This window comes from Tamandua tetradactyla, chromosome 4, assembly GCF_023851605.1.
Source record: "Tamandua tetradactyla isolate mTamTet1 chromosome 4, mTamTet1.pri, whole genome shotgun sequence".
NCBI lineage: Eukaryota > Metazoa > Chordata > Mammalia > Pilosa > Myrmecophagidae > Tamandua > Tamandua tetradactyla.
Window position 1 is genome coordinate 72139387 of NC_135330.1, and position 144179 is coordinate 72283565.

General features: G+C 38.6%; 2 protein-coding genes and 1 long non-coding RNA gene across 4 annotated transcripts; 2 read left to right on the top strand and 1 right to left on the bottom strand.

The window, feature by feature from the left end:
* Nucleotides 1–8730: 8730 nt before the first annotated feature.
* On the bottom strand, nucleotides 8731–35416 carry SPATA45 (spermatogenesis associated 45). Its single transcript, XM_077157782.1, has 4 exons — nucleotides 35004–35416; nucleotides 22522–22655; nucleotides 15843–16162; nucleotides 8731–8801 (listed from the first exon to the last, which is right to left on the bottom strand). The coding sequence occupies exons 3-4, from the start codon at nucleotides 16117–16119 to the stop codon at nucleotides 8782–8784; spliced, it is 297 nt and encodes a 98-aa protein (XP_077013897.1). The 5' UTR covers nucleotides 16120–16162; nucleotides 22522–22655; nucleotides 35004–35416; the 3' UTR covers nucleotides 8731–8781.
* A 34684-nt stretch (nucleotides 35417–70100) lies between these two features.
* FLVCR1 (FLVCR choline and heme transporter 1) lies at nucleotides 70101–120792 on the top strand. Its single transcript, XM_077157783.1, has 11 exons — nucleotides 70101–71457; nucleotides 74826–74970; nucleotides 81507–81647; nucleotides 84615–84682; nucleotides 85377–85480; nucleotides 107876–107986; nucleotides 108416–108521; nucleotides 108749–108860; nucleotides 117576–117643; nucleotides 117784–117856; nucleotides 118403–120792. Exons 1-10 carry the CDS (start codon nucleotides 70720–70722, stop codon nucleotides 117853–117855), a joined length of 1665 nt encoding a protein of 554 aa, XP_077013898.1. The 5' UTR covers nucleotides 70101–70719; the 3' UTR covers nucleotide 117856; nucleotides 118403–120792.
* A 15763-nt stretch (nucleotides 120793–136555) lies between these two features.
* Nucleotides 136556–142014, top strand: LOC143679064 (uncharacterized). Of its 2 annotated transcripts, XR_013173537.1 has the most exons (4): nucleotides 136556–136775; nucleotides 137442–137561; nucleotides 138772–139019; nucleotides 141368–142014. It is a non-coding gene; the product is annotated as an uncharacterized LOC143679064 (long non-coding RNA). The 2 variants fall into 2 exon arrangements; XR_013173536.1 differs by lacking the exon at nucleotides 141368–142014 and having other exon boundaries at nucleotides 138772–139371.
* Nucleotides 142015–144179: the final 2165 nt, after the last annotated feature.

Consider the following 144179-nt stretch of genomic DNA (forward strand, 5'->3'; position numbering starts at 1 on the left):
AGGACTGGGAGCTGGAATTCCATGCCCCGAGCCCCATCTCTGAGGCAGAGAGAGCTCTGGCCCAGGCCTGTCCCAGAGACCATCCATCTGCTGTCCAGGACAAGGGTCTCCTTGCAGGCCTCTGTCCAGGTTATCACATGTGATCATTTCCTGGAGAATAATTTAATATCACCTTATGTTGGTCATCTTTTATGCTCTGTTTCACAGCTTCTCAGCCCAGAATGCAGTAGACTGTCTCTGTGCCTGATGGAGCTTTCTGCCCTGGGGCTTTTCTGCCAAGTGTATCTGCTCACTAGGCATCTCAGGGTCCAGAAAACCTGCAAATGCAAGGTGTTATCACCCCTGGACAACTCTTGATCAGTAAGGCCCAGAGCAAGTGCACAGATCTTCCTCATGGCCTACGGAAGGCCCATTCCTCAGAGGGTCACCTGTGGTTCTGAGCCTCTGCTGCCCACAGCAGTTGCCAGCTCAGTAATGCACCCTCGGGTTGCCCGAGCCTCCTTCCAGTTTCATTTTCCCTACTCCTGATCCCAGGGCTCATGCCCCAGGTGTGCCGGCCAGCACATAAGCCCCTACTGCAGCCTGGTTTTGGTGGAGAACCTGGGCTAAGACAGAAGTTTACCAGGTTTCCTCAGCTACGAGTACAGTCCCCTTATGCCAAACTCAAGTTTACTAACAATATCTTATATTTGTATGGCACTTTATGGTTTATAGTTTGCAGGCTCTTGTTCCAGTTACCAAGGCTATGTAATAAATAACCCCCAGAATGTAGTGGTGTGAAACAGAGAGCCTGTATGTCAATAGATCTGGGGGACCATGCTGGGAACTGCTTATCTGTTAGATGTAGGAACTCAGCTGGAATACTTGAAGGTTGGGAGCTGGAATTGTGCTCCCCCAAATTTCCTGGAAGCCATTGTAAATGTCAGTGGAGTGTCAACAGGGAGCCTGCATTCTTCTCCAGTTGTTCTTTCTCCCAGTGCAGTGGTTCAGAGAAGTGAGCAGAAGCTGTAGCTCTTTTTACAACCCCACGTCTGAAATAGGCAGCACCCCTTCTTCTTGTCCAGCAGTCACAAAGTCCTGCCCAGGTTCAAGGAGCATGTGGGCCTGGAATGTCACCATGGCCATTTTCGGAAAACAATTTGCCATGGGTTCCTCCCACATTATCTCATTCAATCATCACAAAAGAGACTGCTTTTTCCCCCCTGATTTTTAAATATAATATAACATATATACAAAGAAAACATATACACATATAACATATATACAAAGAAAAGAAAGAAAAAAGCAATAATTTTCAAAGCACTCTTCAACAAGTAGTTACAGGACATGTCCCAGAGTTTGTCATGGGCTACCATACCTTCATCTCAGATTTTTCCTTATAGCTGCTCCAGAACACTGGAGGCTAGAGGGAATAAATATTTTTTTTATCATCACCATAGATTTGTTTTTCTTTTTTGTGAAAAATAACATGTGTACAAAAAAGCAATAAATTTCAAAGCACATTGCCACATAAGTTGTAGAACAGATTTCAGAGTTTGGTATGGGTTACAATTCCACAATTTTAGGTTTTTACTTCTAGCTGCTCTATGGTAGTGGAGAATAAAATAAATAACAAAAGTGATTCAGAATGATATCATACTCGTTAATTAAACACTTCCTTCTCTGTATAACTCCACCATCACCTTTGATCTTTCTATTGCTCTCTTTAGGAGTGTTTGGGCTATGCCAAACATTTTGAAAATGGCTATTCCATTTTCATTTCTTCATGTTGGGAGGGGCTGTCTATACTATAGGGTAGGGAGTTGGGTCTAGCTGCTGTTCTGGAGAGACTGACCCTGTAGGAGCCAAAGGGTTAAAAGAAGACCTGCAGAATTTGTTGGGAGCAGCTGGTGTCCCTGGGTGGGCAAGAACCTGAGGAGATAGTTACTTGCTTTGTTTGGAACAGTCTGGGAGGAACAGAATGTTCCTTTACCCCCAAATGGTTACATTAAGTATGAAGAAAGTTAAGTACTTTGTTTCCTCAGGAAATGCAGGCATGCCTTTTGTTACCCTGCAGTCTATAAGCAGGAGCTGGTTCAGAGTAAAGGTGTCTTTTGTTTGTTAAAAAAAAAATCTGGTCATTTACACTCTGCTTTCATTTTTGCTACTTGTCACTTTAGGGATTCTAAATTATATGTTACAAAACTTGTTTGATATTTTACAAGGAGATTCTGATTTATTAAGCAAAAGGCAGTTAAGAGCTGCAGATAGCTGAATAAGAGTTACAGTTAATTGAAGAACACATCTAGAAAGGACAGCTTGTTCAAATAGATCTAGAAAAGCCTGTTGATTTTATTATTTCCTTCACCTTGCAATCTCCCACAGGCCTATTTTGACAAGATGGTGTTTTAGAATGGATTTTTTTACCAAACAATAGACAAAAATGCTTAAATACATATCTGCAAAAAATCATTTCTTTAATAGCCAAAGGTCGCCAAAGATATTATCAAGTAAGAGGTCATGTTCCTAATCACATAGTGTGTGATCTCACAAAGGAAGAGGTTCAAAGTCTATATATTTTCAATACCTCTTGGCAAATAGCATTAAGTGACTTTAAAGGACAAATTGATAATCATTTGCCTATGTCAAAACTTTTACAATTTCTAAAAAAGAACACAATGGATTTTGCTTAAATAGTTCAGGCTTCCCCACTAGAGGGAGCCATTACCATCTTTACTGATGGTAGTAGTAATGGACAGGCTGCATATGTCACCACAGAGGAAAACAAAAGTTGGAAAACACCTTATACCTCAGCCCAGCAAACTGAATTAGCAGCTGTAATTTAAGTATTGCAAAATTTTCCACAATCTCTTAATATTGTTTCTGATTCTGAATGTTTGCCAGTTACTCACATTGAGACAACTTCTTTGTTTGAAAGAGATGAATTGTCCCAAATGTTTTTACATTTACAAACATTAGTCAGAAGTCAGATTAATCCTCTTTTTATCATGCATATAAGAGCTCATACTAATCTTCCAGGTCCTTTGTCATTACAAAATCAGCAGGCAGATACTCTTGTGGGGGTAATTCAGGATCCCACAGCATTTCACAAATTGACTCATATCAATAGCAAAGGGCTGCAAAAGAAATTTCCATCTTTATCTAAACAGTAAGCTCAGGACATTGTTAGGACTTGTCCAACCTGTGGACCTTTAAATGCACTCCCATTTGCATCAGGGGTTAATCCTCGAGGTCAAAAAGCAAATGAATCATGGCAAATGGATATTACTCATATTTCACATTTTGGTAAAATGCAGTATGTACATGTTATTATAGACACTTGTTCTGATTTCATCTGGGCTGCTGCACAATCTGGAGAATGTTTCTGCCATGTTCGATCACATTTACTTAATGCTTTTGCTGTTATGGGGTGCCCTCAATCTATTAAAATGGACAATGGTCCTGCTTATACAGGAAAGCAATTTCAAAAATTCTGTACTACTTTTCATATTACTCATATCACAGGAATACCACATAATCCCTCTGGGCAAGAAATTATTGAACAAGCAAACTGGACACTAAAGTCTATGCTAATAAAACAAAAAGGGAGAGATGATCAGGAGGATGATGTTGTGAAAATAAGTACACCTAAAGATCAATTAGCAATAACACTGTTTAAATTTTTTAAACATTTATGATAATTCAACATAGACTCCTGCAGAACAACATTTTGGTAATTTGGAAAAGAAAAATGATACAACCCAAACAGAACTGCAGCTGCAGCTGATCTATTGGAAAGATGTTAAAGATGAGTTGTGGAAACCAGGAATGGTAAAGGTGTGAGGTAGGGAATTTGCTCTTCTCATCGCAGATGACAGAACCTCGGTTTGCATTCCCTCAAAGAGAATAAAACTCAGACATGTCAACCCGGATGAAAATAACTAAATGGGTAATGTGTATTATAGGACATATAACTTTAATTGCTGAAGGACAGGGACACAATTATACTTATTGGGCTTGTATTTCTAACCCACTTTTGCTGCAGGCCCTAACATGGGCAGATCCAACTTTACCAAAATATCTGAATACAAGTGTAGGATTCCCAGGTCCAGTAGATTCAAGACTTCCAAAACTACTTAAAGAAGAAGAAAAATGGTATCAAATTTAACTCTTCCATTTTTGGAAAGACCCATATGCATAACTGTATGGAATCAAACGATACTTGCCTATTAGATGGAAAGGAAAGTTGGAATAGATGACAATTGTGTCATATGAACTGAGCAGTTATCATAATTAATGATTCCTATGGAATTGTAAGAGATGCGGCCCCTGTGGGGTCTCCCATCTCTAACTTGAAGATAACAGATTATATGGACAGGCAAGCTAAATCAAAGTTTATTACATAGAGGATGATTTGTGCCAAATTTTTGGGATGATAAATACATTATTCAGAGAAATTTATGGAAAATTTTCCTAGGACTGGGACCAATTTATATAGCAAATTCTAGTAACTATAACTTCCCTTTACATAGCAACCATAAACACTATATGCATATAAGAAATCAATCTTTTAAATTATGAGAATTATTTTCTATTTACTTGTCTCCAAGCATTTATGTTGCAGGAAAATGAGATGATTATAGCAGCAAGAAAAAGAAGAGGTATTTGGCTGCCAGTGCAGATATCAAAATCCTAACAATCCTCTCCAGAAACACAAGTCCTGTCCATTTGGCAAAAGAATATCTGAAAAGGACTAAGAGACTAATTGGACTCATTATTACAGCTATCATTCGAATCATTGGAATTATCACAGTGGCTGTGGTTGCTGGAACTGCATTGTTAAGTTTGGGGCTGTTTATACTTTTTCTCCTCCTCCTCTGCTGTGTTGAACAGCAAATATCAAAGTCAGAGAGCTTGACTGGTAGCCAAGGATGGGTAAGCCCCTTCCTTCAGAGCTTAAGGGCAACCTAAGACAGGCACAGTCACCTTGGCTAATAAAACGAAAAGGGGAAATGTAGGAGCCAAAGGGTTAAAACAAGACCTGCAGAATTTGTTGGGAGAAGTGGCATCCCTGGGTGGGCAAGAAACTGAGGAAATAATTACTTGCTTTGTTTGGAACAGTCTGGGAGGAACAGAACGTTTGTTTACCCCCAAATGGTTACATTAAGTATGAAGAAAGTTAAGTACTTTGTTTCCTCAGGAAATGCAGGCATGCCTTTTGTTACCCTGCAGTCTATAAGCAGGATCTGGTTCAGAATAAAGTTGTCTGTTGTTTGCTAAAGTTAAGCTTCAGACCCCCTGATCCGGTCTATCTGTCTCTTTCTTTCTTTCAGTCTCTCTCTCTCTCTTTCTCATCATTCCTTAATATCCTTCAAGCTCCATTTCATAGGAAGCAACACTAGATTATACCATCTCAGTCTTACCATCTATCTTTCCTTCTGATTTCATTTGTGCCCCCATGCCTCAGGAGGTAGCGTCTTAAACTTTATACTTAAAGCACAAGCAGCTAAAAAAAAAAAATAGATAAATGGAAACTCCTTAAGACCAAGAGCTTCTTATCCTTGCCTCAAAGGACTTTGTCAAAGAAGTGAAGAAGCAGCCAATTCAGTGGTAGAAAATATTTGGAAACCACGTATTGGATAAAGGCTTGATGTTCTATGTACCTAAACAAACTGTACAGCTCAACATCTAAAGGCCAAACAACCAATTATAAAATGGGCAGAGGATATGAATAGACAGTTTTTCTGTAGAGCAAAAACAGATGGCCAAAAAAAGTGCATAAAGAGATGCTCATTTTCATTGGCTGTAAGGAAATGCAAATCAAGACAACAATGAGTTATCTCACACCTAAGATAATGGCTGCTATTAAACAAACAGAAAATACGAATGTTGGAGAAGATGTAAAGAAATTGGAACACATACTGTTGGTGGGGATGTGTAATGGTGCAGCTGCTGTGGAAAACAGTTTGCCAATTCCTCAGAAAATAAAGTATTGAGTTGCCCTATGACCCAGCAATACCAATACTCAGTATATACCCAGAAGAGCCAAAAGCAGTAACATGAATAGACAATTGAACAACAATGTTTATAGTGGCACTATTCACAACTGCCAAAAGATGGAAACAGTCCAAGTGCCCATCAATAGACACTTAATGTGGTATATATATATACAATGGAATATTATGCAACAGTAAGATGAAATGAGCTCCTGAAGAATAGGATAACATGGATGAAACTTGAAGACATAATGCTGAGTAAAATAAGTCAGAAACAAAAGGACAGATATATGATTTCACTATTATGACTTTGGTAAACATAATCTCAGAGGTTACACTGTAGAAAATAGCAGACCTAGAGGGACACAGAAGTTAGAGACAGGGGAAAAGCTACCCAACGAGGTTAAACCTAAATACAAGGGAATAGATAAAATTAATTAGTAGGGTTATATGTTACATTGCCATACAGAAGGTGAATTTGATTGAAAGGGAGTAGGTATATAGTGCCATGTATCCCACTGATTAAATCTACAATTGTACATGAATTCTTGCATGAACTCTTTTAAAGGTTTGATATTGGACACAGAGTCAACAGTAGAGAGGTATAAGGATGTTCTAGTTTGCAAACTGCTGGAATGCAATGTACCTGAAATATAACAGCTTTTTTTTTTGTATGCTGTATGTCAGAGTCACGTTTCATTATTTTTCCATGTGTGTATCCTGTTATTGCAGCAGTATTTGTTGAATTTTTGTCTGTTTATTTGTTCTGCTTGTTTTTTTTGTTTTGGAAGAAGTGCATAGACTGGGAATTGAACCCAGGTCTCTCACATGGCAGGCTAGAATTCTACCACTGGAACTGAGACCTAGGACTGGAACTGAGACCTTAAAAAAAGTTTCATGCACTAAGTTTACTTTCCTGGAACTATAATTCCCAGAGGGTTCCTAAGTCAGATAAATCCTGAAACCCAAAGAGACCACTCTCTCCAAGATTATCAATTAATTACATCCCCATATCCTTTAGGGTCAACATTCCTTCTGAACATGAAAAGGTCAGAACAGACATTGTCTAAAGAGCCCTATGGATTGGAAGAAGGATAAGGTATAATGGAGAAAATAGGATTCAGCAAATGAGTATGAGTGTTGAATCACACTATCACATAATTTTGTAGCCTCCAGTGTTTTGGAGCAGCTAGAAGGAAAAATCAAAGATGGTGGAATGACAAACTCTGGGATGTGTTCTGTTGCTCCATGGTGAAGAGTGCCTTGATTTTTCCTTTTCCTTTTTTTGCTTTGCATATATGCTATATTTTACAATAAAAAACATTTTAAAAAAGGAACATAAACTTTGTAAAAAAAAAAAACAAACCTGCTATCCAAGAAGCAATGAGACAGAAGTGATAGTAGCCAAATAGAGTTTGGCTAGAGGTGATTCTAGCAATGCTTATTTTGGAGATGGGCAATGAACTATAACAAACATCTCTATCTTGGGTGGTATGACAGTGGCTCAGTGGCAGTATACTCACCTGCTGTGCTGGTTTGAAAGGATGTATGTCCTCTAGAAAAGCCATGTTTTAATCAAAATCCCATTTCATAAAGGTAGAATAATCCCTATTCAATACTGTATGTTTGAAACTGTAGTCAGATCATCTCCCTGGATGATATGATTTAGTCAAGAGTGGTTGTTAAACTGGATTAGGTGACCACATGTCTCCATTTGGATGGGTCTTGATTGGTTTACTGGAGTCCAATAAAAGAGGAAACATTTTGGAGAATGGGAGATTCAGAGAGAGCAGAGAATGCTGCAGCACCACAAAGCAGAGAGTTTACAGCCAGCAATCTTTGGAGATGAAGAAGGAAAATGCCTCCTGGGGAGCTTCATGAAACTGGAAGCCAGGAAAGAAAGCTAACAGATGGCGCCATGTTTGCCATGTGCCCTTCCAGCTGAGAGAGAAGCCCTAACTGTGTTTGCCATGTGCCTTCCCACTGGAGAGAGAAACCCTGAACTTCATCGGCCTTCTTGAACCAAGGTATCTTGCCCTAGATGGATGCCTTAGATTGGACATTTCTATAGACTTGTTTTAATTGGGACATTTTCTCAGCCTTAGAACTGTAAGCTAGCAACTCATTAAATTCCCCCTTTTAAAAACAATTGTGGGGTGGGCCACAGTGGTTCAGCAGGCAGAATTCTCACCTGCCATGCCAGAGACCTGGGTTCGATTCCCAGTGCCTGTCCATGCAAAAAAAAAAAGCCATTCTGTTTCTGATATATTGCATTCCAGCAGTTAGCAAGCTAGAATACTTGCCATGCCAGAGACCTATGTTCGATTCCCAGTGCCTGTCCATGCAAAAAACAAAAAAAAAACTCTATAAACAACTTATATTAACACACTTTCAATTATGTATTTATTTAAATTATCAGTATCACAAATATCACTGAGTAAGGTAAAGTAACTAAGTATTTGGAAGCAAGTGTTAACTTTGAGCAACTTTAGCCTCCATCCTTATCACTGGTGTTGGTCAGCATTCCAGCATTTCACTGGTTTAAATATTTTAGATTGTTTACAGTGAACTTTAGGTCATTCATTTTTGCAAATATCTTTAAAATTCAAATCTTCTGTCCATAACAACTAAATCTAGATGATGGAATGGAATGAATGAAGAGGATGTATGTTTTATGTGACAATGCTTTTCAGTGATTTAGTGAATAATTTTGTTAGTGTCTATGAAAATGTTTTGTAAATAACTTACACAGACATTGAAAAAGGATCAAAGAAGATGTATTTCTCTGTATCTTTGGAGATGCACTTTATCCAAATATGGCATGATCTGAAAAATAAAAAAAAGCTATTTAGCTTACAGTACATTTCATAGTTCTCAAAATAACTCTGTGGGACAGAAAGGATGAGTAATGTTTCACAGATAAAGAAACTAGTGTTTAGAAATACTAAATGACTAAAAGTGTGGTCAATGGCAAAAGCAAAACTTGGACACAAGTCTTCTGTTTTTAAGGTTAATGGGCTTAAATAAGACTATCCCTCTTTTGGTCACCACATCTCCCAAGTGAGAAGATGAAGGTGAGAACTTGGAGCTTCTGGAATAAGAAAATGCCTTCCCTGATCTTCACATCACTATTGGCAGGAACAAAGAGTTGCCCCAAGGTCTCCAACCTCCCTTCCCACCAACACACATGGTCTCACCAACACATGTGACCATCTGGATTAATCTCATTCTGACCCCTATTCTTGTTTACACTGGCTACCTCCAGAAGCCCAGGAGTCTCTCACCTCTCACTAGTCCCCACATGGCTGTATGAGCAGCAATGAACCCCATCCAACACTTCCTATCCCCTCACCCTGCTTTGTTTCCCAGTAGCACTGATCACCAACTGACATACATTTATATTCACTTTTAATTTTTTATCTGCCTCTACCAACTAAAATTTAAGCTATAAAGCAGGAGCAAGGATTTTTGTCTGTTTTATTCACTACTATATTGCCAGCACATAGAACAGTGCCTAACATAGAGTAGACATTAGATAAATATTTGATGAATGAATGGACAAATTAATTAAATGAATAAATGTGTTTCTTCCCCTCACACAGGTATGGTCAACGGAAAACAGTAGAGTGCCTTCTAATTTTTACTGTGTCTGTCCTGCAAAAGCTACTTTATCATTACTCTTTTCCATTTCTAAAGATTATTCTATAGCAATGAACAAAGGTGCCATGGGTAATTCTAGATTTGTGAGCCATTGTCCAAGGCCTTGGCTACTTGTCCCATGAGAAAGGAAGTGAGATACAACACTGTTTCTGGAGAAATATATTCCAGGTCCTAATATTTATTCAGTCAGTCAACAAATATTTCCTGAGTACCTAGTTTGTGCCACGGAGTATTAGGGAGTAATAATACTTGGAAAAAATAAAACCAGATAAGTGATCGTAGTGTGTAGGGAAGTGCTATTTGAGGTAGGGTGGTTTTTGATTAAATAACTTAAACAAAGACCTGAATAAAGAGAGAGAATGTGTACCATAAAGAGAGAGAATGTGTACCAGGCAGAGGGAACAGCGTATGCCAACCCCTGAGGTGGGAACTAGTCTGGTGTGTCCTAAAAAGAAGAAGAAAGCCATTATGGCTAAGGTGAATGAGGGTAGGGAGAGTGGAGGAAAAGAGACTGGAAAGATAAGCAAGAATGTGTTCATGGAGGGCAAATAAGTACTGGGTAAAATCCACAGTGTGGTGTGAAACCACAGGAAAGTTTGAGCATTAAGTGACATATCTAATTCATGTTTTTAAAAGGTCACCCAGGGGTGGTGAGATGGTAGCTCAGTGGCAGAATTCTCGCCTACCATGCTCGATTCCCAGTGCCTGCCCATGCAAAAAAAAACAAAAGAAGAAGAAAAGAAAGATCACCCAGGCTATATGTGAAGAAGTAAATATGGGGGCAGCAAGAGTGGAAGCTGAGGGACCCTTGGGAGACCCCTGTTGTACTTTGGAGAGAGAGGATCACATATTGGATCAAGGTGGTAGCTGTGTTCTGATTCAGGATTGATTTTTTTAAACTTTTTTACTGTATAAAATAACATATATACAAAGCAAAGAAAGAAAAAGCAGTAATTTTCAAAGTAGTTACAGGACAGATCCCAGAGTTTGTCATGGGCTACCATACCATCATCTCAGATTTTCCCTTCCAGTTGTTCCAGAATATAGGAGGTTAGAAGGAATAAATATTTTATCATCACAATTGATTTTTTTTCTTTTTTGTGAAAAATAACATATATGAAAAAAAGCAATAAATTTCAAAGCACAGCACAACACTTAGTTGGAGAACAGATTTCAGAATCTGATATGGGTTATGATTCCACAATTTTAGGTTTTTACTTCTAGCTGCTCTAAGATACTGGAGACTAAAAGAAATATCAATTTAATGATTCAGTAATCATGTTCATTTGTTAAACCCTACCTTCTCTGTATAACTCCACCATCACCTTTGATTTTTCTGTCTCACTGTTTAGAGGAATTTGGGCTATGGCAATTCTAACTTTTTCATGTTGAAAGGGGCTGAGGGTAATATGGGGGAGGGAGATGGAACTAGCTGATGTTCTAGAGAGGCTGGGCCCTCCTAGGTTTCAGGACTTAACTGATCCAGGGACCCATCTGGAAGTTGTAGGTTTCTTGAAAGCTACTCTAGTGCATGGAACCTTTGTAGAATCGTATATATTGTGCTAGATGTTCTTTAGGATTGGCTGGAATGGTTGTGGTTGTGGTTTGGCAAGTTATGATCAGTAGCAATGTCTAAATGAAGCTTATGAAAGAGTGACCTCCAGAGTAACCACTCGACTCTATTTGAACTCTCTCAGCCACTGATACTTTATAAATTGCACATCTTTCCCCCATTTTGGTCAGGATGGAATTGTTGATCCCATGGTGCCAGGGCCAGGCTCATCCCTGGGGATGATCTTCCATGCCACCAGGAAGACTTTCATCCGTGGATGTCAGTCTGACGTAGCAGGAAGGGCAAAGATTTCACTTGCAGAGTTGGGCTTAGAGAGATTGAGGCCACATCTGAACAAAAGAAGAGGTCCTCTGGAACTAGTTCTTAGACATGCCTATAGGTAGGCTAAGCTTCTCCACTGCCTACATAAACTTCACAAGAGCAAGCCTCAAGACCAAGGGTTTGGCCTATTGATTTGGGTGTTCCTAATGTTTGATGCAGTATCAGGGAATTCCCTGATGGTAAAGTTAATAGTTCCATATTTTTTCTCTGATTCCTCAAGGGACTTTGTCAATACTTTTTGATTATCTGCTTAATATATTCTAGGATGTATCCAGGCATTACAATAATCTATACAGGATTAAAGGACCTCTTTCTTATTCTGGGCTCCCTGTGTTTCAGTTGTTCAATTGAGCTGTGCAGACAGTTTGAGTCAGATTATGTGCTACAGAAAATTTAGGTTCTGAACAAAGTAAACCTTTCTTCCCTTGGTCTCAAAGAGTAGGCATGGTTCTAAAATATAGACAATGTCTGCTTTACCCTGTCTTCTTAAATACCTTAATCTCAACCAGATTGGCCTCATTCTTCAGATTCAGGATTTATTTTTGAAAAAGGAGTTGGCAGGACTTGCTGACAGATTGAATGTGGGATGCCAGGAAAGAAAGTTGTAGAGGACTCCTAGACCTTTGGCCACTGAAACCACTGAGTGGTAGGGCCATTTTCTGAGATGAGGAAGACTGGGGGAGGTGAGTGTACTTATATGGGGATGGAAAAAAGGCTTTCTGCTTGGGTTGTGGTCAACTTGCAATAACATGAGGTAAAAGTGTCAAGGATGCAGTCAGATAAACATGTCTGGAACGCTGGTCAAGGCCTGTAAGGGAAAGATAAATTTGTAGAGTGTGTTCTGTTCAACTGATGTTGCCATTGTGTGACCTTGGTAAGAAACAGTTGAAATGTGCACTCTCGCTAGGAGGACTGGCTATTCTCCTGGAAGGAGATGTACTTTGATAAAGATATCTAGGTCCCAGGAAGCTCCTCTCAGCCCCCAACCAGTTCCTAGAGGACCCAATTGGGCCCAGTCACATAAGCTAATTGGAATTTGGCCACTTTTGTGTGAAAATGTTATAAAAACTGCATGCAAGCAATTAGAAGAAGAGAGGAGAAACTTATGAAGAAGAAGGAGAGAGGAGACTCTGTGCTGTCCATGAATCCAAAACTATAAATTAAGTGGCCACAAATATCACACTGCCTTTTGTGCTACAAGGCCAGAGAAAGTCATCAGACTAGAGATGCTATTTTAAGTCCTGCAACTAATTGAGATCACCCAGAGAGACATTATAGATGATAAGAAATGGCCAAGTATTGAGCTTTGGTGTTCTTCAACATTCACATGGCAGAATGTTGTAAACAACAAGGGTGCTAAAGTTAATGATATTTATCATTTGATTCATTACACATTTATTGAGGGCCTACTAATGTGTTCATCAAATTTTAGAGGTAATACTCATCTCTTCAGTTCCCAAATAAGGATTCTGTCTTTGCATCTGAGAACCCACCTTGGAGAAACTCATCTTTCTCAGTTTAAAATTTTGGTTTGGGATGGGGTAAGTTCTCTTCAGGGGTGGGTTGCCATTGGCTTTTAAGGCAATTCCTCCAGGGTAGATTTGTTTTCCAATAATGAAGCTAAGGTTTTCACCTCCATCTATCTCTTAGCTGATCTAAACGCAGATTAGAAACAGAAGGGTATCTTTTTTTTTTTTTTACCTTTTCAAACCTTAACAGTATTCAGAAAAAAGTAAGCACTTAAAAAGTCAGTGCCACAACAAGCAAACTCACCACCCTCCCCCTGTCTACATGGAACATAACTCCTGGGGTTGTGGACCTTCCTGGCAATGTGGGACAGAAATCCTGGAATGAGCTGAGACTCAACATCATGGGATTGAGAAAACCTTCTTGACCAAAATGGGGAAGAGTGAAATGAGACAAAATAAAGTGTCAATGGCTGAGAGATTCCAAACAGAGTTGAGAGGTTATCCTGGAGGTTATTCTTATGCATTAAATAGATATCACCTTGTTAGTCAAGATGTAATGCAGAGGCTGGAGGGAACTGCCTGAAAATGTAGAGCTGTGCTCCAGTAGCCATGTTTCTTGAAGATGATTGTATAATGATACAGCTTTCACAATGTGACTGCATGATTGTGAAAACTTTGTGTCTGATGCTCCTTTTATCTACCTTATCAACAGATGAGTAAAACATATGGAATAAAGATGAATAACAGGGGGAACAAATGTTAAAATAAATTTAGAGTGAAATGCTGGTGATTGGTGAGGGGGAGGGTTGGGGGTATGGTATGTATGAATTTTTTTGTTTTCTTTTTATTTCTTTTTCTGAATAGATGCAAATGTTCCAAGAAATGAACATGATGATGAATATGTAACTATGTGATGATATTGTGAATTACTGATTATATATGTAGAACAGAATAATCAAAAGTTACGAATGTTTGCATTTGTTTGGTGTTTTTTGGTATTTAAAAAAAATAAAACAATTAATAAAAAAAAAGTCAGTGCCATTCTCTAAACCTAGGTGCTTTCTATTTGTAAAAATAGAAAGAAAATAAGCACCAAATATATTTTTTCAGCCTTAATTAGAATTAAAGTTGAAACTCAAGACTGTAAGTTTAAAGTAGAAATTAATGAGAAAATTGTGGGAAAATTTTTAAGAAACTTTTGAGAATACACAGCACTAGATTAACAATTATTTACCATTCATTTAGACCAGTGGTTCGTCAACCATTTTGGTCTCAGGACCCATTATACTCTTAAAATGTGTTGAGGACGCTAATGAGCTTTTATTCATGTGTATTATATCTCTCAATATTTACCATATTAGACATCAAAACAAGACAAGTTTGCAACTCAAGAATATAAGCCCAGATGCCATTAAAAGGCAGAACAGTCATATCATCACACATCATATAGCCTTTGGAAAAACTCCATTGTACTCTCACAACAATTTGAGAACAACAAAGGCAGATTAAGTCTCAGTATCATTATGAAAATGGTTTTGACCTCATGAACCTCCTGAAAAGGACTTGAATACCCTCAGGGATCCTCAAACATGCTTTGAGAACCATGAGTTTTGACTAGTTAGCAAAGGGAATTATTTACATCCAATTGCCATAACATTTAAATTAGGTCTATAGCATTCTTTATATTGTCATTATAAAATTGAGTTTCTGTTTAAGTCTGATTACTTAAAAGAAGCATAGAGCTCTGTTCTTCAATATTGAATGATTCTAACACTCCAAGACTATGGGGTAGTAACCTTGAGACCATGAATGTTGATTATGGAAATAACATTTCCAGACTCTTTATTGTAGAAAACTGCATGTTCATGTAAAGTTGTAAATTGTGTTCATCATAAAAGGTAGATTTTGCCCTTCCCCCAGCAGACTTGTAAGAATTAACTTACTGTGACTTTAATCACTTAGTTTTCAGTAATTTAATCAGAATAATATGCAGAATTTCTGAGAACTAGGAACACAACTAAAGGCATTTCTCCTTATAAAAGATTTATTTTTTTCAAATATTAAATATAAGACAACTAAAGATATGACTGGTAAAGATTAACTTTAAAACACAATGGAGAATCTCAGTTTTCCATGCCCATGGGCACTGGGCAAATGTAAAATCACAACTCCTTCATCAAAGAAGTTACATCTCCAATATGGCATTTCTTTTGACATAAATTAATAATTTGTTGGTTGGAGATAATAAAATTCCTCATGCCATTTTTTCTCAAGCAAAAGAAGTACCATCAGTTGCTTGCCTTGACTCAGCAACAAGTATTCACACATTTACCATTTCCTCTTTCTCCTCTAGCAGAAGAATACTCTCCCTCTCCCCCTCCCCCATTTTATTATTGTTTCTCAGGGCTTTTTGTTTTGATGCTTCCCATCAAAATCATGTCCATTGTACCTCAATTTTGCATGTGAAACAATTGCAGGCGCAACATAAATTAGTGGGAAAGGAGGTCTCTGGTATATTGTAATTATCTATAAAAATTTTTTTCAGACCATCTTCGTTGGATTCACAGGAGCCTATTTAGAATGCAGATTCTACAGCCCAAACGAGTGTCTCCTGAGTGAGTGTGCATGGAGGTGAGAACTAGGATTCTCTATGCACAAGAAAATGAGAATCTCTGGTCTACAGTAAATCTTGTATCAACTAACCTAATTCGTTGACACTTATAACTTCAGAGAGATTACCTTTATCCCAGGTCAATAATTTTCAACCCCCAAAATTCTTCCTATATTTACTTATATATCCCTGCTATCTATCAGTTGTGTGGGAAACCTACTATAGTACCTTACTTTTGGGTGGAAAGTGCTTTTTCTCTGTGTGAACAAGAAGACTCAGTTTGACCCAGGAGCTCCTTTCACTGTCAGGAACTGGTTCATTGATTTTGGTATGACCAAGAGATTCATAAGTGCCATTGAAATGCCTCTTTTGAACTCTCAGTGTGCTAACTTGATTGCTTCTTTCCACAAAGCAGTTCGATTCACGCTTTTCATTTATCTCCTCCAAGAGACGTTGTTTGTTTACTTTAAGTTTTTTCATTATTTCACTGGTTCTGCTTATAGATGCCATTATGCTTTAAAAATAGGTCAGTCAGCAAGTGATTCTTGCTGTCCTGCAAATAAATGAAAAAGTACAATGAATTAACTACTTGATTTAGAAATGAGTATTCAGTCACAAGTATTTACCAGTTCTTCTTTCTCTTCTTGCAAAACAGAAGCATTGTCTCAACCCCCACTGCCCCTGCACCTCCCTCCACTTTTTATCATTGTTGTTTCCTAAGGTGCTTTTGTTTTGTTTTTCTTTAGGAAAAAAAGAACACCCCCCCCCCCAAAATAACCTAAAAAGAGAGAGAATATAGTAAGATAATACACTTTTTATTTTTTAAAATAATACTATGCATTGGTTTTTCCTTTTCTTTCTTTTTTCTAATTGTAAAATTAATACATATTCATTGTAGGAAATTAAGAAAATACAGAAAAGCACAGAGTAGAAAAGTTAGAATCACCCTTAATCCAGAGACAAGGAACCTTAATATCTTGGGTGTTACTTTCCCAATAAGAGATATCCAAAAAGATTTAATGATTAAAAATTACAGAAAAAGACATTTAATTGGCTCTGGTAGAACATGAAAAGAATGCAGACTTCAGTTAGGCAGAGAAGATTCACTGCATCTAACATACACTGGATAGTTGTGAGTGGTGTGTGGGAAGAGAAAGAAGTTTTGCATAATCTCATCTATACAAATCAGATGTTTAATATTGGTTGTGAGATAGGTGCTTGGAATTCCCTGTAGTCAAAACAGCTATAAATAATGGTTCAGCATCTCCATCTTTGGATTAGTTAGAGTCATGTTGGAAAAATATAGCCTAAGAAATGATGATCATACATCCATGCTATGATATTAAGAATTACTGATTGCATATGTAGAATGGAATGATTTCTAAATGTTGTGTTAGTTAATTTTTTTTTAATTAATAAAAAAAAGACTATAGATCTTGAAACATCACTTTGTCTAAAACTGTAAATCTGCTTTCATTGTTTGGGTAAGTGACTTTGCAACTCCAGGAAGATAAAATATAAGTATAGAAACAATGAAATAAATCAAGCCCATAATATCAACATGTTTTGTGTTAAATTCAGAATAATTTGTGCTTCTTTTTTTTTGTATGCTGTATGGTGGGGTCATATTTCATCATTTTTCCATGTGAATATCCTGTTATTGCAGCACCATTTGCTGAATTTTTGTTTGTTTTCTTTTGTTTGTTTTGTTTATATGTTTGTTTTGGGGGAAGTGCATGGACCCGGAACCGAACTCGTGTCTCCTGCATGACAGGTGAGAATTCTGTCAATGAACTACCCTTATGTGTGTGCTTATATTTAAATGCTGGTATGTTTAAAAATATTTATTATTGTCAGTTTCATGATTTTAAGTAGAAAGTTGTAAGATAATTAATTTATAAACATTCTTGGACTATTTAAGTGATGCAGCACATTTATAATTGCAATATTACAATGTAGAAGTGTTCCTAAACACTTGGGAAGATTTTGCTTGTTAGGGCTGTGAATTCATCCTTTCAGGTATTTAAAGTACTTAAATATCAGAGATGTTAAATTAAAAAGGAAGTTTAAAATATTTAAAAGGCTTGTATTAGCTAACTTTGTACATGGAAAGATTTTTTTAAGGGTGTTTTAACCTTTTTTAACTTGAGTTTATTGAATACTAAGTACAGAAAAAATAAGGGTGATTTGTCTTATTTTATACAAAAATAACTCAATTTGCAATTATATGATAAGAATATATTAGTAGAATATATCAGTACAAGAGGATAACAATATTTACAAGTTGAAATCAAAGGTTGGCAGAAAGGATTTAATTTTTTTAGTTTTGGAAAATCAACTTTAATTTGAAATCTAAGTAACTTCAAATAGTTCTTTCTTTATGCACAAAAGGCTACCCTTATGCATTAAAAATCAATGTCACATTACCATTTTAAATAGATAAACAGAACTTCTATTTAAGAGACTCTGTTGTACTATATTATTCAGACAAAACTTCCAGTGAAAACTACTAAAAATGCTGAGCGGAAAAAAACTATATATATTTTAAAATATGTCAGTGATGAATTAACAGGAGGAAATACCAAGCCCAAAGCTAACAGAGGGAGCAAAAACCAAAAAAAATATGGAAAAAATGCCAGTCTTCCCCTGAGGATATTTCTGGTCCTAGAGACTTAGAAAAGTAGTTTTTTCAGGCTTGTCGGACAAGGGACACAAAATCCAAACCCAAGACCTTTGCACAGTGGGGAGTCTAAAGGCCTTCTTCACATTAGTTTGGGACCCAAAGGGTTACCCCTCAGACTGAGAGTGAACCAGAAATGAACTCACACAACATCCTGTTTTTCAGAGAGATATTGCCTTAGCACTAAGCACAGCTCTGGGGAAAGAAATCCCTCCAGCTGACCCTTGCATGGATATTCCAGCCAAATTCACAACCAGGGTGGTACAAGAAACTTCTAGCTACAAACAGAAGCAAACTCAAATCTTCATTGAAAGAACTTCATCCTAGGCCTCTAGAAATCCCCAACAGTATGTTTTCAAGGATAACAAATAGGATTTAGCCAAGGATAACCAGACAAGTAAATAAGGCATCTTGAAATGAGAACAGCAGAAACAGACCCACAAAATCGATATACATTAGAAGTATCAGACAGATAGTAGAACAATCATGCTTATTCTATTTAAGAAAAAAAGTTTGCAACTACCTTTAGTAAACAAGAAACCAAAAGAATTTCTAGAGATGAAAAAATGTAGTTAAATGAATTTAAAATTCAGTGTACAGATTTAGCAGGAGGGAATTAGAGTACTGGGACAGAGAGCAGAAGTAATTATCCTGAACACAGCAAAGAAGGATAAAAGGATGGAAAAGTTAAAATATTTGGAGGATACTCTGAGGTCAGACCTACATGGAATGGGAAGTTCAGAAGGCAAGAATGAGACAGAAGCAAGATTTAGAATGATGGCTGAGAAATAACCAGAATTGATTAAATGATACCAATCCACAGACTCAAGAAGTTCAAAGAACACTAGTCAGAATTTTTAAAAACTCCATACATAGGCTTCAGTGGAATTTGAAATGAAAGAAAATCTTGAAAGCAATCAGAGAATAAAAAGAGGGTGCATTGAACTAACAGCTGACTCCTCAACAAGCAATAACAGAAGCCAGAAATATATTTTCAATGGGCTACAGTTATACAGATAGTAAATCAAAGTATAAAAAGATGCTCAGCATTATTAATCACTAAGGAAATGTAAATCAATGATAAAGGATGCCACTACCTACCATTGGAACAGTTAAAATTAAAAAGGTTGAACATACCAAGCATTGGTGAGGATGTGGAGGAACTGGAACTCCCAATAACAGCTGGTGGGAATGTCAAGTGGTACGACCACTTTGGAAAATAGTTTGACAGTTTCTAAAAATGCTAAACATATACCTACCATGTGATCCACTTATAGGTATTTTCCCCAAAGAAGTGAAATTCTCCATGCAAGTGTATGGAGAAATGTATTCGTACATGCAAAGACTTGTAAATGAATGTTCATTGCAGCTTTATTTTTATGAGCCCCAAACTTCTGACAATCCAAACGTTCATCAACAGCAAATGGACAAATTGTGGTATGCCCCACACGGTGGATACTTCTTAGTAATAAAAAAGGAATGAACTATTGATACTCACAACATGGATGAATCTCACAATAATAAAGGTGAGTGAAAAAATGAAAAAAGAATATAAACTGTATGATTCCACTCATATAAACTTCTAGGAAATGCAAACTATTCTACAGTGACAGAAAGCAGATCAGAGGTTGTCTAAGAATGGAGTTTAGTTGAGGGCAAGAACAGGAGGTGGGAAATCCAAAGGGACCCAAAACTTTTGAGGGTGATGGATTTGTTTGTTATCTTGATTGTGGTGATGGTTTCATGGGTATATGCATTCATCAAAATGTATCCAATTGTACACTTTAAACATGCAGTTTATTATATCTCAATAAAACCGTTAAAAAATAAAACTGGAATCAGCATCTAGCACATTGCCTAATACATATCAGGTGGTTAATAAATACTTGCTAAATGAATAAAGTGTCATTTTATTCATTTACTCATATTTACCTATGTGTCTTGATTTTTCTCACATTGTAAGAGTTTCCTGTTAATGTTACTAAATATGTCATTAGCAATAAAAATTTATATTTGATGATAATGTAGAAGTCTATCATATGGATTTATAATAATTTATTTAATTATTCCCCTTAATGTTGGACTTTTTGGCTGTTTCCACTTTTTGGTTTTAAAAATGATGCTTTGAAATACATTGAGGTGACAAAAATCACACAATATACATCATCTTAAGAAAGCCACTAGAGTCATCAGTTTTTCATTCCTAAATGCACGAAAGGAGAAGAGGCAAAATTTCAAAGCTTTTTGATTAAAAAGAAATCTTCCTAGTATTTTTATTCCCAGAAAACAGTTGTACTTTAACAGAAAGAAATGCTTTAGGGTAGAATAGAATTCTGGATGTTTTCCCCTCTCCTTTCCAGAGTCACATAGAATACTAGGATTTTCTGAAAGATGTTAAAAATGGTTTCAGTCAGCTATTCCATGTTAATTGTGCAAAACTCAATGGCGCACATGCTGAGCATTTATTCTCAGATTGTTGTGGATTGCCCTCTAGGTTCAGCTCACCTGGGAGCTCTGCTTTCTGCAGAGGGTCTTGCTTGGCCTGGCTCCTGGCTTAGGGCTGACTTTAGGTCTGCTCCCCCAATTTTAGTGCTAAGAGAAACAGAAAAGTCTATTTTCCTCTAATCCAGTGTCTCAGGCAAGCCCTAACACCCCTATACTCATTCTGTTTCATGGGATTTTAATAGAGTAAGAGGAAAAGCATGAAGGTAAAATATATAAGAAAACAAACTATTTCTTTTTATGGAATTGCAGTTTAATTTTACTTTCTCTGGCATGGGCAGTTTTCCCATTTTACATTTCTGTTTCCTGTCTCCCTTGCAATTTTACTCAGTGAGATTTTGTACTCAGTGAGATTGATATAGGAGCCCACAAGAAGCAGGTGACAAACTGACCTTCTAAAGGTATAAACCCAGTAGATGTTTGCTCACAAATATAAAATATAACACACATGTTTATATAAAAACCCACTCTGAAATTTATCCCTTGGTAGTCAAGTGATTTAAATATATAGTTCCTTAAGCAAGATGTCAACTGCAGAAAGAAAAGGGAAAATGCCTTTCCAACATTGCATCTAGCAAGTTTGGGTTCAAAGATGAAATATTTTACACACTCAATTAACATTAAAGAGTGAGATAGGCCTCAATACAGCTAAAGTCTATTCCAATTACCAATTAGCTATCTAGTGCAATAGAAATCAAGAATAATATGAATTAGATGAATCTATAAATAATTCAAATATCTCATTTTGGCAATGATTTCAGCTTCCTTTTAATAGAAATATTCATTCATCAGAAATTAAGCTTTTGAAATTCCATCTCCTTTAATACTGTCACCAATTCTCTTCTCTAGGGGATATACAAATGAAAAACAAATGGGGATGTGAGTAAAGGAGAGGAACAAGAAACAATGTTCTTTTGAGTTAATTTACATTTTTAAAAGGCCCATTATTTAGGTTTACTGCAAATGAAATTTAGATGTCAGTTAGAAGTTCACTTAGAAGATCACAAAATTCAAACTCTTCCTAAAGATCACCTGAGAACTGGAGCCAAGTAGTTAGTCACAGCAAGAGTCTAGTGGTAAGAACATGGATTTTGGATCTAAAAAGATTTGTTCATCTCCTAGCTATGCGACCTACTAGCTGAATAACCTTAGCTAAGTTATTTACCTTCTCTGGGCCTCAGTTTCCTTTTATGTCAAATACCCAACTCATGGTGACATAAGGATTTAATAAGCAAGTACATAGCAAGACCTTAAGATGCCCAACCCCCAATAAACAGTTGTGTTAATAGATTAATTAAGCACTTAAAATAATTTGTTGAATTTTATAAGTAAGTAGAATTTTTTGGCCCTCTATTTCTCAATCTGTCTATTTTCTGTGACCAAGACTAGCTACATAATTTGTGGGACCCAACGTGAAATGAAAATGCAGGGCCTCCTGTTAAAATAATTTCAAGAGGGTGACAGCAGAGCATTAGGTCAAGAGCAAGACCCTACTGAGTGTGGGACTCTGTGTTATTGCACAGGTTGCACACTTATGGAGTAGACCTTCTGTGTAACACAGGAACAGGTTAAAATCCATGGCTAATTCATCCAATTTTATAATCTCTTGTGGAGACAATATGCATATCTTTAATTTTAAAGGGCTTTGGAAATATTAAGAATGTTCATGTATAGATAGATTCGATAGATAGATAGAAATAGTAATAGTATAGAAATAGTATTATAACTACCTTTAACAGACAGCAACCCAAAGCCTGCTTGAAGTACACTGGTATGGGTCAGCCCACTTATGATGTTACCCTGGTGATGGAATGTCCTCATCCGAGCCATTCCAGCCTTGCTCCATTCACACAGGAGGAGAATTCTGGAATAAAAGAGACCATTTACTCACCAGCCATGTATCCTTGGATAAATTGCTCAACCTCTCTTAATAAAAGTTTCTTCCTTTGTAAAATAGGAATAAAGATCTCTTTTTCCCTAAATTTGTGTGTGTATGGGTGGGGGTTAGGGTGGTAGTGGTTGGGAGGGACTTGGACATACACATGTAAAGCTCCTTGCATTGTGCCTGGCATTAGTTTAGAAAATGTACAGGTATTTCCTGAGCACCTACTCCATGCCTGGAGCTGTTTTGGGTGCTGGGGACAAATGGGTTTCTGCCTCCTTGGAGTTTATAATCTAAGCATTCACTGAGGTAAATCGTAACTATTGTTGTTAAAACTTTGTGTTTTACATAGGAAATTATTCATATATTTTTTTTCTCAGAAAAGAAGATCTCCAGCTTTGAAAAAAATCTTCAGAAATAGATTTCAGATATATAAAAGACCTAAGTCCTTTATCTCTTTACTGTAGTTAGTGATGTAGGAAAGAAGATTGGTATTGAAGAAAGCAGCTCACAATGCCAGAGAAATTAACTCCCTAAATAACTACTTGAAAGGTCAATAGAAGCAAAAAAACACAAAAAAGCAATTATTGTATTGTCTTCTTTAGAAAATGCTTATTAGAAAACAGGGGCCTAGACTGTAAGCTCTGATAGTACATTCAGTCCAAAGTGGTAACTATTATTTCTGGATTTTGAGAAACTATTTTATATATCTATAACCTGATATTTAGAGATAAGAATGAAACCAATCAGGTCAGGGTTAAAGTAATTCAGAACACAGGGATAAGGAATACATTATCTATATTTTAGAACTGCATCTTCTCTTTGAGACCAAAGGAAGAAAGATTTATTCTGTCTGGAAATTAAATTTTCTGTAGCACATAATCTCACTCAACCTGTCTGTATAGCTCATTTGAACAATTGAAACACAGGGAGCCCAGAATAAGAATGAGGGCCTTTAATCCTATATTGCTTAATATAATCCCTGGATACATCCTAGAGTATATTAAGCAGATAATCAAAAAGTATTGGCAAAGTCCCTTAAGAAACCAGAGAAATAATATGGAACTATTAAACTTTACCATCAGGGAATTCCCTGATACTGTGTCCAACGTTAGGGACACCAAAGTCAATAGGCCAAGCCCTTGATCTTGAGACTTACTCTTGTGAAGCTCATGTAGGTAGTAGAGAAACTTAGCCTACCTGTACATATGCCTAAGAGATACCTCTTTTATTGCTCAGATGTGGCCTCACTCTCTCCAATCCCAACTGTGCAAGTGAAATTATTGCCCTCCCCCACTACATGTTTCATGTAGGGTGAATGTCTACCTGGAAGCATGGGAGATGACTCCCAGGGGTCAAAAATTCCATCCTGACCAAAAGGGGGGGAAGAAGTATAACTAATCAAGTATAACTGGATGAGAGAGTTCAAATAACTTTGAAAGTCTACTCTGCAGGTCACACTTATGCAAGTTTCAGTTAGACATTGCTATCTATCATAACTTGCCAAACCCCCCAACCAAAACCATTCCAGCCAATCACAAAGAACACCTAGGGCAATATATAAGATTCTACAAAGGTTCCATGCACTAGGGTAACTTTCCAGAAGCCTACCACTTCCAAATGGGTTCCCTGGACCAGATAAGTCCTGAAACCTAGAGGGCCCAGTCTGTCCAAAACATCAGCTAGTTCCATCTCCCTACCCCATATTACTGACAGCCCCTTCCAACATGAAAAATTTAGAATGGCCATAACCCAAATACCCTTAAAGAGAAGGATAGAAAAATCAAAGGCAATGGTGGAGTTATACAGAGAAGGTAAGATTTAACAAATAAATATGATTACTGAATCATTAAATTGATATTTCTTTTAGTCTCCACTGTCTTAGATCAGCTAGAAGTAAAAATTGTGGAGTTGTAACCCATACCAAACTCTGAAACCTGTTCTCCAACTAATTGTTGTGCTGTGCTTTGAAATTTATTGCTTTTTTTTTGTATGTATGTCATTTTTTCACACAAGAAAGAAAAAAAAGCAATTGTGATGATAAGAAAATTATTTGTTCCTTCTAGTCTCCTATATTCTGGAGCAGCTAGAAGGAAAAATCTGAGAGGATGGTATAGTGGCCCATGACAAAGTCTGGAATCTGTCCTGTAACTACTTATGAAGGGTGCTTTGAAAACTACTGACTTTCTTTCTTTGCTTTGTATATATGTTACATACAAAAGTAAAATTATTTGTCACATACAAGGTGTTTTAGTTTGCTAAAGCTGCCAGAATGCAACACACCAGAGATGGATCAGGTTTTAATGAGGAGATTTATTTAGCTATGAATTTATAGTTCTTCAGAGAAAAGGCAGCTGGTTTTCTTCTGGCTTTCTCTGTCATGGGAAGGCACACAGTGGATGTCTGCTGGGATTCTGTATTAGTCAGCATTCTTGAGAGAAACGGAATCAACAAGAGATATCTGTAAATATGAAATAAAGAGGTGTCTCATGCAACCATGGGAATACAAGAGTCCAAAATCCATAGGGCAGGCTATGAAGCTGGGAGCAATGAAGAAGGGTCAGATTCCCAGACCATGGGATCCTGGATTCCCAGACCATGCACCCCCTTCAAAAAAAATAAAGGAGAGTTAAAAATATTCACAGATAAATGGAAACTGAAAGAGTTCATCAACAAGCACTCTCTCCTATAAGAAACACTAAAGGGTGCTCTGCTGTATTACATTGATTGATTTTCTTATATTGAACCATCCTTGCATTCTTGCTACAAATACCACTTGGTCATGATATAGAATTCTTTTAATGTGTCTTTGGATTCAATTTGCTAGTATTTTGTTGAAAATTTTTTGCATCTATGTTCATTAAGGAGATTGCTCTGTACCTATCCTTTCTAGTAGCATCTTTACAAAGTTTTGATATTAGAATGAAGTTAGCATCATAAAATGAGATAGTGTTCTTTTTTCCTCAATTTTTTAGAAGAATTTGAGCAAGATTGGTGTTAGTTCTTTGGGGGATGTTTGATGAAATTCCCCCATGAAGCCATTGGTCCTGGGCTTTTTGTGGGAATATTTTGGTGATTGAATCTCTTGTGATTGGTTTGTTGAGATCTTCTATTTCTTCTTGATTCAGTGTAGCTTATTTGTGTGTTTCTAGGAATTTTTCCATTTCATCTAAGTTGTGTTGTTTGTTGGCATATAGTTGTTCATGTTATTTGCTTATGATTTTTAAAAATTTCTTCAAGATCCATGGTAATGGACCCCCCCCCCATCATTTCTCATTTTGTTTATTTGTGTCCTCTCTCTTTTTTTCTTTGCTAATCTAGCTAGGGGTTCATCAATTGTATTGATTTTCTCAAAGAAACAACTTTTGGTTTTGTTGAGTCTTTCTATTGTTTTGTTGTCGTTGTTCTCCAGTTTGTTTATTTCTGCTTTAATTTTTCTGATTTCTGTTCTTTTACTTGCTTTGGGGTTAATTATCTGTTCTTTCTATAATTTCTCAAGTGAACAATTAAGTTCTCAATTTTTGCTAGTTCTTTTTTTTTTTATTTTTGTTTTTGTTTTTTGCAAGGACAGGCACTGGGAATCGAACCTGGGTCTCTGGCATGGCAGGTGAGAACTCTACCTGCTAAGCCACCATGGCCAGCCCTAGTTCTTGGTTTTTAATATCAGCATTTAGGGCTATAAATGTCCCTGTCAGCACTGCCTTTGCCACATTCCATAAATTCCTATATGTTATAGTCTCATTTTAATTCATCTCCAGATATTCACTTATTTTTCTTGTAATTTCTACTTTGACCTGCTGATTACTTAAGAGTGTATAAGATTACTTAATCTCCATATATTTGTGAAAGCTCTGATGCTTTGGTGATTATTGATGATTAATTTCCAGCTTCATTCTGCTGTGGTCAGAGAAATTGCTTTGGATAATCTTAATCTTATTAAATTTGTAGACTCCTTTTGTGTCCCAGGATATGATCTAACCTGGAGAATGTTCCATATGCACTAGAGAATGCATATCCTAGTGTTTTTTGGTGTAATGCTCTATATATGCCTATTAGGTCTGATTTCTTTATCACATTGCTTAGGTTCTCTATTTCCTTTTTTGCTCTTCTCTAGTTATTCTGTTTGTAGTGGAGAGTGGTGTACTGAAATCTCCCACTATTATTGTTGAAATATATATAGCTTACTTCAGTGTTTCCAGTGTTTTCTTCAGGCACTTTGCAGTTTCTTGTTTGGCAGCATAAATATTTATGATTGTTATTTCCTCTTGGTGAATTCTCCAGTTTTATTAAAATGTGGTGTCTTTGTCTCTTATGAAGCCTTTACATTTAAAGTCCATTTTATCTGAGATTAGTATAGATATTCCTTTCTTTTATTTATAGCTTGCATAGAACAACTTTTTCCATCCTTTCACTTTCAATCTATTTGTGTCCTTGTGTTTGTGTCTAATATGCATCTCTTGCAAGCAGCATTGTGCTGGTATGAAGGGATGATGTACCCTAGAAAAACCGTGTTTTAATCCTGATTCAATCTTGTGGGAACAACCTTTCTTTTAATCCCTATTCAGCACTATAGGTCAGAAACATGATTAGATTATCTCCATGGAGATTTGATGTGGACAGTTTGATTACAGGGGATGTTACTCCACCCATTCTAGATGGGTCTTGATTAGTTTACTAGGATCCTTTAAAAGAGGAAGCATTTTGGAAAAAACTTGAAAATGCTGAGATAACCACAAGAATAATGAGAGCCCATGCAGCCCCAGAAGCCTTTGGAGCTTAAAAAAGGGAAATATCCCCAGGGGAGCTTCATGAAATGATAAGCCTGGAGAGAAAGCCAGCACATGTTGCCGTGTTTGCCATGTGCCTTTCCAGTTGAGAAACCCTGAACTCCATCGGCCTTCATTGAGTAAAGGTAACCTCTTGTTGATGTCTTAAAATGGACATTTTTATAGACTTGCTTTAATTGGGACATTTTCTTGGCCTTAGAACTGTAAACTAGCAACATATTAAATCTCCTTTTTAAAAAGGAAGATACCAAAATATATCTTTGGTATATTGCATTCTGGCAGCTAGTAAACTAGAATAAGCATATAGATGGGTTATATTTTTAATCCATTCTCCCAATCTATATCTTTTAATTGTGAGTTTAGTCCATTGAAATTCAAAGGTATTAATGTAAAAGCTGTTCTTGAAGCTACCATCTTGTACTTTAGTTTTTATCTGTCAGCTCTATCTATTCGTTTTCCTCCCTCTCTTTTTATCCTTTAAGTTATGTTTCAATAGAAATGTAAATATATAATATATACAAATAAAAGTAAAAATGAATAGTAACCACATATAAATATATATATAGTTTTAGAAAGACCTAAGCAGATAGGGAGTTTGCTAGACTGCACTTACTGCTTCTTCCGAGCAGATGGTACTCCTGAGACATCTCCTCCCCTCAGACCCACCCCTTCGTGACTTAAGCAGCTGGCTGGGAAGACAGTGTGCGTGGTGGGGGTGCTGCTGCTGGCTGTGGCAGCAGGATGGCTATCCTGGCACTTGGAATGAGAGAGCCAACGGTAGCACTGGGGAAGCAGCTGATTTGCAGTGCCTGGCATCTGGTCAATCCATTGCTCATTGCACCCAATGGGAAAGTTATTTGCAGAGCCCAGCCAGGCACACCTCCCTGTGCCTGGGGTTCAGTTTTTCAGGGTGGATGGCCAGGCACACCTCTGGTCCCCAAGAGGGCTGTTGACTGTGGGGCCAGTCAGGGAGCCTCCCCAGCCAGCAGCTGGGGCAAGACAGAGTGGAGGGATGGTCAGTTCTGTCATATCCACCCTTCCCTACACACCAAAGTCTGTATCCAGTGGGGATTATAGCCTATCAGACCCATCCTGCCCTCCCCATCCTGATTCCCCCCACTTCTCTCCTCCCCAGAAACCCTAGAGACCTTCTTTGATCACTCACTCCCTGGGACCAAAGTCCCAGGCATTCTCTCCCCATTCCCTATCATGTCCCATACAGCAGGGGTGAAATTAGTCTACCACACTCTGCCATCCTCCTGGAAGCCCAGCCATGCTCTTTTGTGTTTGGGTTTTTTAGGGGGGGTTGCATCGTCCAGGAATTGAACGCAGGTCTCCTGCATGGAAGGTGAGTATTCTACCATTGAACCACTGTGCACCTTCCAGCCATGTTCTTCTAATCCAATCTTTTGGATGTAGACTCATTGTAGATGGGACTTTTGATTAAATCATTTTTATAGAGATGTGACCCCATCCATTTAAGATGGGTTTTAATTAGTATACTGGAGTCCTTAAAAGAGCTGCCACAGACAGCAGATGCCAGATAGATGCTTGGAGATGCTGAGAGAGCCATTTGAAACCAGAAACCCAGAGAGAAGGACAGCAGATATTGCCATGTACCCTCCCATTTGACAGAGAAACCTCAGACTCGATTGACCTTTCTTGAGTGAAGGTTTCCTCTTGGTGATGCTTTAATTTGGACATTTTTATGGCCTTAAGGCTGTTAACTTGTAACTTAATAAAACCCTTTTAAAAGCCAATCCATTTCTGGTATATTGCATTATGGCAGTTTCAGCAACTGAAACAGAGGGAACACTACTGAACTCATTCTATCAAACCAACATCATCCTAATACCAAAGCCAGATAAAGATACTACAAGAAAAGAAAATTACAGACCAATCTCTGTTATGAATATAGATGCAGAAATTCTCAGCAAAAGTACTTGAAAATTGAATCCAATGGACATTAAAAGAATTATACACCATGATCAAGAGGGTCTAATCCTAGGTTTGCAAGGATGCTTCAACCCAAGAAAATCAATTCTTGCAATGAACCATATTAACAAAACAAAAGGAGAAAAAAACACATTTATTATGATTGATGTAGAAAAGGCATGCGATGAAATCCAGCAACTTTCTTGAAAAAAACACTTAGAAAAATAGGAATAAAAGGAAACTTCCTCAACATGATAAAGGACATACATGAAAACCCACAGCTAACTTAATACTCAATGGTGAAAGTGTAAGAGCTTTCCTTCCAGAGCAAGATTGTCTACTGTCACCATTTGTTACTCAACATTATGCTAGAAGTTCTAGCCAGAGAAGTTAGGTAGGAAAAAGAAATAAAGGCATCCAAATTGGAAATGAAGAAGTAAAACTTTCACAATCTGCGGATGACATGATCCTATATGTAGAAAGTCCTGAAAAATCTACAACAAAGCTACCAGAGCTAATAAGAGAGTTCAGCAGATTGATGCGATACAAGATCAACATGCAAAAATTCATAATGGTCATACTAGTAGTGAGCAATCTGAGGAGGAAATCAAGAAAAAACCCATTTACACTAGCAACTAAGAATAAAATATCTAGCAATAAATTTAACGAAGAATGTAAAGGACTTGTACACAGAAAACTATAAGATATTGCTAAAAAAAATCAAAGAAGATTAAATAAATGGAAGGGTATTCCAAGTTTATGGATCAGAAGACTAAATATTGTTAAAATGTCAATTATATCAAAACTAAATTACAGATTCAATGCAATCCCAGTCAAAATTCCAAAGTCTACTTTGTAGGAATGTGGCTTCCTATGAAATGGAGCTTGAAGGATATTAAGGAATGATGAGAAAGAGAGAGAGAATGAAAGAAAGAAAGAGACAGACAGATGGGATCAGGGGGTCTGAAGCTTAACTTTAGCAAACAACAGACAACTTTATTCTGAACCAGATTCTGCTTATAGACTGCAGAGTAACAAAAGGCATGCCTGCTTCTCCTGAGGAAACAAAGTACTTAACTTTTCATACTTACATAATCATTTGGGGGTAAACAAACATTCTGTTCCTCCCGGACTGTTCCAAACAAACAAGTAACAATCTCCTCAGTTTCTTGCCCACCCAGGGATGCCACTTCTCCCAACAAATTCTGCAGGTCTTGTTTTAACCCTTTGACTCCTACATTTCCCCATTTTTATTTTATTAGCCAAGGTGGCTGTGCCTATCTTAGGTTGCCCTTAAGCTCAAAAGGAAGGGTCTACCCGTCATTGGCTACCAGTCAAGCTCTCTGACTTTGATTCATGAGGGAGCCAAGAGTTTTTGCAAGAATCACACTGTTAGGGTGGCTTTGCTTCATGACTGTGCCTGTCTTAGGTTGCCCTTAAGCTCTGAAGGAAGGGGCTTACCCATCCTTGGCTACCAGTCAAGCTCTCTGACTTTGATTATTTGTTGTTTAACACAGCTGAGGAGGAAGAGAAAAGTATAAACAGCCCCAAACTTAACAAGCAGTTTCAGCAACCACGGCCACTGTGATAATTCCAATGATTCCAATGACAGTTTTAACAATGAGTCCAATTAGTCTCTTAGTCCTTTTCAGATATTCTTTTGCCAAGTGGATCAGGACTTCTGTTTCTGGAGAGGATTGTTAGGATTTTGATATCTGCACTGGCAGCCAAATACCTCTTCTTTTTCTTGCTGCTATAATCATCTCATTTTCCTGCAACATAAATGCTTGGAGACAAGTGAATAGAAAATAATTCTCACAATTAAAAGTTTTATTTCTTATTGCATATAGTGTTTATGGTTGCTATTTAAAGGGAAGTTATAGTTACTAGAATTTGTTATATAAATTGGTTCCAGCCCTAGGAAAAATTTCCATAAATTTCTCTGAATAATGTATTTATCATCCCAAAAATTTGGCACAAATCATCTTCTATGTAATAAACTTTGATTTAGCTTGCCTGTCCATATAGTCTCAGTTATCTTTGAGTTAGAGATGGGAGACCCTACAAGGGCTGCATCTCTTATAATTCCATAGGTATCATTAATTATGATAACTGCTCAGTTCATATGACATAATTGCCATCCATTCCAACTTTCCTTCCCAGCTAACAGGCAAGTACCATTTGATTCCATAGAGTTATGCATATGGGTCTTTCCAAAAATGGAAGAGTTAAATTTGATACCATTTTTCTTCTTCTTTAAGTAGTTTTGGAAGTCTTGAATCTACTGGACCTGGGAATCCTACACTTGTATTCAGATATTTTGGTAAAGTTGGATCTGCCCATGTTAGGGCCTGCAGCAAAAGTGGGTTAGAAATACAAGCCCAATAAGTATAATTGTGTCCCTGTCCTTCAGCAATTAAAGTTATATGTCCTATAATACACATTACCCATTTAGTTATTTTCATCCGGGTCGACATGTCTGGGTTTTGTTCTCTCTGAGGGAATCCAAACCAAGGTCCTGTCATCTTTGATGAGAAGAGCAAATTCCCTACCCCACACCTTTACCATTCCTGGTTTCCACAACTCATCTTTAACATCTTTCCAATAGATCGGCTGCAGCTGCAGTTCTGTTTGGGTTGTATCATTTTTCTTTTCCAAATTACCAAAATGTTGTTCTGCAGGAGTCTATGACGAATTATCATAAATGTTTAAAAAATTTAAAGTAAACAGTGTTCTTGCTAATTGATCTTTAGGTGTACTTATTTTCACAACATCATCCTCCTGATCATCCCCCCCTTCTTGTTATATTAGCATAGACTTTAGTGTCCAGTTTGCTTGTTCAATAATTCCTTGCCTAGAGGGTTTATGTGGAATTCCTGTGATGTGAGTAATATGAAAAGTAGTACAGAATTTTTGAAATTGTTTTCCTGTATAAGCAGGACCATTGTCCATTTTAATAGATTGAGGGCACCCCATAACAGCAAAAGCACTAAGTAAATGTGATCGAACATGGCAGAAACGTTCTCCAGATTGTGCGGTAGCCCAGATGAAATGAGAACAAATGTCTATAATAACATGTACATACTGCATTTTACCAAAATGTGAAATATGAGTAACATCCATTTGCCATAATTCATTTCCTTTTTGACCTTAAGGATTAACCCCTGATGCAAGTGGGAGTGCATTTAAAGGTCCACAGGTTGGACAAGTCCTAACAATGTCCTGAGCTTACTGTTTAGATAAAGATGGAAATTTCTTTTGCAGCCCTTTGCTATTGATATGAGTCAATTTGTGAAATGCTGTGGGATCCTGAATTACCCCCACAAGAGTATCTGCCTGCTGATTTTGTAATGACAAAGGACCTGGAAGATTAGTATGAGCTCTTATATGCATGATAAAAAGAGGATTAATCCAACTTCTGACTAATATTTGTAAATGTAAAAACATTTAAGACAATTCATCTCTTTCAAACAAAGAAACTGTCTCAGTGTGAGTAACTGTTTGGCAAGCATTCAGAATCAGAAACAATATTAAGAGATTGTGGAAAATTTTGCAATACTTGAATTACAGCTGCTAATTCAGTACACTGGGCTGAGGTATAAGGCATTTTCCAACTTTTGTTTTCCTCTGTGGTGACATATGCAGCCTGTCCATTACTACTACTGTCAGTAAAGATGGTATTGGCTCCCTCTAATGGGGAAGCCTGAACTATTTTAGGCAAAATCCATTGTGTTCTTTTTAGAAATTGTAAAAGTTTTGACATAGGCAAATGATTATCAATTTGTCCTTTAAAGTCACTTAATGCTATTTGCCAAGAGGTATTGAAAATATATAGACTTTGAACCTCTTCCTTTGTGAGATCACACACTATGCGATTAGGATCGTGACCTCTTAATTGATAATACCTTTGGCGACCTTTGGCTATTAAAGAAATGACTTTTTGCAGATATGTATTTAAGCGTTTTTGTCTATTGTTTGGTAAAAAAAAAAAAAAAGTCCATTCTAAAACACCATCTTGTCAAAATAGGCCTGTGGGAGATTGCAAGGTGAAGGAAATAATAAAATCAACAGGCTTTTCTAGATCTATTTGAACAAGCTGTCCTTTCTGGATGCGTTGTTCAATTAATTGTAACTCGTGTTCAGCTGCAGCTGTTAACTGCCTTTTGCTTAAAAAATCAGAATCTCCTTGTAAAATATCAAACAAGTTTTGTAACATATAACTAGGAATCCTTAAAGTGGCAAGTAGCAAAAATGATAGCAGTGTGTCAATAGTGACATGTACCCATAGTAAATGACCAGATTTTTTAAAATGAATTTTTAAAAAATGATTGAAAAGGAATTCAGGAATGTGGATTCTTTATAATTGGCTGTGCATTTTTGGTGATTTTAAATTTATTGCATGCAGTTTTTATGATATTTTCCCACAATAGTGACCAAATTCCAATTTGCTTACATGACCAGGCCCAGTTGGGTCCTCTGGGAACTGGCTGGGGACCAAGAGGAGCTTCCTGGGACCTAGATATCTTTATTAAAGTACACCTCCTTCTGGGAGGATAGCCAGTCCTCCCAGCTAGAGTGCACATTTTAACTGTTTCTTACCAAGGTCGTGCGATAGCAACATTAGTTGCATGTAATGGCAACATCAGGTGAACAAAACAGACTCCACAAGTAGATTTTTTCCTTGCATTCAGCCCTCAAATGTGATCTGCTTCCAACGTAAGTCATGGTTATTCGGGGATAAATTTAGCTTATACATATGTAGTTTATATAAACACTGGACAAAACATTAAGATATTTTGGCATAAAGGAATTTAGGTATTTATATGATTTGAATATTATTTAGCCAATAATAGATTCATTTACAGGAATATTCCTTAGATTAATAGATTAAGCCACGTGGTTTGGGGCAAGAAAAGAAACAGTTTTTTGCCAGTATAATGATACCCAGGAGAAAATAAGTATTTTTTATACAGATAATGACATGATAAAAGTTAACATAAGTTATTTTGATAAAACACAGACTCTTTGCTTTTTACACTGATTGTCTAGAAAAATTTTTTATATCTTTTCATTAAAACAGGCTAAGAGTCCAAGAAAACGTTGTCATTTTAAACTCATTAAATTTTTCTTGATTTTACCATTTGAAGAAGCTTTTCAGGCTCTTTTTCCCAACTAGAGTTACCTTGTCTCTGGCTATATTTCCTGGCTGTGTCATCCTTATGCTATTAACTATTTCCCTTTACTATTTTCTTCCTAACAACAAGAACCTAGTTTCTTTATTTTTTCTAAACTCCCTTCTGTTATTGCACCATGTGGCCTCACTGTATTGTTATGAAAAAATGTTTTCAGCTTAGAACTTTCTTCACTCCTTTCCCTTCAATGTTTCACATCTCACTATGGGGAGTCTGCTTTAGGCTCTTCTCTGTTTCATCCACAAAATCTTTTTCTTTAAAATACAAATAACTCAAACTTTATCAGAACCTTATTTATTTAATGGCACCCTAACAATGTTTTCAACACACAAACATACATACATACATACATACTCCTCCAGCCACTTATTGTGATTACCCATTACCCTAATGTTCCAAGTAAAATGCTTACTTACCAATATGACTCGAGTCCTCTTCTATCAGCTGGACACACATTCCTCTAATGGAGACTTTTCCTTGGTTCCTTAATCTTTTTTGGAGTCTTCTTCTTTGAGCCCCACGTTGGGCACTAGATTTTGCTTCCTATGAAATGGAGCATGAAGGATATTAAGGAATGATGAGAAAGAGAGAGAGAGACTGAAAGAAAGAAAGAAAGGGACAGACAGACAGGATCAGGGGGTCTGAAGCTTAACTTTAGCAAACAACAGACAACTTTATTCTGAACCAGATCCTGCTTATAGACTGCAGAGTAACAAAAGGCATGCCTGCTTCTCCTGAGGAAACAAAGTACTTAACTTTCTTCATACTTAATGTAACCATTTGGGGGTAAAGGAACATTCTGTTCCTCCCAGACTGTTCCAAACAAAGCAAGTAACAATCTATTCAGTTTCTTGCCCACCCAGGGATGCCAGCTGCTCCCAACAAATTCTGCAGGTCTTGTTTTAACCCTTGGGCTCCTACATAGGAATGGAAAAGCCAGTCATCAAATTTACTTAGAATTAGAGGCTCTGAATAGCCATAAACATCTTGAAAAAGGAGAATGAAGTTGGAAAATTCACACATCCTAACTTTAAAGCATATTATAAAGCTACAGTGGGTAAAACAGCATGGTACTGTCATAATGAGAGATATATTGACCAACAGAATGGAATTGAGAGTCAGAAATGGACCCACACCTCTGGTCAATTGATTTTTGACAAGCCTACCAAGTCCACTCAATTGAGAAAGAATAGCCTTTCCAACAAATGGTGCTGGGAGAATTGGATATCCTTATGCAAAAGAATGAAAGAGGACCTCTATCTCATACATACACAAAAATTAATTCAAAACAGATATAAGATATAAATATAAGAATCAAATTTTTAAAACTTCTTGAACAAAATGTAGGGAAAAATCTTCAAGATCTTGCCCTCAGCAATGGTTTCTTAGACTTTACACCCAAAGCAGAAGAAACAAAAGGAAAAAAATGATATATGGGACCTCTTCAAAATGAAAAATATTTGTGCATCAGAGGACTTTATCACAAAAATGAAAAGACAACCTACTTAATGGGAGAAAATATTTGCAAAACACATATCCAATAAGGGTTTAATATCCAGAATATATAAAGAAATCCTAAAACTCAACAATAAAAATACAAAAACAACCCAATTAAAAAATAGGCAAGAGGTGACCGCTTCTCTCTTGAGCAATGTCTAGGCGGTTCTGTTTCTTCCTGAAATAAAACTTTGCCTGAATGTCTTTACCTCGTCTTTGGTGAGTTTGCCTTTCAACTGATGCCAAAGCCCAGGACCCAGAGTGAGGTGACCTCCAGCCCCCAACCTTGCAATGGGCAGTGATAGCTTGTCCTGGGCTTACTCCTAGATCCTAGTCAGAGGGTCTTGGGTGCAGTCCCCCCTCTGGGTCTCTTCCAGCAGTCCCCAAGGCAAGGGACTCCTCAACCCACTTTGCCTTGCATCTGGGGAAGCAATAGGCAGTAGCAGCTCATCTTGGGCTTACTCCCCAATCCTGGTGGTCCAGTCAGGAACAAAGTCCCTAAAAGACTCCCCCAGACTCACCCTGCAAACCCCACCTTGGACAATGGCCATACTGCCTGTAAAGGAACTGGAAACTTCACCCCAGCCCACCGGAACCAAAACCATAAATCCACCCCGCCTATCACTGTTGCCACCTGGTCCCTATCCCACTTGTCGAACTCTTGTCTGTTTTCAAAAACCCACGTCTCACCCCCTGAAGACCTGAAGAGTGCCTTTGGCTAAATTCCTGCTTCATTTCCCAGGCCACCTCAGATATAAGATACAAACTCAAAAAACTTGAAGAGGGTCCCCTCACCCCAATCACCACAGGATTAGGCAGCCACCTGTAAGGTTTTATAAAACAAGGCAGAAATTATAAAGGAAGAGAAAAAACTAACCTTCAAATGATAACTATAGCCCTTTCAGGCCACCAACAAGCAAAAAATGAAGTCAAACAGGTCACCTATCTCCCCCTGGCCCCTGCTTCTGATGCAACTCTACAGGACACTGGGCAAAGCAATGCCAAAATCCCAAGCCACCCACCAGGACTTGCCCTCTATGCAGTGAAGCAGGTCACTGGAAAATGGACTGTCCCTGAACCCTCTAGGTTTGCAGACATCCTCCCTAGCTGCAGCTGCTGCCGACCTTCTGGGCATCCTCAACAAGGACCGATGGGACCCAAGGCCTTCACTGGCCCCCATCACCATCGACAACTAGGAGCCTCGGGTAACTCTTCTCATCAAAGGTAAGCCTATTACCTTCCTTTTGGACATGGGGACCACATATTCAACTCTTTAATACTTATTCTGGCCAAACCAATATATCAGCCACTCAGGTCCTGGAGGTAGAGGGAATCCCCTTCATGCCTAGATACACCCCATTCCTAGCTTGCCAATTTGGAAACCACCTATTCACACTCTCCATAGTCATACCACAATGCCCTGTGCTCTTACTTGGCAGAGATATTCTCACCAACCTTCACACCACCATCAACCTACTCCCACTGCACACTGAGCCACCAGCCTACCTCCTCCTCCTCCTCCTAACTCTCATAGCCCCAGTTTCTCCCCAAACTGCTTATCCTCCCTCCTTTCAGCAGTTAACCCCATAGTATGGGATACTGATGACTCCACTGTCCCCGCCACACCAACCCCCATCCTAATCAAGCTAAGGAAAATTTCCCTTCAAGTCCTCAATATCCCATTTCCCCTACACACTTATGAGGTTTAAAACCAATCATTATCAAGTTCCTCTCAAGAGACCTACTCCATCCAACCCATTCCCCATGCAACACCCCTATCTCCCAGTAAAATATGTGATGGCTCCTACAGGCTAGTCTGAGATCACTGCCCTATCAATAAAGATATAATTCCCTTCCACCCAGTGGCCCCCAAGCACTATACCTTCTTGTCCAAAATCCCAGCTTGCACAGTCTGTTTCTCAGTTTTATGTTTCAGAGACACCTTCTTCACAATTCCCTTACACTCTGAATACCAAAAAGTTTTGTCTTCACCTGAACAGTCCCTGACACTAATCACTCCTCTCAATATACCAGGATAGTCCTCCCCCAAAGATTTCGAGATTCCCCCCATCTCTTTGGACAAGCTCTAGCCCAAGACCTCACATAATTCAAAACTGGTAGCTGTACCATCCTACAATGGGTTGATGACCTCCTAATCTCTAGTCCCTCTAAACTAGAATGCATTAACAACCACACCTCCCTCCTAAACTTTCTAGCACATAGAGGATACCACATTTCCCAGACAAAAGCTCAACTAATTCTCTCACAAGTCACTTACCTAGGCCTGACACTAACCCCCACTACCCATGCAATCACAATGCAGCTCAAAACCCTTATTGCACCATGCCCTGCCCAACCACTAAACAGGAAGTCTTTTCTTTCCTAGGCCTTGCTGGCTTTTCCGATATCTAATCCCCAGCTTTGCACTCCTCGCCCACCCTCTATATCAAGCCACAAAAGGATATCTTGCAGAACCCTCAACCCATCTACCTTTATCCAAAAACACTTCCACACTTAAAAAAAAAAAAAAGGCTCTTATGACAGCCCCTGCTCTCTCTTTCCCAAACTTCAGTCTCCCCTTTGTCCTCTATGCCACAGAGTTCCATAACATAGCCCTAAGGTTACTCATCCAGGCAAATAACACTTTCCTTCAACTTGTAGCATACTTTTCCATGCAACTATCCCCCACTATCAAAGGCTGGTATGCATACCTATGAACCTTATAGCAGCAGCCACCCTCACACAAGAAGCTGGCAAACTCATACTCCAAGCCCCACTCAATATCCATGCCCTGCACAATTTACATGACCTAACCTGTCCTAAAATCTTCAATCTTTTTCCTCTCTCCTGTAATAAGAATACCACCTCACCTTCATCATCTGCCCCAATACTGTTATAGGGAAGCCTACCCCTTTCAGACCCTATCATACATGACTATGCTGAAACAGTTCAGCTTGCCCAACATCCTTTCTTAAATATCTCTCTTTTTGTATCTGACTCTAGTGCTCCCTTTAGTATTTCTTGCAGAGCTGGTCTCTTGGTCACAAATTCTCTCAGTGACTTTTTGTCTGAAAATGTTTTAATTTCTCCCTCATTTTTGAAGGACAATTTTGCTGGATATAGGAGTCTTGGTTGGCAGTTTTTCTCTTTTAGTAAATTAAATATATCATCCCACTGTCTTCTAGCCTCCATGGTTTCTGTTGAGAAATCTACACATAGTCTTATTGGGTTTCCCTTGTATGTGATGGATTGTTTTTCTCTTGCTGCTTTCAAGATCCTCTCTTTCTCTTTGACCTCTGACATTCTAACTAGTAAGTGTCTTGGAGAATGCCTATTTGGGTCTAATCTCTTTGGGGTGCGCTGCACTTCTTGGATCTGTAATTTTAGGTCTTTCATAAGAGTTGGGAAATTTTCAGTGATAATTTCTTCCATTAGTTTTTCTCCTCCTTTTCCCTTCTCTTCTCCTTCTGGGACACCCACAACACGTATATTTGTGCGGTTCATATTGTCCTTGAGTTCCCTGATACCCTGTTCAAATTTTTCCATTCTTTTCCCGATAGTTTCTGTTTCTTTTTGGAATTCAGATGTTCCATCCTCCAAATCACTAATTCTATCTTCTGTCTCTTTAAATCTATAATTGTAGGTATCCATTGTTTTTTCCATCTTTTCTACTTTATCCTTCACTTCCATAAGTTCTGTGATTTGTTTTTTCAGTTTTTCTATTTCTTCTTTATGTTCAGCCCATGTCCTCTTCATGTCCTCCCTCAATTTATCGATTTCATTTTTGAAGAGGTTTTCCATTTCTGTTCGTATATTCAGCATTAGTTGTCTCAGCTCTTGTATCTCATTTGAACTATTGGTTTGTTCCTTTGACTGGGCCATATTCTCAATCTTCTGAGCATGGACAGTTATCTTCTGCTGCTGGCGTCTGGGCATTTAGTCAGATTTCCCTGGGTGCTGGACCCAACAATTTGGAAGATTTTTCTGTGAAATCTCTGGGATCTGTTTTCCTTATCCTACCCAGTAGGTGGTGCTCGTGGCACACGTTTGTCTGCGGGTCCCACCAGTAAAAGGTGCTGTGGGTCCTTAAATATCTCTCTTGAAGCTCTACCCCACCCCACCTAAAACTGGTTTCTTCTCTCCCAAACAAAGCTAACCTTTAACACCTCTTAGCCTCATTATTCTCCTCTATGTGTAAATGTTGTGTATGGCAGCATTCAACTTTTCTACCCACCTGCATATATATTTTATCCCCTCTCACCTTTAACAGCCCTGATGCTCGCAGGTACTGATTTTATTTCCTGTGTGGTAACACTGCATATTTAGTACTTCTTTGGGTGTGGAGAGGAAAGTACATGAAAAGATACTATAGTATCCATCATTCCTAATGCCATCATCTTAAAACCCCAAGAAATGACCTCTTCTGGACAAATACCTATTCTGAGTTTCTTTCTTGAAACCTCACTTCAACCTCAGAAACAAAACAAATGGGAAAAAAGGCATTTCTTGGAAAATTCAGAATTTGAATTTCATGCTCATGACAATCCTACCCTAGAAAAACCTTGCATAGGACACACCATCTTCCGCAGCCTATTTTGGGTTGCAGGAATCCCATTATGGGAAAACCTTGAAATTTTAGAAGAAATTATATAAAAAGCCCAAGATAATTATGTGAGCCAGTCATGGCTATCTTCATTCTTCTCCTACTTCATTTCACTTCTAAAATTGATCCTCCTATCTCTTATAACACCAACACTGGTCCTTGTCTCTTACAGCTCCTGTCCCAGTTCATACACTGAGTCATCTGGTCAACAGCTCAAGAATATGTGAATGATGTTTCCCAATACAAGAAAGAGCAAAAATAACTTTTAATTTTATCCCAAAACCCCTCCAGCCAGCCTCCAACTTCCCCTACTCAAGACAACCGCACCCTGTTTCAGCAGGAAGCAGCTACTGAAAATTGATCATCATCCCTATTCCCTCCTATCACCAAAGAGACCGGAATGTTAGGTCTGGAGAACAGGACCCTTACCCCTATGATGTGACTAACCTCTGGCAAATATTTCAAAAAGCTTCCCCACACCATCCCACACCTTTTTACCCTCCTGCAGCTGCATCCTTGTGATAAACTCCCATTATTCAACCTCCACCCTCTGGCAGCTGCATTCATTCAGTAAACTCCCCTTACTCAATACCCACCCTTCTGGCAGTTACAATCCTGTGTAACTGAGGCAGCATTCAAATTTTAAACTTCACCATTGGAAAGCTGCCAACTCCCAACTTAGCCCCCTGCTTCTAAAAACCCACCAATGAAAATCTGCTTAACCCCTGCCCCCAACTTCCTACCTCCAAGCCATAAAAACCCTATCCCCCACCATTTCACAGCAGTAACTTCTCTCTGGAGCACTGCCTGGGTGGTTCTGTTTCTTCCTGAAATAAAACTTTTTCTGAAAAAAAATGGGCAAAAATGAATAGGCATTTCTCCAATGAGGATATACAAATGGCTAGAAAGCACATGAAAAGATGCTCAACATCACCAACTATTAGGGAAATGCAAGTCAAAACCACAATGAAATATCAGTTCACACCCTCTAGAATGGCTATTACTTAAAAACAATAAAAAATTTAAAGTGTTGAAGAGGACGTATAGAAACAAGAACACTCATTCATTGCTGGTGGGAATGTGGAAGCCCTTGTGGAAGACAGTTTGGCAGTTTCTCAGGAAACTAAATATAGAATTACTATATGATCCAGCAATCCTACTACTAGATATATACTCAGAAAATTTCAGACCAGGATTTGAAAAACTATTTACACCCTGGTTTTCAGTGCAGAATTAATCACAATTGCCAAAAGATGTAAACAACTCAAGTGTCCATGAGTCAATGAATGGATAAACAAAATGTGGTATATAAATACAATGGAATATTATTCACCTTCAAAAAGGAATGAAGTACTGATGCATGTGACAACATTGGTGAAGCTTAAGGGTATTTTGCTGAGTGCAATAAGTCAGACACAAAAGGACAACTACGGCATGCTTTTTTTTAATCAAACTAATTATAATAAATAAAACCATGCAGTTAGAACGTTGAATATAGGTTACTGGAGGTAGATAAGGGGTAGAGAATGGGAAGCTGATACTTAATTTATACAGAATTTCTATTTAGGTTGATTGTAAAGGTTTGGAAATGGATAGTGATGATGGTAGCACATTCTTGTAAGGGTAATTAACAGCGCTGAATTATGTATGTGGATGTGGTTGAAAGGGGAAGTTTGGGGTCATGTATGTTATTAGAGTGACAGAAGATAAAACACGGGGTTGTAAGCACAGTGAACCCTGTTGTGGACTATGGATTAGGGTTAAGTTCCTATTTGGAATGATGGAAATGTTTAGGTAATAGATGGTGATGGTAGTAGCACAACATGTTGAAGACAATTAACAGCTGAAATACATATCTGAATATGATTAAAAGGGGAAATGTTAGGTTGTATATACTGTAACAGAATAAAAACTTTTAAAAATCTATGGAACTATACTATGTAAACAGGGAACCCTAAGTTAAATCATGGACTTTAATTAATAGTACGATTACAAAAAAAGTGCTATCATCAATTGTAATAGATGTTCCACACCAATGCAAGGTGGTGGTGGTGGGGTAATGTATTTTATTTTATACATGATTGTTCTGTAGACCTACAATTTCTTCAATACAAAAAATTAAAAATAAATAAATAAAATACTTCGACCACCCAAAAAAATATATAGAGGGATTTGAAATTTGTGAGGTTTGTAAGTTAATTTCTCTCTTTTCTTTCTTTTTTTTTTTTTTCCATGGGCAGGCACCGGGAATTGAACCTGGGTCTCTGCCATGGCAGGCGAGAACTCTGCCTGCTGAGCCACCATGGCCCACCCTTTTTTTTTGTAAGTTAATTTTATATTATTCAACAAGTAATCAAAGTTATTCAGTCTCTAAATAACAAAATTTGTATATTAAATGTAAGAGCTTCCTAAAATAAAAGATTTGAAATTAACAATGTTAATAATTCAAATAGTGATTTAAACACAAGTACCATTCTTCACCCCCACCCTAGCATAAAACCTCTCTTGACATTAACAAACAAACAAAACAAAGCTGAAGTGACAGTGGTTGGGGGTAAGAGAGCAGGAGAGGTTAGTGTGTGAACTGCAAACTCTGGTTATCTTGCCTCCTCTTCTTTAAATGTGGCATTCTGAATCTTGCCATCTTTAAGGCCAAGATGTCAACTAGCAAATCTGATGAATTAATTTGTCAAAAGGAGTAGGAATAAGTCTTTCAGGAAGATGTCAGAATAGGACAGGGTGAGTTCACCCCTGCTCTGAAGAACAGCTAGAGGAGGGACAGAAGAATACTGGGAGAGTGATTCCAGGGTTAAGTGACCTGGAAGGGCCTTCTACACCATATAGGCTGGCCCTGGTTGAAAAAGAAGAAGAATTGAGATGCAGAGAACCAGAGATTGGCCAGCTAGTACAAACAGTCTAGCATGTCCATTTCCAGACAGAGGGCTGGATCTGTCAGTAGTGCATGGACAAGGAGATAGGCACAGGGAAGTACACATGTAAAGTCCACAAGCTGTGCATATAACCGCAAGGCAGCCCATCACTGCACTGTTGTGGCCCACCCCATGACCAGCACCTTGTTCCACACCCATCCTGCAAATACAAAGCTTTAGACTATTGAAGAAAATCAACATGCAAAGTAACCTTATCAAGATATTTACATGCCATGAAGACAAGAGAAGGTCACTAACCACATGAAGATGCAGAAAGATACAGCCTAGTCTAATGACCAAGTTAAAACATGAGAGGAGACACAGACTTTGGAAGAACTAATCAAAGATATTCACATAACCTTACTAAATAAAGTTAATGGGTGGTTAATGACATAAAAGGAGATTAAGAAGACTCTAGAAGAGCATAAAGAGGAATGTGAAAGAATAAATAGAAAAATAACAGATATCACAGAGATCAAAGATGCTGTAGACCAAATAAAAAATATATGCTGTAGACCAAATAAAAAAATAGAGACACAAAACAGCAGATGTGAAAAGACAGAAGAAAGAATAAGTGAACTAGAGGACAGAACAACTGATTTTCAAACAAACAAGAGAGCAAATGACAAAAACATGGAAAAATTTGAATTGGATTTTAGGGAAATGATGGACAAAATGGGGTACACAAATATAAAGATCATCGGTGTCCCAGAAAGAGAAGAGAAGAGTAAAGTGCTAGGAAGATTAGTGGAGGATATAATGGGGGAAATTTTTCCAACCTTTATAGAAGACATAAATATGCAAATCAAAGAAGTCCAACGAACTCCAGATAGAATAAATCCAATTAGGACTCCCCCAAGACACATACTAATCAGTTTGTCAAATGTTGAAGGAAGCAGAAAATCCCGAGAGCAGCAAGAGAAAAACAATCTACTGTGTACAAGGAAAACCACATAAAACTGAGTTTGGACTGCCCAACAGAATTATGGAGGTGAGAAGGTAGTGGTATGATATATTCAAGTCCTGAAAGAGAAAGACTTCCAGCCAAGAATAATGTTCCCTGCCAAATTGTCCTTCAAAACTGAGGGAGAGATTAACATTTTCACAGACAAACAAAGGCTGAAAGAATATGTCACCAAGAGACTAGCTCTACAAAAAAATACTAAAAGAGAGTTCTGCCAGCTGAAAAAAGAAGACAGGAAAGGGAGATCTGGAGGAGGGCACAGAACTGAAGAGTATCAGTAAGGGTAACTTAAAGGATAAAAAAAGAAAGAAAGAAAAGAGCGTACAGATCTGACAAATAAAATCCAAACGATAAGATTGTGAATTCAAGAAATGCCTTTACAGTAATAACTTTGAATAACTTACCAATAAAAAGATACAGATTAGCAGAATGGATTAAGAAATATAATCCAGTTATATACTGCTTACAAGAGGCTTCTCTTAGACACAAGATACAAATAGATTGAAAGTGAAAGGTTGGAAAAAGATGTTCCATGCAAGCTGTAACCAAAAGAATGGAGGAGTAGTTATACTAATATCAGAAAAAAATAGACTTTAAATGTAGAGACATCATAAGAGACAAAGAAGGACATTATATACTAGTAAAAGGAAAAATTAACCAAGAAGAAATAACAATTATAAAATGTCTATGCTCTCAATCAAGGAGCTGCAAAGTACATGAGAAAGACATTGGCAAAACTGAAGGAAGTGATAATTGTTTCAACAATAATCATAGGAGACTTCAATTCACCTTTCTTCTCTATAGATAGAACAACCAGACAGAATATCAATAAGGAAATAGAGAACATAAACTATTTTGATAAATGAATTAGACCTAACTGACATATATAGGTTGTTACAACCCAAATCACCAGGATATACCTTCTTTTCTAGTGCTCATGGAACACTTTCCAGGATAGATCATATGCTGGGGCACAAAAACTGGTCTTTATAAATTTTAAAACATTGAAATTATTCAAAACACTTTTTCTGATTACAATGGAATGAAGCTGGAAATCAATAACCACCAAAGAACAAAAACTTTCACTAATATTTGGAGATTAAATAAATGCTCCTAAACAATAATTGGGTCAAAAAAGAATTCCTAGAGAAATCAGTAGCTATCTGCAGATGAATGAAAATTAGAACAAAACATATCAGAATTTATGGGATGTGGCAAATGTTGTGCTGAGAGGGAAATTTATTGCCCTAAATGCGCTTATTAAAAAAAAAAAGAAAGAAAGAGCAAAAATTGAGGACTGAACTGCTCACCTGGAGAAACTTGAGAAAGAACAGCAAACTAACCCCAAAGCAAATAGGAGAAGAGAAAGAACAATGACTAAAACAGAGTTAAATGAATTGGAGAACAAAAGAACAATAGAAAGAATCAATAAAACCCAAAGTTGGTTCATTGAGAAAATCAACAAAATTGATGGGCAACTAAAAAGGCTAGTTGAGGATGCAAAGAAACAAAATCAGAAATGAGAGGGGGGACATTAACACAGACCCTGCAGAAATAAAAAATATCATAAGAGGATACTATGAACAACTATACACCAACACACTAGACAACTTAGATGAAACAAATAAATTCCTGGAAACACACGAACAAGCTACACTGACTCAATAAGAAATAGAAAATCTCCACAAATCAATCACAAGTAAAGAGATTCAAACAGTCATCAAAAATCTTCCTACAAAGAAAAGCCCAGGCCAGATGGTTTCACAGGGAATTTTATCAAACATCCCAAAAAAATTAAGGTCAATCCTGATCAAACTTTTCCAAAAAATTGAGGAAAAATGAACACTACCTAACCCATTTTATGGAGCTAATGTCACTTTAATACCAAAAATCAGGTAAAGATGCTGTAAGAAAGGAAAACTACAGGCCAATCTCCATAAAGAATATAGATGCAAAGATTCTCAACAAAATATTAGCAAACAGAATCTACCAACACACTAAAAGAATTATACACCTCGGCCAAGTGAGGTTTATACCGGGAATGCAAGGATGGCTCAACACAAGAAACTCAATTAATGTAATACAACATATTAACAAATTGAAAGGAAAAAAATCACAAGATCATCTCGATTGATGCTGAAAAAGCATTTGACAAAATTCAACATCCTTTTGATAAAAACACTTCAAAAGATAGGAATCGAAGGTAATTACCTCAATATGACAAAGGGTATATATGAAAAGCTGATAACCAGCATCATACTCAATGGAGAGAGACTGAAATCTTTCCCCTAAGATTAGGAATGAGACAAGGATGCCCACTGTCAGCACTATTATTCAACATTGTGCTAGAACTTCTAGTTAGAGCAATCAGGCAGGACAAAGAAATAAAAGGCATCCATTGGAAAGGAAGAAGTAAAACTTTCATTATTTGCAGATGACATGACTACTATACTTGGAAGATCCTGAGAAATCTACAGCTAAGTTACTTGAGCTAATAAACAAATTCAGCAAGGTGGCAGGATATAAAATAAGTGTGCAAAAATCAGTAACATTTCTATACACAAGCAATGACCTAACTGAGGAATCAGTTAAGGAAGAAAATCCATTCAAAATAGCAACTAAAAGAATCAAGTACTTATGAATGAACTTAACTAGGGATGTGAAGGACTTGTACACAGAAAATTACATAACACTGCTAAAAGAAATCAAAGAACATCTAAAGAGGTGGAAGGACATTCCATGCCCATGGATAGGAAGGTTAAATGCAGTTAGGATATCAATTCTATCTAAATTGATCTACAGATTCAACACAGTATAAATTGGAATTCCAACAACCCACCATGAAGACTTGGGAAAGCTAGTTACCAAATTCACCCGGAAGGGAAACAGAACCTGAACAGCTAAAAGCATCTTGAAAAGGAAGAATGAAAGTGGGAGGATTAACATTCCATGATTTTAAATTTATTATAAAGCCACAGTGGTCAAAGCAGCATGGTACTGTCACATAGATAGAAGTATTTACCAATGGAGTTGACTCGAGAGCACAGAAATAGACCTATGGCAAATTGATCTTACACAAGGCCTCAAAATCCACTGACCTGGGACAAAATAGTCTTTTCAATAAATGGGCATGGGAGAACTGGCTATCAATAGCCAGAAGAATGTAATAGGGCCCTTAACTCACACTTTATACACAAATTAATTCAAATTGGATGAAATACCTAAGCGTAAGAGCCTATGCCATAAAGCTCCTAGAAGAAAATGTAAGGGAACTTCTTCAAGACCTATTAATAGGAGGTAGTTTCCTAAACTTTGCACCCAAAGCACAAGCAACAAAAGAAAAAATAGATAAAGGGGAACTCTTCAAAGTCAAATGTTTTTGTGCCTTGAAAGATTTTTTTTGTCAAAAAATATGAAGGGAAAAAAGAGGTGAAGAAACCCCCAACTCAATGGGAGAAAATATTTGGAAATCACACATCAGATAAATGTTTGATATCCTGTATAGAAAAAGAAATCATATAACGCAACAACAAAAGAACAAGCACAAGCAAACCAATTATGAAGTGGGCTAAAGATATGAATAGACAGTTCACTGATGAGCAAACACAGATGGCTAAAAAATACATGAAAAGATGCTCCTTCTCATTAGCTGTAAGGGAAATGCAGATCAAGACTACAATGAGATACCACCTCACACCTGTAAGAATGGCTGCTATTAAACAAAAAGGAAACTTCAAATGTTGGACAGGATGTAGAGAAGTTGGGATACATGCACTGCTGGTGGGAATGTATAATGGTACACCTGCCATGGAAGACAGTCAGGCAGCATCTCAGAAAACTAAATATCAAGTTGCCTTATGATCTGGCAATACCACTACTTGGTATTTACCCAGAAGAACTGAAAGCAATGACACAAACAGGGATTTGCACACCAATGTTTATAGTAGCACCATTCACAATCACCAAAAGATAGAAATATTCCAAGTGCCCATCAATAGATGAGTGGATTGACAAAATGTGGTATATACATATGATGGAATATTATGCAGCAATAAGACTAAATGCATCCTGAACCACATGGCAAAATGGATAACCCTTGAGGACATAATGCTGAGTGAAATAAGCCAGACACAAAAGAATAGATACTGTGTGATTCCACTTTTATGACCATGGTAAAGGTAAAATCAGAGGCTTATAATAAGGAATATTAGGACTTAAAGATACATAGCAGCTAGAGATGGATAAAGGCTTTGCTATTGAGGTTGAACTCCAGGGTAAGGGAATAGATAGAAGTGAAGGCAGTTCTCTAGTGGTTCCATAAGTAATATTACTATATTGAAGGTGAACATGATTGAAAGGGGTTATATAGACCCATGTGTCCCACTAATTAACACTATAAATATAAGTAAGTTCTTGCATGAACTACTGCAAAGGTATGAATCTTGTACAAAGAATGTATAATTTTGAAGTATAGGGGGAAGATGTTATTGCATGCTATGGCCTATGTTTAATAGGAAAACATCAACAGTACTGCAGCAATACCAGGGGTACATAATGGGGGGAGGGACAAGAGTTAGGGGGAGGTTTAGATTTTTAATTTGGTGAGAGTGTGTTTATTGGCTATCTTTCTCTTGGGAACAATGAAATTATCTAAAATTGAGAGTGTTGATGGACTGCTGACTTTGGACATTATACATGAGTCCCAGTAGATGGAGATGGCTGAGATGCACTGACTGAGAAGTAGATGGTGAATGATGGTGTATATATATGGTCAAACACAGTGCTGCTACAAAAAGAATTAAAGTTTTGAGGAATGCAATGATGTGAATGAACCTGTGGGACATTTGGTGAGGCAAAATAAACCAGAAACAAAAGAGCAAATATTGTATGATCTCGTTTAGAAAATACTTATAAGAAATCAAGGACCTAGAATGTAAGCTCCTATAGCAGTCACATTTAGTCCAGAGTGGTAATTGTTATTTCTGGATTTTGAGGGGCTGTTTTATATATGTATAACCTGGTATTAAGAAATAAGAATGAGGCCGATTCGGTTGGGATTAAGGTAATTCAGAATACAGGGGTAAGGAAGACATTGCCCGTATTTTAGAACTTTACCTACTCTTTGAGACCAAAGGAAGAAAGTTTTATTATATCCAGAACCTAAATTTTTTTGTGGCACATAATCTAGCTCAACCCATCTGGATAGATCATATAAACAATCGAAACACAGGGAGCCCAGAATAAGAATGAGAACCTTTAATCCTGTATAGTTTAATGCAATGCCTGGATACATCCCAGAGTGTATTAAGCAGATAATCAAACAGTAATTGTCACAGTCCCTTAAGAGATGGGAGCAAAAACATTCTCCTGGGTAACTATTAAACTTTACCACTAGGGAAACCCCTGATACTGTTTTAAACATTAGGAACACCCATATCAATAGGCCAAGCCTATTGAGACTTGCTCTTGTGAAACTTATGTATGTAGTGGAGAAGCTGAGCCTACCTATAGGTATGCATAAGAGTCACCTCAGGAGGACCTCTTTTATTGCCCAAATGTGGCCTCTCTCTTTCTCAAAGCCCTACTCTGCAGGTGAGACTCGTGCTGCCCCCCACCATGTGGACCATGACATATAGGGATGAAAGCCTCCCTGGTGGCATGGGAGATGACTCCCAGGCATGAGACTAGCACTGGCACCATAGACTCAACGATGCCATCCTGACCAAAAAGAGGAAAAGAGGTGTAACAAATAAGGCATCAGTAGCTGAGAGAGTTCAAATAGAGTTGAGAGGCTACTCTGGAGGTCACTCTTGCACAAGCTTCAGTCAGACATTGCTGCTATGATAACTTGCCAACCCCCAACCAAAACCATTCTTGCCAATCCTAAAGAAAACCTAGGGCATCATGTAAGATTCTACAAAGGTTCCATGCACTAGGACAACTTTCCAAAACCTACAACCTCCAGATGGGTCCTTAAACCAGTTAAGTCCTGAAATGTAGAGGGGCCAGCCTTTCCAGAACATCAACTAGTTCCATCCCCTTATCCCATATTACTGACAGCCCCTTCCAACATGAAAGAAGTAGAATGGGCATAGCTCAAATACCCCTAAAGAGTGGGGAAAAGATCAAAGGTGATGGTGGAGTTATACAGAGAAGGTCGGGTTTAACAAATGAGTAAGTGCTGAATCATATACTGATATTTCTTTTAGTCTCCAGTACCTTCAGCTACAAATAATCACCTAAAGTTGTGGAATTGTAACCCCATATGAAACTCTGAAATCTGTCCTACAACTAATTGTTCCAATGTATTTTGACATTTATTGCTTTTGTGTATATATGTTATTTAAAGAGAAGGAGGAATATAACAGAGAAGATAGGATTTAACAAATAAATAGGACTACTGAATGATTATACTGATATTTCTTTTGGTCTCCAGTGTCTTGGAGCAGCTAGAAGAAAAAATGAAAAGTCATGGAAGTGTAACCCATACAAAACTTTAAAATCTGTTCTATAATTACTTGTTAAAATGTACTTGGAAATTTATGATTTTCACAACAAAAAAAAATGTTAAGAAAGGAGTAGGAACAAGATATTATATGGACAACTTAGTTGTGATTTGACATTGTAATACCTAAATCACTCAGTAGGTTAATCTGAAGCTAGACAAGAAAGGTAGGACCTGCTGTGGCAAATCCTTTGATATGTTTTAGGACAGGAGGCTCTGTCTGCTGCAAAATTAAATCCCTAGCATTTTTATACAAAAATATACACAGGGTAGGATTCTGATTTACAACTTCCTCCAGCCCTCCATTCCAAAGTTAATCATATGAAATTGTATGACAGCATAGCCTCAGCCTCTCAGGTGGACTGAGCATGGTAATGTAGGTATGAAATGAAGGCAAGACTGCTGGAATCGTCCTCTTTTCCCATGAAACATATTGGATTGTACATCAGGTAGCATTGTTCTGTTTCCATCTTACCCTCTGAAGCTTTTAGACTGTGGGTAACCTTTGCTCCGTAGCTGCCACATCACTCCTAACAGCATCTTTGACCTTTGCTTCTGTTGCTGTTCAGCTCTCATATTGCTGAAGTGCTCCATATTCAAATTTCTTCCACACTTGGCATTCTATACCCATAATGTGCCTCATTCTTATCTTGACTCCCAGCCCAGTGATGCTCCCAGTTGTGTCCTCTTTGACAGAGATTAAGGTTCATGTAATGTTATACGTCCATCAAATGTTATAAACTATGACTCATGCCTAAACTGGTTCATAAGTATCTACAACTGAGCCTCATGAGAGAAGGCAAAGCTGAGAGATTAGAATTATACTATAAAGAAATGCTGCTGTGTTTTTCCTTTTTCTACTCCATTCTTTGCTTTGTGGTGCTTTATGGAGCTTTGTTAAAATAGGCATATGGATTTTGTATCATCCTTTCATTGGAAATACCTTATTTACTTATCATTGGAAAGGATCTTAGATCTGGTATAGTTCAATCTTCCATGAAACTCAGGAGTCCTAGCCAGACCATACCTGGTCTGGCACAGAGGGTCATCTGACTGTTGTCTGGATATGTCACACAGTGGTGCATTCAACTGTTGAACACCTCCAATGATAGGAAACCTACCTCTTGTTAGGCCAAGAGTAGTGAGGATATGCTACTCTGTGCTTGCTGCTCTTTAGGAGCACCCTGAGCATGGTCCCAGCTCCAGGTAAGGGTCTACAATCATAAGATCAGTCCAAAAGAGCGCAGAGCAACTCGAGGACAATTCAAGCACACTTAAAATATAAGAGGTGACCAAATCGAAGATAACACAAATAATGGCTTTGAGAATATAAAGAGAGGAGTTGATGATAATGGCTATAGGTAATTATTTACCGAGTATATTACTATAGGTTATTCCCTGTTGAAGTGCTTTATGTTTGTTAACAAGTTATTCCTCACAACAACATCATGAAGAATATTGTCCTCATCTTACAGGTGAGAAACTGAGGCACAGAGTAACTAGTCTAAAGTCATGCAGCTAGTAAGTGTGCTTTCAATTTGCTAAAGCTGATGAAATGCGATATGCCGGAAATGGGTTGGCTTTTACAATGGGGATTCATTAACTCACAGTTTACAATTCTGAGGATGTTAAAATGAGACCGTGAAAATCAAGGCCTCATCAGGATGATAGCTTCTTCTTGAGAAAGGCTGCTGGCAACTGGGACTCCTGTGTCACATGGGAAGGCACAAGATGACATCTGTTGGTTTTTCCTTTCTCTCCAGAGTTTCGTTACTTCAGCTTCTGGCTTTAGCTTCCCCTCTGAACTTCTGCATGCTTCTCTCTGTTACCTTCTGAGTGTCCTTTTCTCTATGCTTCTCTCTTGGGCTTTTTTTCTGTGTCTTCTATCCTCTTAAAAAGGACTCCAGGAAGAGGATTAGATCTACCCTGAATATAGTGGGTCACATCTCAACTTCAGATCCTATTCACCAAACATCCTACTTAGAATGGGTTCACACCCACAGGAATGGATTAGCTTTAAGAACGTAAACTTTTATGGGGTATATACCTTCAAACCATCAAAGAATGAGAGACTAGGATTTGAATCCAGGCCATCTGGGTCCCAGAATCTGAACCCTTAAAACCATTGCATTAGACTACCTTATTAACCATAACTAAGAATGGTGTGGTGCCAGGTGTTTTCACTTATTTAATCATCATTCAACTCCATGAAGCATGTACTTGTCCAAGCTTACACAGCTAGTGAATACTGAAGCTGGCATTCAATCCAGGCAGTCTGACTGTAGAAGCCTTACTGTACACTCCACGTAGATGGTGGTAAATCAGATGCAGAGCTTTGTCATGTGCAGGAAGGCACATCATAAGGTGGGCAAGAGAAAAGCAAGCACCAGTTAAAAATGTTGAGGGAAATTAGAAGCTAATTGTATTTCTAGAAAGTCCAGGAACTCCCACTCAAATCTTGCTAAAAAGATAGGGAAGACAAATTATCTCTAAGCAGAACTAGAGCCTCAATTACCATATTCAGAAAGAATGTGGTCCCCAAAGGAGTAGATTCTCAGGAAGTTGCCATCAGAGAGGAAAGTTATTTTTCAGTTCTGGCAGATTATTAATACTTACTAGATAATGGGGAAGTTAGATCTAATGTTTTTTGACAGTTTCAAGTTTCAGGAAGGAGGTGGAAAGTCTGCAGGTACCTAAATATTTACTGTGAACATCTGAAATGGATCTAGTACCAGTGCAAGCACAGATCAGTCCCTTTAAAAGTCTATTCATTGGATTCCCTCTCTGAACAGCTGTTTGTGTACTATATTGAAGGTTTTATGGTACATGAAGGCATACAAAAATTTCCTCTAGATATTAAATAATAATAAGATGTACTGAATATTAGGCAATGATTAATTTGTTTTTCAGAAATCAATAAAATGAACTTCCTAAAACTGAAGTTGTTTGGTTTCCACATTTAATAATTTATTTGTTCATTTAAAAAACATCTCTCGGTAATCTAAAATAATATTGATTTTCAAATCAATATTAGAAAATCACCACTGTGGGGGAAATTTACAAGATTTTTAAAAATAAGAAAATTCATTTATATAGCAAGTAATTATTTAAAATATTCAGTAGTAATCCAATACTCAGCTTCATTTATTCACTGAATTTTTATTAAACACCTGCCTTGTCTCAGGTACTGTTCCTGGTGCTGTGAATATAGGAGCAGTGAAAAGCAACAAAACTCTCAGCCCTGCCTTCATGGAGCTTACAGTCTAGTGGGGAGGGCGAAAATGACCAGGAAAAAAGAAGAAAAATACACATTTTAGATAGTGATGAGTGCTAAGATGAAAAAGCAGAGAAGGGGGACAGATGGGGGCATGGGTGCATGTGACAATTTATATAGGATGGCCAAGGAAGACATTATTATAATATATTTAATCCTTGAAACTTAGGACCATAGTATTTCACCTGAGAGGTACTGGGTACATTTTGTACATGACCAAAATAATACTACAATAAACAATAAAAGGGGAGGGCTTCTGGGAAGATGGTAGAGTGGGGTGGTTTGAATTTACCCTGCTCTGTGGGAAAAGATAGGGGATGGGGAGAGAATGACTGGGTCTTGAGTGTTTCTTGGGGAGGAGACAGGAAGAAGGATTGGGACAGGAACTGCAGGGTGGGTCTTAATGGCCATGACCACCACCAGGGGCAGACAGTGATGCACAGGGAAGTGTGGATCTGAGAGAGCTGACCTCCCTCTGGCTGGTGAGCCTTCCCGAGCAGCTCCAAAACCAGCAGCACCTGTGGGGAGGCCAGAGGCGTGTCTGACTGTCTACTACAAAGAGCTGTGCCTTCTGGGTACTGGGAGTGGTTACCAACTGGGCAATGCAGATTGCTGTCCTGTCAGGCATCGTGTGTAGCAGATCAGCTAGGCACTGGACACTGCAGATCAGCTACTCCCCTGAACACTGCACTCAGCTCTCCTTACCTTGTGCTAGAACCGATGTCCCACTGCTGTGACACGGGAGCAGGCCCCCACAGTGCATGCCATCTTCCCAGCCAGCTGCTGCAGTCAGTAAGGGGTGGGCCTGAAGGGAGGAGGTGCCTCTGGAGTGCCATCTGCTTGGAAGAAATGGTAAGGGCAGTTTGACAAACTCCCTATTTGCCTAGGATATTTTTTTTAATATATATCTTCTCTATATATTTTTATTAGTATTATTTATTATTTTTAAATTTCTTTTTATTTATTTTTTTAAAAATGTTTCTCTCCTTTCTGTGGGCATCAGTCTGATCATACCCAATAAGTCTTGGGGTATCTCCTTCTGAATTCAGGGCCCACTACTGTTGAGGTGTGTTTCATATTTTTTTATCTGAGTCTTACTATTTTGGGTGGGTGCATGGTACGGGAATCAAGTCCAGATCCCCCACATGATGGGCAGGTGTTCTGATACTGAACTACCTGTGCACCCTTGCCTAGCTTTTAATAGACCCCCAAGTAGAATTATAACCTCTACATGAGAGCCAGGTCTTAGTTTGGAATGGAATGACTGACAAACCAAGTGCAAAACCATTACAAACCAAGTAAATATCAAACTTTAAATGAGTGAAGAAACCCACTTGCAGAATAACCTTATTTTAAAATAATCAATGCCCTGAATACAACAGAAAATCATAAAGCATATAAATATGCAAGCAGAAATGCCCAGCCGATTGACCAAACAAGACACTAGAGGACACAGATCATGGAACAACTGCATAGGGATAGTTGTAAAGAAATAAAGGATATTAGGGAGACACTAGAGGAGCATAAAGAAGAATTCTAAAGATCAAAGAGAAAAATGGCAGATCTCACAGAGATGAAAGATATAGTATACCAAATTAGAAATATAGTAGAGACAACCAATAGCAGATTCAATGAAGAAGAAGGAAGAATAAATGAGCTAGAAGACAGAGCAATTGCCTAGAGGATACAAAAGAACAAATGGCAAGAATGATGGAAAAATGAAACTGGATCTTAGGAAAATGATGGACATTAAGAGGTGCACAAATATAAGAATCAGTGGTGTCACAAAAGAAGAGGAGAAGAGTAAAGGGCTGGAAAGGTTAGCTGAAGATATAATCAAGGAAAACTTCTCAACTCTTATAAAAGACATAAGTAAAAAAGAATGAAATGTGACCCCACCATTCAGCATACAAAATAAATAAATAAATAAATGCATAAATATATAATTAGGCAAAGCAAAGAGGCCCGGTGAACCCCAAACAGAATAAATGCAAATAGGCCTACTCCAAGACACACACTAACCAAACTGTCAAATGTTGACGAGAAGCAGAAAGTCCTGAAAGAAGCATGAGAAAAGCAATCTACTGCATATGAGGAAAAACACATAAGGCTGAGTTTGGTCTACTCTACATGAACCATGGAAGCAAGAAGACAGTGGTATGGTATATTTAAGATACTGAATAAAAAAGACTTTCGGCCAAAAATTCTGTATCCAGCCAAGTTTGTCCTTCAAAATTGAGGGAGAGGGCAGGCCATGGTGGCTCAGCAGGCAGAGTTCTCACCTGCCATGCCAGAGACCTGGGTTCGATTCCCAGTGCCTACTCATGCAAAAAAAAAAAAAAAAAAAAAAAATTCAGGGAGAGATAAAAATCTTCAAAGAGAAACGAAGACGGAGAAAACTAGTAAGAGAGGCATGCCCTACAAGAAATCAAAGAAGAGTCCTATCAGCTGAAGAAAAATAAAAAGACATCTTTGATCAGTTGTTCCAAAGTATGTGTCTCCTCCTGTGTTTTAATTTGGTCATTAGGCTGGGCTCTATCTGGCTGCATCTTCATATGGTTAGTGACCTTTGGTGTCTTCACAGCATGTAAATACCTTGGAAGTCGATTTCCTTCAGTAGCCTAAAGATTTGTATTTGCAGGATGGATGTGGAGTGAGATGCGGGGCGTGGGGAGGGGCACAACAGTGCGGTGATGGGGTGTGGTGCAGGTATGAGCCTGGAGTGCGGGTTGTGGGTTTGTGGAGGTGCCGTGTAGACACCACAGGGGCAAGGCGCAGCTCAATCAGGCCTTGGAACGCATTTCAAAGTGTGGCATGGAGGATACAGATGTAGGACACAATGGGAGGCAAATGAGGGGGTGAGCATATATGCTGGGGCTGGTAAGTGGGCAGGATGTGGGTGGGTGCGTGGGGTGTGTGGGTTGTGGGTGTCAGAGTGTGGGGTACAAGGCACAGAAGTTGGGGCACAGAGAAAGCAGGGTGCGAGGGTGTCCTTGCACAGGGGGAGGGGGTTCGGGATGCAGATGTGCCACAGGGGTGAGGCACAGGTTGCGGAAGTTGTGGGATATGTGTCAGGGGTGGGTGATGCTGGGTGGGCAGGGCCCTGGCACAGGTGTGCAGGTGCAGGGGTTGGGTGGGGTAGGGGTGCACACTTGTACAGGGTAGAGGCTATGTGGCACACATGTTCATGAGAGCACTTGCCCGTTGTGGGAGAAGGGCACTTGTGCTATGGGGTTGGGCAAGGGTGTGCATGTGTACAGGGCAGGGGTGGTGGGGTGCAGGGGTCAAGAGGTCAGTGCATGGATATGTGGTTGCCTGGCAGGGAGGAGGTGGCTATGGCGGTGTGTGGGTTTAGAAGGCAGGGTTCAGGGGCAGCAGGGCAGGATTGTGCCTGCATGGGCTGGGGGAAGGTGTCTGCTCAACATACTCTGGGATATATCTGGGTATTATAACAAGCTACACGGAATTGCAAGCCCTCATTCCCATTCTGGGCTCCATGTGTTTGGGTTGTTTAAATGAGCTATTCAGACAAGCTGAGTTAGATGTTGTGCTAGGTTTCAGAATAAATAAAGCTCTCTTCTTTTGATCTCATTGGGTAGGTGAAATTCTAAAATGCAGGCAATGTTATCCTATTCCCTGTATTCAGATTTATCATAGTCCCCACCTGACCAGCTTGTTCGTACAGAGGTACCTTCTTAAACTTCATACCTGAAGCACAAGCAGAAAAAAAATAAATAAACAAATGAGAACCCCTTAAGGTCAAGAGCCTCTGTGCCTCAAAGGACTTTGTCAAAAAAGGTGAGGAGGCAGCAACTCAATGGGAGAAAATATTTGGGAACCACGTATTGATAAAGGCTTGATATACTGAGTACATAAAGAAATTACACAGTTCAACAACAAAAGAACAAACAACCCAATTATAAAATGGGCAGAGGATATGAATAGACACTTTTCTGAAGAGCAAATACAAATAGCTAAAGGGCCCATTGAAGAGATGGTCATTTTCATTAGGCATAAGGGAAATACAAATCAAGACAACAATGAGATAGCACCTAACACCTAAAAGAATGGCTGCTATCAAACAAACAGAAAACACCGATGTTGGGGAGGATGTGGAGAAACTAGAACACTTATTCACTGTTGGTGGGAAGGTATAATGGTGCAGCTACTGTGGAAAACAGTTTGGAGATTCCTCAGAGAACTAAGTATTGAGTTGCCCTATGACCCGGCAATACCAATACTCACTACATACTCAGAAGAGATGAAATCAGTGACACAAACAAACATTTACACACCAATATTCATAGTGGCACTGTTCACAATTGCCAAAAGATGGAAATAATCGAAGTGCCATCAACAGATGAGTGGATAAACAAAATGTGGTATACACATACAATAGAATGTTATGCAGCACTAAGATGAAATGAGGTCATGAAACATATGACAACGTGGATGAGCCTTAGGCCAGAATGTTGAGTGAAATAAGTCAGGCACAAAAGGATAGATATTGTATGATTTTGCTATTGTGACTCTGATAGAGGTAATCCCAGAGGTCACATTGTGGAATATAGTAGAACTAGAGGTGCACAGAAGCTAGAGATGGGGGAAAGGCCACCCAATGAGGTTTAACCTAAATGCAACGGAACGGATAGAAGTGATGGAAACTGATGAGTGGGGTTATAAGTAACATTGCCATATTGAAGGGGAATATGATTGAAAGGGGATGTATAGTGCCATATATCCCACTGATTAAATCTACCATTTTAAAAAGTTCTCACATGAACTATTTCAGGGTTTGATAGTGGACAAAGAGTCCCCAAAGAGTAGAGGACTATGGGGGAAAACTAAAACTGGCCAATAGTTAACAGGGAGACATCAGCAGTACCATAGCACTACTAGGGGCAACTAATTGGGGGAGAGGGACAAGTGATAAGGGGTAGTTTTACTTTTTGTTTTTGCATGGGCAGGCATCAGGAATCAAACCGAGGTCTCTGGCATGGCAGGCTAGAACTCTGCCTGCTGAGCCACCACGACCCACCTGATAAGGGGTAGTTTGGGTTTAATATTTTGGTTTAATATTTGGTGACACTGTGTTTGTCGGTACTTTGTTGGTATGGATCAATGAAAATTGTCTAAAACTGAGAGTGCTGCTGATTGTACAATCAAGTGAGAATATTGTAAGACATGGTTTATTTTTGACTTGTCCATGATGCCCAGTAGATGGAGGGAGCTGAAGGGTACAATGACTGAGAAGCAGAATGGTGACCTGTGATACATTTATATGATGGAATACAGTGTGGATACATTTAGATAATGTAATATGGTGTGGTAACAAAAAGGAAGGACATTGAGAGGCACGCAACCAACTGAATAAACCTAGGGACAATGTATTGTGCAAAATAACCAGAAAGAAAAGAAAAAATATGCTAAGGTCTCTTCCAAAATATACTTATAAGAAATTGGAGCCTAGATTGTAAACCCTTATAGCAGCCATACTCAGTCTGAAGTTTTAAGTGTATTTCTAGATTCTGAGACACTGAGCTATATGTGTATCAGCTGGTATTTCCCTGGAACTGTGAGTAATTTTGTGACACCTAAAAACCCAGAAATGGAATGCTGCAGCCCTGAAAGCTAGCATAGCTATATACAGTAATAAAGTAACTAAAAAAGAGACGAATCTTCACTTAGAGGTAAAAACAATTTTAAAAAGTCTGGCTGGGACTAAAGTAAATCAGAATACAGGGTTAAAGGTGATAATGTATGTACTCTAGACCTGCACCTACTGTACGAGACCAAAGGTTTATTATGTAGAACCTAAATTTTCTGTAAAACACAATCTTAATCAACCTGCCTGGGTAGCTCATTTAAACAACCTAAATTCTGGAGTCCAGAATGGAAATGAGGCCTTGTAATTCTGTATAGCTTAATATAACACCAGGATACATCTCAGACCATGGTGGGCTGATAATTAAAACATATTGATAGACCAAAAAAACAATAGTATTGGTAGAGTTCATTGGAGGTCTGAAGATAAGAAAAAACAAAAAAGGATCTATTAAACTTCCCCATCTGGGAAACCCCACGCCACTTCCAATAAAATAGGCCAAGCCCTTGATTTTGAGGCTTGCGCTTAGGAAGCTTATTTCTGTAGTGGGGAATCTAAGACTACCCATAGTGAGGCTTAAGAGTTTTTTCCAGTTTTCTTTTTTTTTTATTAATTAAAGAAAAAAAAGAAATTAACACAACATTTAGAAATCATTCCATTCTACATATGCAATCAGTAATTCTTAACATCATCATATAGATGCATGATCATCATTTCTTAGTACATTTGCATCGATTTAGGAAAAGAACTAGCAAAACAACAGAAAAAGATATAGAAAGTTAATATAGAGAAAAAAATAAAAATAATAATAATAGTAAAACAAACAAACAAACAGACAGACAGGCAAAAAAAAAAACAAACCTATAGCTCAGATGCAGCTTCATTCAGTGTTTTAACATGATTACTTTACAATTAGGTATTATTGTGCTTTCCATTTTTGAGTTTTTGTATCTAGTCCTGTTGCACAGTCTGTATCCCTTCAGCTCCAATTACCCATTATCTTACCCTGTTTCTAACTCCTGCTGGACTCTGTTACCAATGGCATATTCCAAGTTTATTCTCGAATGTCGGTTCACATCAGTGGGACCATACAGTATTTGTCCTTTAGTTTTTGGCTAGACTCACTCAGCATAATGTTCTCTAGGTCCATCCATGTTATTACATCCTTCATACTTTTATTCTGTCTTAAAGCTGCATAATATTCCATCGTATGTATATATCACAGTTTTTTAGCCACTCGTCTGTTGATGGACATTTTGGCTGTTTCCATCTCTTTGCAATTGTAAATAATGCTGCTATAAACATTGGTGTGCAAATGTCCATTTGTGTCTTTGCCCTTAAGTCCTTTGAGTAGATACCTAGCAATGGTATTGCTGGGTCATATGGCAATTCTATATTCAGCTTTTTGAGGAACCGCCAAACTGCCTTCCACAGTGGTTGCACCATTTGACATTCCCACCAACAGTGGATAAGTGTGCCTCTTTCTCCGCATCCTCTCCAGCACTTGTCATTTTCTGTTTTGTTGATAATGGCCATTCTGGTGGGTGTGAGATGATATCTCATTGTGGTTTTGATTTGCATTTCTCTAATGGCCAGGGACATTGAGCATCTCTTCATGTGCCTTTTGGCCATTTGTATTTCCTCTTCTGAGAGGTGTCTGTTCAAGTCTTTTCCCCATTTTGTAATTGGGTTGGCTGTCTTTTTGTTGTTGAGTAGGACAATCTCTTTATAAATTCTGGATACTAGACCTTTATCTAATATGTCATTTCCAAATATTGTCTCCCATTGTGTAGGCTGTCTTTCTACTTTCTTGATGAAGTTCTTTGATGCACAAAAGTGTTTAATTTTGAGGAGCTCCCATTTATTTATTTCCTTCTTCAGTGCTCTTGCTTTAGGTTTAAGGTCCATAAAACCGCCTCTAATTGTAAGTTTCATAAGATATCTCCCTACATTTTCCTCTAACAGTTTTATGGTCTTAGACCTAATGTTTAGATCTTTGATCCATTTTGAGTTAACTTTTGTATAGGGTGTGAGATACGGGTCTTCTTTCATTCTTTTGCATATGGATATCCAGTTCTCTAGGCACCATTTATTGAAGAGACTGTTCTGTCCCAGGTGAGTTGGCTTGACTGCCTTATCAAAGATCAAATGTCCATAGATGAGAGGGTCTATATCTGAGCACTCTATTCGATTCCATTGGTTGATATATCTATCTTTATGCCAATACCATGCTGTTTTGATCACTGTGGCTTCATAATATGCCTTAAAGTCCGGCAGCGTGAGACCTCCAGCTTCGCTTTTTTTCCTCAAGATGTTTTTAGCAATTCGGGGCACCCTGCCCTTCCAGACAAATTTGCTTATTGGTTTTTCTATTTCTGAAAAATAAGTTGTTGGGATTTTGATAGGCATTGCATTGAATCTGTAAATCAATTTAGGTAGGATTGATATCTTAACTATATTTAGTCTTCCAATCCATGAACACAGTATGCCCTTCCATCTATTTAGGTCTTCTGTGATTTCTTTTAACAGTTTTTTGTAGTTTTCTTTATATAGGTTTTTTGTCTCTTTAGTTAAATTTATTCCTAGGTATTTTATTCTTTTAGTTGCAATTGTAAATGGAATTCGTTTCTTGATTTCCCCCTCAGCTTGTTCATTACTAGTGTATAGAAATGCTGCAGATTTTTGAATGCTGATCTTGTAACCTGCTACTTTGCTGTACTCATTTATTAGCTCTAGTAGTTTTGTTGTGGATTTTTCAGGGTTTTCGACGTATAGTATCATATCGTCTGCAAACAGTGATAGTTTTACTTCTTCCTTTCCAATTTTGATGCCTTGTATTTCTTTTTCTTGTCTAATTGCTCTGGCTAGAACCTCCAACACAATGTTGAATAATAGTGGTGATAGTGGACATTCTTGTCTTGTTCCTGATCTTAGGGGGAAAGTTTTCAATTTTTCCCCATTGAGGATGATATTAGCTGTGGGGTTTTCATATATTCCCTCTATCATTTTAAGGAAGTTCCCTTGTATTCCTATCTTTTGAAGTGTTTTCAACAGGAAAGGATGTTGAATCTTGTCAAATGCCTCTCTGCATCAATTGAGATGATCATGTGATTTTTCTGCTTTGATTTGTTGATATGGTGTATTATATTAATTGATTTTCTTATGTTGAAGCATCCTTGCATACCTGGGATGAATCCTACTTGGTCATGATGTATAATTCTTTTAATGTGCTGTTGGATACGATTTGCTAGAATTTTATTGAGGATTTTTGCATCTATATTCATTAGAGAGATTGGTCTGTAGTTTTTTTTTTTTTAATATCTTTGCCTGGTTTTGGTATGAGGGTGATGTTGGCTTCATAGAATGAATTAGGTAGTTTTCCCTCCACTTCAATTTTTTTGAAGAGTTTGAGGAGAGTTGGTACTAATTCTTTCTGGAATGTTTGATAGAATTCACATGTGAAGCCATCTGGTCCTGGACTTTTTTTTTAGGAAGCTTTTGAATGACTGATTCAATTTCTTTACTTGTGATTGGTTTGTTGAGGTCATCTATTTCTTCTTGAGTCAAAGTTGGTTGTTCATGTCTTTCCAGGAACCCGTCCATTTCATCTACATTGTTGTATTTATTAGCGTAAAGTTGTTCATAGTATCTTGTTATTACCTCTTTTATTTCTGTGAGGTCAGTGGTTATGTCTCCTCTTCCACTTCTGATCTTATTTATTTGCATCCTCTCTCTTCTTCTTTTTGTCAATCTTGCTAAGGGCCCATCAATCTTATTGATTTTCTCATAGAACCAACTTCTGGTCTTATTGATTTTCTCTATTGTTTTCATGTTTTCAATTTCATTTATTTCTGCTCTAATCTTTGTTATTTCTTTCCTTTTGCTTGCTTTGGGATTAGTTTGTTGTTCTTCCTCCAGTTCTTCCAAGTGGACAGTTTATTTCTGAAATTTTGCCTTTTCTTCTTTTCTGATATAGGCATTTAGGGCAATAAATTTCCCTCTTAGCACTGCCTTTGCTGCGTCCCATAAGTTTTGATATGTTGTGTTTTCGTTTTCATTCGCCTTGAGGTATTTACTAATTTCTCTTGCAATTTATTCTTTGACCCACTCATTGTTTAAGAGTGTGTTGTTGAGCCTCCACGTATTTGTGAATTTTCTGGCACTCCACCTATTATTGATTTCCTACTTCATTCCTTTATGATCCGAGAAAGTCTTGTGTATGATTTCAATCTTTTTAAATTTGTTAAGACTTGCTTTGTGACCCAGCATATGGTCTATCTTTGAGAATGATCCATGAGCACTTGAGAAAAAGGTGTATCCTGCTGTTGTGGGATGTAATGTCCTATAAATGTCTGTTAAGTCTAGCTCATTTATAGTAATATTCAGATTCTCTATTTCTTCATTGATCCTCTGTCTAGATGTTCTGTCCATTGATGAGAGTGGTGAATTGAAGTCTCCAACTATTATGGTATATGTGTCTATTTCCCTTTTCAGTGTTTGCAGTGTATTCCTCACGTATTTAGGGGCATTCCGGTACGGTGCGTAAGTATTTATGATTGTTATGTCTTCTTGTTTAATTGTTCCTTTTATTAGTAGATAGTGTCCTTCTTTGTCTCTTTTAACTGTTTTACATTTGAAGTCTAATTTGTTGGATATTATTATAGCCACTCCTGCTCTTTTCTGGCTGTTATTTGCATAAAATATCTTTTCCCAACCTTTCACTTTCAACCTATGTTTATCTTTGGGTCTAAGATGTGTTTCCTGTAGAGAGCATATAGAAGGATCCTGTTTTTTAATCCATTCTGCCAGTCTATGTCTTTTGATTGGGGATTTCAGTCCATTAACATTTAGTGTTATTACTCTTTGGATAATATTTTCCTCTACCATTTTGCCTTTTGTATTATGTACATCATATCTGATTTTCCTTCTTTCTACACTCTTCTCCATACCTCTCTCTTCTGTCTTTTCATATCTGACTCTAGTGCTCCCTTTAGTATTTCTTGCAGAGCTGGTCTCTTGGTCACAAATTCTCTCAGTGACTTTTTGTCTGCGAATGTTTTAATTTCTCCCTCATTTTTGAAGGACAATTTTGCTGGATATAGAAGTCTTGGTTGGCAGTTTTTCTCTTTTAGTAATTTAAATATATCATCCCACTGTCTTCTAGCTTCCATGGTTTCTGCTGAGAAATCTACACATAGTCTTATTGGGTTTCCCTTGTAAGTGATGGATTGTTTTTCTCTTGCTGCTTTCAAGATCCTCTCTTTCTCTTTGACCTCTGACATTCTAACTAGTAAGTGTCTTGGAGAACGCCCATTTGGGTCTATTCTCTTTGGGGTGCGCTGCGCTTCTTGGATCTGTAATTTTAGGTCTTTCATAAGAGTTGAGAAATTTTCAGTGATAATTTCTTCCATTAGTTTTTCTCCTCCTTTTCCCTTCTCTTCTCCTTCTGGGACACCCACAACACGTATATTTGTGTGCTTCATATTGTCCTTGAGTTCCCTGATACCCTGTTCAAAATTTTCCATTCTTTTCCCTATAGTTTCTGTTTCTTTTTGGAATTCAGATGTTCCATCCTCCAAATCACTAATTCTATCTTCTGTCTCTTTAAATCTATCATTGTAGGTATCCATTGTTTTTTCCATCTTTTCTACTTTGTCCTTCACTTCCATAAGTTCCGTGATTTGTTTTTTCAGTTTTTCTATTTCTTCTTTTTGTTCAGCCCATGTCTTCTTCATGTCCTCCCTCAATTTATCGATTTCATTTTTGAAGAGGTTTTCCATTTCTGTTCGTATATTCAGCATTAGTTGTCTCAGCTCCTGTATCTCATTTGAACTATTGGTTTGTTCCTTTGACTGGGCCATATTTTCAATTTTCTGAGCGTGATCCGTTATCTTCTACTGGTGTCTGGGCATTTAGTCAGATTTACCTGGGTGTTGGACCCAACAGGTTGAAAGATTTTTCTGTGAAATCTCTGGGTTCTGTTTTTCTTATCCTGCCCAGTAGGTGGTGCTCATGGCACTCGTTTGTGTGCGGGTCCCACCAGTAAAAGGTGCTGTGGGTCCTTTAACTTTGGAAAACTCTCGCCATGGGGGAGGTTCGCAAGCCGAAGCGGCTTGGAAGAGTGTCAATTCGAACCTCCCAGTCGGCCCAGCGATCCGAACGCGGGGAGGGTCGCCGGCCGCCGCAGCCCAGGAGAGCGCCCGTCCAAATCTCCTAGCCGGCCGGGGGCACCAAGCGTGGCAGGAGGGCGCCAGCCACCGCGGCCCGGGGGAGTGCACCGTTCCCAGCCGGACCGGGAAGCCACATGTTTGGAAGGGACCCCGGTCACCGTTCTCCACGGCCTGGGGATCTCCGATCCAATTCTCCCAGTTGGTCCGGGGGGCCGCGCATGGGGGGGCACCAGCTGCCGCGGCTTGAGGGGACCACCTGTCCAATTCTCCCACCCGGCCCGGGAAGGAGGGAGGGAGGGACTCTGGCCTGGGGAAGCCCACGCTCCTCGGCGATCTCACTGGAGTGGGTTCTCTCAGCCAGTCAGCCGTTCCAGAATGGGGTATGCTGTCTTCTTGATCTCTGTCATGGCTCTGGGAGCTGTTCTGTATCGTTTCTACTCCCCTAGTAGCTGTTCTGGAGGAGGAACTAAGACCCGCGCGTCTTACTAAGCCGCCATCTTCTCCGGAAGTCCAGTTTTCATTTTTAAATTAACTTGCTTACTTATGAGTTTCTTCATTAGTAAAAGAAACTAAATAGACCACATTACGTTCTGTTCACTGAAATTTAATGTATACTTAAGAGATCAATATGTAAAATGTTGTTCTAGGCTTTTTTCCCCTTAAAATATAATATCCAGGTTTATTGTATCTTACTCACCCTTAAAATTACTTTGCAGCATTTTAGGATAATTATTACTAACTTTTTCTAAGACCTTTGTACAGCTTAAAATAAAACATATGGGAGATGTTGGCATTTTATGTGTGTAAAAACAACAACATAATTAACCCCATGTTTATACCGCACTATCACTGTTGATGATATCAATTTCTTAAAAAATTGTTATAAAATACAACACATAGTAATATTGAACAAACTGATATCAGGCCTAAGGACCAAAGATAAGAAAGATAAATCTTTTGTCTAATACAGTGAAAGTAATTATAAAAACAGACCTCAGCCACTTATCAAGTATCTGAAGAGATGAATTCACACTATGATTTAGAAAATGGTCCATTCCCCTGTTGGATCTGATTATTTCCATTTAAACTAGTACAGCTCCACTAGGTTCTCTTTGGTGTTTTCTTTGGACCCAGTTGTGTTTTTAACACCCCAGCTAAGAAGTCAGTCATTCAAAATAAAGTGTCAGTGGCAGAGAGATTTCAAACAGAGTTGAGAGGTTATCCTGGAGGTTATTCTTACACATATATAGATATCCCTTTTTAGTTTATGGTGCACTAGAAGGGAGTACTTGAAACTGATCAAGTGTGTTCCAATAGCCTTGATTCTTGAAGAAGATTGTATAAACATGTAACTTTCACAATGTGACCCTGTGATTGTGAAAAGCTTGTATCTGATGCTCCTTTTACCCAGGATTTGGATAGATGAGTAAAAATATATATGGGTAAAAAATAAATAAATAATGGGGGTGATATGGGGTAAAATAAATTGGGTAGATGGAAATACTAGTGGTCAATGAGAAGGAGGGGTAAGGGGTATGTATGAGTTTTTTCTGGAGTGATGCAAGTGTTCTAAAAATGATTATGGTGATGAATACATGACTATTTGATGACATTGTGAACACTGATTGTATGCCATGTATGGACTGTATGTGAGTGAAGATTTGTCAATAAAAGTATTTAAAAAAAATTAAATATCAGTCATTGAGGCCTTTTTAAAAATCTATTCAAGATGCCCATGCTTCCTTTTCCATCTCCTTATCACAACAATCCATAAAGTGCATCTGGCAGAGGTGAACCTCTGGCTTTCACTCTTTCATGTTGTCAGTCGGCCAGATTCTTGGGGCCCTTTTTTTCAGGGTTGGGGGGTGGGTAGCAGTGCATGGTCCAGGAACTGAATCTGGGTCTCCTGCATGGAAGGTGAGCATTCTACTACTGAACCACATGCACCTGCTTGGGCCCTTTAAATTGCAGTGTGTGCAGCAGTATCTTTTGGGTCCTGCCTCTTACATAGGTATTGCTATTTTCTCTTTGGAGGAAACCTTTTTAAGGAAATGAATATCCATGAAATCCTTCCAGATTAATATTGTTAACAGTATAAAACAGTAGACAAACCACTCTCGAGAGATTTCATAACAAGTTCTGGTAATTTGGAAAAACTGCCTATTGCTAGCAGGCTGTCATCGAGCCAAACAATTAGGGCACTTGGGATCAGATCTTCCTGATCAAGTGGCCCACAAACTTTCTTGTCCTTCTAGATTTTTGTTCACGAGTAAGTGATGAGTCCATGCATCAGGTCCTTCAGTACTTTGGTGGGAGACTCCAGGCAAGGATACCTATCTGAAATAGTGGAATCATATTTCCAACTGTACAATTTAATAATCCCATCATTTCTGTAGTTTCTCAACTGTCATTTGGGTGTTGTAGATGAGTTTCACCTACACGAATGTTCCTAACATGGTTCTCAGAAACCGGTCAATATGCCAGATAGAGCTTCTGCTCTGTCTTACTGACTCAGGACCCTATCGATTTATATTAGAATTTGGATGCTAGTGTTAATGGTGATGCTACCCATCATGGATATGGTGTTTACTGGTCATGTCATCTAAGAGAGCAGAAATAGTTTGGATATTGGGTCCAAAAAGAAAGACTGGTTCAAAGATAACTAGTTTGTGATGAGCAAGTTCGGAAATTTCGCATCAAAGGGTACCATTATCATTTTAAATATCATCTGGATCTAGCTGGAATTCACAGCAAACCATCTGGGCTACCTCAGGGTCCCCACCCCATGCACTGGGCTTAGTTAAGTTGGAGGGACATATACTCAGTTGACCTCACACGTATGAATAGCATGTTGGCATTGAGCTTAATCTCAGCTTGTTCTGAGGTTTGTCCTCCATTTGTTTTATTGGCACAGCATTGGGTCTTTTAACTGTCTACTTAATTCTTGTCTTTTCAGAAAGATATTACGTTCACTAGTGGTTTTGGTCACTCTAGAACCTTCTTTCACATTCTTTGTTATGGAATGACTGGTTAGTCTCCCTTTAAGTATTTGCATTGTGGAAGGAATTAGGAGCGAAAAAACTATTATGATGAATAAAGTTTTTTTAAAAAAATCATGAGACCAAAATCCACTGTTGTGCACAGAAAAGGGCAAACTCAATAAATTCAATACATTTGGAACATTATGGTCAATAAAAAGTTCAAACAGAAGTTGGGACTAAAAAACCATGGTTAACCGAAAAGGGCAAACAAATTTAAAATAATTACTTATTAATAGCGCTAGTAAATTTGGTTTGTTATATTTCTTACAATGTTTGGAATGGTTCTTAAGAATTATAAGAGAAATGCCCTTACTATACAAAAGTTTTGTAATTGCTATTCTTAAATTATGTTCTTCTTGGGGACTGGAAAATATATTTTTATACTGTTTACAGCCAATCATTTTTGTATTTGCCAATTTAAAATCCTGTAGGCCTTTTTTTTTTTTATCTTTCTCAATGTTAAATTTTATAATCTTTTTAAATAAATTCATTTCATTAAAACGTTTCAAAAAAAGATTAAATCATTAGTGAGAATGCCTATCAACAACTCCTAGTTCTAGTCTCACTTTAATAATGGATATTTGGGTCTCTTTCTCAAATTGTTTCCCAACAAGCAGTGGGGGTAGCTTTAAATTGTGTCCAGGAAGACCTGCCAGGAGCCACGTGTGCTTCCTAGGACCCACGACAGTTTCCGGCACATAACGTTCAGAGCTAATTTGGTACCTGGAACCTACTAAGCCCCTGTACATGCGTGTCCAGTAAACATTAACTCGAGGTATTTGAGAAACAGAGAATGCAAAGACCTGATTTCACTCAAGGAAGCAGAACGGGGGGGGGGGGGGTAGGGGAATTCCAACTTCACAGGGGCACATTTCTGACGAAACCCCTTTCTTTATCTGGATTGGAAGGCTTTCTGGCGTTATTTTCTCTGCCGAGGCAGTACGGACCTATGAGATACGGTTCTGGCTGTGGTAAAGGCAGGGTCCGACCTTGCCTGACCGCTGCTCTCGGCACGAGAGGCCAAGTTCACCTTTCGCCTGCGTCTAAGACTTCGGGGTCCTCTGGGAGCACCTCTTAGTAGTGACGGTGAAGTCTGCCTCTTTGTTTGCCCTCCCGTTCTCCCCCGCCTCGTTCCCGCGTGGCCCAGCAGCCGTCCACGCGTGGAAGGATGGACCCACCCCATCCTCAGGCAGAAGAAAGCTCTCCCGCCTCCTCCAGGGCCAAGGGAGGAACGTACTCCCGCCAGTCCCCCACGAAAGCTCTCCGGATTGGCTGCGCGCCAGTCGGGGTAGCTCGCTGATTGGCCGGCGAGCCGCCGAGTGGGGCCCTTGCTCTGGGCGGAGCCTGGTGAGAGTGCGGGGAGTGAGGAGGAAGGCTTTGCCGGCTGCGTCCAGCGGAGGACTGTAGTTAGCGGCGTACTGCGAACTCACCGGGACTGGGAAGGAGGCGCAGGAACGGGTAAGGGGTGGGGCGTACGGCGTTCCGGAGGTGCAGGGCTGGGGAGGAGGATTGGGACGCGAGGTGGCCCCGGAGGCCCAGGGACATGGCGCGGCCGGACGATGAGGAGGAGGCGGCGGCGGCGCCCGGGCTCCCGCACGCGAACGGATACCTGCCGGTGCCGGGGGACGCGCCTATCGTGGGCGTGAGCTCGCAGCCGCAGGATGGGCCCAAAGCCGGCTGCCTGGCTCTGAATGGGGTATCCCGGGACAGCTCCGGGGCTGCCTCGGGAGCCGTGGGTGAGTCGCAGACGCCGCTGGCCCCGGAGGAGGAGACCCGGGCCTGCCTGCTGCCCACAGACCCTGGGGAGGAGACCCCTAGGACCGAGCGCCCCCCAGGGCCCCGGACGGCACTCTCCGCGCGGCGCTTTTTGGTGCTCCTGATCTTCAGCTTGTACTCGCTGGTGAACGCCTTTCAGTGGATCCAGTACAGCATCATCAGCAACGTCTTCGAGGGTTTCTACGGCGTCTCCTCCTTGCACATCGACTGGCTGTCCATGGTGTACATGCTGGCCTACGTGCCCCTCATCTTCCCGGCCACCTGGCTCCTGGACACCAAGGGCCTGCGGGTCACCGCCTTGCTGGGCTCCGGCCTCAACTGCGTGGGTGCCTGGATCAAGTGCGGCAGCGTGCAGCAGTATCTCTTCTGGGTCACCATGCTGGGCCAGTGCCTGTGCTCCGTGGCCCAGGTGTTCATCCTCGGGTTACCCTCCCGCATCGCCTCAGTTTGGTTCGGACCCAAGGAGGTGTCCACAGCCTGTGCCACCGCCGTGCTGGGCAATCAGGTAAGCACTGCGGTTGTTAGTGAAAATCTGGTCCTTAAGAAAACGCCCTAGGCCCTGTGAGGTAGGAATACGGATGGACGCTCAGGAGGCATTTGGTGAACAGATGAGGTAGAGGAAATGAGTAGTCTTGAGGTCTGTGGCCTTCTTGGATTAAAAACGGTTTTAAACTTCTTTCAGAGGACAGCGCTTTGAAAACCAGTTTAAAGTAAGCGCCTTGTAATACTGCTTTGGAAGTTACCTATAAAATAGATAACTGTTGACCCTTAGATGCCTAACGTTATAGAAAACTTGGCAATGCCAAGTGAATGAGACTTGGGTAGGTTTTATTTTTGCCACTGGCATATTTGCAAAAGGCAGTTGTTGGATTCTGGGAGATTTGCTCAATTTCTAGAATGTTCTCTGGCTGGGATCACATGACTATATCCATATTGTACCTCAAATCAGCTTAAATTCATTTTAAATATCATTCAACCATATTTCATCATGATCCCATTTAGAATTGCCTAAGCACTCTCTTGTTTTATCTTTCTACTTTAATTCTCTGTGTAGTGCTTATCATATCTGGTATGCTTATTGTCATATGTTTTTTTTATTATTAATTAAAAAGAAAATTAACTAACACAACATTTAGAAATCATTCCATTCTACATATGCAATCAGTAATTCTTAATATCACATAGATGTGATCATCATTTCTTAGTACATTTGCATCAATTTAGGAAAAGAACTAGCAAAACAACAGAAAAGGATACAGAATGATAATATAGAGAAAAAATAAAAAAAAAAAAATAAAAAATAGAAGAAATATATAAAAAAGAAAAAAAAGGAAAAAGAAAAAAAACAAAAAACCCAAACAAACAAACAAAAAAAAAAACTATAGTTCAGATGCAGCTATAGTCATATGTTTTATGTTTTGGTGTTTATTGTTATTTCTTACTTTTCTCCGGTCTCCACCATTAGATTATAAGTTTTATGAAAATAGCCATGTGGTCTGAATGTACAGAACTGTATCCCCAGCATTTATAATAGTGCTAGGTACACTGTAGGCTCCCCATAAAAAATTTGTTGAAAAATGAATGAGTTTCAAACGCATAGATACTGGCCATCTAGATATCTCCACTTTCATATCTCATAGGAACCCACCATTCAAAGTTTACCTTACCTCCTGTCTCATTTCTCTTCATTTCTACTGCTTAGCTAGGCTTGGTCTTAAACTCTCACGTAGAGCTTGCTAACCATTCTACCTACCTGTGAACTTTGCTTTCTTCCTTCCATTCTCCACATTTATCCTGTATGTCTTCCTGACGATGCATGTCTGTTCAAGGTTACTCCCTTGTCCCTGCAGTGGTCCTGGGGTAAAATTCAAGCTCTCATGTGACCTGTGAGACCCTCTGGATTTGTATCCTGTCAAGTCTTCAGCTTCAACTCTCTCTGCAGCTCCCATTCCCCATGCTATTTCTCTTCTCTGAGCTGTACTATATACTATATACTGTTTGTTGCAAGGTCAGACTCGCTGCTTCCTGGCCTTTGTACATAATGTGCCCTTGGCTTGGAACACTTCTGCTTCACTTGGCTAATTCCAATTTCTTCAGATCTTTGCTCCTCCATAAAATTTTCCTGAACCCCAAATCCGTGCAAGATGTTCCTCCAGAGTACTCCTTTAGCTAGGGTGACCATGTGTCCCAGCTAGGGTGACCATAGTACAGGTATGTACCTGTTGTCCAGCATAATTATTAATGGAGCCCCTTTCACTCAAACAATGTATTTTATTGATGATAAATTTTATGGTCTCCCCACTCCTCATCACAGAATGGATCTTACCCCTACTCTTTTGTAAGTTTGTTTCTGTCCAGCTTTTTGTAAGGGAGCAAATGGAATATTTGGTAAAGATGACTGTCTCTACTTATCCTTCTTCAAATCATTCTTGGGTTCTTCCTCCTTGCTTCTACTCTCAAAAGAATCTGATATGTCTCTCCATTGAACCCTCCAATACTTTGATTTTACTTACCTTGTTGCAGTGACCATATTCAGCCTTTTTGTGTGTGTGTGTGGTAAAATTCACATAATGTGAAATTAGCCACTTCATACGGTTCAGTGGAATTTAGTACATTCACAGTGTTGTGCAACCATCACCTCTTCCTTAGCTCCAAAACATTTCATGACCCCCAATGAAGACCCAGTATCCATTAAGCAGTCACTTCCCAATCTCTCCTCCCCACAGTTCCTGGCAACCATTACTCTGCTTTCTGTCTCTATAGATTTACCTATTCTAGATATTAATAAATCAATAGTGTCTAACTTCTTTCACTTAGCATAATATTTTAGAGGTTCATCCACATTGTAGCATGTATCAATACTTCATTCCTTTTTATGGCTGAATAATATTCCATTTTGTGTGTGTGTGTGTGTGTGTGTGTGTGTGTGTGTGTATTACACACACACACTTTTATTCATTTTTCATTTTTATTTTTATTCATTTTTCTGTCTGTGGATGTGTTCGGGTCATAGCTGTCTTTTGGCTGTTGCGAATAGTGCTGCTATGAATATTAGTAATCAAGAATGCAAGAATGCATTTGAATACCTATTTCCAGTTTTGGGGGGTATATGCTTAGGAGTGGAATTGCTGAGCCATATGGTGATTCTGTGTTTCTTAGTTTTTGAAGAACTGCCAAACTACTTTCCACAGTGGCTATACCATCTTAATTTTCTACCGGCAGTGTGTGAGGGGTCTGATTTCTCTCCATCCTCAACAACATTTGTTATTTTCTCTTGTGTGTGTATATATGTGTCTGTTTAATTATTGCCATCCTAGTGAGTGTAAACAGTATACCATTGTGGTTTTGATTTGCATTTTCCTAATGAGTAATGATGTTGAGCATCTTTTCATATACTTGTTGCCATTTATGTGTCCTCTTTGGAGAAATGTCTCAAGTCCTTTGCCTTTTTTTTTTTTTTGCCATGGGTTGTTTGCCTTTTTGTTGTTGGATTGTAAGAATTCTTTACACATTCTGGATAGTAGAACATTTTCAGTTGTTTGTATCTTCTCCCATTGTGTAGGTTGTCATTTCCCATTCTTGTTTTGCATATGATTATTCCCTTTTTGATTGTAAATATCTAAAAATCAAGGGCTATATCTTACACATCTTTATACAGTGTCATTTTGATAGTGGAGCACAGTAAATGTTTAGTAGGAAGGAGATTTGTCAGCAATTTGTCTTTTACTGTACAATAGTAACAAAGATAATAGCACATAGTGCTAGCACAAAGCACCTTTACACACTTTAGCTGTCCCTTTTTGTTCAATTATTTGTCAATATTTTTTTCTTTTATGATAATTGCTCTTCTTAGCAGAACTGTTTATTTTACAGCTTGGAGCGGCAGTTGGCTTTTTGCTACCACCAGTTTTAGTGCCCAACATACAGAATAACACAAATCTCATGGCTTGCAATATCAGTACCATGTTTTATGGAACAGCAGCTGTCTCCACGCTTTTATTTATTTTAACAGCAATTGGTAAGTGAATTATTTTCCTACAGTTTAAGTAGATATACGCATGACGAAAATATGAAAGCAAATAACCCTGAAATTTTTATTGATAATTTGCCAGTTGCTATTTGCTTGTTTCATTCTTGCTGCACACTATCTTGCTCAGGTAATGAATGCTATACCATAGGAATATGTAATGGTCCACTGTCATGTTTCATTGTAAAGAGTTTGAAGACAAATTCATCTCATTTATCTCCCTACTAACTTTTCTTCCTGCTAACAGTTTCAGACATATTCCCTGCCTCTTTTCCATATTCCTCTAAGTATTCTTCATCTTAAGCTAAGCTAACTTATCCAGGAACAAATTCTTGTCATGGCTTGAAATGTTGTAAATAGGCCATAATCTTCCCTTTAATGATACATCCTTCCAGGGATTCCCGATTTAGTATTAACTAGATCTGAAAATGTTGACCAGTGAATGATCTTGGGCAGCAGCAAGGTGTTCAGCAGAATTTCAAACTGGCAACTATCTGCTTGTTAGGCCACTCCAGCAAGCTACTGCTGCCACCATTCGTCACTGAGTCCTCTCGTCTGGGCCTGTCCCTTGAAGCAGTCAGTCAAAATCAGCTGCAAGCAGCCATCATCCATTTGGAAGAAGCTTTGGGAAGGTCTGCTTTTTAAGTTTATTTTTAATGGGAAACAATTTTGATTTCAGGGAAAAGAATAGATAAGCTTTATTTAAGTAACACAGCTGCTAATATAACTATAATATTGTTCTTTTAGGCACACAAAAAATCTTCAATTGATTTGAAAAGCAAAGTTGAAAAAAGCTGTCTTTTAATCCATAAAATTTACATTTTAAACTGCATTATAGCTGAAGTCTTTAACTTTACATATTAATTTTGATCTCCACATATGAATTTCTCGATTTTCAAAGAAATGTGTGTATAAAGTCGTTCAGTAGATACTGCCTTTGTAGATGAACTGGAGGATCCAGGTATAGGAAGCACAGCCCAAATATTTAGTTTCCCTTAAGATAATGAACAAAATTTTCTCTCAGTAACATCTAAAATATTCTGACATGTCCAGTCTATTTGTGGTTGGCATTTATGTTTTCAGTCAGTCAGGGAGTAGTATATTTGTGGTGTGCAGACTACTGAAAAAGGACAAATTATCCCCGTACTATTTTAGAGTTTAAGAAAAATTTTAAAGGAATTTATATATTTTTAAAAGTCCTTAATCTTCTTTGCTGGTAGCCACATTTGATTTCTAGATGCAATATGAAGTTTTGCATAAAATGTGTCTTCCACTGGCAAAAGGGATTTCTAAAATATAAAATGTTCTTTGCTTTGAGTGCTTATGTATCTTCACTTAAATTCTCGTTTTCCTTTTTTTTTTAATCTTCAATTGCTTGTCTCTTTGGAAGAAATAGATTCTCTAGTAGAGATATATTGTATATGTGTGTGTGTGTATAGTATATGCATATATATATGTAAATATATATATTTAAACTGCTATAAATATAAGATTTTCATGTGTCAAAGTAGGGGACAAAGAATAATGATAGGTGTGGCCATTAGGAGATCACCTTTTGATATTTGGGAAATTGAAAGAGAACTATTTCAGTATTTTGTCATGTACTTATGTGGCTTACAGATATTGAGTGAAAATGGAAAAGTAAATGGAATTAAAAAAAAATGATCCAATGTCAAGTTTTGCTTTGATGGCCTATAATTTTAGTCTTATGATACCAAGAATGATATAAAAACAGGATGATAAACAGTTGTGATATGAAGGTCTTCAGTGGAAAATTTTACTTTCCTTACAAGTAAAAGTAGGGAATTTACTTGTTTTTCTTATCCAAATATTTGCTGATGAGGAAACTATGGATTACTTTTAAAATACGTAATTACTTAAAGTTCCTTAATTTCTTAAAGTCTTAACAGACAACCCTACTTCCCTCTAAATTCCACCCATGAATACTTTAGAAATCCAACCAAATTCTAATCAAATAATTTAGCTTTGCTGATGCTTTTTGTTGACATGATGTATACTATATTGGTACTCACTGTTTTTCCTAAAATACTTGATTGGGTCATGCTGTGTATGCCTGTTCCAAGTTAAATAATACTTATGTTCATCCAACAAATACTTATTGAGCGGCCATATGCCAGGTACTATTCTAGGCCCGGAAGAGACAACAGTTAACAAAGACAGAAAATCCTCTCCCTCGTGGAGCTTATGAGCAAATGTCATCCATCTAGTGTTTCTAGGAATTAACCCAAGCTTTCCACTGAATTTCCTGCTTTGCCCATTGTTGTTGGGAGGACTATATTTATAGTTTCTAGCATTTGAGTGTTAAGTGTGTGCCAAGCATATTAAAGGCACATGACATGCTTTATCTCATTTAATCTTCACAAACCAATGTGGTGGGTACTGTTATTATCATCCCAGTTTTAGTGAGTAGGAAACTCGGGTACAGAATTTAAGTAAATTTCAGTAATTTGCCTACATTGGTAAATACTGAAGGTGAATTTGAGCCTAGGCAATCAAACTCCATGTATAATATTTTATATATAAAAATAAGGAATTTTAATTTTTACTTAGGCTTAAATGCTCCAATTCAAATTCCTTTTGAATAAGTAGTGTCACCGTTATATTGGAAAGCTGTTCTTGTGCAGCAAACAATATCACTTAACTCAAGTGTGTCAATTAAAATCCTTACCATCCTAATTTCATTAAGGTGAGCAGATGACAGAAACCAATAGCATAAGCAGTAATGGCAATTAGAATGTTGAATATTAATATTCTTAAATACATGAGTCTGTGATATATATTTGTAATGTTACTTTTGCTTCTTATGTAACAGCATATCTATGTATAGACTGCTAATGTAAACTTTTAACAGGGATAGATTTTACTTAGTTCACCAGAAGTTGACTTTGCCCCTGAGGCAAAGTCTCTGAGTTTTAAAAATAAATACTCTTTAAAAGAGAAATATATTTTGCATAACACACAATAATTCAAAAATTCCATTACATATGGAATTTTTATGGATGAGAGAGCTAAAGTAGACATGAGAGTTGACTTCCTCTAAGTCATAGATGGAACAGAGCCTGGATTAAAACCTGTATTTGTCTTTTTATAACAATATGTATAATATCTGTCTTCATCACACAGGGACAAATAAGGAAATTGAAAGATAATGTTACTGTAATCTGATTTCAGTACATCGAAATGGTCCAAAACTGCAATTGATTTGTGACCTGTGGGAGAAAAAATTTATACTATTCATGAATCCTTTGACTACATTAGATACCTAATGCCAGGGGTGGAGAGTAACTGCTTCAGTAGTTGATTATTTTGTTGGGGCAGGTTTTTAGTGGAAAGAGAGGGAGTAGAAAGGAATCTTTGTTTTTCAGCTTCAAAGGAGAAAGAAGAGGCCATATTTTACCCTTTAGAATAACAGTTGTGACAGATGAATGGCTTTTTGTTCAACTCTTCTTTTTTTCATATCCATTTGAGCTTGATTATAATGTATAACTGGTAGGCAAAGGCCTGATTTTGCCAATGAAAATAAATCTAGTGGAGTGGAAGATAAATAAGAATTTTTTCATTTTGCATTTGAGTGTGGATCTAGTCTTTTATTCTTCCAAAGTAAATAAAAACCTAAGAGTTTTAAATCTTACTAAATATACATGACTGCCTTGTAAATATACCTATTTCTAAAACTTTGTTTTACAATTGTGTGAGTTTTGTATTACCAATGTTAATAAAAAGAAGTATGTCCCATCTAACTAGGATACGAGAGATTTTAAGGGAAGGACAACAGAACTCAACAGTGCAAGGAGCTCATAGGGCTAAAAGGAAGAGGAGGAATTGCAACAACTTTAAACATTTTATGTCTACCAGTACTCCAATGTAAGGATACTAACAAGTAAATATTTATGAGTTAAGTCTCCTCTTGAATTATTTGTGAGACCTGTAAAAATAGAAATATGTTTTAGTTTGATTTTTTAGTTATATATACTAAAATGTGTATATATATAAGTATATATAATATTATATACTATTATATTAGTATATAGTAGTTAATCAATGTTTTAGTCAGCAAAGAACTTTAAAATTTTTAATTTTTAGCAGTAATCATGAAAATTAGAGAATTATTATTACATGGAAATTGTAAGGGTCATTTCTTCCTTACCTAGTAATTCTCAAACCTGGCTGGATATTGATAGCATACAGTTTGTGTTTAAATACAGATTCTCAGGTTCAATCCTGGAGATTTTGATTCATTGAGCCTTAGGTAGAATCACAAAATTCATATTAATTTTAAACTTCCATATGATTCCAGTGGCATCCAAATCCATCAGATGCTATCTATTAGCTTCTGTCTCCAGATGAGACCTGTATTTAATCCTTGTTGGGAGGGGAAAAAAAAAAAGCTACTATTTTTCTAAAAACAAAAAGATGAAATTCTGATATTCCAAAAACTATTACTTTTTTCTGAATCACTTCTCTTTTTTTTTTTAACTTTTTGAATTTACCCTATTTAATAAATTCTAAGGTGTCCATTTTTTTTCATGAAATCAATATAATAAATAATATATTTTTGAGTGCTGGCATCAGAATCTTAGATTCAGTGAAATACAGTATTTTTTTCTATTTTCATTAAAAGTTTTGAGTCAATATTAGAACTAGAATTTAATTTCTAACTTAACCAAATTTTAGCTGTTTAGCTCTTCTGTCAATCAGTCTTGATTACTGGCTACCTTACCCTGCAGAAATCTCTCCCTAACCATCTGTTGCAGGAAGTTAGTAAATCCTTCCTTGCCCAGCAACTGGTGGTCTCTAAATGGGTAAGAAGAAGGCTTTGAACTTTTAACTCCATAGAAATGAACAGGGCTAAAATAGGATATTGGAAACCATCCACTTTTATGTCTTTTAGCTCTACTCCTCCCTTTACCATTATGCAGCAGAGTGAGTCAGCAAGAAAGACCCAGGTCTACTCTCCTGCATCTACCCCAGTCTTTTTTTTTTTGGATATCAAATCTCAGATTTTTTATTGATAAAGATGTTGGGTAATGTGATTTTGGTGAGTATAAGCAAAGGTATCTACCATTGAACCACAGCACTATGCAGATCTGTCCACACAAATCAAGAAAGGCTGAGGAATGACAAACCTGCTTCTGCATGGCAGTAAATGCTTTTATATATTAAAGTGGCATTGAGGATGCAGAATACCTGCTTCCGGGTGGCTTTTTAAGAGATCAGGAAGAGGAGCCTAAACAGAGCACTTACTGTATAGGCACCAAGGACTTAAGTTACTGCTTTTGCTATGGTGAGAATTTGTACAGCATATTTTTAGTACAATATATATATTTTTAAACATTTTTATTGTGAAATATATATACAGAAAAATGATTAATTTCAAAGTACAGTTTAACAAGTAATTATAGAACAAATTTCAAATTTCAAAGTATGTGGTTTACAGTTCCACAATTTCAGGTATTTCCTTCTGTCTGTTCTAATACACTAGAAACTAAAAAGGAAAATCTGTACAATGATTCAGTAGTCATAATCCTTTGAAATCCTAACATCTCTGTAACAGCTCCTCCCTCTCATTAAATCATTCTCTCAATCTTCAGGGATATTTAGGCAACAACCAGTCTAAATTCTTCATGTTGAAAAGGGGTGTCAACATTATGGGGTAAGGGAATGTAACTGGTTGATTTTCTGGGAGAGACTGGTACCTCTAAGTTTCTGGACTTATCCGGCATAGGAACAATCTGGAGGTTTTAAGTTTCTAAAAAATAAACTTAATAAGTGAAACTTTTATGTAGTCTAAAATAGAGCCCTAGGTTTTCTTTAGGGTTTTCAGGAATACTGTTGGTTGGGGTTTGGTGTATCATGGCAATTAAGAATATCTGGCTGAAGCTTGCATAAGAATACTCTTCAGAATGACCCCTTGACTCTATTTGAAATCTCTTAGCCATTGAGACCTTATTTTGTTACATTTCTTTTTCCCCTTTCAGTCAAGCAGGCATTCTTAAGCCCATGATACCAGGGCCAGGCTTATCCCTGGGAGTCATGTCAGAGACTTACATCCCTGAAAGTCATGTCCATGTGGCACACCAATCTTTTTAGTTCTAGAGGTGTATAATTGGGTCAGATGATAAACTTTATATCACATTTCAGAATGCAGTAGTTACTAACTCAAAAGTTAAGTAGCTTGCTCATATCTGATGCTTGTCTCTAATTGCAATTCGAACCTAATATGTAATAAAATTAGTCTTGCTTTAACTATAAATGGAAAATTATTTAGCAAGTTCGTGACATGTTGGTGGTTTTGTAATTCATTTGTATAAGTTGGCCAAATCTCTGAGTTTTAGTCAGCTTCAGAGGATAGGGTGATAATTCCAGACTATTCTTTACTTAGAAATTGGTAAAAATGAAAAGCCTTATCATAAAACTTTCACTATCTTATCAAACTTAAACTGAATTCATTCCAATTCACTAAGAAAAATAGATATATTTAATTACCTTTTCGTGTATGTTCCTAGCATTCAAAGAAAAACCTCAGTATCCTCCAAGTCAGGCTCAAGCCGTTCTCCTAGACAGTCCCCCTGAAGGGTACTCCTATAAGAAATCAATAAGGAATATTTTAAAAAACGTTCCTTTCATTCTTCTGTTGATCACTTATGGTAAGTAAAAGATTTTTTTTTCCTTTGATGAGATACCAGTATAAACCTTTGAGTATTGTATATTCTTTTCATTTAAACTAGTAGTTTGAACTTTAATTAATGAAATAAGTTTGTTAATGCTATAAAAATAATTACAGGATTGTTTATAAGCTTTAAGTTTGAAGTAGAAGCAAAATTTCAGGATGGATTTTCTTACATATTTTTTTTTAAAAAAAGACTTTAAATTGAGAAACATTGTCTTTTATGAATTTTCCATGGGTATTTATTCCAGGCCCTTTATAGGCTATAATTATCACTGTCATATGCATGTTGGAAATGTCTGTGGTACTCATCAACAATTTCTTTCTCTTACCTCTGCAAACTGGCATCTGTTTTGACTACTCAGTCAAAACTACATGCCAAGGAGCTCACCTTAACAAATTCTAACTTTTAAAAACTTTCTCATCCAAATAGCTTTTTCAGGATAGCTACATTCTTCCTAACACTGTAGCTTTGACCACAGTCAGTCACCAGCACATTTGGTTCTCTTCGGAGTTTTTGACAGTTTATTCTTTGTTTCTTATGTTAGCACTGTTTTCATTGACCATCAACACCCCCACTTCTATCTTACCTTAAGTCATAGATTCACTCTGTTCTCTTCTTTACATTGTTTTGAAGTACATACCCTAGTGCGTATTTATTTTACAAGTTGTACCAGGCTATGCTCTGACTTAAACTCTGATGCTTTTACCATAATTACTTTTTTTTTTTTAGTGAATATTACTGAACACAAAAGTAGAACATTCAGTATAACGAGCTCTTATGTGCCCACTTTTATCACTTGGTTTCAATAATTAATATTTTATCATTTGTTTCTTCTGTTCCCCCACTTTTTCTTTTTTCTTTTTTTTAATTAGAGAAGTTGTGGGTTTACAGAAAAATCATGAAGAAAATGCAGTTACTCCTCCACTTTTGTCCTGGAATATTTTAAAGCAAATGCTAGATGACATATGATGTCATGCTTAAATAGCCCAGATGCGGCAGTTAGTTTTTGTACCTTTGCTGATTACCTCCACTGATTAGCTTAAACCTAAAATCAGAACTGGGAAATGGAGAAATTGCAGTTCTTCAGAGCAAATTAATTTATTTAGTCTATTATTTAAGATGATTTTTTTTCCTACCATCTTTTATCTCTCACTGTTTCTAAATACAGTCTTCTTTCAGACAAACGTCTGTCATACACACAAATAGATGTCTCCTCATGCATGCATATTTTTGATTCTAGTCTCTGTAATTTTGTGTCATTATTTTATCTAAAGTGTGTCCTGTCTTTTTTCCTTATCCAATCCTTTCAGAGCTAGCTTAAGATTTATCTTACTTATTGTTAATTTTGTGGTTCATTTATTTGTTTATGCAGTTAATAGTTATCAAATATCAGTGTTCTAAATACAGTCTGGTCTAGAAAGAAGCATGACATACATTTCTACTCTTAAGAAATTTACCATCCAGTTGGGGAAATTATATAAACATCTGAAAAATAACTGTGTTAGAGTTATCAAAAGGCAACAGCACAACTTGTATGGCAAGTGCATGATAAAGGCCTTCAGAACACATAATAGAGTTTTGGGAAAGGATAAATGAAGGGAAGGTGTGCATGCCAGAGAGAACAAAATGGAAGAGGTAGGGATGAGCTGGGCCTTGAAGAATGGTTTAGATTTGGATAGGCAAAGAAAGGAGAAGTGAGGAATGACATGAGCAGGGGTCTTAGATAGTGTTTTCTCTGAATACTGTGCTTTATATGGAATGCTTTTAATTCTCCAAACAACTTTTGAGATAAGAAAATTATCATTCCTATTTTATAAATGAAGAAGCTGAATTCTTTTTTCTTAATTTTAAATTTTGTTTATACGAATGGTTAATACATAGTATAAGATTCAAAAGGTACAAAGGGTATACAATGAATATCTGTTTTAGGTCACCCATTTCCCTCCCCAGAGGCAACCACTGTTAGACCATCTGTATTGGTATTGCCCCAGTCTGGTATCATCTTTATTTCAAAATCAGACAAGGACAATTTAAGAGAAAAATTATAGGCCAATGTCATTTATGAACCTAGATTTTTAAAAATCTAATAAATAAATGAATGAGTGAATGAACAAATAAGCAAACAAGAATTAACAATTTATGAAAATTTTAAAAATGTGGATAAAATAAATAAATAATAGAGGGATAAGGGGTAAAATAAATAGGGTAGATTGAAATACTAGTGGTCAATGAGAGGGAGTGGTAGGGGTATGAATTTTTCTGATGTGATACAAATGTTCTAGAAATGATCATGGTGATGAATACACAACTATGTGATTGTGTCCCATTTGTGAACCATTGATTGTACATCATATATGGACTATAAGTGTGTGAAGATTTGTCAATACAAATATTTTTAAAAAGAGAGACAAATAATAAACTTAAGTCTAAGCTAGTTTAAGAGATTTTTCTAAAGTCATATAATATGTACAAGGGAAAACCTAGTCTTATGACCCCTGATAACCAGCTGTTATTTTAATTACTTTTTAATTAATAGGTCTTACTAATTTCCTTATGAGATCTTTGAGACAGGGATAAGATCTCTGAGACAAGGATTCTGTCTTAATGCTTTCAATATTCATTGGCTAGAGCACATTGTAGATGCTCAATAAACAGCCCAGTTCTTGATTGGTTGTTATGTGTGGGGATATGATTTGTGGTAGCTATGTCTGAATCTAAATAATAATGAATGGTTTTATGTCCGAATTCTACTTTGATAAGCTGTAGTAAATTTGGGTGTTAAATGATAGCTCACTTTCTAAAAGGAAATGGCAACAGTTCTTAATTTTCTTTGTCAAGTTTGTCTGAGGAATAGATTTTATTTTTACAGGGGTTCCGTAGTACTCCCTATCACTTTATGAACTGGTAAATGGTACATTTATATTTTCCTATTTATTATTGTAGGTATAATGACTGGGGCATTTTATTCAGTCTCAACATTATTAAATCAAGTAATTTTGACATATTATGAGGTAAGCTTCTGCCTATATTTTATTACATGCCTGGCCAATTATTTTTCTTTAGAGGTGTGATTCCTGTTAGCATGATCATAAGATAAAGGGTTCTGACCATGTTACTGTAAAAGGTTTACATTTATTTTAATTGAGAAACATTTAACCCAAATTATAAAGTACAAGTTATGTTTGCTTTGACAGTAATCAAGTTTTATTTATTTATTTATTTATTTAATGAAACCGTGTGACTGGTTAAATGGAAAGAGACAAAGAAAAAAAATTAAAAGAAACCAAAGCAAATGTAAAGAAGTAAATTATCAAGTTCCGAGTCAGCTCATGTGCTTTTGAAAGGAGAAAGTACATGTAATATATAAAAGTTATAAGATTAACCTCTTTTTCAGCTGTGTATTATTTAAGAATCCTAACAAAAATAAATTTCTTAACCATAGAGAACCAAGGAAAATTTTCCTTTTTGATTTCTCCTGTATTTTAGTTGTTTTTTTTTGTGTGTATGAATTTAAAATAGAATGCCTTTATATTTTCTTTACCTACCCCACAAACATACCTTAGACATGCACTGAATCTCTTATTATAATGTGTCTTCAATATTACCTGATTATTTTCTTTGACTTTGGAAGGGCAGGGGAACATGAAGAATCTATTTCAGTTAGAGAAAATATCTGATTAACTTATTATGAACATTGTTTTTAAGGGAGAAGAAGTTAATGCTGGAAGGATTGGGCTAACACTGGTGGTAGCTGGAATGGTGGGCTCTATTCTGTGTGGATTGTGGCTGGATTATACCAAAACATACAAGTAAGTGAAAGTTCATAAGGTAAATAGCCAAAGATATTTTTGTTTAATGGAAAGTTTGCTTTTTATTTTAAGAAATTTTAGAAATGTTTTTATTATTTAACAATGTGATTCTAGGCATTCTTAGTTTCCCTTCACATACATTCAATAGTCTACATGTTGTCTTAATTTTTTTTTTCATAGGTAGCTTTGTTTATTAGGACATTAGTCTAGGGTTTAGGAGAGGGACATTTAAAAAAATTATTGTTATTTTTAAAAATTAGAGATGCTATAGTTTTGCAGAAAAGTTCTGTAAAAAATAAAGTGTTCACATATACCGCTCCTGTTGTTGACACTTCGCTTTAGTGTGGTACCATTGCTACAATTCATGAAAGAATGTTAAAATAGTACTGTTAACTGTAGTCCCTAGTTTGCATCAGGTGTATTTGTTTGCCATGTACCACCCTATTATTAATACTTTGTATTTGTGTCGCACATTTGTGATAGATCATGAAAGAACATTCTTGTGCTTGTACTGTTAATCCCAGTCTGTCATCCACAACAGGGTTCACTGTGTTATACAGTCCTGTGTTTTATCTTCTGTCTTTCTAGTAACATGTACGACTCAAAACTTCCCTTTTCAGCCACATTCACATGCATAATTCAGTGCAATTAGTTACATTCACAAGCATGTGCTACCATCACCACCGTCCATTTCCAAACCTTTACAATCAACCCACGTAGAAATTCTGTGTAAATTAAATATCAGCTCCCCTTCTCTTCCTCCAATCTATGCCCTGGTAACCATATTCTAGATTCTAACTCCGTGAGTTTGCTTATTATAATTATATTAGTTCATAACAGTGAGATCATACAATGTTTGTCATTTTGTGTCTGGCATATTTCACTCAGCATAATGTCCTCAAGATTCATCCATGTGGTTACATGTAGCCCTGGTTCTTGTATTTAGGTCTTTGATCCATTTTGAGTTACTTTTTAGTATATGGTGTGATACAGGGGTCCTCTTTCATTCTTTTGCATAAGGATATGCAGTTCTTCCAGCACCATTCAGTGAATGTGGCAGCCTTGTAAAAAAATCAGTTGGCCATAAAGGGGTGGGTCTATTTCTGAATTCTCAATTCAATTCCATTAGTCAGTGTATCTGTCCCTATGCCAGTACCATACCATTTTGACCACTGTAGCTTTGTAATATGCTTTAAAGTCATAAGTGTGAGACCTCCAACTTCATTCCCCTTTTTCAAGATGTTTTTGGCTATTGGGGACCCCTTACCCTTTCAAATAAATTTGATGATTGGCTTTTCCATTTTGTAAAGTAGGCTATTAGAATTTTGATTGGGATTATATTAAATCTGTAAATTAATTTGGGTAGAATTGATATCTTAACACTATAGCCTTCCGATCCATGAGCCAAGAATGTCCTTCTGTTTATTTGCGTCTTCTTTGATTTCTTTAGCACTGTTTTGTAGTTTTCTGTGTACAAGACCTTTACAATGCTTGGCTAAATTTATTACTAGATATTTTATTATTTTAGTTACTATTGTAAATGGAATTTTTCTTGATTTCCTCCTCTGATTGTTCAATACTAGTGTATAGAAGCACTATTGATTTTTGTGTGTTGATCTTGTATCCCACCACTTTGCTGAACTTGTTTATTAGCTTTCTTGTAATATTGAGGACTTTGTATTTATAGGAGCATGTCATCTGCAAATAGCGAAGGCTTTATTTCTTCCTTTTCAATTTGAATGCGTCTATTTCTTTCTCTTGCCCTAACTGCTCTGGCTAGATCCTCCAGTACATTGTTGAATAACAGTGGTGACAGTAGGCATCCTTGTTTGTCTTGTTCCTGATCTTACGGGGAAAGCTTTTGGTCTATCACCATTGAGTATGATGCTGGCTATGGGTTTTGCATATGCAGTTTATAATGTTGAGGACGTTTCTTATTCCTATTTTTCCAAGTGTTTTTTTTTTAATCGACAGAGGATGCTAGATTTTCTCAAATGCCTTTTCTGTGTCAACTGAGATGATTGTGTGAATTTTTCCCTGTTTGTTTTCTTAATTTCTTAATGTGGTTCATTAGATTAATTGCTTTTCTTTATTGAACTACCCTGGCATAACTGGGGGGAAAACCCACTAGATCATACTGTATAATTCTTTTAACGTGCTGTTGGATTCGATTTGCAAGTATTTTGTTATATTTTGTTAGGGAATTTTACATCTGTATTTGTAAGAGAAATGGGTTTGTAAGTTTCATTTCTTGTATCTTTATCTGGCTTTGATATTAGGGTGATGTTGTCCTCATAGAATGTTAGGTAATGTTCCTTCCTCTTCAGATTTTTGGAAGAGTTTCAGCAGGATTGATATTAATTCTTCCTGGGATGCTTGAGAGAATTCACCTGTGAAGCCATCTGTACCTGGGTTTGTCTTTATGGGGAGTTTTGTGGGGGTTTTTCCCCCTGGTTGCATGGGCCAAGAATTGAATCTGAGTCTCCTGCATGGCAAGTGAGCATTCTACCTCTGAACCACCTGTGAACCCATTTTGGGAGGTTTTTGATGACTGATTCAATCTCTTTACTTGTAACTGGTCTGTTGAGATGTGTTTCTTCTAGAGTCAGTGTAGATTGTTTATGTGTTTCTAGGATTTTGTCCTTTTCATCTAAGTTATCTTCCTTGTTGGCAACAGTTGTTCACAGTCTCTTCTTAGCCTTTTCTGTTTCTGTGGAATCAGTAGTAATGTTCCCCCTCTCATTTCTGATTTTATTTATTTGTATCTTCTCCCTTTTCCCTTTGTCAGGCTAGCTAAAGGTTTGTCAATTTTATTGATCTTCTCACAGAACCACCTTTTGGTTTTGTTAATTCTCTTTTTTTTAATGCTCAGTTGCATTTATTTCTGCTCTCATCTTTGTTACTTCTTTCTGCTTTGGAGTTAGTTGTTCTTTTTCTAGTCCCTATAGCTGTGCAGTTAGGTTAATCTTAGCTCTTTCCTCTGTTTTTGGGTGGGGGGGTGGAAGTGCACGGGCCAGGAATCAAATCCGGGTCTACCGCATGGCAGGTGAGGATTCTACCACTGAACTATCCTTGCACCCACTCTTTTCTCTTTTTTTAGGGCTATAAATTTCTCTCTCAGCACTGACTCCTCTGCATGCCATAAGTTTTGATATATGTTCTCATTTTCATTCATCTTGGGATATTTACTGATTTTCCTTGCAATTTATTCTTTGACCCACTGATTGTTTAAGATTGTGTTGTTTGACTACCTTCCATATATTTGCGAATGTTCCAGCTCTCCACCTATTACTGATTTCCAGCTTCATTCCATTATAGTCAAAGAAAGTGCTTTGTATATTTATTTTTTGAGACTTTTTTTGTGGTCTACCATGTGGTCTATCCTGGAGAATGATCCATGTGAACTTGAGAAAGTATATGTCCTGCTGTTTGAGTTCAGTGTTCTGTATATGTCTGCCTGATCTTGTTCATTTATCATATTATTCAAGTTCTCTGTCTAGCTGTTCTCTTTCTGTTGATGAATGTGGTATATTGAAGCCTCCTTCTATTATTGATAGTGACATCTATTTCTTTTTTTCCCTCAGTTTTGCCAGTGTTTGCCTCATGTGTTTTGGAACACCATGGTTTGTTACATAAATGTTTATGATTGCTAATTTCTTCTTGGTAGGTTGCCCTTTTTATTAATATACAGTGTGCTTTTTTTTAAACGGAATTTTTAAATTAATTTTAAAAAAATATTACAAGAAAAAAACACATTCTTAACATATGCTCATTCCATTCTACATGTACAATCAGCAATTCACAATATCATCACATAGCTGCACATTCATCATCATGATCATTTCGTAGAACATTTGCATCAATTCAGAAAAAGAAATAAAAAGACAACAGAAAAATAAAACAAAAACAAGTAAAAATTTTACATATCATACCCCTTACCCTTCCCTTTCATTGATCACTAGCATTACAAACTAAATTTACTTGAACATTTGTTCCCCTTATTTATTTTTATTCCATATGTTCTACTTGTCTGTTGATAAGGTAGACAAAGTGAGCATCAGGCACAAGGTTTTCACAACCACACAGTCACATTGTGAAACCTTTATCATTATATAATCATCTTCAATAAACATGGCTACTGGAACACACCTGTACATTTTCAGGCAGTTCCCTCGAGCCTCTCCATTACATACAACAAGGTGATATCTACTTAATGTGTAAGAATAACCTCCAGGATAACCTCTCGACTCTGTTTGGAATGTCTCAGCCATTGACACTTTGTCTCATTTCACTCTTGCCCCCTTTGGTCAAGAAGTTTTTCTCAATCCCTTGACTCAGTCTCATCTCAGTCTAGGATTTCTGTCCCATGTTGCCAGGAAGGTCCACACCCCTGGGAGTCATGTCCCACGCATACAGGGGGAGGGTGGTGAGCTTGCTTGTTGTGTTGGCTGGAGACAGAGGCCACATCTGAGCAACAAAAGAGGTTTTCTTGGGGGTAACTCTTAGGCCTAATTTCAAGTAGGCTTGACCTATCCTTTGTGGGGTTAAGTTTCATATGAACAAACCCCAAGACTGGGAGCTCAGCCTAGTGCTTTGGTTGTCCACACTGCTTGTGAGAATTACAAGAATTCAACTTGGGGAGATTGAATTTTCCCCCGATTCACCATTCCCCAAAGGGGACTTTGCAAATACTTTTCCACTCACTGATCAAATCACTCTGGGATTCTTTGGGGCATCACTCTGGACAAACCAACAAAATCTTATGTCCTACCAAAGGTTCCATGTACTTATGTTGTTCAACCAACTATCTACATAAGTATATTAGGAGATGCACTAGTCAAAATATAAATTTTGTACCAAATAAACATTTTTTGCTTTAGTCTAACACATAAGTTGAAATTTTAAAATATTGATTAGCATCTGTTTTCAGCACCCTGCAGTAATGACATTCCTTTGTTCTTCCTCATTCAAAAACATTTTTTATATTTGTACATTTAGTCACTATCATTATACACTCTAGGCATTTGTAGATTATACCATCTCAATCTTTATCGTCTATCTTTCTTTCTGATTTCATTTATGCCCCCAGCCCTCCTCCCTCTATCATTCTCACATTCAGCTTCATTCAGTGTTTCAACATAATTATATTACACTTAGATAGTATTGTGCTGTCCATTTCCGAGTTTTTATATTCAGTTCTGTTGCACAATCTGTATCCCTTCTGCTCTAATTACCCAATATCTTACCCTATTTATATCTCCTAATGATCTCTGTTAACAACAAAATATTCCAAGTTCATTCACTAATGTTATTTCATATCAATGAGACGATACAGTATTTGTCCTTTTGTTTCTGGCTAATCTCACTCAGCGCAATGTCCTTAAGGTCATCCATGCAACTACATACTTCATAACTTTATTCTGTCTTACAGCTGCATAATATTCCATTGTATGTATATGCCCCAGTTTGTTTAGCCACCCATCTGTTGATGGACATTTTGGCTGTTTCCATCTCTTGGTAATTGTACATAATGCTGCTATAAACATTGGTGTGCAATGTCCATTTGCGTCCTTGCCCTCATGTCCTTTGAGTAGAGACAGCATATAGATGGGTCCTGTTTTTTAATCCATTCTGCCAGTCTATGTCTTTTGATTAGGGAGTTTAATCCATTAACATTTAGTGTTATTTCTGCACGGGTAGTACTTTCTTCTACCATTTTGCCTTTTGGATTTTATATGTCATATCTAATTTTCCTTCTTTTTACCTTTACTCATAGTCTTCCTTTCTACACTCTTCTCCACACCTCTCTCTCCTGTCTTTTCATATCTGTCTCTAGTGCTCCCTTTAGTATTGCAGAGCTGGTCTCTTGGTCACAAATTCTCTCAGTGATTTTTTTGCCTGAAAATGTTTTCATTTCTCCCTCATTTTTGAAGGACAATTTTGCTGGATATAGAATTCTTGGTTGGCAGTTTTTCTCTTTTAGTAATTTAAATATACCATCCCACTGTCTTCTTGCCTGCATGGTTTCTGCTGAGATATCCACGCATAGTTCTATTGGGCTTCCCTTGTGTGTGATGGATTGCTTTTCTCTTGCTGCTTTCAAGATCCTCTCTTTCTCTTTGACCTCTGACATATTGATTAGTAAATGTCTTGGAGTACTTCTATTTGAATCTATTCTCTTGGGGTACGCTGTTTTTCCTGGATCTGTAATTTTAAGTCTTTCATAAGAGTTGGGAAATTTTCAGTGATAATTTTCTCCATTAGTTTTTCTCCTCCTTTTCCTTTCTCTTTTCCTTCTGGGACACCCACAACGTGTATCTTTGTGCACTTCATATTGTCCTTCAATTCCCTGAGTCCCTGCTTATATTTTTCCATTTTTTCCCTATATTTTCTTTTTCTTGTCGGATTTCAGATGTTCTGTCCTCCAGTTCACTAATTCTATGTTCTGTCTCTCGAAATCTACCATTGTAGGTTTCCGTTGTTTTTTTTCATCTCTTCTACTGTGCCTTTCATTCCCATAAGTTGTGATTTGTTTTTTCAGACTTTTGATTTCTTCTTTTTGTTCATTCCTTGCCTTCTTTATATCCTCCCTCAATTCATTGATTTGGTTTTTGATGAGGTTTTTCGTATCTGTTCGTATATTCTGAATTAAATGTTTCAGCTCCTGTATCTCATTTGAATTGTTGGTTTGTTCCTTTGACTGGGCCATATCTTCAGTTTTCCTAGTGTGATTTGTTATTTTTTGCTGGTGTCTAGGCATTTAATTACCTTAATTAGTTTTTTCTGGAGATTGCTTTCACTTCTTTTACCTAGGGTTTTCTTGCCAGATGAATTTGTTGTCTGTCTGTTCTTTGACATTCAGTTCAGCTTTATTTGGACCTCTAGCTCAGGTTTTGTTTAACAGAGGAGAATTTTTCAGTTCTTGTTTTCTTGTTTCTTGCCCTGCCTGTATGGTGCCTTTCTCCCCCCATCCTTAGGAGGGTTATTTAGGTATTATAGACCCCAGCCGGATTTTCCCAGACCAAACTGACCTCCTATCAGGAGGAAAGAATCACCTGTGTTGGTTTTCCCTGTGGGTGAGACCCAGCAGGTTGAAAGACTTTCCTGTGAAGTCTCTGGACTCTGTTTTTCGTATCCTGCCCAGTATGTGGTGCTTGTCACCTGCTGGTCCCACCAGCATAAGATGATGCAGTACCTTTAACTTTGGCGGACTCTCCCTGCTGGGGCATGGTGGAGACAGAGGAGAGGTTGTAGGCTTGTTTTAATGGCTTCAAATTACCAAGCCCTGGTGTCTGAATTCCTTGATGGAGGGATTCCACCTGAGTTGGGCTTCACCCTCCGCTGGGGAAGGCACAGGCTCTAGATAAGCCCCCAAAAGAGCTCACTTCTGCCTATGCCTGGGGCAGTTGCAGCCTGAGAAGCCCTGCTGCTGTATTCAAAGGCAGTCAAGCCTTTATAGAAACACAGCCACAGAAACCTCTGTTTCCCTTTTTTTTTTTCTTTTTCTGTCAGCCCTGCCCCCTTGGCACCAGGGCAAAAATGAGTGACCTCCACTTTGACCAGGTTCACCTGAGCTAGGGGCCTATTTTTAGTAGTCAGAATTTGTTAATTATTTCCACAATTGGCATTTGGTTGGGCTCAGCCCCTGCTGCTGGTAAAGTTCCTTTCCTTTCCCTCTTGGAAGCAGCCTGTGGGGGAGGGGCACAGGCCACTACCCCTTGTGGAACTCACGGTTCTGGGGGGGGGGGCTCGCAGCCAGTCCAGCTGGTCCAGACTGGGGTACGCTGTGTATCCTGTCACTGACGTGGTCCCAGGAGGTGTTCTGTACTGTTTCTGGTTATTTAGTAGTTGTTCTGGAGGATGAACTAAAACACGCACATTGCTAAGCCACCATCTTGTCCCAGAAGTCCCTTATAGTGATCTTTTTTGTCTCTTATAAGAGTTTTGCATATAAAGTTTTGTAAAATTTCTATTTTGACCAGTATTAGCCACCCCAGTTTTTGTTTTTGTTTTTAGTGTTATTATTTACGTGAAATATATTTTTCCGTTCTTTTACTTTAAACTTATTTGTGTCTTTGGGTCTAAGGTGAGTTCTTGTAAGCAGCAAATAGTTGGATCATGCTTTTCTGTCCTTTCTGCCAATCTGTCTTTTGATTGGAAAGTTTAATCCATTAACATTCAATGTTATTACTGTAAAGGCAGTATTTACTTAAGCCATTTTATCCTTTGATTTATATATATAGATATAGTCTCTCTTTTTAGCCCTTTAATTATCCTTTTTGGTAATCTTCATTTCTTCACATTATTCCAAGCCACTCTCTCCTGTCTTTTCCTTTCAGCCTGCAGAACTCCCTGTAGTATTTGTAGGGTATATTTCTTGTGGATGAACTCTCTCAGTTTCTGTTTATCTGTGAACATTTTAAACCCTCCCTCATTTGTTTTTAGGGTTCTGAAGTGTATTATGTTGAACAGCTTTTCATTTGTCTCCTTAAATCTATCTTTTATCCAGTTTTGGCAAAGATCATATAGCAAAATATGACCTCTGCAATATATATGGGTTCATAAAATGGGAACGGTTTACTTCTGAATCTTATTCACGTCATCTTCTGTGCATATTACATCATGCATATATGCCCTGATTTTGCTCCCTGAGAGGTTACCTGCTAATGGGTTCCAAGTTTACAGGAGAAACACACATGGAAACCTGTCTGTACTAGTCCTGTCGTTAATAGCAACATGGCCTATTCATATGCTAAATGAATTGTAAAGAAATAGCATAGTATGTGTAATTAAAAAAGAGAAAAAGGTAAGTCAGATCCTTTGAGACTTAAATGTATATTTTAAAATTCCACAGTGAACAAATATCTAAAGGAGTATTTTGCCAAATTTCTGGATAAAAGATAGATTTAATGAGACAAATGAAGAGTTGTGTAAGAATATATCTTAAAGTGAATTTTTACATTTGACTTACTTTTTTTATAAATATAGTTGCAGTTACTGAGTTGCAGACCTTTTCTTTTCAAAAAGTCTCTCCTCTTAACACACATCTCTTTCTGGGATGGGTTGAGACAATTTGGCATACTAAGGCAGCATCACCCAGAAAGATATCTGGGAGGGAAGGCATTATCTCCCATCAATCCCCCCCACACCTATTTTTTTAAGCTTGAGGATTTAATGTCAAAATATAAAGGCCTTTAAGTCATTAAAATAATCCTTTCATGAAATACAGCAGCTTTCTGTAAAAACATTAGTTCTTTGTCTAAGGTTATGTTTTCCTGTCCTTATCTGCTGTAATCAGGCTGTCAGCATCTTTAGAGATTGGTTTTTTCAGTGGGATGCAGTTCTTTGGCTGTGCAGGTATGGTTTACAGCCTAAATGTCCGTGATCTGGGCATCCTCTTGGCAGCTGAGAGTGGTTGACAGGTGGAACAGCAGAAGAGCAAGCATGGGCCACAGAAGCACAGCTGTCTGCACAGCACGGCCCTTGCCGTGTCTCGCTGGGCCTCACTGGGCCCTACCGGTCCCTGGAGCCACAGCAGCGAGTGTGCCCCCAAAGAGCTCCCAAGGCGCCCTAGGCAGTGGTGCAAGCTGGGGCTAAGGTGCAGCCACTGGCTCCATGTCCAAGCTCTTTCATTTTTGAAGGAAAGTTTTGCCAGAGAAATAATTTTTGGCTGGCAGTTTTTCCTCTTTCAGAACCTTAAATGTATCAGACAACTGTCTTCTCGCCCCCCTGGTTTCTGATGAGAAATCAGAACTGAGTCTTATTGCAGATCACTTGTATGTGACAAATTGCTTTTCTCACTGCTTTCAGAAGTCTCTATCTTTGCATTTGACATTCTTATTAAAATGGGTTTTGGGGTAGGTAAATCTATTAGGGTTCCTTCTGCTTGAAATATGTTGCATTTCTTGGAAAATGTATTTATGTCTTTCATAAGAGTTGGGAACTTTCAGCCATTATTTCCTCAGATGTTCTTTTTGTCTCTTTTCCTCTTTCCACCAGTTACTCATATGTCTGTGTGTTTTGTGTTGTCATTTTAATCCCTGAGACCTGTTAATTTTTTCCATTCTTTTCTTTATCTATTCTTCAGGTTGTAATACTTCAGTGGTCCTGTCTACTGGTTTACGCATTCTGTTTTATGCCTATTCTGACCTGCTGTTGTATGCCTTTAATGTATTTTAAATCTCTACTATTGTGCCTTTCATCCCCATAATTTCTGTTATGTTTCTTTTTATACTTTCAGATTCTTATTTATGCTTACATAATGTCTTCTTAATATCCTTTATCACTTTGGCCATATTTTTCTTCATCTCCTTGAATTTACTTAGGAGATTTGTTGGAATATCTTTGATAAATTATTCCAAATGCTCTGTCTTCTCTGAAGTTTTTAATTTGTTCCTTTGATTTGGTCATATCTTCCTAATTCTTAATATGGCTTGTAATCTTTTGCAGATGTCTGGGCATCTGATTATGTTGATGTGTTTACTCTGAAGGTCAGTTTCTCTCTCTTTCTTAGGGTTTTATTGTTGATTGGCTTTGTGTTAAGGCTCTTCCTTGACAGTTAGTTGAACTTTTTCCAGGTCTTCAGAGCAACCTGTGTTTGATCAGATTTTTTTCAACTCTTCTTCATCTGAATCTTGCCCTTTGTATTCACTACATTTTTTCAGATTGCACTTTTTGTGCAGTTGTTTCACCTCCAAGAGAAAGCTTCCTTTCCTCTGTTCCTTGTCAGGAAAATTTGTTCTGTTCTGTTTGTTTTTGTTTTACCTCTATAAATTTTCACTCCCCTTTAGTTGTCTCTAGCTGCTATAGCCTGGAGGGAAGAATCTGGGAGGAGGGCCACTCCAGAGATGTCTTTCTCAGGTCGTTATTTCCCAGTGAAAACTGGGTCAGAGACCCAGGAAGGGGGAATGCACTGCTTCCAAGATGCCCTGGGAAATGGATCATGAGGGACATCAAAAGTCTCTTTGATGCCTTCCCAAGGCTGTGCTTTCCCGACCTGCCCAGCAAATGCAGCCTTTCAGCTAACTGTTCTTGGAACCCTGTGGAAGCACTGTGCCCTTAAATCTCTACTGCTTCTGCCGCTGCCTGGGGCAGGGTTTAAATAATGACTGTCATTGCCTTTTCTAGTGTGGGTTGAACCAGTAGCTCAGAGCCAGGACTCAGGGATCTGAATTCACTAATCTAAAACCCTGATCAGTGATCAGCTGTGCCCACCCATGTTCTTGGGAGAAGAGGATTTTTATGTTCTTTTCTACCACCAGCAAACTAGTTAGGGATTGGACCTGTGACAAGGCAGCCAGCCAATTCATGAACATGGAATGCTCTTCCATTTATTTAAGTCTTTTAAAACTTCTTTCAGAAATGTTTTATAGTTTTCCATGTACAAATTTTTTAAATCCTTCATTAAATTTACTCCTAGATATTTGATTCTTGTAGTTGCTATTGTAAATGGAATTTTTTTCCTTAATTTCTTCTTTGGATTGTTCCTTTCTAGGGCATAGAAACTACTGATTTTTACATGTTGAAGTTGTACCCTATCACTTCGCTGAATTTGTTTATTAGCTCTGGTAGCATTCTTATGAATGTTCCAGGAGTCTATGTGTAATCCAGTGTCATCTGCCAATAGGGAGAGTTTTATTTCTCCTTTTCCTATTTGTATGCCTTTTATTTCTTTTTCTTGTCTGATCGCTCTGGCTAGAATGTCCAGTACAGTGTTGAATATCAGTGGTAACAGTGGACACCTCGTCTTGTGCGTGAACGTAGTGGGAAACTTTCAGTCTTTCACCATTGAGTATAACGTAAACTCTGAGTCTCTCTTTCATATATACACTTTCTGTATATATGAAAGCTGGGGCTAAGGTGTAGCCACCAACTCCCATGTCCGTGCCTCCTCTCTCCATCATGTTAAGAATACATCCTTGTTTTCCTAATTTTCTGGGTCTTTTTTATCAGGTAGGCATACTGAATTTTGTCAGTTGAAATGAAATGGTCATGTCTTTTTTTTTTCCTTCATTTTATTAATGTGGTGATTCACATTGATTTTCCTAAGTCATACCATCCTTGCATACCTGGAAGGACCCTCATTTGCTCATGGTGCATAATTCTTTTAATGTGCTAGTGGATTCAGTTTGCTAGTATTTTGTTTTATAATTTTTCATCTGAATTCATGAATGATATTGGTCTGTAATTATCCTTTATTATGATATCTTTTTCTGGCTTTGGTAGTAGAGTGATGCTGGCCTCAAACAATGAGTTGGGAAGTGATCCCTACTCATCAGTTTTTTCAAGAGTTGTAGCAGGATTGGTGTTAATTCTTCTTTGAATATTTAGTAAAATTCACCAGTGAAGTCATCTAGTCCTAGGCTTTTCTTTTTTGGGAGATTTTTTATTATGGACTCAATCTCTTTACTTGTTATTGGTCTCTTTAAATCTTTAAATCTTCTGTTTCTTCTAGAATCAGTGTAATATGTTTGTGGGTTTCTAGAAATTTGTCCATTTCATTCAAAATGACATACTATTCAAAATAGTAGGCGTCTATTTTTTTGGCATGTGGTTGTTCATTGTATCTTTTTATGACCCTTTTTATCTCTATGGGATCAGTAGTAATGGCCCTCCTTTTATTTCTGATTTTAATGATTTACATCCTTTCTCTCTTTTTTTTTTTTTTTTTGTCAATCTAGCTAAAGCTTCGTCTATTTGATAGATCTTTTCAAAGAACCATCTTTTGGTTTGTTAATTTATTCTTTTTTTTTTTTTTTAGTTCTCAATTTCTTTTATTTCTGCCCTAATATTTGTTGTGTCCTTCTTTCTGATCTCTTTGGGTTTAGTTTGCTATTTTCTAGTTCATCCATGTATGTAGTTAGGCCTCTGATTTGAGCTGTGCCTTCTTTATTAATGTATGCATGTAGGGCTATAAATTTCCCTCTGAGCACTGTCTTTGCTGCATTCCATAAGTTTAAATATGTGTGTCTTCATTTTCATTCATTTCAAGATATTTCCAGATTCCCTTGTAATTTTTTCTTTGACCCATTGATCTTTTAAGAGGGTATTAACTTCCTATATTTGTGGATTTTCCAGTTCTCTTCTCTTATTGATTTCTAGCTTTATTCTGTTATAGCCAAAGTTGCTTTGTATAATTTCAATCTTTTTAAATTTATTGAGGCTTGTTTTGTAACTTAATATGTGGTCTGTCCTGGAGAATGATCCATGTGCCCTTGAGAAGAATGTGTATTCTGCCACTTTGGTGTGAAATGTTCTTTCTATATATGACTGTTAGGTCTAGTTCAACTTCTCTGTTTCCTTATTGATCCCTTTTCTATATGTTCATTCCATTGATGAAAGTGAGTATATTGAACTTTCCAACTATTAGCCGAGAGGTGTCTGTTTCTCCCCTCAGTTTTGTCCATGATTTCCTTTTGTAGTTTTGGAGCATTGTGGTTAGGAGCATAAATGTTTCTGATTGTTATTTCTTCTCAGTGTAATGGCCCTTTTATTAATATATAATATCTTTCTTAGTCTCTTACAACAGCTTTTGGCTTAAAGTCTTTTTATCCGATACTATATAGCTGCCCCAGTTCTCTTTTAGTTACTATTTGAATGGAATATCTTTTGTCATCTTTTCATTTTCAACCCGTTTCTGTCTTTGGGTGTGAGTCGAGTCCCTTGTAAGCAGCATATAGTTGGATCATGTTTTGTTTTATCCATCCTGCTAACCACTGTCTTTTGATTGGGAAGTTTAATCTATTTACATTCAGTGTTGTTACTGATAAGGGAGGACTGACTTCAGCCCTTTTGTCCTTTGCATTTTATGTGTCTTATATCTTTTTTGTCTTTCTTTTCCTTTATTGCAGCCTCCTTTGTATACAGTTGATCTTTTGTGAGTAACTGATTCCTTTCTCATTTCCATGTCCTTATATTTTTCAAATACTTTCTCTGTGGTTTTCCTGGAACTTTATTAAGCAACCTAAGTCTTTAATCAGCTAGTTTGAAAAAATACTAACTTAACTTCACCGGCATAGCTAGTCTCTGCTCCTGTATCTCTCCATTTCCCTGATATATGTTGTTTTTGTCACACAGTACCTCTTTATATTTTGTGTGTCTATTACAAGGAAATGTTATTATTTCTTGTTTTATTTCATTCTAAATCTTATAGAAAATAAAGAGTAGAGTTCTATACCGAGGCTAGGTACTATTGGATTTATATTTACTGAGGAAATTACTTTTGTTGAATATCTTCACTTCTTCATGCTACTCCAAACCACTATCTCTTGTCCTTTTTTTTTCAACTTGAAGAACTCTTTTTAGCATTTCTCATAGGGCAGGTTTTTTGATGACAGATTCTCTCAATTTTTGTTTAGCCTTGAATGTTTTAAACTCTCTGTCTGTTTTTAAGGACAGTTTTGCCAGGTAAAGAGTTTTTGAGTGGAAATTTTCTCTTTTAGTACCTGTTTCGGTTTGTTAAAGCTGCCAGAATGCAATATAGCAGAAATGGGTTGGCTTTTTCAAATGGGATTTATTAGGTTATGAATTTTATATTTTATAAATTTATTGTTCTAAGGCCATAAAAATGTCTAAACTAAGACATCAACAAGAGGATAATTGAAGAAAGGTTGATGGTGTCAGTGCTTCCTCTGTCACAGTGGCAACGTTTGCTGGCCATTTTCTCCTAGGTTGGTTTTAAAATGTGTCTCTCAGCTCCTGTGGGTCCTTTTGGCTTCTCCAGGGGCATTTTTTCTCTCTTAGCTTTGTTTGGCTCTCTCCAAAATGTCTCTCTCTTAAAGGACTCCAGCAAGTGGATCAAGACTGTATTTGAATGGGTGGGGTCACATCTCCATGAAAACAATCTAATCAAATGTCCCACCCAACAATAGGTCTGCACCCACAAGATTGGGTTAAAAGAACAGAGGCTATTCTGAGGTATGTAATAAATTCAGACCAGCACAGTGTCTTGAGTATGTCATACCACTGCCTTCTTGCCTCTATGGTTTCTGGTAGGAAATTGGCACTTGATCTTTTTGAAGATCCCTTTTATGTATTGAGTTACTTTTGCTGCTTTCAGAGTTCTCTCCTTATGTTGTATTTTCACATTCTGATTATTATGTGTCTTGGAGTAGGTCTGTTAAGGTTTGTTCTGTTTGGAATATGTTGCACTTCTTGGACATGGATTTTATGTCTTGTAAGAGTTGAAGAATTTTTTACTTATTTCCTCAGATATTCTTTCTGCCCCTTTTTCCTTCTCTTCTTCTGGGCCTCTCATGATGTACATGTATACTTACTATTGTCCCATAGATCCTTTATGTGCTGCTTACTTTTAAAAATTCTTTTCTTTAGTTGTTCTTCCAAGTGATTTGAATCTCCTGTCTTTTAGTTCACTGATTCTTTCTTCTGCATGTTCACATCTGCTGTTGTATGCCTTTAGGGTATTTTTATCTACATTATTGTGTTTTTCATCCCCATAAATTCTGTTATGTTCCTTTTTAAACTTTCTAATTCTTCTTTTCATTCACATATTGTCTTAATATCTTTTAGCTCTCTATCCTTAGTTAATTTCTATTCATATTTCCTTGAAATTCTTGAATTGATTTGGGAGATTTCTTTTAACTTCTTTCACTGGTTCCAATGTCTCATGTTTCCTTTGAAGTTTCAAAGTGTTCCCTTTAATGAGCCATATCTTCCTGTTTCTTTGCATGGCTTGTGGTTTTTCTGGGCATTTGACTACTTTGATGTGATAACTCAAAGTCACTTTCCCCCTGGCCTAGGTGTTATTATAGATTGGCCATGTGTTAAGAATCTTCTTCAACACTTAATCCAGCTAATACTGAACCTTTAGAGTAGCCTGCATTTAACAGCTCAGATATTCTCAAGTCCTTCTTTTTTCCCCTTTTTAAAAAATTTTTTAAATTAAAAAAATATGACAAACACAAACATTCTTAATATATAATCATTCCATTCTACATATATAATCAGTAATTGACAATATCATCACATAGTTGCATATTCATCATCATGATCATTTCTTAGAACATTTGCATCAATTCAGAAAAAGAAATAAAAGATAACATAAAAAGAAATAAAGTGAAAACAGGAAAAAAAAGTATACATACCATACCCCTTACCCCTCCCTTTCATTGATCACTAGCATTTCAAACTAAATTTCTTTTAACATTTGTTCCCCTTATTATTTAATTTTATTCCATATGTTCTACTCATCTGTTGACAAGGTACATAAAAGAAGCATCAGACACAAGGTTTTCACAATCACACGGTCACATTGTGAAAGTTCTATCATTATACAATCATCATCAAGAAACATGGCTACTGGAACACAGCTCTACATTTTCAGGCAGTTCCCTCTAGCCGCTCTATTACATCTTGAATAACAAGGTGATATCTATTTAATGCATAAGAATAACCTCCAGGATAGACTCTCCACTCTGTTTGGAATCGCTCAGCCATTGACACTTTGTCTCCTTTCACTCTTCCCCCTTTTGGTTGAGAAGGTTTTCTCAATCCCTTGATGCTGAGTCTCAGCTCATTCTAGGGTTTTTCTCAATCCCTTCATGTTGAGTCTCCGCTCATTCTAGGATTTCTGTCCCACGCTGCCAGGAAGGCCCACACTCCTGGGAGTCATGTCCCACGTAGACAGGGGGAGGGTGATGAGTTTGCTTGTTGTGTTGGCTGGAGACAGAGGCCACATCTGAGCAACAAAAGGGACTCTCCTGGGGGTGGCTCTTAGGCCTAATTTTAAGTAGGCTTGACCTATCCTTTGTGGGGTTAAGTTTCATATGAACAAACCCCAAGACTGGGAGCTCAGCCTAGTGCTTTGGTTGTCCACACTGCTTGTGAGAATTACAAGAATTCAACTTGGGGAGATTGAATTTTCCCCCGATTCACCATTCCCCAAAGGGGACTTTGCAAATACTTTTCCGCTCACTGATCGAATCACTCTGGGATTCATCGGGGCATCACTATGGACAAACCAACAAAATCTCATGTCCTACTCAAGGTTCCATGTACTTATGTTGTTCAACCAACTATCTACTTAAGTTATATTAGGACATGCACTAGTCAAAATATAAATTATGTACCAAATAAACATTTTTTGCTTTAGTCTCACACATAAGTTGAAATAATAAAATATTAATTACTATCAGTTTTCAGCAGCCTGCAGTAATGATATTCCTTTGTTCTTCCTCATGCAAAAACATTTTTTATATTTGTACATTTAGTCACTATTATTATACACTCTAGGCATTCCTAGATTATACCATCTCAATCTTTATCATCTATTTTTGTGATTTCATTTATGCCTCCAGCCCTCCTCCATCATTCTCACATTCAGCTTCATACAGTGTTTTAACATAATTGTATTACACTTAGATAGTATTGTGCTGTCCATTTCTGAGTTTTTATATTCAGTCCTGTCACACAATCTGTATCCCTTCAGTTCCAATTACCCAATATCTTACCCTATTTCTATCTCCTGATGGTCTCTGTCACCAAGGAAATATTCCAAGTTTGTTCAGTAATGTCAGTTCATATCAGTGAGACCATACAGTATTTGTCCTTTTGTTTTTGGCAACTCTCACTCAGCATAATGTCCTTAGGTCCATCCATGTTGTTACATACTTCATAACTTTATTTTGTCTTACAGCTGCATAATATTCCGTCGTATGTATATGCCACAGTTTGTTAAGCCACTCATCTGTTGATGGACATTTTGGCTGTTTCCATCTCTTGGTAATTGTACATAATGCTGCTATAAACATTGGTGTGCAAATGTCCATTTGTGTTCTTGCCCTCATGTCCTTTGAGTAGAGACAGCATATAGATGGGTCCTGTTTTTTAATCCATTCTGCCAGTCTATGTCTTTTGATTGGGGAGTTTAATCCATTAACATTTAGTGTTATTTCTGCACGGGTAGTACTTTCTTCTACCATTTTGCCTTTTGGATTTTATATGTCATATCTAATTTTCCTTCTTTTTACCTTTACTCATAGTCTTCCTTTCTATACTCTTCTCCACACCTCTCTCTCCTGTCTTTTCATATCTGTCTCTAGTGCTCCCTTTAGTATTTCTTGCAGAGCTGGTCTCTTGGTCACAAATTCTCTCAGTGATTTTTTTGCCTGAAAATGTTTTCATTTCTCCCTCATTTTTGAAGGACAATTTTGCTGGATATAGAATTCTTGGTTGGCAGTTTTTCTCTTTTAGTAATTTAAATATACCATCCCACTGTCTTCTTGCCTGCATGGTTTCTGCTGAGAAATCTACGCATAGTTCTATTGGGCTTCCCTTGTGTGTGATGGATTGCTTTTCTCTTGCTGCTTTCAAGATCCTCTCTTTCTCTTTGACCTCTGACATATTGATTAGTAAATGTCTTGGAGTACTTCTATTTGAATCTATTCTCTTGGGGTACGCTGTTTTTCCTGGATCTGTAATTTTAAGTCTTTCATAAGAGTTGGGAAATTTTCAGTGATAATTTTCTCCATTAGTTTTTCTCCTCCTTTTCCTTTCTCTTTTCCTTCTGGGACACCCACAACGTGTATCTTTGTGCACTTCATATTGTCCTTCAATTCCCTGAGTCCCTGCTTATATTTTTCCATTTTTTCCCTATATTTTCTTTTTCTTGTCGGATTTCAGATGTTCTGTCCTCCAGTTCACTAATTCTATGTTCTGTCTCTCGAAATCTACCATTGTAGGTTTCCGTTGTTTTTTTTCATCTCTTCTACTGTGCCTTTCATTCCCATAAGTTGTGATTTGTTTTTTCAGACTTTTGATTTCTTCTTTTTGTTCATTCCTTGCCTTCTTTATATCCTCCCTCAATTCATTGATTTGGTTTTTGATGAGGTTTTTCGTATCTGTTCGTATATTCTGAATTAAATGTTTCAGCTCCTGTATCTCATTTGAATTGTTGGTTTGTTCCTTTGACTGGGCCATATCTTCAGTTTTCCTAGTGTGATTTGTTATTTTTTGCTGGTGTCTAGGCATTTAATTACCTTAATTAGTTTTTTCTGGAGATTGCTTTCACTTCTTTTACCTAGGGTTTTCTTGCCAGATGAATTTGTTGTCTGTCTGTTCTTTGACATTCAGTTCAGCTTTATTTGGACCTCTAGCTCAGGTTTTGTTTAACAGAGGAGAATTTTTCAGTTCTTGTTTTCTTGTTTCTTGCCCTGCCTGTATGGTGCCTTTCTCCCCCCATCCTTAGGAGGGTTATTTAGGTATTATAGACCCCAGCCGGATTTTCCCAGACCAAACTGACCTCCTATCAGGAGGAAAGAATCACCTGTGTTGGTTTTCCCTGTGGGTGAGACCCAGCAGGTTGAAAGACTTTCCTGTGAAGTCTCTGGACTCTGTTTTTCGTATCCTGCCCAGTATGTGGTGCTTGTCACCTGCTGGTCCCACCAGCATAAGATGATGCAGTACCTTTAACTTTGGCGGACTCTCCCTGCTGGGGCATGGTGGAGACAGAGGAGAGGTTGTAGGCTTGTTTTAATGGCTTCAAATTACCAAGCCCTGGTGTCTGAATTCCTTGATGGAGGGATTCCACCTGAGTTGGGCTTCACCCTCCGCTGGGGAAGGCACAGGCTCTAGATAAGCCCCCAAAAGAGCTCACTTCTGCCTATGCCTGGGGCAGTTGCAGCCTGAGAAGCCCTGCTGCTGTATTCAAAGGCAGTCAAGCCTTTATAGAAACACAGCCACAGAAACCTCTGTTTCCCTTTTTTTTTTTCTTTTTCTGTCAGCCCTGCCCCCTTGGCACCAGGGCAAAAATGAGTGACCTCCACTTTGACCAGGTTCACCTGAGCTAGGGGCCTATTTTTAGTAGTCAGAATTTGTTAATTATTTCCACAATTGGCATTTGGTTGGGCTCAGCCCCTGCTGCTGGTAAAGTTCCTTTCCTTTCCCTCTTGGAAGCAGCCTGTGGGGGAGGGGCACAGGCCACTACCCCTTGTGGAACTCACGGTTCTGGGGGGGGGGGGCTCGCAGCCAGTCCAGCTGGTCCAGACTGGGGTACGCTGTGTATCCTGTCACTGACGTGGTCCCAGGAGGTGTTCTGTACTGTTTCTGGTTATTTAGTAGTTTTTCTGGAGGACAAACTAAAATGTGCACATTGTTAAGCTGCCATCTTGGCCCGGAAGTCCTCTCACGTCTTTTGCACCGGTCCCTTGCCCTGGGTATGCACTGTACCTTTTAAGATCACCCTATTGTCTTTTCACCTCCAGGAGATTTTCTTTCTTCTCTACCTTCTCTGGGAGGTCTGGATGGTTCTATTTGTTTTTATGCAAATAGTCCTCCCCCAGTGGCTCTGAATTCCTCAATTGTTCTCCCACGTTCAGGGCTACCTTTTCACTACAGTTTTCAGTCCTGAGTCCATCCTTGCCTTAAGGTGGTTCAATATTCCCCTTTTCCTGTGGAACTTTTCTGCCTCAGGTAACTTCCATGATACAGTATCCTGCCCCAGGAAATCTGATGGGGTCCGCATTCAAAAACACCTGTTTTTTTCATTGTGATTTCCCAGCAATTACATTGTAGGTTCAGAGTGTACACTGCCTGCCAACAGTTCTGCGATGGGTCATTCTTGTTTCCTGGGGGCCATTTTGTATGTGTGTGCTTGCCAACCACCAGGGCCCACCTTGGGTCTCTGTGACCTTGGCTTCCAGTGCGTGAATGTGTATAGGTTCTTAGTCGTTCTTCTTTGGCGCCGTGGTCAAGGACCATAATGGGAGGTGTCTGGGCAAGGATGCTGCTGCTGTGTGACTCTTACAGTGCCTGGAACTGAGTGTGGGGTAGGGGCCAGAGTGGCAGGTCTGAGTTGCAGATCTCCTACCTTCATTTTTGGCAGGTTTTTTAATTCCTTCCATTCATCATGGAGCTTCTCTGCAGTCTCTGTCATCCTCTGAAGTTCCAAGTGAGTGGAATTTGCCATTTTATTTAGTTGTCTCTAAGAGGAAACTTTCTCAGGGATCTTCTCATGCTGCCATCTTGATCAGAATAGGTACATTTTTAAATATGCACAAACTTTTCCATTGACTTTCTGCATAGTGAAATACAGAACTATGTTCTGTGTACCTTTCAGTGCCCAAGGTGTATTTGATACCATTATTTTAAATCCTATTGTTCTAGTTTGCTAGCTGCCGGAATGCAACACACCAGAGACAGATTGGCTTTTAATAAAAGGGGATTTATTTTGTTAGTTCTTCAGAGGAAAGGCAGCTAGCTTTCAACTGAGGTTCTTTCTTATGTGGGAAGGCACAGGATGGTCTCTGCTGTTCTTCTCTCCAGGCCTCTGGGTTCCAACAACTTTCCCTGGGGTGATTCCTTTCTGTATCTCCAAAGGCCTGATTGAGCTGTGAGTGCTGAGATGAGGTATGCTGAGCTGCCTGGCCTGTGCTACGTTGCGCTCTCTCATTAAAGCACCAGCCAATTAAGTCAAACATCATTCATTTCAGCAGGGACGCCTCCTAGCCGACTGCAGATGTAATCAGCAACAGATGAGGTTCACATGCCATTGGCTCATGTCCACAGCAACAGAACTAGGTGCCTTCACCTGGCAAGTTGGCAACTGAATCTAACTACCACACCTACTCAAACAGTGCTGATCTTAAAATATCCGGAGATAGATTTCTCATAATATCAAATGGCACTTGCTGCTACTTCTCTATTATGGAATGATGGGTTAGGGTGAAGCTCATTAAATTTATAGGTGAAAGGAACCTATGGAAAGTATCAAACTTCTTAACAGTTCTTGGTCTATCACTAGAAAACTATCATTGATAGCCATACAAATGTATATTTTGTCACCCTGGCTTCCTTCTCAGGGAACTGCCATTCATTCATTAACTTCTGTTGTATGCATAGCTGTGAGCTAAGAATTGTGGCAAGAAATATATGATCCTTGTACTGAAGATACTTCCTGTCTAAATAGGGTAAAATAAGATACTCACAAATGAAAAGTTGAATAATAATAGTGTAGCCCATTAAAATAGGTGTCATGAGTCCAGTAGATGTCCAGTTCCAAGTGTGTAGATAATAAGTGATATTTGGAAGTGGAGTTTGGAAGAAACGGAGACTCTTGAACATTGCAGTGATAAGAAAAGCATTTTAGAAGAGGTATAATTTGATCTAAATCTTAAAATATGATTAGGAACTATCATCTGATTTTATCTACTTTTGTGTCCCTTCCTATGTGAGCATTGAATATGATAGGATTTTGTTGTCCGCTGCTATTAAACTTTAAACTTCAAAGTCCATGTTTTGTTGTATACATTTTCTATTGATGAGAAGGTTTGACTCTTGAAAATCAAAGAATGTACTATTATATGGGGAGAGCAATTGTTAGCCACATGTGCCTAGAAAAATCAGAGAAAATACTAACAGTTTTATTGTTTTTATTTTTAGACAGACTACTCTGATAGTTTACATTTTGTCTTTTGTTGGAATGGTTATATTTACTTTCACATTGGACCTTGGATACCTTATCATCGTGTTTATTACTGGAGGGGTGCTTGGGTATGTACCAAATGTGTTTAAGAGAATTGACAGCGTGGTATAGTTCTCAAGTATGATTTTTATGATGTTTAATTTTATAACTTCATCTAAAGGTTTTTTAATATTTTAAACTTTGAAGGATCTATTCTGTGTATATAAATGTGAAGAAGGGATAAGTTCTGCTTAATCTAAGTATCTTTATTTGATTAGTTGATCTAGAGAACTAATGATACATTTTCCTCAGAAAAAAGTTAGGAATTGCTCCGCTTCCCAGTTCTTACGACCTTGGTCTGATTGATTGAAAATAATATTGCCTCACTTTCAAATAACAACTTTAAAATATTCACTTATTGGATCTTTAGAATAGTCCAGAGAGGAAGAACAGTTAAATCAATTTATGAAATTGTTCTTTTGATAATTCTTTCTGTAATTGTGGATTTATTTTTCTAGTTTCTTCATGACTGGTTACCTCCCCTTGGGTTTTGAATTTGCTGTTGAAATTACTTACCCTGAATCTGAAGGTACTTCATCTGGTCTTCTTAATGCTGCTGCACAGGTGAGCCCCTAATTTCTCTTGAACCTGAGCTGATTAGTTTACCCAGTATTCTGGTGGACAGTGAGTTTGACTGTAGTTTTTTTCCTTTAACAGTTTCTCCTTTCTGTGAATGTTTCTAGAAGTCAAATTTTACAAATAAAATTAGTTAAGAAAAGTTCTGAGAAAATCTTAATGCTTGTTTTAAAGAAACAAACTTAATAAAAATACTTTCTCTTATTTTATTTTAGATATTTGGAATTCTATTCACATTGGCTCAAGGAAAGCTCACAATAGTCTATGGTCCTAGGGCAGGGAACATTTTCCTCTGTGCTTGGATGCTTGTAGGCATCATTTTAACAGGTAAATTAGTATATTTGCACAGCAGAAGTACTTGCATAATATTATCTTTATATTTAATTTTCATGTATATTGCTTCCCAGTAACTTACTACGACTCAGGGGGAAAAAATGAGGTAAAAAACAGTATTTGTTTTTGTCTAAGGATATGAAATTTTCACTTTGCAGGTTTCAAATTAAATGCAGTTATTATGCATAGAATATAAAATCATTGTAATAAAAGTCAGTAAAGCCTGGAGTTGGGTGGACCTGGCCTCAAATTCTGATTTGCCACTTATTAGATATGTGACTTTAGACAAGTTACACTAACCTCTTAAGTCCTTACTTTCCTCAGTTATATAATAGATCATTAAAAACTTGCCTTATACAGAATAAAGTTATGAAGTATGTAACAACATGGATGGACCTTAAGGACATTATGCTGAGTGAGATTAGCCAGAAACAAAAGGACAAATACTGTATGGTCTCACTGATATGAACTGACATTAGTGAATAAACTTGGAGAATTTCATTGGTAACAGAGACCATCAGGAGATAGAAATAGGGTAAGATATTGGGTAATTGGAACTGAAGGGGTACAAGTTGTGCAACAGGACTGAATGTAAAAACTCAGAAATAGACAGCACAATACTACCTAACTGTAGTACAATTATGTTAAAGCACTGAATGAAGTTGAATATGAGAATGATAGAGGGAGGAGGGCTGTGGGCACAAATGAAATCAGAAAGAAAGACAGACGTTAAAGACTGTCTGAGATGGTGTAATCTAGGAATGCCTAGAGTGTATAATGATAGTGACTAAATGTACAAATTTAAAAAATGTTTTTGCATGAGGAAGAACAAAGGAATGTCATTACTGCAGGGTGCTGAAATTAGATGGTAATTAATATTTTAAATTATCACTGATGTGTGAGACTAAAGCAAAAAATATTTTATTTGGTACAAAATTTATATTTTGACTAGTGCATTTCCTAATATAACTTATGTGGACAGCTTAATTGAACACCATAAGTACATGGAACCTTGAGTAGGACATGAGATTTTGTTGGTTTGCCCAGAGTGATACCCCGATCAATCCCAGAGTGATTTGAACAGTGAGTAGAAAAGTATTTGCAAAGTTCCCTTTGGGGAATGGTGAGAAAGGGGGAAAATTCAATTTCCCCAAGTTGAATTCTTGATATTCTCACAAGCAGTGTGGACAACCAAAACTATAGGCTGAGCCCCCAGTCTTGGGGGTTGTTCATATGAAGCTTAACCCCACAAAGGATAGGTCAAGCCTACTTAAAATTAGGTGTAAGAGTCACCCTGAAGAGAACCTTTTTAGTTGCTCAATGTGGCCTCTCTCTCCAGCCAACACAACAAGCAAACTCACCCCCCCCCCCCTACATGGGACATGACTCCCAGGGGTGTGGGCCTTCTTGCCAACTGTGGGACAGAAATCCTAGAATGAGCTAGACTCATCATCAAGGGATTGAGAAAAATTCTCTACCAAAAGGGGGAAGACTGAAATTAGACAAAATAAATTGTCAGTGGCTGAGAGATTCCAAACAGAGTGGAGAGGTTATCCTGGAGGTTATTCCTTATGCATTAAATAGATATCACCTTGTTATTCAAGATGTAATGGAGGGGCTGAAGGGAACTGCCTGAAAATGTAGAGCTGTGTTCCAGTAGCCATGTTTCTTGAAGATGATTGTATAATGGCATAGCTTTCACAATATGACTGTGTGAATGTGAAAAACTTGTGTCTGATGCTCCTTTTATCTACCTTATCAACAGATGAGTAGAACACATGGAATGAAAATAAATAATAGGGGAACAAATGTTAAAACAAATTTAAAAATTGAATGCTAGTAATCAATGAAAGGGAGGGGTAAGGGGTATGGTATGTATAAATTTTTTTCATTTTCTTGTTATTTCTTTTTCTAAATAGATGCAAATGTTCCAAGAAACGATCATGATGATGAATATGCAATTATGTGATGTTATTGTGAATTAATGATTATATATGTAGAATGGAATGATCAAAAGTTAAGAATGTTTGCGTTTGGTATTTTTTGGTATTTAAAAAAAAATTTTTAATTAATTTTAAAAAAAGTTTGCCTTATAGGATTGTTATGAGAATGAACTGTGAGGCTTCTCTTAGGATAGTGTCAGACATGTAGGAAGTGCCTAATATATGATAGCTGTTATTAAAATGTGGTGGTGGTGATTGTAGTCAAATGATACTGAAAGAAATAGCATGTGAAATGGTTAGCCAATTCTTACACTTCTTAGGTATAAGCAGAAACATGGGTAGGAGTAGTGCCTAATCTCCAGAAAAAGGGAATGTAAAGAACTTTTATCCACAGTTTGTCCAGGCACATGGGCATAAAAATGTATTTGGAAGCAAGACTAATGTATAGCAGTGCTTCCAGGCCCATCTTGGGCTTCTATTATAATTTCCCTTTGTTAAATTCTTTTTGCATTCCTTTACCAATATGAGAGACCAAAAACATGGATACTTCAAGAGAAATTATTTCTTTGATCTAGCTACAAATTAATACAAAAATGGAAGCATTGAGAAAGATGTGAATCATGTCTTCTTTTTATGTTTGTTGAATTCATTGTCATTCTTTTTGAAACCCCAATATGAAATCTTACCAGTAATAAACAATTATTTGGGGTATATACTACCACTTAAGGTCACTAGCATTCATTTTTTATGCTCAAAGAAAGTCTAATATATTGTATTTCCTCAAAAGAAAAAAATCTCACCATGACTTTTCTGGCACTCTGCCTATTATTGATTTCCAACTTCATTCCTTTATGATCCGAGAAAGTGTATGATTTCAATCACTTTTTCCCCCTTTTATCTTCAGTTAGTAAAATAAACAAAACTGTAAAATATATAATACATAACTGTATTATACATACAGCTTTTTCTCAAGTGCTCATGGATCATTCTCAAAGATAGACCATATGCTGGGTCACAAAGCAAGTCTCAACAAATTTAAAAAGATTGAAATCATACACTTTCTCGGATCATAAAGGAAAGAAGTTGGAAATCAATAATAGGCAGAGTGCCAGAAAATTCACAAATACGTGGAGGCTCAACAACACACTCTTAAACAACCAGTGGGTCAAGGAAGAAATTACAAGAGAAATTAGTAAATATCTCGAGGCGAATGAAAACACAACATAACAAAACCTATGGGACACAACAAAGGCAGTGCTAAGAGGGAAATTTATTGCCCTAAATGCCTATATCAGAAAAGAAGAAAAGGCAAAAATTCGGGAATTAACTGTCCACTTGGAAGAACTGGAGAAAGAACAGCAAACTAACCCCAAAGTAAGCAAAAGGAAAGAAATAACAAAGATTAGAGCAGAAATAAATGAAATCGAGAACATGAAAACAATAGAGAAAATCAATAAGACCAGAAGTTGGTTCTATGAGAAAATCAACAAGATTGATGGGCCCTTAGCAAGATTGACAAAAAGAAGAAGAGAGAGGACGCTAATAAATAAGATCAGAAATGGAAGAGGAGACATAACCACTGACCTCACAGAAATAAAAGAGGTAATAACAGGATACTATGAACAACTTTACACTAATAAATACAACAATGTAGATGAAATGGACAAGTTCCTAGAAAGGCATGAACAACCAACATTGACTCAAGAAGAAATAGATGACCTCAACAAACCAATCACAAGTAAAGAAATTGAATCAGTCATTCAAAAGCTTCCCAAAAAGAAAAGTCCAGGATCAGACGGCTTCACATGTGAATTCTACCAAACATTCCAGAAAGAATTAGTACCAACTCTCCTCAAACTCTTCAAAATAATCAAAGTGGAGGGCAAGCTACCTAATTCATTCTATGAAGCCAACATCACCTTCATACCAAAACCAGGCAAAGATATTACAAAAAAAGAAAACTACCGACCAATCTCTCTAATGAATATAGATGCAAAAATCCTCAACAAAATTCTAGCAAATCGAATCCAGCAACATTAAAAGAATTATACATCATGACCAAGTAGGATTCATCCCAGGTATGCAAGGATGGTTCAACATAAGAAAATCAATTAATGTAATACACCATATCAACAAATCAAAGCAGAAAAATCACATGATCATCTCAATTGATGCAGAGAAGGCATTTGACAAGATTCAACATCCTTTCCTGTTGAAAACACTTCAAAGGATAGAAATACAAGGGAACTTCCTTAAAATGATAGAGGGAATATATGAAAAACCCACAGCTAATATCATCCTCAATGGGGAAAAATTGAAAACTTTCCCCCTAAGATCAGGAACAAGACAAGGATGTCCATTATCACCACTATTATTCAACATCATGTTGGAGGTTCTAGCCAGAGCAATTAGACAAGAAAAAGAAATACAAGGCATCAAAATTGGAAAGGAAGAAGTAAAACTATCACTGTTTGCAGACGATATGATACTATACGTCAAAAACCCTGAAAAATCCACAACAAAACTACTAGAGCTAATAAATGAGTACAGCAAAGTAGCAGGTTACAAGATCAGCATTCAAAAATCTGTAGTGTTTCTGTACACTAGTAATGAACAAGCTAAGGGGGAAATCAAGAAACGAATTCCATTTACAATTGCAACTAAAAGAATAAAATACTTAGGAATAAATTTAACTAAAGAGACAAAAGACCTAACAAAGAAAACTACAAAAAACTGTTAAAAGAAATCACAGAAGACCTAAATAGATGGAAGGGCATACTGTGTTCATGGATTGGAAGACTAAATATAGTTAAGATGTCAGTCCTACCTAAATTGATTTACAGATTCAATGCAATACCAATCAAAATCCCAACAACTTACTTTTCGGAAATAGAAAAACCAATAAGGAAATTTATCTGGAAGGGCAGGGTGCCCCGAATTGCTAAAAGTATCTCGAGGAAAAAAAACGAAGCTGGAGGTCTCACACTGCCGGACTTTAAGGCATATTATGAAGCCACAGTGGTCAAAACAGCATGGTATTGGCATAAAGATAGATATATCGACCAATGGAATCGAATAGAGTGCTCAGATATAGACCCTCTCATCTATGGACATTTTATCTTTGATAAGGCAGTTAAGCCAACTCACCTGGGACAGAACAGTCTCTTCAATAAATGGTGCCTAGAGAACTGGATATCCATATGCAAAAGAATGAAAGAAGACCCATATCTCACACCCTATACAAAAGTTAACTCAAAATGGATCAAAGATCTAAACATTAGGTCTAAGACCATAAAACTGTTAGAGGAAAATGTAGGGAGATATCTTATGAAAATTACAATTACAGGCGGTTTTATGGACCTTAAACCTAAAGCAAGAGCACTGAAGAAAGAAATAAATAAATGGGAGCTCCTCAAAATTAAACACTTTTGTGCATCAAAGACTTCATCAAGAAAGTAGAAAGACAGCCTACACAATGGGAGACAATATTTGGAAACGACATATCAGATAAAGATCTAGTATCCAGAATTTATAAAGAGATTGTTCAACTCAACAACAACAAAAAGATAGCCAACCCAGTTACAAAATGGGAAAAAGACTTGAACAGACACCCCTCAGAAGAAGAAATACAAATGGCCAAAAGGCACATGAAGAGATGCTCAATGTCCCTGGCCATTAGAGAAATGCAAATCAAAACCACAATGAGATATCATCTCACACCCACCAGAATGGCCATTATCAACAAAACAAAAAATGACAAGTGCTGGAGAGGATGTGGAAAAAGAGGCATACTTATCCACTGTTGGTGGGAATGTCAAATGGTGCAACCACTGTGGAAGGCAGTTTGACGGTTCCTCAAAAAACTGAATACAGAATTACCATACGACCCAGCAATACCATTGCTAGGTATCTACTCAGAGGACTTAAGGGCAAAGACACAAACGGACATTTGCACACCAATGTTTATAACAGCATTATTTACAATTGCAAAGAGATGGAAACAGCCAAAATGTCCATCAACAGACGAGTGGCTAAACAAACTGTGGTATATACATACAATGGAATATTATGCAGCTTTAAGACAGAATAAACTTATGAAGCATGTAATAACATGGATGGACCTAGAGAACATTATGCTGAGTGAGACTAGCCAAAAACTAAAGAAAAAATACTGTATGGTCCCACTGATGTGAACCGACATTAGAGAATAAACTTGGAATATGTCATTGGTAACAGAGTCCAGCAGGAGTTAGAAACAGGGTAAGATAATGGGTAATGGAGCTGAAAGGATACAGACTGTGCAACAGGACTGGATACAAAAACTCAAAAATGGATAGCACAATACTACCTAATTGCAATGTAATTATGTTAAAACATTGAATGAAGCTGCAACTGAGCTATAGTTTTTTGTTTATTTGTTTGTTTTTATATGTATTTTTTGTATTTTGTATTTTTATTTTTTTCTCTATATTATCATTTTATCTTTTTCTGTTGTCTTGCTATTTCTTTTTCTAAATCGATGCAAATGTGCTAAGAAATGATGATCATACATCTATGTGATGATATTAAGAATTACTGATTGCATATGTAGAATGGAATGATTTCTAAGTGTTGTGTTAGTTAATTTTTTTTTTAATTAATAAAAAAAAAAAAACTGCCTTAACTACTGACCTGTCATGATTATGTGTTGATTCTTAATTTCCAGACAAGTATCTGATTGGGTGTTGTTGCACCAAAAAAGGGGACAGTTTTGTACTTCCTTTTCACATTATTTTTACAATCAGATTTATAAATGTTAATTCAAATGAATGAAATCTAGAAAATTAAGCAGTAGAAAGAGATCTTTAAAATCAGTTTCAAATTGATGCCTTTAGCATGTAAAGATGTTAATTTTTCTCATATACTGAGTATTTTGCTGGTGAGAACTTGGTAGATTGTATATCTAATATTCATTTGTACACACAGAGGAAAGGGACTGGAAAGTTCCTGAGGTGCATTGAAGGAGGTTCCTTTTCTTAAATTTTTTTCCCTAGAATTGCTATGAGTTCTTTTATTGATATGGGAATTACCATATGAAATAATGAAAATAATGATAGCTGTTTGTGAAGGATTTTCATTTGTGCCATGGGAACAAGTGGTTGATAATACCATTCATGTTGTTTCTAAAATTCATAACCAATATTAATAGTGAAGAAATACACATTTTTCCCTCTATTAAAAAATGAGTGGGGGGCAGTGCGACAGTGGCTTAGCAGCAGAATTCTCTCCTGCTATTCCAGAGACTCAGGTTCAATTCCCAGTGCCTGCCTATGCAAAACAATAAAGAAATAAATAAAAATAGTGGATGGTGGTGATGGTGGTGATGATTAGAGCCTGTGGCAGATTCTTCAGCATTGTAGAGCTGATCTGTCAAGGCCAGTCATTGCTGGGATTTAAACATAGTGTTTTAGCTCAGCATAAATATCTGTATTTCTAAAATATTGGTGTCAATAATGGAGCAGAATTAGAGGGAGCAGTCTGGATTTCAAAGGAATCATTAGATTAACTTTCATCTTTTATTTCTACTTTGCTTTATGACTAATTACTTAACTACCCACAAACTTTTATCTTCTTTTTGTTATTTTGTACTCTTCTTTAGATTTTGACTACCACTTTATACTAATAACTTCCAAGTTTGTATCTCTAGACCCTGACCTCTTTTACGTTTCAGATCCAGATATCTAATTATATATTTGTCTCCCACCTGGATGTTCCGTGGACATCTTACATTCTGCAAATCCAGAACTGAATTTACCATCTTCCCACCACTTCTATTCCTTCTCTTGTATTTTCAGTTTTATTAACTGGGATCACCATACACTAATTTACCCATGTAAACCAACTCTACGTCATGCAGTTTCTTCTTTTTCTCTTTTCCCTTCTTTATTTCTCATATCTGATCAGTCACCAAATTTTATTGGTTCTGTTCTTAAATATCTGTCCCTGTATCAGCATTCTTCACATGTTCAGGCAATTGCCTTCTCTCACTAGGACTGAAGCCTCTTGGCAGGCCTTCCTGCCTCTTGTCTTGCTGCCTGTAATCATCTTGCACATGGCCGCCAGAATAAGGGCCCTAATATGTAGGTCTGCTGGTGTCACTCCCCTTCTCAGATACAATATAAACTCTTTTACATTGTGTATATGATTCCTCTGACGCAGACTCAGGTCCTGCCATCTCCGTCTTATACTTGATGCTCCAGTGATCCCAAACTGCTTGAAATGCCAAGATAGGCTATACCCTTTCCTGGTCCCCTTTCTTTGCATATGTTGCCTTTTGCCTAGAATGCCTTCGTCTCTCCTCTCAGCTGCAGGACAAGTTGTAGCTCATTTTTCAAGTCTCAGTTCAGTGCATGTCCTCTGGGAAGTCTTCTGTGATTTCTTTTGGCTGGCAGAAACATTGTTTCTCTCATGCTTCCACTACACCTGGTACCTATTTACACTATTGCAGTTATCATACAGTATGATAGTTGTTTGCATGTCAGTATTTCTCCTTTAGGGAAAAGATTGTGCTTTTCATCTTTGCATTCTGTGTTTCCTCAGCGAATGACTTGCTAATTAAGTTAATAGCTTAGAGAAATACTATTATTTTTTCAGGCTTCAAGGACACTATTGAACATTATAATAATGTAGGATGCTAAATTTGATAATATCTAAAAGACTTTGCATTCCTTAGAGAAAAGTATATTTATGCATACTTTGTGCTAATTCCATCGATGCTTCGTTTCAGCGTTAATCAAGTCTGATCTAAGAAGACATAATATAAATATAGGAATTACAAATGTCGATGTTAAAGCTGTAAGTAATTAATATTTTTATGATTATACTATTGATAAAACTGCGTATTAAATATGTGTGAAATCAACCTATCTAATTAGTAGGCTTTTTTTTCTGAGTCAGCTGTTCTAAATTTTTTTTATCTTCCGATTCTTTTACAGGTGCTAGTTGACAGTCCCACAGATCAAGAACCAAAAACCATATTGTCCAAGCAGTCAGAATCAGCAATTTGAGGTGAAAGGAAAAAATAATGTCCAAATATCATATGCTTATTGATTCAGTGTAATGCTCCTTGAAGAGGTATATGAGCAGTAAGGCTTGATTTATAGATTACTTGAAATTACTTGAAAATTTACTATATGACTTTAAATGCAGAATTACTTTTGCCTAAAATACCTTACATCATTTTAACACTTCCATTTATCTACTGTGTCCCATTTTTAATCTTATATTCCATCCGAAAGTAAGCTTCTTGACATGTATTTTTCAAAAGTAAATGTTTTTCTTTTGTAGAAAATAGAAACTTAAGACAGCTTCCTGAAATGATAATGTGTGGGTCTTATCCTCTAAAGTCACATAGGAGTATATACATTTATATATTAAAATATTCAGTGGAACCAAATATACAGTATATTCCTAATTGGCTACTTTTCCACTGTGGTGACTAAATGTCCAAGTCCCCTCAGTATGATTACAATCCACCAGTGTGATGCTATTAATTCACCTAAGGATGGTTTTTGAATTGGACTTCCAGATGACCTCTGTTTTGGTTTGCTACAGCTGCTGGAATGCAATATACCAGAAATGGAACCACTTTAAAAAGGAATTTATTAAGTTACAAATTTACAATTCTAAGGATGTAAAAAGACTGATGGGCCCACAGCATCTCTGTCAGCTGGGAAGGCACATGGCTGGGGTCTGCTGGGGTCTGCTGGCGTCTTTGGCTTCCCGTTGCCTGGGGGCATTTTCTTTCTGCATCTCCAGAGGTCTGGGTCTCCAATGTACCTGCTTTCTCTGTCGGCACTCCACGCAGCTACGTGTCCTCCAAAATGTTTCTCCTTTTAAAAGACTCTAGTAAACTAATCAAGACCCACCTTGAATAGGTGGAATCCCGTCTCCATCTAATCTAAAGGTAACACCCGTAGTTGGGTGTTGTCACATCTCCATGGAAGTAAACTAATCAAAAGTTTCCACCCACACAACGTTGAATCAAGATTAAAAGAAATATGACTGCTCCCACAAGATTGGATCAGAAAAAAGGACATGGCTTTTCTGGGGTTCATAACAATTTTAAACCAGCACAACTTCTAATTTATTTTTCTTGTCCTCATTTCTTTGTAATAAATACTGTCTATGGCCACATTATAGGTTTTTTTCTGTTAAAGAGAAAAAGATAACTTTTCTGTATAAATTGAACCCATGACTTTTAGAATTGTCTTCTAATTAAGCTGAGCAGCCCAGACACAGGCTGATTTATCTTGAGTTCTTTTCTGTGGTACATTCCTGTTATTGGTATTTTTTTCTATATATTTTTGCACTCCAACTTGAAATAGAATAGCTTTTTTACTCATTAGTTTTTGTTTGTTTGTTTGTTTTTTACTTTTTTCCTTTATTATTTTTCTTTCATTATATACTTTTCTAGTAAGATAATTTCATCATAAATGTTACTGGTTTTTGTTTTTCTTGTTTTTTTTCATGATTTTCTGTATCACACCCCTAGAAACCTAAGTGTTCCCATTTGGTGCAGACATCTTGAAACACTATTTCTAATTCTACAGTATCATTTTTAATGACCTTCTTTAAGGATGCCCAGGTACATTCTCCATCATTATGTTGAGGCATGGACTATTTTCTTTACCATAGAGTGTACACAGTCAGCACACTGTTGGAACAGCCTGCTTTTTTACATGCTCAGGGTAAGGAGATTCGGGCCAAATGTATTTCCACAGTGCCTACCATTGCATTTTGTATACAGTGGGGATTTAAGTGTCGTAAGTGTCCTGACTCTCTAAGCTGATAGGGAATATCTTTAGAGTAATGGCATTTGACAGTCATATTTATAGTATGTACACACACACATAAAAGGCCAATCAGGTAATGAATACACTTGAAATGAATTAGTAATCCTGATTTTAGCAGAGTATATGCATTGATTCATATTGAAGTTATAATGATCTGTGTAATTAAATGACAATAAATTATGTAGAATCTGTTACCAGAAGAACTTAACTGGGAATCAGGAACTCTTCTGGGTCTATGTTCTGGATGTTTCTTGCTGTCCCTGTAACTCTGGACAAGTCATTTAACCTCCCTGATGGCATTTTCCTTATCTATATAATGAATGTGTTCAATTTGATCTCAAAGACCTTTTCCGAGTCTTAACTGCTGTTTATCATGAAATAGAACCATTCATGGTATCACAGTAATTTAAGTCTAGCTAGAGAAAAATTCCCTGGGCATTTGGATGAACAACTGTGATTGTGACTTTGTGGATACCACAGGCATTCAAATCTCTTTTTAGCCTTTTCATTTAGTTGGCAGAATATGCCTTTGATATTTACATTAGAGGTTTTATGGCCAGAAATGTATTTTAAGGTCCTCCCCCAAATAATTGTGTTTTTATTTTTAAGCTGTCAGTGTTATTTAAAATAATCATGTGCATATCGAGTTCCTGAGGTTTTGTACAGATTACAGATAAAAGCTGGAATACTGTCTTTCTGAAAAATGTGTATATGTCGTGTACATTTTCCCTTGTTGATTAGAAAAGGAGTGAAAAATGCTGTGACAAAATACAAAAAGAATTGATAATTTTCATGTATTTCGATTTAAAGTCGTCTATGATGTGTCAAACAAGAATGTCATTTATAATTGTACTTCATATCTTTAGAAAATGGACTGCGTTCTCATAACCTGTGTAAATGTCAATCACATGATTTTAGGAAAGAAACTGAACTTTTTCAAAAGCTGTAGCATTAATAGCTTTTGCCTTTTGAGAATATTGCAGAAATATCTTTTAGAATATGTTTACGTGTGACTCAGATTGTTGCAGGAAGAATGCCTTTCTGTTTTAAGTCATTTTCAAATTATAATTTTTTATCTTTATACTGTTTATGTGTGTGCTTGTTCTTCAGTATCTCAAAGTTGAAATAAACTTATTTTTTTAATATTAATTTTGTCTGGTTTGTCTTTCTTTTTTTTTTTAAGTTCTGATACTTGGGTGCATATGGGACTGGAAGGGGATTATAAGATTTCAAAATGGGCAAAGGAGGAAAAGAGATTGACTCTGAAACACAAGGAAACAAAGTCCACCAGCGTCAGGGCTAAGTAGTGAGAACTTAATCACATTTCCTTTCTCTGGTGCCTGCCTCCTTGTTGCGTAAATGTGCTGCCCAGGATTCACTGCCATGAGACATGCACACTATGTCAGACTTTTATCCTGCTAGAATGAGCCTTCATTGTACCTTATATCCCATATAGAAGTCACTTTCCCTTATAGCCTTGCTAAATAAATTTAATATAATAAAACCAATCTAACTTTCTTCATTGAAAAATAGAATATAAAAGTTCTCCTTCTGAGTATAAAGCTTGATACATTAGGCAATGCTCAAAAAGTACTCATTTAAACAATCGAAACACAGAGAGCCCAGAATAAAAGTGAGTGCCTTTAATCCTGTATAGCTTAATCCCAGATATATCCCAGAATATATTAAGCAGATAATCAAAAAGTATTGGCAAAGTTCCTTGAGGGATGGGGGAAAAATACGGAACTATTAAACTTCACCATCAGGGAAACCCCTGATACTGTGTCAAACATTAGGGACACCCACATCAATAGGCCAAGCTCTTGATCTTGAGGCTTGTTCTCATGAAGCTATGTATGTAGCAGAAAAGCTTAGCCTGCCTATAGGTGTGCCTAGAGTCACCTCTCAAGGACCTCTTGTTGCTCAGATGTGGCCTCACTTTCTGTAAGCCCAACTCAGCAAATGAAATCATCGCCCTCCCCACCCGACCCCACCCCCATGGGATGTGACATCCAGGGGTGAAAGTCTCCCTGGTGACATGGGAGATGACACCCAAGGATAAATCCAACCCTGGTACCATGGAATCAACAACTCCATCCTGACCAAAAAGAGGAAAATAAGTGTAACTAATAAAGTATCAGTGACAGAGTTCAGTGCTTGTGTGACACTTGAGACCCAGTAGGAGTTCTACAGATCTGAAAATCAACATTGCCACATACAACAACTGTTAAAGAAAATGAAAAAAGAGACCAGGCTTCAATTAGAGATAAGAATGAAATCGATCGGGTTGGGACTAAGATAAATCAGAACACAGGGCTAAAGAGGACATTGTATTAGAACTTTACCTATACCTACTCTTCTAAGGAAGAGGGGTTTACTTTGTCAAAATCTAAATTTTCTTTAACACATAATCTAATTTAACTTGTCTGGATAGATGATTTAACCAGTCCAAACACATAGAGCCCAGAATGGGAATGAGGGCTTGTAATTCTGCATAATTAATACAATGCCCAGATACATCCCAGAGTATGTTGAGCAGATAATTAAAACATGTTGTCAAAGTCCCTTGAGGGATGGGAGAAAAATGAAACTATTAAACTTTACCACCAGGGAAACCCTTAATACTGTCTCAAATGTTAGGGACTCCCAAGTCAATAGGCCAAGCCCTTGATCTTGAGGCTTGCTCTTTTGAGGTTTATTTATGTACCAGAGAAATTAAGCCTACCTATAGTTATGCCTGGGAGTTACTTCCAGAAAACCTCTTTTGTTGCCCTGTACGTGGGACAGGACATCCATGCATGAATGTCTCCCTGGCAATGTGGGAAATGACTCCCAGGGATGAGCCTGGCCCAGGTACTGTGGGATCAACAATGCCTTCCTGACCAAAAAGGGGAAAAGAATTGTAACAAATAAGGTATCGGTGGCTGAAAGAGTTCAGATAGAGTCAAGAGGCTATTCTGGAGGCTACTCTTACACAAGCTTCAGCTAGATATTGCTATTTATCATGGTTTGCTAATTGAAACCATTCCTGCCATCCTACAGAACACCTAGAGCTCTACCTGAGACTCTACAAAGGTTCCATGCACTATGATTACTTTCCAGAAACTAAAACCTCCAGATGGGTTCCTCAGCCAGATAAGCCTTGAAACCCAGAGGTGCCAGCCTCTCCAGAACATTCAACCAATTCCATCTTCCTATCCCATATTATTGACACCCCTTTCCAACATGACAAAGTTAGAATGGACAAAGCCCAAATACCCCTAAAGATTGGGAGAAAAATCAAAGGAGAAGGTAGAGTTATTAACAGAGAAGATAAGATTTAATAAATTAGTATGGCTGCTGAATATGTTGATGCTTCTTTTAGTCTCCAGTGCTTGAAGCAGCTAGAAGGAAAAACCTAAAATTGTGGAACTATAATCCATACCAAACTCTGGAATCGATTCTATAACTAATCGTTGCAGTGTTTTGAATTTTATTGGTTTTTTTGGTATACATGTTATTTTTCACAACAAAAAAAATTATTTCGAGGTCTTCTACATTGAAGGGTTGACTCTCCCAATTTATTTATTTAGTTTATCATTTATTTATAGCAGAAAGAAAATATATTTATTTTATATTTTGGGCTATAATCCAACACTATTTTACTTTGTATTTCAAATTGTTCCAGCTGTGGTCATTGGGAACTCTTTCGCTTTGGCCCCTGTGTCCCTGTGACATACTCCCATGTCTTGCTTTTTTTTTTTTTTATTGTGAAATTTGACATATATACAAGGAAATGAAAGAAAAAGCAAAAATTTTCAAAGTACACTGACAGAACAGATTTCAGAGTTTGCTCTGTGTTACCATTCCACTATTTCAGATTTTTTCCTCTAGCTGCGGCAATACACTGGAGGTTAGAAGGAATACTAATAAAGTGATTCAGCAGTCATACTCATTTGTTAAACCCTATGTTCTCTTTCATACAGCCTCCTCCTTAGCTCCTTCCCCAAATCTGTAGAGATCTTTTCTTAATGAAATTTCATTGATATATATTATGTATTCATATACCATGTACTCATCTAAAGTGGACAATCAGTGGTTCACAGTATCATCATATAGCTGTGCATTTTGCTTTGTTTTTTAGTCTTTTCTGACTTTCTGTCACTACGAGATGCTCCAGGCTCATCTTGTAAACTTCATCCCCCAGTCCTAGAATCCGCCACTCCTCCAAGGAGCCCTGGTTCCTTTTACTGGAGATTGATATTAGAAATTAAGATCTGGGTGCTAAGTGTGCTTGCTGCTAGTGGAATATTGTTGCTTTGGGGCCCTTTCAGCTGGCAGAGTAAAGAAATATGTGTGTCCATACTAAGCCTTGTAAATGCACCCATCTATAAATATTTCTGTATGTAACCATCTGAATCTACATGAGTTCATATTGATGTCTCCAACTCTAATCACTACACGTGGCTCATTGTAGCCTCCTCCCCTGGCTTATCTCTAAGCACCCCCTGAGCAGTGAGAAACCAGTTCCCACCATCCGCATTCCTTAATTGTTCAATTCCATTATACATGTATAGCAGTATCAGAATTGTTAACCTGTACCTCCACGAGAAACAACGTTATCAATTAGAGTACAGGGCTTATGTACAGTTTGTTTCACCTTTAACTTTGGACTCTACTCCAAAGTTACTTGGGTCAGCACCTTTCTCCTCCACCCCCTTCAATGAAGTTGCTTCAAGCATTTATAGTATAGTTAGGTTATTTTGTCACATTCTCCGTTTCATTCTGGAGCCCCTTACATCCCAAATGATTTTTTTTAATTTGCATATATTAAGGCTTACTCTTTATGCTATAAAGTTACACAGGTTTGACAAATGCATTGTCACACCCAATTACAGTTTCATAAAGAATGGTTTCACTGCCCTAAAAACTTCCCTGTGCTTCCCCTATCCAGGCTTACTCCACTCCACTCCCCACCCCACCTGGCAACCAATGATCTTTTTACCATCGCTACAGTTTTGGTGTTTTCAGAATGTCAAGATGAGAATCATGGGGTAAGTAACATTTTCAGACTGGCTCCTTTCACTCAGCAGTATGCATTCAAGCGTCATCATGTATTTTCATGACTTGCTTTGTAAAAAGAATTATATTTTATTTTGGTAACATAAAATTAGCCATTTTAACCATTTTTAAGTGTACAATTCAGTGGCATTAACTACATCTGAAATATTGTGTTTCCATCACCACCATCTATTACCGAAACTTTTTCATCACCCAAAGCAGAAACTGTACTTATTAAGCAATAACTCCCCATTCTCCCTTCCCAAGCCCTCAGTAACCTCTCAAATAAATATATAAGTGGAATCATGTAATATTTATCCTTTTGTGTCTGGCTTATTTCACTTGGCATAATACTTTCAAGGTTCATCTATGTTGTAGGATGTATCAGAATTTCATTCCTCTTTATGGCTGAATAATATTCCATTGTATTGATGTACCAGTTTGTTTATCCATTCACTTATTGAAGAACATCTTGATTGTTTACAGTTTTTACAATTATGAATAAAGGCATTATAAACCTACTATACATTTTAGAGATAATTTTTTTGTAGAGTAACATACAATTAAAATGTAGTACAAACATCTATGCTATTAAAAGTCCCAATGTCATGAAAGACAAAGAAAGACTGAAGACTTGTTCCAGATTAAAGAAGACTAGAGAGACGTGACAATCTAATCTGTGATTCTGGCCTGGATAATTTACTAGAGCCAAAAATCCTATATATAAATGACACTTTTGGAACAATTGACAAAATTGGAACATGGGTTGTAGGTTAGATAAAAGAATTAAATCAATGTTAAATTTCCTGAATTTCATAGGTGCTTATGTGAGAGAATATCCTTGCTTTCGGAAAGTACACTCTTAAATATATAGGGACAAAGGGGCATACATCATATATACCACCTATTCTTAAGTTATACAGAATATATAAGTAATAATATATATATATTTGTACTATTTTTGTGACTTTTCTGTAAGTTTGAAATTATTCCAAAATAGAATGTCTAAAAATAAAATTAGATACTGTTTTAGTTTACTAAAGCTGCTGGGATGCAATATACCAGAAATGGAATGGCTTTTTAAAAAAGGAATTTATTAAGTTGCAAGTTTACAGTTCTAAGGCCATAGAAATGTACAGACTAAGGCATCCAGAGAAAGTTACCTTAACAAAGGGCCGATGAAATTTGGGGTTCCTCTTTCAGCGGGGAAGGCACATGGTGACATCTGCTAGCTTTCTCTCCTCATTTCATAAGGCTTCCCCAGGGACATTTTCTTTCTGCATCTCCAAAGGTCTCACATCCCCATGGAAATCATCTAACCAAAATTTACCACCCGCAATTAGAAACAATAAAAAGATTCCACCTACCACTATTGAATGAAGATTAAGGAATATGGCTTTTCTGGGTCACTTGACGGTTTCAAACTGGCACAGATATGTAGAAAAAAAAAAAATAGAATTACGCTGTACTTTTTGTCCAGCCTGATACTCTGTGGATAAACACTGGTTTGCACCAGCACAGCTGTACTGGAAGTTCAAATATTTAAAAACTGATTGGAGGGTGCACAGCTGGTTCAGTGGTAGAATGCTCATCTTCCATGTGGGAGACCCAGGTTCAACTCCCAGACTATACATCTCCCACCCCCCAAAAAAAACACTGATTGACATATTGGTTGGCAAATCACAGCAGCTCTGAGCTCCTCCCACTAGATGTCCTTGATGCTCAGTCACTGGGTCCTCCTTCTGGACCCCCAGACCTCCCGAGATCCAGCAACTAAAACGTAGCACCGCCAGGCCATTCAGTTCTTGTTGGTAGATGCTGGACCATTTGCTAAATATTTTGAATACTACCCCGGTCTTTTGTGGATAAAATATTCCATTGCATTTATAGGATAGCTCTTTTAAAAGGTGTTGAGTATAAAGTTTTACTGTTGAGTATAAAAATGCAATGATCCAGGCATCAGAGCAACAATTACATCTATACATTGCCCCAATTTTTAATTTTTACACAAATGCCTGAATTTCTTCCAAAATTTATGTACCATAAGTATATAAATTTATACACATTGTACAAAATTATACCTACTAAAAGTCTTTGTGGTAAACACTCATCTCTTCAAATCCTAAAAAAAAAAATCACTATTTCCAAATTTTTGACACGCAGTATTCTAGTGCATATATTTAGCTACATGTAAAGCTTTCTGTTATTGACTTCATTCTTTCCTTTACCAGGATAACCTTAACAACAGAATGTGATTATGATTTGGCAAAAAGAAAGCCAAAACTGTTTACACTCAGTTCAAAATGAACATGATCTTGGATCTCCAGAAACCTAGTTTTCTTTTGGAATCTGTGCTTTTGTGTAGTTGTCAAAACATGTCTGAAATAGCCACACATAATGTAGACAATATCCTTTTACTTTTCACATCCACCTTCCTTCTTGATTATGTTATACCTTGAGATATTTTTACTTTTACTTTTTTTCATTTTTAACAGCATTCAGAAATGTCACTTTAGGTGGGGGGAAAGAAGAGGCAGTTTTTGTTTAATGGGTGCAGTTTTCCCTTCAAGGTAAAAAAGTTGGGGTGATGGATATTGGTGATTGTAGCACAATATTGTGAATCGTACACTCGAAAGTGATTACAATGGGAAATTTTGAGTTGTATAATATTACTACAATAAAAAGTTTAGAGAAAAAAAAAAAGAGCATCAAATTACCTCTTGACTTTGGCCCTGCAGGGGTTGGCAACATATGTGGTCCGTATATCACTTCAGTTGTCATTATTTTTCAAACTTGATTGCAGTTTGGTTTTCTGATTTTTCCTAAGCCTTTTCTTTGGACTTTTTCCTAATCCAGAACTGTTGAAGTTATTTCTATCTTTATTGAAGAGGTAGAAGAAAGTGATAAAACTTCATTTCTGTGAATTGTTGCAACCCTACTACTACTACTCATCTCTATTCTCAAACTCAGTCAGAGTTTATGATGAGGTACTGAAATGTTCATTTGTCTGTTCATTCATTTATTCGTTCATTCAATTATTGAGGACCCTCTGTGGATATTAGTGTATGTATGGGGTGTCTTGCCCAGAAACACTTTTCAAATGATGTAAAAGTACTTAATGAGCTTCTCCAGTTTATCAGGTCAAAATCATTGGTCTTCATTTGTTTGGCAGTCACAAGCAATATAAAGAATTCAGAGCCTGGTGAGGAAGACAGATATGTAAGCAAACCAACTATAATAAACCAATAAATTTTATTATAGATGTGTGAGCAAAGTGCTGCTAGAAGAAACATACAGGAAGAGGGAATGAACTCAGCCTGGGGAGTCTTCCTGGTGGAGGTAGCCTTTGGACTGGGTCATGAAGGAAGAGTGAGAAAGGTTTGTGTTCTAGGGTGGGGCTCAACATATTGAACTGACTGCTGACAATTCTAAATCTAGGACAGAGCATCAGGTTCACTGTGAGAATGAAGGGTGTAAAGTTCACTGACCTGTAAATAGGTGCTATTTACAAATGGCTTCACATCCATGGACCAGGAGTTGGTACTTGAACATGCCTTTTGTGGGGGGCGTATTCAATCCCCAACACCATATAACATAACATAGTGAAGGGTTCCCGCAGTTAGGACATCGGCATCTTTGGGGCCTCGAGTTTGGAATTCTAGCCTCAAAACTATGAGTCAATAAATTCCCATTGTTTAAGCCAACCTGCTGTCTGGTATTTGTTTTAGCCTCTGGGAAACTAATGCAAATGGCAAGGGAGAAGTATGAATTTAAGATAAGGGTAATTGCAAGGATCCATAAACAGGGAAGAGAGAGGCAGAAGAATCAGAATCAGAGAGATGATATTATGAGGAAGACTCCACTGGCCATTGTTAGCTTTGAAGAGGGAAGGAGGCCAAGAGCCGAGAAATATAGGTGACCTCTAGAAGCTGGAAAAGAAAGAAAATGGATTCTCCCATAGATCCTCCAAGGAAAAAAATGTAGCCCTGCTGACCCTTTGATCTTAGCCTGTTGAGACCCATTCCAGAAATTCCAACCTCCAAAACTGTAAGATAGTACACTGCATTGTTTTTAAGCCCCTACATTTAGTGACAATCATTATAGCAGCAACAAGAAATTAATATAATGCTAAGTCTACATGGAGGAGGAGGGGGTTGATGAGACCCACCAAGGGGACAGATAAGGAAATGGGAAAGGACAGGGAAGCAGCACCTTGCTGAGAATGACTCTGGCACATATGCCTCCTCCTTCACCTCAAGCATGGCATCTGGTCACTCTACATTCAGGCAACAAGTGGAAGAAATAAGTGCGTCTGGTTGTCTGAGTGAGTCTATACCAGGGGTTGGCAAACTACAGTCCATGGCCTGCTTTTTGTACAGCTGTTGAGCTAAAAATACTTTTCATATTTTTAAAGGGTTAGAAAAAATAAATATGTGACAGAGACTGCAAATGGTATGCTAAATCTAAAATCTGGTCCTGGTCTATACTCATAGTGGAACCCATACACTTGGAAATTAATCCATTGGGTTGGTTATTACTTGTTTCAACTCTCACCTTGGGACCTCAGAAGAGTCCTTCTGTGAAACAGCAGCAATGTGCAAGATGAATGGACTGGAAGGGGAGAGACCCAAGGTAGAGCTACAGGTCAGGGAACAGATGATGAGAGGCAAGACCGAGTGTGTGGCAATAGGTAATGAGAAGGAGAAAGACTTCCTGAAGTAGGATCGAGAAAGAGAAACTTGGCCATCACCCTCACCAACTCTCTCCCACAAACCACCTGTTCTCCCAACTCCATTCTCTGTATTTCTGGTTGGCTTCTTGGTAAAGTAACTTAATCACAAGGAGACCTTGGTCAAGTGGATGGATACATAGCCTGATCACCTAAAGGAGGATGGCACCCTGCTTACTATGGAGACATGGTATATATTTTTAAAATATTTGTATTAAGAAATCCTCATGGGCGGGCCATGGTGGCTCAGCAGGCAGAGTTCATGGCAGGCAGGAACTCTGCCTGCTATGCCAGAGACCCGGGTTCGATTCCCGGTGCCTGCCCATGCAAAAAAATAAAATAAAATAAAAAAATAATTGAAAAAAAAAATCCTCACATGCATACATTCCATGCATGGTGTATAACCAATGGCTCATAATATCATCACATAGTTGTGTGTTTATCACTATGACCATTTTTTTCGAACATTTGCATTACTCCAGAAAAGTAAATAAAAAGAAAAAAGAAAAAACTCATATATACCATACCCCTTACCCCTCCCTCTCATTGACCGCTAGTATTTCCATCTACCCAATTTATATTACCCTTTGTCCCCCTATGCTGGTTTGAATTTCTTGTGGACCACAGAGAAGCCATGTCCTTTAATCCTCATTCAATATTGCTGGGGGGGAGGGAATTTTTTGATTGTTCCCATGGAGATGTGGCCCACCCAATTGTTAGTGGTAACTTTTGATTAGATGAGTTCCATGGAAATGTGTCTCCACCCATTCAAGGTAAGGTTGTTTACTAGAGTCCTTTAAGAGGGAACCATTTTGGAAAAAGACCTTTGGAGATGAAGAAGGAAAACACCCCCGGGGAAGCTTCATGAAACAATAAGCCTGGAGAGAAAGCTAGCAGATGATGCTGTGTTCACCATATGCTTTTCCAAGTAAGAGAGAAATCCTGAACATCATTGGACTTCTTGAACCAGTATCTTTCCCTGGATGCCTTAGATTGGACATTTCTATAGCCTTGATTTAATTTGGACATTTTCACAGCCTTAGAACTATAAATGTGCAGCTTAATAAAATCCCCCTTTTTAAAGCCATTCTGTTTCTGGTATATTGCATTCCAGCAGTTTGAAAACCATTATTTTTTTTTTATCCATATATTTTTACACTTCTGTAGAGATACAATATTAAGAAAAACAGCTGAACACAGAAGAGCTTGATGTAAACTTATATTGATCCTAAAATCAAGAAGTTTCCCTAAGGAGATTTTTCTGAATCTTTTATGGAATTTAGGTTCAGGTAGGGTTGCCAGATAAAACACAAGATGCCCAATGAAATTTGAATTTCAGATAATTAATGAATATTTCTTTTTACTATAAGTAGGTCCCAAATATGCATATAATTTTCCATTCAGACTAATGACATGTTGGGTTTCTGTTTAATCTGTTATATGTAGTCACATGCACTTTTCTGTTTGTTTCTATTAATTCAAGCCTGTGATGGTCAGGTTCATGTGTCAACTTGATCAGGGTGGTGGTGCCCATTGTCTGGTCCAGCAAGCACTGGCCTATCTGTTGCTATGAGGACATTTGATGGACTTGAATCATGAGGACGCTGGTTGCATCCAGAGCTGGTTACAACTGTAGGAGCTAAGGGGGGTGTCTTCTGCAATGAGTGATACTTAATCCAGTCATCCAAAATCTTTAAAGGAGAATTCAGAAGAGATAATCTCTCTTTCTGCTTTACTAGTGTGGTAGTTAGATTCAGATGTCAACTTGGCCAGGTGAAGATGCCTACTTCTATTGCTGTGGACATGAGCCAATGGCATGTGAACCTCATCTGTTGTTGAATACATCTGCAGTTGGCTAGGGAAGGCGTGCCTATCAAACAACGAATGATGTTTGATTTCATTGGCTGGTGCTTAAATGAGAGAGCACAACGTACCACAGCCCAAGCAGCTCAGCATACCTTGTCTCAGCACTCACAGCTCAGCCCAGGCCTTTGGAGATGCAGAAAGGAATCACCCCAGGGAAAGTTGTTGGAACCCAGAGGCCTGGAGAGAAGGCCAGCAGAGATCGCCCTGTGCCTTTCCATGTAACAAAGAACCTCAGTTGAAAGTGAGCTCCTTTCCTCTGAAGAACTATACACTAACTAAATAAATTCCCTTTTATTGAAAGTCAATTCATCTCTGGTATGTTGAATTCCAGCAGCTAGCAAACTAGAACAGCCAGCCAGCCTCTCCTGTGGAATTTGTTGAGGACCTTCGTTGAAGTTACCAGCTCACAGCCTGCTCTACAGATGTTGGACTCTTATGTCCCCATGGCTGTGTGAGACACTTTTATAAATCTCATATTTATAGATATCTCCTGTTGGTTCTGTTTCTCTACAGAACGCTGACTAATACAAAGCTCATGGTGACATAGTAAGTGTAAAGAGAACAAACTTGAGCAGAAACCAGTGGGAACTTGATTTCTCATTGGAACCTCTAGATTATGGTAGATAAATGCTGCCTGAGCACACCTTGCATTCTTAGGAAAGCATTTGATTCGTCCAGGGACTGAAAAGACCCCAAACTCCCTGAGATCGACTGATGTGTTCAGTTTTCACAAAGCCTCATGATGCACAAACAAGGGACTGGAATGAGAATGATAGTGATTTCTTTTTCAGTGAAAGGTCTGAATCCTTCAAAATGTATTTTGACCCAAGACAAGTAAGTGCTGGATCAGGCAGGCTAAGCTGGGCGTCATCGATGGGGAGAGCCTCCCTCCCATTCCACAAGCAGGAGTTTAACATTTAAAAAGATGTCTCTGCTCATTTGTTGCTCAGATGTCTTCTCTCTCTAAGCCAAGTCGGCAGCAGAACTCACTGCCCTCCCTCCTACGTGGGACATGACTCCCTGGCAGTGTGGGACAGAAATCCCGGTATGAGCCGGGACCCATCTTCAAGTAATTGAGAAAGCCTTCTTGGCCAAAAAGGGGAAAGAAAGAAATGAGACTAAATAAAGTGTCAGTGGCTGCGAGATTTCAAAGAGAGTCGAGAGGTCATCCTGGAGGTTATTCTTATACATTATATAGCTATCCTATTTAAGTTTATGGTGTCTTGGAGTAGCTGGAGGGAAGTATTTCCTAGGAGCTGGAAATACAAAACCGTGTCCCTCTCAAAATTCTCAAAGGTAAGAACACAAATAATTACGGTCCACGGCACTTCATCAGAGATTGTATTTTTGTAAATGAAATGGAAGCCCTGGGGAGGCAGCATCCCCTCCTGCCTGACAGGCTCTTGTAGTTGAAATCAGGCAAGGGATTTTCCTCTTTTAGACAACAGAAAATTGTGATGCTTGGGAGAACCCTCTTTCATTGTTTTATTCACCTTAATTCTCTGCTCAATCAAAACTCACCCGTATCTCCTGGTTTGTCCAAATTTTCTCTCAGCTCCTTCTACCCATTGCGATTTGAGGGACAGGTAAGTGCAGCAGTGTCATGCCAGTGGTATTTGCATTTCAAATTGGGCCAGGTTAAACGGATAAAATGCAGAAAGACGAGACTGGGAAGGCTTTGGACCTCTTTGTGTGCCTGGAATCACTCTGCTTTACGCCGGTGCCTCTTCAGGCTACTAGCAAACCTGGCTTTTCTTCAACACTGTAAAGCCTGGCTGTGTTAGACCCATACCTGACCCAACTTGGAGAAAACAAATTAGCACTATTTGCACTACAAAAATGGGGAAAGCACCCCCTCTACTGGTCATTTTGTAAACTTTTTCATACTCTGCTAAAAGTTTACAGGTGGCTCTGAGGGGTGTTTGGGTGTATTTTGAGGATGGAAGTCAAGGACATGCCAATTCACTGCAGTCATCTTTCCAGATCATAAGGAGTTACTTGCCTCAAACACACACACACACATATATACACACAAATATCTGTTGTATGACTAGCCTCCCACTTCCACCCTCTGGGCAGTACAGAGTGAGCCGTGGGAAACATTAGCCATCGACAGAATTCTAGAACCACTTCTAACCCAATAATGGAATGCTGGTGTGGGAAGCAGACCAACGAACGGCTTAAATGGAGGTGGAAGCTGTGTCCTGTGAAATGGGAAAGACTGAGGTGTTTCTTCACTGGAGGCAGCTCCTTTGGCGAAATCCTTTTCCCTATCCCTCTGGCCCTTTGGCTCCCAAGTGGATGCTGCTGCCCTGCATGGAGACCCCTGGATGTGACCTCCAGGCCACGACCCTGCCTCCCACCCCAGGGACGGCGGCTTGCTGTCAGGGCAGAGTTTAACCCAGAAGATGTCAAACTTGAGCGTGCCTCATGAATCACCCAAAGAACTCATGCCTCTCCGTGTTGATACCTACAGAACTGAATTGTGTTCCATAGTTTAAAACTGAAATTTTCATAAAGGCAGAGGTACTGGTTTGCACTCGTTCTAAACAATTTCATGTAAATGCCGAAAACTGCATCTTTCAAAGAGTTTGGAACAGAGAGGAGGATCAAATCTGTGTTTGCTTTTTTTTTGTAAAAGCATATAATTATGTTTTTTTAAATTGGGAAATGCAGTATTGAAAGATAAAAGGAATCGTTTTTAATTCCATGATCGTGTCCAACAGCCAGAGTCAAGAAAGGAAACCCTGCCGGATTATGAGATGCTTTCCTCATCCTCATCCTTCCCTGCCCCATTGTGTTAATCATTTTTTTGCTTTTCTTTGTAGTTTGACCACTTGTACACATATCACTAAACAACCTAATGAAGTTTCACTTCCTTTTGAACTTTATTTAAATGATTCACATTGCTTGCACCATTTTGTCTTTCTCCATATCATGTTGCCCATATTCATGCACTTAGCTGCTAGAGTTCCATCATTCTCATTGCTGGACAATATTTCTTGCATTAATGTACCCCCATGTATTAATTTTTATTGTTGCTGGATATTTAGTTTGTATGCAGTTCTGGGGTATTATAAATATGACTGCCAAGAACGCGCGCGCGCGCGCACAGCGCCCGGCCCCACCCCGGGAGGTCCTGTAAGTCTGAGGTTCGGCCCAAGAGGGTGCGCTCCCAACGGATCCCCCGGTGACGCGGCGGCTGCCGCTGCGGGGACCACAGGTGGAAATCCCCGCCCCGCATGCTGCCACCGGCCCTGCTTGCCCAGGCAGGCCAGACACGCGCTGCCTCTTGGTAGTGGCCCTACCTGGGCTCAGCATCTCCTCGGCGCGGCTGCACCCCGTGGCTCCCCCAGAAACGCCGGCCAAGCTTCCTCCGGCCCGACTGGAAACATGATCTTGTTGTGCTTTGGGGCGGCTTCCATATTTCCCCTGCAAAGGGGAGCAATGTACAGGTTTGGTTTCACCCGCGCCCCAACGCGGCCAGCGCCGCGGGCACCCCCGCAGCTCCGCAGGAGCCGCGCGCAGATGGTGCGGCCCCGGCTGCCTCCCGCCTGCGGAGACACCGCCCCCGGGCGTCTGCTTCTGTGGGTGAAACAAACTCCAGCCACCCCCGGGGAGCTCCGGGGAGGGCTGAGGCTGGTTCCCAGGGAGTGTCTGGCTAACTGCCTGCCTGCTCAGCACTCTCCTATCAGGTGTTTATCTCCCTGCTTTCCCCTTTTCTCAGGCTGGATGAGAAAATGGAAACAGTGTGGATTTGAGGAAGAAGCAGAGGGCTCTAAAAGAAAAATCAATACAACGATTCAGCAGTCATATTCACTTGTTAAGTCCTGTTTTCTCTCTCATAATTCCTCCTTCTCCTTTGATCCTTCTCCCAATCTTGAGGGATATTTGGGCTATGCCCATTATAGCTGTTTCATGTTGAAAGGTGGTGTCTACAACATAGGAGAGGGGGATGGACCTGGCTGATGTTCTTGGAGAGGCTGGGCCCTCTGGGTTTCAGGACTTTATCTGGCCTAGGAACCCTGTGGAGGTTATTGATTTCTGGAAAGTAAATTTAGTGCACGAGAGATTCGAGAGAGCAGAGAATGCTGCAGCACCATGAAGTAGAGAGTCCACCAGCCAGCGACCTTTGGAGATGAGGAAGGAAAATGCCTCCCGGGGCTTCATGGGGCTGGGAGCTAGGAGAGAAAGCTAGCAGATGACACTTTGCTCGCCATGTGCCCTTCCAGCTGAGAGAGAGACCGTGGCTGTTTTTGCCGTGTGCCTTCTCACTTGAGAGAGAGGCTCTGAGCTTCGTTGGCCTTCTTGGGCCAAGGTATCTTTCCCTGGATGGATGCCTTTGATTGGATATTTCTATAGACTTGTAGTTGGGATATTTTCTGGGTCTTGGAACTGTGGACTAGCAACTTATTGAATTCTCTTTTTTAAAAGCCAAAAACAAATCTAGTGCATGAAACTTTTGTAGCATCTCAGTTAGAGCCCTCAGGGTTCTTTAGCGTTCATGGGAGTGGTTTTGCTAGGGGTTTGGCAAACCATAGTAAGTTGCAATATCGAGGTGAAGCTTGCATAAGAGTAGCCTCCAGAATGACCTCTTGACTCTGTTTGAACTCTCTCAGCCACTGATACCTTATTTTGTTACTTTTTCCCCCCTTTTGGTGAGGAAGGCATTGCTGATCCCACAGTGCCAGGGTCAGGCTCCTCCTGGGAGTCCTGTCCCATGTTGTCAGGAAGACACCCTCAGGGGTGATTTCTAGAGCATAAAAACCAACACTGGCAGCGTCTCTCTTTCTCTCCTCTAATCTCCTACTAAGAGGGCTCTAGGGGCAAGCCTAAAATTTCCCCGGTGAAAGTAGTAGGTTTCCTGCCCAGTTTGGGGGGCAGAGCCTCTTCTCCCCTTTGCTACCTCTTCTCCAAAGCAGGTGAAGATGTTGCCTGCTTTCCTGTTTAGTGACAGTCCAGGGGCTGCAGGAGGGGGTGCTACTGCTGCTTCACCAGAGACAAGCTGCTTTTCTAGAGTTCCTAGAGCCCTCTGCTTCTTCCTCAAATCCACACTGTTTCCATTTTCTCATCCAGCCCTGAGAAAAGGGGAAAGCAGGGAGATAAACAGCTGATAGGAGAGTGCTGAGCAGGCAGGCAGTTAGCCAGACACTCCCTGGGAACCAGCCTCAGCCCTCCCCGGAGCTCCCCGGGGGTGGCTGGAGTTTGTTTCACCCACAGAAGCAGACGCCCGGGGGCGGTGTCTCCGCAGGCGGGAGGCAGCCGGGGCCGCACCATCTGCGCGCGGCTCCTGCGGAGCTGCGGGGGTGCCCGCGGCGCTGGCCGCGTTGGGGCGCGGGTGAAACCAAACCTGTACATTGCTCCCCTTTGCAGGGGAAATATGGAAGCCGCCCCAAAGCACAACAAGATCATGTTTCCAGTCGGGCCGGAGGAAGCTTGGCCGGCGTTTCTGGGGGAGCCACGGGGTGCAGCCGCGCCGAGGAGATGCTGAGCCCAGGTAGGGCCACTACCAAGAGGCAGCGCGTGTCTGGCCTGCCTGGGCAAGCAGGGCCGGTGGCAGCATGCGGGGCGGGGATTTCCACCTGTGGTCCCCGCAGCGGCAGCCGCCGCGTCACCGGGGGATCCGTTGGGAGCGCACCCTCTTGGGCCGAACCTCAGACTTACAGGACCTCCCGGGGTGGGGCCGGGCGCTGTGCGCGCGCGCGCGTGTGTTCTTGGCAGTCATATTTATAATACCCCAGAACTGCATACAAACTAAATATCCAGCAACAATAAAAATTAATACATGGGGGTACATTAATGCAATGAAATATTTTCCAGCAATGAGAATGATGGAACTCTAGCAGCTAAGTGCATGAATATGGGCAACATAAAATGGAGAAAGAGAAAACAGTGCAAGCAGTGTGAATCATTTAAATAAAGTTCAAAAGGAAGCAAAACTTCACTAGGTTGTTTAGTGATATGTGTACAAGTGGTCAAACTACAAAGAAAAGCATCTTTGTATCTATGTCCTCTTTTCTGTCTCCAATCTCCCTCTACTGAAAGGAGACATGCTACAGGATTTAAGTTCCATCGAAATCGTCTAGCATGAGCTCATTATCACAAGATCGTGAACATAATTCCATCTACTAGGACGCTTTTTCCAAGTATGTAACATTTACAGGTCCGGGGACTGGGATGTGGACACGTCTTTGAAGGGCCACCATTCGATCCATGTTGCTAGCGCATCGACCCTGGCTGATGACTGCGTGTGTTTCCATGTGTTGACTTCCTGATGGGTCGAGTAAGTATTTCTACACTCCCTTTCAAATGGGCATCGCCTGTTTGAGGTGCTTGGTAAAAACACTCAAAGCACGACAGCCCTAGGAAGTCACTTGTTGAGCATACATACCTGTCTGTTTCTGTCTATCTCTCCATCCATCCAACCACCCATCCTCTTCTTATCTCTGTCACCTACCTACCGATGTACACGCAGTTCTCCATACTCTGTCTGCTTGTCCAGCTATCTGTCTGTCTATCTAACCTCTTTTCCATCACCCAGCCAGCCAGCCAGCCAGCCATTTATACATCTCTCGTCTATTCACGTATTCCTCAAACAACGATAGACAAGTCTCTTTCCTACACTATTGAATTTTATTCCACAAGCTGAGAAATTGACAGGAAGAGACTTTTTATCCTGGGAAAGCACTGAAGACATGCAGACCCTTGCGGCGTGAGTCAGCTGTTTGTGACTACACAACCGATAAATACGTGATGGGGCAGAGAATTTCACCCACATCTTCTCAGTCCTCCTCTGCCCCCATTCTCCCATTTGCAGATTCCACTCTTGCTCCCTGGGGACACCAGATGCCAGAATCCATCCTGTGGGCCCCACCTGTGCTTATTCCCAACATCTGCAATTCCCATCCTCTGGAAGACTCTTCCCTCAGATGTCTGATTCGATTACCTCTTTATAGATTTTGCTCACTTCTCACCCTCCTAGTGAGGCTTACCCTGTCCACCCTTTCAGTGGAAACCCATGTTCCTCTCTCCACCAATCTCAGTTCCCATGCTGCAATCTCGAATAATCCCTTACTGCATCCAAGACAGTCAAAGCATCTGAAATGGATGAGCGAATGAACTGCCTTCTGAATATTGCCTGGATCCTCCAGAGGCATCCCACAATATTTAAAGTCATACTTATATCTTCGCCCAAACTACTTCTGTGCGTTGACACGTGCAAGATGGCTAGATAGACCTGGTCTTGTTGCAGTTACCTTCTTCGCTTCCTTGTTCTCTCAGCCCTTCATCCTGTCGGCTACTATAGACCAGGAGATTGTCGGCTCTTCTTTGCTTGGGTCACTGCCACGTTTCCCCGAAGTCTCTTTGTCTCTCTTCTGGGACCATTCATTCTTACCTCTCGCAGCCAAAAGGATATTTTCTAAGATCAATGTATGATATTCTCACTTGTTTTTGCTTACTCTCTTTACGTGAATTTCCTTACTTTCTTTCAGGAAACGGACAAATATGGTAACGTTGGCCCTGATCTGCCACTGCCAAACCGTGCAGCTACATCTCCTGGCTTTGGCATCCCTTTTCAGCCACATGGGACCTCCTGAAAGTGTCCCACTTACTGGTGATCTCTCTTCTTTACCTGCCTTTTAGCCTCCTTTTGCTTTGTCTTGGCAGTAGACCTTCAACGCCTGGCACCTCCCTCGTCCTTCTTTGAGGCACAGTCCATGTTTCATCTCACCCCGTCATAGTAAGTCCTTACTACTTTCTATTACTTTCGTATTTCCACCACCAGTGCTCTATTTTGACTCTACTCACCTGTCTCCCCCACTACATTGTAGATTTCTCTGGGGCAACAGGTGTCTATTAAGGCTCTCTCCCCATGCCTAGCACAGAGACGTAGTATCGAGGCCACCTTGAATAAAGAAAAATTTGTGAACAGCTGGTGGAAATGATTACATTTTTCTCTTGTACCATGTAAAGATGGTTCTCCTGGGTAGTGGGTTGCCTTAGAAAGATGTTATTTTCATCAATTATGTTTACGAAAGAAACAGGAAGACCCCACGGTCAATCAGATCTGGATGCAGTTTTGCATAGCCATAACAAAGTATCTTGTACTTTGATCTCTTAGTGGTGTAGACTAGAGGCAGACTGATTATTAGCAAGAGATTTTTCTGACACTATAAGGAAGAGCGTTAACGTCTAGGGAACAGGTAAAAACCATCACTTAACGGGTTCAACAACTACAGAGTGCATCCGAGCTCTTGTTTCCTCGGTTCCTCCGGGCCCAGCATGCGGATGCCAAGTCATCCATTCTGAGTGAGGGATGAATGTGTAAGGGTGATTAGTCTAATGCTAAGTTAAATAAGAAGAACCAAAAAGGCATTTAAACAGTTTTAAAGACTGCAATTAGCAAGTGTGATTTCTTGATATGCACCAGGCACGATAGGCCTTACAGTGAGCTCAGAGGGGTGGGGGATAAGCTCAGAGGAGAGAGAAAAGCGTGGGTCACCTCATTTCTCCCTTTTCTGGGCCTCGCTTCCTCCTGCATTGCCATCCCTAATGCTCCAATGCCAGAGGCTACCAGAAGCTAGTATAAGCAGTCATAAAATATGGCTAAGTCCCCATCCTCTGTGTTTGGCCAGAGATCTTTAGCTAGGTCTGTCTCAACACATCACCACTCATATCAGCCAGTCCTTCCTCCACAGTTGACGCAAAGACACATGAGCGGAGGAAATTGGCAACAACGCATTTATATGTAAATACGGAGAGTGAGCAGGTTGAGCTCAGCAGCACTAGGATGGGAGTTTCTTTGCAGACGTGGAAAGGCCATTCCGAAAGGACATCAGATAATCAATGTTCCCGAAGTGAGTTTTGCTTCTACCTTGCCAAGATGCTGTGTCTTGGGCTGAAAGAAATGTCTCCTTGAGACCTATTTTGGAGTAGCTAGAAGGAAAAACCTGAAATTGTAGAATGGTAACCCATACTAAACTTTGAAATCTGTTCTGTAACTATTGTTAAAATGTACTTTGAAAATTATTGCCTTTTGTGTGTCTGTATATATACGATACTTCACAAAAAATATTTAAAAAAGAAATCACCCCTGATTCTACTCTCCTGCATCACCCTTCTGAAACTATCAGTTAAGGGTTCATCAAACCCTTTCTTGGCTTGTTTATGTTTTTGTTTTGTTTTCTTTTTTGTATTATTTATAAGAATAGTAAGTTGTATGATAAGGTCTTCTGTTTCTTTAAATTCTCTCTCAATTTTCAAGATCTGCTCAGGGTTTCCACCCACGGTGTGATTATGAGATTTGTTTGTTTATTCATTCAACAAACTTTTAAACAGTACTCTGGGCCAGATACTGGGATTGCAGCGACAAGCAAGACTGGCTCTCAGCAATCACTGTCTGGTGAAGGCAGACAAGTAGAGAATCTGAGTGGTGAGAAAGTGCTAAGGAGAGGTCTTTGTAGGGTGCTGCTGCGCGGTAGGAAGGATTCACCCCACGGTGTGGGTGTGGTGGGAAGGGGGGAGGAGGGAAGGCTGCACTGCAGAGCTGGTGTTTGCGGCGAGTGACAGGATGCTCCTGTCATCAACCCCTTGTGAGACCGCCTCTAGGTTTGCTCTGTCTTTTACCACACAGATGGGAGTTTCCGCCCTCAGCAAAAGCTCCAAATGCATTTCAAATCTGATCCCCCTCCCTAGTCCTTTTTAAAGGTTTTCTGTTAAATCTTGGTTAGGTAGTATTCCTCTTTGGCAAGGCCTTTTCTGTGCATTGACTCTTTGGAAAGGACATGCTGCTGGTGTGTTTTGTGCATGTCTGTTACTTCATCAACCACCAGGGGCAGGCAGGCTCTTTACAAATAGGAAAGATTCTCAGGATTTGAATGGTTTTGTGGGAAGTCTGTCCTGGGCAGGGGACCAGATCCCATGAAACCCCCTTTCTAAAACTCAAATTTAGTAAGGATAACAATAACCAGGGGTGCTTGTGATTAATAAGAAAATAAAGATACAAACCCACCCTATAAATTGATGCCTTAGCCCTGGGATGGAGCCCTGGAATTTTATCTTTAACCAGCATCCCATGTGCTCTTGCAGCAATTGGACAATGGCCACCTTTTGAGGAATCCGGATCCATCACAATCAAGCACTTGAGCCTTTGAAACTCTTACCACCTATTTGGAGAACTGCTGGGTTTGGAAACAAAGTTCTGTGAAGCTTGGGAGATCTGAGCAAGTCCCTGGCTTAGGAAGGAGCCTCCAGACAACACAACAGGAGTCACCGTCCAGGGCTGGGAAAGCTAGTCATTGGAGACGCTTCTGCAGAAGGGTTAATAAGCGACACAGCTGGTCCATTGGCAAGCAATGCTGGTGTAAGCTCCTGACCAAAGGGTCAGTGTTTTGTAGAAGTATAAACTCAGGCTGGGCCTTGTCAAAAGTTGCACAGTTAAAAAGGGATGGTGCAGGGCAGGCCACAGTGGCTCTGCAGGCAGAGTTCTCGCCTGCCACGCTGGAGACCCAGGTTTGATTCCCAGTGCCTGTCTATGCAAAAAAAAAAAGAGCTGGCATAGAAAGGAAAATGTTAGAATATATATATGGTAATGAATAAAAATAAAAATCATGGAACTAGACGACACAAGCAGTGAACCCTAAATTAAACCATGTACGATTAATAGTATGATTATAAAAACATGCTATCAGTAATTGTAACAAATGTTCCACATCATTGCAAGTTGTTATCAACAGAGAGGCATGTGGGAAACCTATATTTTATGCATGATTGTTCTGCAAACGCACAACTTCTATATAACTGTCTATATGTATGATGAACTCGAGGCTTCCCCATGCTGCCTCCCCAGGGAAGGGAGAGTCAGCACCAGCTTGAGGAGGGGGTGGCTGGCGACAGCTCCAGCCTCAGGGATGCAACGTGAACAAGCAGGAGCCAGCCCGTCCCCGGGACCCAGAGGGCCGTCTCCAAGGAGGAGTCAGTGCTGACTGTTGACCTTGAGGAGGGTAAGGGGTGGCCATCTTGCACCTGGCGTATGCCTGCAGCTGACACATTTGCCAACGGACAGCCCAGGTGTGACAATCTGGAGTGCTTCATGGCACTGGTCCCTGCGCAGACCTTTAAGAAAGGGTCTCCCAAACCAACCTGCCTGGGGCAGTCACCCCTCGTGCCCACAGGGCAGTCCCCTTTCTCTGCCCACCCCATCCTCGGGGCCTTGCAGGGAAGATCTGGGTCAGTGCCAGAAGCAGGTATATAGAGGTGGACGCTCTGGGCCTCTAATTGCAGTGAGGATGAGGATGATGATAGTGAGCCACACTGGAGATGCTCAAATTGGGGGACTCTTGGGATTTTTTGACAAGGCAGGGAGAGTCCCGAGAACCAACCCCCCTATGCCCAAGTCTGACACCCAGTCAGAACCTCGGAGTTCACACTTTAGGCTCTCTGATGATAATTGTCTGTGAATGGAGTTTAAGGCATAAACCCATTCATGCTTTTTCTCATGTATATTTTAATGAATATTATGCACCTTCATGTCTACAGCAGAAAATGTACTTTAAAAAATGAGCTGTTTTGAGTGGGGTGGTGTGGCCCTCTGGAGGGACCCAGGAGAACAGAGGGGCACCTGGGACCACTCTCCCAGGCTGAGCTGGACTTGGCACCTGTGGTCTCTGGGGTCTGAGCAGGTGCTTTGCTGCCCCCTCCCGCTCCCACACTCACAGGCCCTATCTGCTCCCCTGCTGGTGGAAATGGGCACTCCATGAACGCTGGTCTTGTCCTGAGATGCGGTAGCGCTCCCTCAGCTCTGGGGTCGCGGAAGTGTAGATAAAATAAACTTGACTGACTGGTTCTTAGAGTTGGCTGGAACGTCCACCCTTGTCAGAGATGCTTTTGAGCCACCAACGAAGGACCTGGGGGCAGAGGGTAGGGCAGGTAGGCAAGAAGCCTCTCTTACTGTTGAATCCCAGGGGTCTCTGTGTGCAAGGAACTGCCTGGCGTGGTGGCTAGTCGGGGGGGCCCTGAGGTGGAAAAGCAGAGAGAACATGGGCTTTGGTGTTAGATCTCAGACGAGATTTTTGCCTTGCCTCTTATTAGCTGTGTGACTTTGTGCAGGTGACTAACCTCTCTGAACTGAATTTTACTGTTTGCATGTTGGAATTGGGTATATGAGTGGAAAGGATTACACAAGACAGTGACTGAGATGAGCATCCAACAAACATGGGTCCTCATTCCCTTCTCGCTCCTCCCCCCATGCCCGAAGTCTGAGTCTCAGTACACAGTACTGCCAGACAGCGGGAATGGACAGTCTTCACGCCTGGGTGAAGTCTTCACCCCACAACTATCAGCTCCCACTCCTGGAGCTCTGAGCTTCCTTCCACCCGGTCTGAGGGCAGAGAACAAAGGGAGAACTCAAGTGGCCTTTGTTTCTGGATAGTCCTCCTTGAGTCCAGGCTGAAGGGGGCAGCACCCTCAGGAATCATCTGATGTTATCTCCCCACCCCGTTCCCAGGGATCCCAAACAGAGACCCAGGGAGAGCAACAGCAGATGCATGCTGGGGCCTCAGTGCCCTAGTTAAAGATCCTAGCTCGAGTTCTGTGCTTTCTTAGGGGAGAAGGTTTTTCCCCCCTCTCCTGATTCTCCTTGACAATGACAGCATGACAGCTGGAAAATATGCTCACCCCAGTTGAGCGTGGCAGTCCATGCCTCGTACTTGGCTCCCATCAGGACATTAAGTGACCTCAGTTCTGCTTTCAGGACTAAGATAACAGAATGGACGTCAACAACACCTGTGGCCCAGAGAATCAGTGATTTCCTCCTTAAAAGAAAAAGCTTGACGTTCCTGAGCAGTCAGCTAAGAAAAGAGTCGTGAAGACCCTGCACGTCAAAGCTTGCACATCAATATCC

Excerpts from the sequence above, each read along its gene's own strand:
- SPATA45 (XM_077157782.1), bottom strand. The coding sequence starts at position 16,119 with ATGGCATCTATAAGCAGAACCAGTGAAATAATGAAAAAACTTAAAGTA. Across the intron at positions 8,802-15,842 it reads AAAGCACTTTCCACCCAAAA|ATCATGCCATATTTGGATAA; the intron begins GTAAGGTACTAT and ends TTTATTTTTCAG.
- FLVCR1 (XM_077157783.1), top strand. The coding sequence starts at position 70,720 with ATGGCGCGGCCGGACGATGAGGAGGAGGCGGCGGCGGCGCCCGGGCTC. Across the intron at positions 107,987-108,415 it reads ATTACTGGAGGGGTGCTTGG|TTTCTTCATGACTGGTTACC; the intron begins GTATGTACCAAA and ends TTATTTTTCTAG. Across the intron at positions 108,861-117,575 it reads TGTAGGCATCATTTTAACAG|CGTTAATCAAGTCTGATCTA; the intron begins GTAAATTAGTAT and ends GCTTCGTTTCAG.